The 144179-nt window shown below is 46.6% G+C and overlaps 1 protein-coding gene across 2 annotated transcripts; it reads left to right on the top strand.

Moving 5' to 3' along the window:
* The first annotated feature begins 37584 nt into the window (after window positions 1-37584).
* On the top strand, window positions 37585-113527 carry CLTB (clathrin light chain B). Of its 2 annotated transcripts, XM_063927907.1 has the most exons (6): window positions 37585-37962; window positions 77079-77128; window positions 83560-83677; window positions 84916-85027; window positions 107627-107680; window positions 112826-113527. In XM_063927907.1, the coding sequence occupies exons 1-6, from the start codon at window positions 37779-37781 to the stop codon at window positions 112995-112997; spliced, it is 690 nt and encodes a 229-aa protein (XP_063783977.1). In that variant the 5' UTR covers window positions 37585-37778; the 3' UTR covers window positions 112998-113527. The 2 variants fall into 2 exon arrangements, with proteins under 2 accessions (XP_063783977.1, XP_063783978.1); XM_063927908.1 differs by lacking the exon at window positions 107627-107680 and having other exon boundaries at window positions 37588-37962.
* The last annotated feature ends 30652 nt before the right edge of the window (window positions 113528-144179 follow it).

The raw sequence follows: 144179 nt of genomic DNA, 5'->3' as shown, positions 1-144179 counted from the left end.
ATGAAGAGGTTACAGTTTCTATTGTATTGTGTTTTGACTAACTGTATAAAAGCCAAGCTGCCTAGCCGGTCATTCATCTCTCTCTGAAGGTCATCTTGCCTGATTGCGCACCGGACCGTGTGGCGCTGGCGAAACCAAACGTATGTACCATTGATTGTAGCCTCTTTTCTGTTATTGTGATTGTATATCTGTTGTAACCCCCTTTCAGCAATTATATGTTGCTGGGTCGGATCACAACATCTTAAATACAATTGGTGTTGTGTCTCCTTCCTGCTAAGGTTTAAAGTGCATTTTAGCCACACGTGCAGCTGCATTATGCTCTCAGTGTGTCGGTGTGTGAGTGTATGCACTGCGTGTACTTTGTACGTCCATCGCGGCGTGTGTACGCAAAGTGCGTACACGGTACGGGCCTTTGTACGCTAACTGAGTAAAAGGTACGTAGGTTTAGGATTACATACAGCGGCCGCAGTGGCTTGAATTTAAGTGTGGTAAGGTATTGCTTTTAGTCCTGTAAGTAAATCAGCATTTACAGGAGAGCTAGTGATGTCAGTGTGCTCCGGCTGGGGTAGGGGGCCTGACAGAGTGGGGCATGGGGTAAAGTATCCCCTGCCCCCTGCCCCCTTAATCTGGCTATGCCTTCCAAACCATATGGCTCAAGAACTTTCATTGTGAAGAGCCAATCAATACATTCAAATGTTTTTTCAGAATCCAAATCCATAACCAAGTTGGGAGATGCCGAAGCACAGTGATTGATCACTCTCCTGATATTGACCAGAGCTTGACGGCCTGGCATAAAGTCAGCCGGATCAGTATAAATAAGCTTGGGCAACCTAAGATTTAATTTATTGGCCATTAGCTTGGAGCTTTAAGAAATTTGGTTGATTTAGGAGATAATTTAGGGGGATTACAAGTGGCCAAATATTGATCAGGTTTAGTCTGCAAATCTTAACATGGGACTGATGGTTTTGGTAAGTACAGTATAAAGTACAATGAGCTGAAATCAGTCATGATAGTTTGGGCCACAGGTATATTGACCATAAGCAATTTTAATAGATCCAATAGTATTACCAGCACATAGCAGTCAAAGCCTATTAGCAAGTACAGAGTCCACTTTATAACTTTTATCATAGTACTTCTGTTCAGCCACTTGTTAGCTAGCATTGCATTGCGTTTACCTCTCAATATATATATATATATATATATATATATATATAAAACTAATACCGTGCTGTATGTGTGTTAAGCAGCTCCGTATTAAATTAACAATTAATAAGATATGAAAGAAGGAGCACTTGAGTGTGTTAAAAGAACGCCCATACCTGTGAATAAAAGAGGTTAATAATGTAACAGCTCTTTTTTGAATATTTTTTTTCTAAAATTCTTTAAAAAGGAGATCGGGATTTAAAGGATTCCACAATTCCATTTTTTTGCCTGGGTTTGAGATAACTATCCCTGCTTTCCCTACCTGCGGTGGCCGCTGTAGCGGCTATAATGTTTAATCAGCCTGACTGGCTGCGTGGCGCGTGCCTGCTTCAGCGGCTCCCGTATCTCTTACAGCTTTGGCTCCGGCTTGGTTTCCTCAATGCGGTTCACAGCTATAACGGCCGCTGGCGTGGTTGTCACCTGTGCGCCTCTCTCCTCAATCTCTGTGGTCTCTCCAACGCATTTCGGGCTATATGCCCTTTAACTAGGATTCTGATTATAAGAACTCATCTATCTTATATACCTATAAAACTTTATTATTCCACAATTAAAACAGGAAATGTAAAAATGGATATTTTAAATAAACAGCGGCAACCATGTGCCTATTAAGGCATATATAGAGCACAACTAAAATGGTATTTATATTTTAAAATAATTATGTTATTTTTATTTTAAAACGGTTACAATATTTTTATTTTATCAGTAAGGCGTTCAATTATATTTATGTGTTAATATAATGATAAAGGTTTGATTAATTATGTATTTATGTAATAATAAAATGTAATGGTCTAATAAAAATGCATTTACATAAATTTCTACATTTAGTCCCTCCGGTTGTAGGGACTGCATATAGTATATCCATTTTGTTTCTTTTCTTCTAAGTTCTAGGCATATGTTGCCTCCTCTCCAATTATTTTTCACTTTTTGGATGCCTATAAATTTCAGGCTGGATGGATCTTTACTATGACAGTCTTTGTAATGCTTGGAGACACTGTACGTTTCCAATCCTCTTTGTATATTATATTGTCGAAGTAAATAATATTACATAGAGAGAACATCCAAACTCCACACATTATGCGTCGCTATGCTTGCGAATACGCACAGCGTGCACAGCAATATATGGTAACATATGCATTTACACAGACATATCACAAAGATATATTCAACACATATTTCATACAGCACATAAATTAAGCATGTCAAGCACCAGACATTATAAGGTTTTAAATTATACAATGGATAATAAAGTCATGTATGTGCATTGTTGGAGCGGAGCAAGATGGACATGTCGTGCTTGGTGTCAAAGTAATCAGATTAATGTGTGGATTCATTTGATGCCTGTGATTAGGTTGCAGCACATTGCAATGAGTAGTTATGATTAAATGTAGGAATATGAAGCCACAATTCAACTGTGAACAAAGGACATTCCATTTAAAGCATGTGGACAGGAAACCAGAGGCCAACCCTTTTGATGTCTTCAAGGCTTGCATATGAACTGACCAATGACTCATCATGAATGAGAAAGTTCCCTCCCCTAGACCAATAACAGAAGACCCAGTACCAGACCTGTACGCCCACAATATACACAGTGTATAGCTGATCCCACACACATGAGCTTCCTGTTTTTCCTGGGTGCTGATCGAGATGGTGTTTTGCCGATACTCTGCTGCTGTGAGGATGGAGAGATATGGAGCTATATGGAGAGTGGAGTGTGCATAGAGGGACAGGGAAATAGTGATGTATTGCTGGCTGTAATGGATTAGTTTGTAATAACTGCTTCCTGTGTAAATTGTAACTATGTAACTATAATATGTATACTGTACATGTGATATATTGTATATATATCCTTTTAATATCAAATATATATACATCAATGAGCTTTGGAACTCAGAAATGTGTGCGTGTACTTGTTTTCTCTTAAGGGATGTAGTGTTTGCAACGTACAGCGCACTTTTATCGTATATGGTAATAAGATGCCCCTGGCATCAACAACATATATTAGCGCTGTCATTTTAAATATTTATTAGAAATGAATTTGACTTTATCAGATGGGGGCTTGCAACCAGGATATCACGTTCTTAATGATGCACTGTACAAGCGCGGCTGTGGTCTACCAGCTAACGATGGATGCATCTTGATGCTGCCAAATCACTTGCTGTTTTGTTTTTTTGTGTTATCAGTAAGGCGCTGATATGAAATTCAAGGGACAATGTGTTTCTCACAATATTTAAAATGCTACAGCGTATTTTTATTGTTGCAAAACAAAGTTCAAATAAGTCATATTGTGTTTGATTCAGATTGGATTGTCTATCTGTTAAGTAAATGTAAAAATTTAAAAAGTTGGTGCACAGGTATAATATAGCTGTGTTAGCATGCTGAGGCCAATCCGCATACTTTTAAACCAGGCATGTCCAAACTGCGGCCCTCCAGCTGTTGAGAAACTACACATCCCAGAATGCCCTGACACAGCTTTAGCATTCTCTGACAGCAAAACTGTGTCAGGGCATGCTGGGATATGTAGTTTCACAACAGCTGGAGGGCCACAGTTTGGACATGTCTGTTTTAAACCCAGGTCTAAAGTAACTTCTGGTACTTGTATAGTTGGTGATTTCTTTGTGACAAAGGAGCTGGCCACATGGTGTCCTCCATTTTGAGCTAGCCACATGGTGTCCTCCATTTTGGGCTAGCCACATGGCCTGTCCACCATCTTGTTCAAGCACATGGATGGGAATAAGGGGGAGGAGCAGTGGCCATTTTAGGAAGGTCACTTTATCCAACTTAGCTAAATTGCTGACTTTCAGTCTGGTTAAAACAATCAGTTTCCTTTGTCACAAATAAACAACATATATGTACAAATCCAACACCATTTATAAGCTACCAATGAATTTATTTAACCCATGCCATAGTCAATTACAAATAGTTTCAATTGGGCCTGGTGAGAGTTAAAAAAAAATGTTGTTTTTTTGTTTTGTTTTTTCTCTTTCAAGGATTTGGTAACTCTCTGTTTGCTGGAGTAGGATAGCCATTGAAATGTTAATTAACTTGTTTAACCACTATTAGAGCAAGGCAAATATCTTTGATTTGCAAAATAGAGGCTCTGAGAGAAACTACAGTCATTCAGTGTGTTTACGAATACATATGAAGGGTGAAGGGTCTCATAGGAGTGCAGTAAATGGTGTGTGTGTATATATATATTATATTATTATAAATATGTGTATATTTATATCAGTGTATGTTCTGCAGGATAGCTATCCAATCTGAATCATAGCATTTAAATTATAGTCAATAGTCATTATAGATCTGCAAAGAATCGGATACGTTTATTTGCTATATATTTGAGTTAGTGTGTTAAGGGAGTAATTATAAAAACACGAAACGCAGTTCCGGCCTAAACGTTTAGGTATACACTCAAAAGAGGATTACTTTTGTGGGTGACTTCCGGCGAGTGTAAGGAACAATTGTGTGTTGTGCAAGTGAGCAGTAGTATTTTGTTGCTCATATTTATCGTGATATAGTGTGGTATATCTAAGTGCGAACGCACGGTGAACACGTGGCACGCTGTGTGCGGTTGGCGTATGGGAACGTGCACGTGGCTGCACGGTTGCGTGCATACGTAGAGTTACGTGAAGCAGCGAACGCGCCTTTTAACCACACGATAGTAGCTCAAGTTTAAGGCGGGGTAAAGGATTTGTAGTCATACAATAGCAAGTAACTGTCCGATTTTAAAAGCAGATTACTATCATATTTTGTTTAAACTGTACTTCCTCTGGGATAGGCTATCAATCAAAGGGAGCGATATTTTTCTGTACAGAAAAAAAACCCATTGTGTATTTGTGTGAGCTGAAAGTAGGAGTGGACGTATTGAACCCGGGGAAAAATTGGGATCCCGTGAGAGATGCTGAGTTAGCAGAGGCTCGCGGCGTAAAAGGTTTGCAACCTTACGTATTGACTGAAGTGGACTAGGTGGTCTAAGTGAACTAGGTAGTCTAAGTGAACTAGGGTGGTCTAAGTGGACTAAGTGGATTCGTGATAGTGATCGTAGGGCTTATAGATAACAAGTATCTATAGGCTGTGCGATTGGACCGCACGTCCGTGTGTTGTACGTGGCGCAACGTGATACAATTTGCGCAAAAAACGCAAATGGTGTTATCATATGCGCTTTGTAGAAGCATATGCAGACGTGATTGTGTAAACAAAGGGGTTTTTCGCTCTTCAGGAAATTTCCCTGGTGGACATCCACTGGAAAGGGTGATCTCATCCTACAAAAATTCCAGTGGAAAGATACCGAAAAGGATTTTTTTCACTGACTCTCTCAGGAAAAATATTCCAACAGAACCTCCACTGAAAGAAATTACGGTGCTGAAGGGTCTGATAGCAGTCCGAAGGTTGGGTACATTGTGATCCCACTATTTACAGTGGTTCGGAGTACAGGCCAGCAGGGACTGGAGTGAGTGAAAGCGCTCGGTAAGAACTTTCACCATTTCTCTTTGTGCATTTGGGGATTGTGTATAAAAGGCCCACAATGGGAGCCAAGTGCACAAGCGAGAGACGTTCAGCAGCCAGGGTTCAGGCTGTAGAAGAAGGGCCAAAAGGGTCCACAAGGTTAGTAATGTGTGGTAAGTATGGTCGCACGTAGAGGCTTTTTGTGATGAATGGAGATGTATGACTGCGGGGGATAAGGCATAATTTCCTAGGGTTGGTGAGTTTGATCCTGAGGTATTGCAGGTAGTATGCCTATGCAAAGTCATATAAGACAAGAACGGAAATATAAGAACTGTTTGAACTTGTAGCAACAATAAATAAGTTAAATAAAAGAGAAAGCAAGTACACCACCATATGTAGATGTGGAAGCAGTTACAGCCAGCATACAAACTATAGAAAATAATAAAAATAAAAATATGAAAAATATGAATGTAACCTATATATGTACTAATGAATGTCAAAGTTTTATTTAGGAGGAGAAGGCAACCTGACTGGTTTCAGCCATTTCTCATGCACTCAGAGGAGTATCCAACCGGTAAGAGAGGAGCAGTAGCCTGCAGGGGAAGTGGCTGAGACTAGTGGAACTGGTAAGTATGGAGTCATTCGAGAACATATATAGTAAAACCCAAAAATAAAATAAAAAAATAAAGAAAGTAACGTCAGAAATGGAGAATAACCTGTCCGCACATTAGTATTTGCCAGTAGGAAAGCAGACAGAGATAGGGTAACCCCCAAGTATTTCTTTTAGTTACCACATAAGAAGTATTCATTTCTAGTAATGCCCCTAGTCTAGATGAGCTCGGAAATGTTTGTTGGACCATGTACAGACCCTTAATACGGGATGAGAAAGATTGAATGAATACTTTGCATGACCTAGAAGCTTGTTGTTGGGTTTTTTTGCAGTACTAGAAAATTCTCCGTCCGGATAAGATCACTGGTAATCACTAATTCGGCAAATGGGAGGAACGAGAGAAGTGCAACATTACCCTTTGACAGAACCTGCTGAAGTTACGATTGGGCCTCTATGATGCTAAACCATTTCCTTTTTTTTTCCCTAGCAGCAGTGGCCCCTGACTAACTTAATCGACACAGATTTTGTTAAATGTGAAATACATATATTGTACTCCCGCTCAGGAAGTACAAGGTATGTTAGATACCTTCAAAGACTAATGTTGCATTCCACTGTTCTAGATTCATGTCCATCACAGGTAGAGGAAATTATCTCACAGATACCAGGTTCCCTTTGAACTTAGGATGGACAGGACACTGGATTGATGGCTGAGGTAGTCCCAGTAGTGACACAGCATGCACAAGCATTTAAGGGGGGGTAGACCAAGTAGTTAATCAATTCCCCGTAGTGCCCAATCCAGTTGTCATTTTAATAAAATCCCCTCCACCTCTACAAACTTATCTGTCGCCAACCTCTATTCTGTTTTTCTTCACAGTTTTCCTCTTCATCCTTTGCGTTCTCACAGGGTGGTACAATACATGGACCTGACTCTCCCAAGATTACGAGTGACAGCCTGAGTATCGTCTCCCAAGCCCTGCATTACTGTTTACAGTCCTTTCAGCCTGAGAGTGGGTCGGTGCTGATACAATATGTTGATGACTTTGAGTCGTCCCTGGCAGATACGAAGCAGTTTCTGTTTTGTCTGTTACTGCAGTGTGCCTTGTCATGCACAAAGGGTGGAGGATGAGAATACTGGTGAAGGGAAATTTTGTATAGACACTGATATGCATGATGGTATGGAATATCTGAACCAGACCTTTACTACGAGACCAGACATAAGTGACAGCCCATTGATGAACGCAGACCTGATATTTTCTTCTTCTTTTTCTCCTCTAGAGATGTTTTTTTTTTCTTTTTTTTTGAGAGATGCTCATGGTACTCTACATTGCAAACACACAACAGTTAAATTAAGATACAAATTTGTGTTCCCTACAGGAAAAGGAGGTCTGGAAGGCGAAGGGATATGGTCAGGAGTCCTCAGGACTCTGGACAGATGGACAAGTTAAGCCAGTGGCCCCCAGGACGTATCTCCCAGGCCTAGCTGAGGCGGCACATGGTCTGACTCACCTAGGGTAAGGAAGGTATGTTCAAATTGGTAAGAGCTTACTGGCATGTACCAGGGTTCACTTCTCAGGCAAGCAGGAAAGCAATGACCTGTCTTACTTGCATAAGGAAGAACATTTGGTAAGGTAGTACTAACAGCGCCATCCCATATCCCTCCTGCAGACGGACCTTTTCAGGTAATACAAATCGACTTCGTACAGTTAACACCCTTTAGGAATTATTGTTATGTATTGGTGTGCACCGATGTTTTCTCAAACTGGGTAGAGGCATTTCCTGCCTCCACAAGTAATGCTGTGTTTACCGCAAAGAAAATTGTGCAGAAATTTGTGTGTAGATATGGTACCCCTAGGAGTAGGAGCAAAGTGATAGCTTGAAACTGGATTATTGTTGTCATAGACACTGCCACTAGTGTTATGTAGCATCGGAACCACTCCCAGATCCTCACTTAACAAATCACCCTCTTCGAAATTTTTGTTTTGGTTTTGTTTTTTGGAAGACAACCTCATGTTATGATTGATCCGCACAATGATCAGAAATACACCAATGAGGTGACAGTATAGTACCTTATCGAGATGAGCCAGCCTTTGAGAACTTGACAAAAGAACTTGAAACTGTTGATTCCTGGTATGCCAAATACTAACTGTCTTGATTCTGAACCAAGAGACTGTGTGATTGTCCCTACGCTCAGGTTGCCTAATAGACAGGTGGGAAGGACCGTACCAAGTTTTGTTGGAGTTAAGAGATCTCAGTAGGAAGGAGTTGGGGAAGAGGGTCTTGCAAACTCACTTCCATGTCCCATTGGCCCTGAAGGATTGCCCAGAAACTGTATGTTCAGAAGGGATTTCTCTGATAAATTCTCAGAGGATCCCGTTGAAATTTAGGGACATCGCCTGGTTCTCATTCCAAGGGAAGCTCTATGTTAAGGGGAACCTGAAGTTTAGAAGATCCAATGATCGTGATTGTCCACGGGAGGAGTGTCAGGGTCAGGAGGAGAGTATGGACCATTTCTTGCTTCAGTGTCCTTTTAATATAAACATTTACAAAAGAGTGTCAAGAGCTCTAGGAATACCTTGTCTTTCTGGTTTGGATTACCAGGGATGGGCATATGGGGCATTCAAAGGGTATGAGGATTTTGATTTATGCACAATTTTTATGATAAGTCTAGCTGTCAGGTATCACTTATGGAATGCACGGTGTCAGGTTTCATTGAGAAATAAAATCCTTCCCTGCGAAATGGTGGAGGGCTTAATACTACATGAGGTGAAGCGGATGATGGAAATGGAGGAAGAGAGATTGGATGTCATCAGTTGGTCCCACTTGTGGCGCCAGCTGAAGCCCCCTTAGTGGGTGACGGAAAAATTCTAGCCTCCAGGTACTGGGAAAAACTTTTCTATAACTATCTCAATTTTAAGTTGAAATAGAATTTTGAGACTGGTTTTCTTTTATAAATGGTTGCATACACTGGAAGTGCTGCCCAGATTATTATTGATTTCTCGTTTAAATGTTGGTTTGTTTGGGATGAAAGTAGAGTAAATGGTATAAAAGGTGAGAGGATGGGTGGAATGAAAGTGGAGTGAATGGTGGTGGTGGAGAATGAAAGGAGGAGCGAGAGAGGAATGTATGGGCTCAAGAACAGGTGAAGGGGAAGCATGGAGGAAGAAGAGGAGGCAAATTGTGGTAAAAGAAAGTTTCTAAAGGAAATTGTTAGAGTTAAGGGAAAGTGTGTAGGGAATATGTAAAATGGGGGAAAATGTTAAAAATAAATGGAAATTTGCTGTTATTGTTCAATTTTTTTACTTTATTTATATGTTGTAAATTTGTATATATGTAAATAAGATGTATGAAGGTTGCAATATTCAAATAAAAACATTACCAAGTTTTGTTGACCGCACGATCCCAGTGAAAGTAGCCGAGAAAGAGACTTGGGTCCACGATTCCCATCGCAGGAAAGTCGGTAGTCCGGAAGGAACTCGTAAATGGAGTGAGATCGCAGAAGTATCACCAGAGAGTCTGTTCCGTGAAGACTGTGAGGCGGCACTGTTGAACACTACCTGAGCGTACTAAAAGATTACAGAAAGACCAGTCGTTGTAATTGATTTGCTATGGACAAGATTTGTTTTGTTCTATCTTTCTTTCTTTTTTTTCTCCCGCTGACAAACATGTTTTTCAGGACATTCTATTTTTGTGAGGTTTTTCATGAGGAGTCGAGTGTGCGACTGGAACTGGTTCTGGAGGAAGGAGTGATGTCTTTATAGGTTCCCAGGATCAGCCTATCACTTTGTTAAAGCCAGAGAAAATCAAAGGTCTAGTAGTTACGGAGTTCGGAGGGAACGTGATAGGCTATTGTCTGAGGAATACTGTATTTTGTAGTTATTGTGACCCTATAATTGAAGATGAGTGCATCCAGAGATGTCAGTCTAGCAATAAGGCAGCATTTGACAGACATCCCTTGAGTGATTACCACTCACTAGTGGGTAAGGTTTTAGACCAAACGGAATGTTGGATGTGCTCACAGGTACCTCTAAGACCAAAATGATGCAGGATTAGTGCCATATTCTTTAGAGTTAGCTGAGGTACTTGAATTACACAAAGGGGGAGGGGACCGGTGGGCAAAGAGTATAATATAACTAGACCCCCTAGTCTTAAGATCCACCAGTGCCATAGATAAATCCCTGGTATGTTTAAATCTCACCAATTTCAGGAAATCAGGAACTTTGGAGGTAATCAGGAACAATCAGACAATAGCTATTCACACATAGCATTTAAAGAGCTCATTAATATATGTAGACGAAAGGTTTATTTGTGGCTCTCCCCAAACTCCGAAGGTTTATGTTATCTAGGAAGGACACTACTAATAACCATTGATCAATGATGAAATAGACCTAGCATACATTCCAGAAATGGAAACAATGTTCAGAAAATGATAGTAATATATATACCACGAACATTTTATATGTCTCTTTCACGATTTGTTTGTGTTTTCTCCCTCTACCCAGCAGAACCTCTATCGAATCTGAACATCAGTGTACAAAGATGTAGGTACATGTATGTGTGAAACGTTCGTTCAAAACAGACATCATAGGCCATAGCACTGTCCCAGCATACTCTATAGGTTGAATGTCGTCCCACGCCCAACCAGTGGTCCCGTGACCGCCGAGTGCATATAGGAGGATGTCTCGTCCTCCTCCCTGTCTTCCCCAAATATAGCCAAATGTCTGATTTGTGAAATGAATACATACGTGTGTCTAGGTCACCGAATATTTTTCTTCTGTTAATAATTTATGGCAGTTATTGTTTACTGCCAAAGGGTGGACTGTCAAAGTCAAACATATTACATAGAGAGAACATCCAAACTCCACACATTGAGTCGCTATGCTTGCGAATACGCACAGCGTGCACAGCAATATATGGTAACACGCATTTACACAGACATACTACAAAGATATATTCAACACATATTTCATACAGCACATAAATTAAGCATGTTTAGCACCAGACATTATAAGGTTTTAAATTATATAATGCAGTATAACGTCATGTATGTGTATTGTTGGAGCGGAGCAAGATGGACATGTCGTGCTTGGTGTCAAAGTAATCAGATTAATGTGTGGATTCATTTGATGCCTGTGATTAGGTTGCAGCACATTGCAATGAGTAGTTATGATTAAATGTAGGAATATGATGCACAATTCAACTGAGAACAAAGGACATTACATTTAAAGCATGTGGACAGGAAACCAGAGGCCAACCCTTTTGATGTCTTCAAGGCTTGCATATGAACTGACCAATGACTCATCATGAATGAGAAAGTTCCCTCCCCTGGACCAATAACAGAAGACCCAGTCCCAGACCTGTATGCCCCCAATATACACAGTGTATAGCTGATCCCACACACAAGAGCTTCCTGTTTTTCCTGGGTGCTGATCGAGATGGTGTTTTGCAGATACTCTGCTGCTGTGAGGATGGAGAGATATGGAGAGCGGAGTGTGCATAGAGGGACAGGGAAATGGTGATGTATTGCTGGCTGTAATGGATTAGTTTGTAATAACTGCTTCCTGTGTAAATTGTAACTATGTAACTATATATATACTGTACATGTGATATATTGTATACATATCCTTTTAATATCAAATATATATACATCAATGAGCTTTGGAACTCAGAAATGTGTGCGTGTACTTGTTTTCTCTTAAGGGATGTAGTGTTTGCAACGTACAGCGCACTTTTATCGTATATAGTAATAAGATGTGCCTGGCGTCAACAACATATATTAGTGCTGGCATTTTAAATATTTATTAGAAATTAATTTGACTTTATCAGAATATATGTTCCGAAATCCTTATTTGCAGATTCCTTTTTGTCTGCCCAATGTATTGGTGTCCACACAGACATTGTAGAAGATAAATTACTCCCTGTCACACGCCAGAGGCGGCGTTCGCTGCGCTTACCCCTGCGTGTCTGCTGGTCTGTGTTGCGGCCTCTGCCTTCGGTGGGCCACGGGCTCCGGCGTCTGGCTGGCGCGGCTCCCGGCGGTTCTCCAGGGCATGGGCGCCGCCATGACACCCGGCATCACGTGGACGGGGGCAGGTGATGTCATCAGACTGCTCCGCCAATCCAGCGGTGGCGGGGGATTCAAAGTCAGACGCCGGACAGAGCCTCAGCGCCTGAGTATCGTCTTTCCCTGACGTGGATGCCAGCACTCTTGTTCCCGGCAAGGCAAGGATCTCTGAAGTTGTACTCCAGTGTCTCCGGCATTTCCAGGTGCCAGTTCGCTGCACCGGTTCCAGTGTATTCAGCGGCCGGTGTATCTCTCTGCGGTCCAGTCACCAGTGCTCCTAGAAATCAGCGTGGGCTGCGGGCCTAAATCACCATTCAAATCAACAGCGTCTTAAACCACTGCACTTCAGTTCTTCACATCATCAGCGTCTCAGTCACCATTCTCAAGTTCTACGAATCACCAGCGTCTTAAACCACTGCACAGTTCTTCACATCATCAGCGTCTCAGTCACCGTTCTCAAGTTCTACAAATCAACAGCGTCTTAAACCACTGCACTCAAGTTCTTCAAATCATCAGCGTCACAGTCACCGTTCTTACTTCTACAAATCATCAGCGTCCTAAACCTCTGCACTTAAGTTCTTCAATTTACCAGCGTCCTAATCTCCGCTCACAAGTTCTTTAATCATCTGTGTCTTTAACCACCATTTATAAGTTCTTCAAGTTATCAGTGACTTTTAACATCACCCACAGTTTCTTCAGTCACCATCATCTCTAATATTGCTCACAAAACCCTCAATGGGTCTGGACATTCCCCCATAAATCCCTTTTTGACATATGACTTTAAGTTGTTCTTTTCCTGCAATAAAGCTCTTCAATATTTCACCAAACTTCACTGTCAGAGTCCTGTATGAGGAAATCCTATATTAGGCCACCCCAGTTCCGGCTCAGTTGTGGTTCCTCTTCCCAACCATCGGAAGAATCCCCGAGTTCACAACACCCTCAGTCTAGGCCAGTGACAGTATACTCAGGCCACATGGACCCGGGGAATCGGAACCCAGAGGCAAGCACCATGCAGGACCTGGTTTCCCGAGTACAGAGTCAGGAAGCAGCACAGAATCAGGTGATGCATTATCTCCAGGAATTATCTGGCCGGCTGGATCAAATCCAGACTTCTCTGGCATCAGTGGTTCCAGCTCCAGTTCCAGTATCCACTCCAGTGGTTGTCTCTAGCAATGTTCCCTCCTTGTCTGGAACCAGGTCACGCCTTCAGCTTCCCACTCCTCCTCGTTATAACGGGAATCCAAAAAATTGCCGTGGATTCCTCAATCAGTGTGAGGTACATTTCGAACTCCTCTCACATAGCTTCCCTACTGATCGGTCTAAAGTGGCATACATTATCTCTTTGCTTGAGGGTTCAGTGTTGGAGTGGGTGTCACCGTTGTGGGAGCGATCAGATCCGTTAGTTTCTTGTTATACCAACTTCATCACGTCATTCCGATGGATCTTTGATGAGCCCGGCAGGACGACTGCTGCCTCTGCTGACTTGCTTCGAGTTCGACAAGGCTCTCGTACAGTGGGACAGTATGTGATTCACTTTCAAACTATAGCTTCTGAACTGAGCTGGAATAATGATACCCTTCGGGCTGCTTTTTGGAACGGGCTCTCGGATCGTTTAAAAGACGAATTGATTACTAGAGATCTGCCAGATTCCTTGGAACAGTTGATCTCACTCTGTGTAAAGGTGGATCTTCGCATGCAGGAACGAGGTGGTGAACGTAGTCGGTCAGACCGGTCGAGATTCCGATCTCTTCCTTCTAAGCAAACAGTTATTTCAAGTCCAGACGAACCCATGCAGATTAATCGGTCTTGGCTGTCTCCAGAGGAACGTCAGCGTCGTCGTGAGGGTAGTCTTTGCCTCTACTGTGGAGCGGCGGATCATTTTCTCCAGTTTTGCAAGTCTCGCCCGGGAAACGGGCAGTCCTAGCTTGTTCTGGAGAAGTCGAGCTAGGTGTTTTTTCTCAATCTTCTCCGGCAGTGGACTGTTTACTCTCTGTGTCTCTGTTTTCTGAGTCTGAAGTCAAAACCGTTAAGGCACTGTTGGACTCAGGGGCTGCGGGGAATTTTTTTTCTCTTTCCTGCGCCCAGAATCTGGGTTTGAAGTTACAGTCGGTCGAACGACCTATTACGATAACTGCTATTAATGGTACCCAAATTCCTAATGCTCTGATTTCAAGTCGTACTATGCCAATCAAGCTGCAAGTGGGAGCTTTGCATCAAGAACATCTGGAGTTCCTTGTGATTCAGGAGATGCCTCACGATCTTGTCCTTGGTCTTCCCTGGCTCAAGCTTCACAACCCTCACGTCGACTGGAGGTCAACACAGATAATTTCTTGGAGTCCATTCTGTCACTCGAATTGTCTCACTCCTGTCTACCCGCTTCGTGTATCTTCCAAGTCGGACGAAGAGCTTATTCCAGAGGCTTATCGGGAGTTTACAGATGTGTTCTTGGAACAGGCGGCCTCTAAGTTACCACCGCATAGACCCTGGGACTGTCCTATTGAGCTCGTTCCGGGGAAAATGCCACCTCGGGGTCGCACTTATCCTTTATCAGTACCCGAGACTCAAGCCATGTCAGAATATATCAAGTCTAATCTGCAGAAGGGATTCATCCGCCCCTGTACTTCCCCGGTGGGAGCAGGCTTCTTCTTTGTGAAGAAAAAGGACGGAGGCCTGAGGCCATGTATCGACTATCGTGGTCTAAATGAAGTCACCATTAAGAATAAGTATCCTTTGCCGCTCATCACGGAGCTTTTTGATAGAGTTCGCGGAGCTCAAGTCTTCACTAAGCTCGATTTAAGGGGAGCTTATAACTTGATACGTATCCGACAAGGTGACGAATGGAAGACGGCCTTCAATACTAGGGACGGGCATTATGAGTACTTGGTAATGCCGTTCGGCCTCAGCAACGCCCCCGCCGTCTTCCAGGGATTCATTAACGAATTCTTTCAGGACATGTTATACCTAAATGTAGTGGTATATTTGGATGACATCCTGATATTTTCGAAGAATCTCACTGAGCACAGAATACAAGTTAAGGAGGTACTTCTTCGGTTGCAAGAGAACCATCTTTACGGCAAGATTTCCAAGTGCACCTTTGAGGTCCCCTCTATTCCATTTCTGGGTTACATTATTTCAGGCACGGAGTTGCGTATGGATCCGGAGAAACTTTCTGCCATTCGGGACTGGACTCAGCCTCTTTCCTTGAAAGCAGTGCAACGATTTATAGGGTTCGCAAATTACTACCGGAAATTCATAAGGGGTTTCTCTACTATTGTGGCGCCTATTACTGCCCTAACCAAGAAGGGGGCTGACCCGAGCCATTGGTCCTCTGAAGCTGTAGCAGCGTTCACTCAGTTGAAGGTAGCCTTTATGACCACTCCAGTACTTCAGCAACCAGACTTTTTAAAACCATTCTTTCTGGAGTTGATGCTTCTACGGTAGGCATTGGTGCCGTACTTTCGCAGTACGCTCCAGATGGGAAGTTACATCCATGTGGTTTCCATTCTCGCAAGTTCTCCCCTGCTGAACTAAATTACACCATTGGAGACAAAGAGCTGTTGGCAATTAAATCTGCCTTGGAAGAATGGAGATATCTTTTGGAAGGTGCTAAACACCTAATTACGATTTTCACGGATCACAAGAATTTGCTGTATCTCAAGACGGCCCAGTGCTTGAATCCCCGTCAAGCAAGATGGGCTCTCTTCTTTGCCCGATTTTCGTTTGTCATTAAGTACCGGGCTGGAACTCTTAACACCAAGGCGGATGCCCTATCCCGTTCCTTAATGGTTTTGGATGAGGAGAATTCCATTGAAAAGGCGTTGATCATCAGTCTAGTTTCTATTTCTGCGGCTCCCATCGCGTTGGGTCCTCCTCCTGGAAGAATGTCTGTGCCAGCTAAATTTCGACCAAGATTGTTGCAGTGGGCTCACATTTCCAAGTTTTCCGGCCATCCTGGAGTTCAAAAGATGTGGGAATTTCTACGAAGATCTTACTGGTGGGACACTATGAAGAAGGACGTTCAAGAGTATGTCAACTCGTGTCCTCAATGTGCTCAGCACAAAATTCTTCGTCTGCCTCCTGCGGGGTTGTTGCACCCATTGTCCATTCCTAAGAGGCCTTGGACTCATATCTCTATGGACTTTGTTACTGAACTGCCTCTCTCTAAGGGTCATAACACCATCTGGGTGATTATCGACCGATTCTCTAAGATGGCACATTTTGTTCCGTTGACCGGGTTACCATCAGCTTCTAAGTTGGCTTTGTTATTTATTCGGGAACACTTCCGCCTGCACGGGTTACCTTTGGAAATAGTTTCTGATCGAGGGGTACAGTTTACGGCAAGATTCTGGAGAGCCCTCTGTGCGGCCCTACAAATAAAACACAAGTTTTCATCCGCTTACCATCCACAGACCAATGGGCAAACAACGCGTTAATCAAGATTTAGAGACTTTTCTCCGTGTTTACCTCTCCCCCTCACAAGATAATTGGGTGGAGTTGTTGCCTTGGGCCGAGTTCGCCCATAATCATCTATATCACTCCTCGACTGGTGAGTCTCCATTTTTCATTAATTATGGATTTCATCCCCAAGTTCCAGAATTACCCATTTGTCCTCCAGAAGAAGTTCCTGCTGCAGCCTCTACTCTCCGGCACTTCAGTCAAATCTGGAGTCGAGTTCATGCCAACCTCAAGAGAGTTTCTGGCCGCTATAAGTTCTTTGCGGATAGGAAGCGACGGGCAGCTCCTCAATACAAGGTTGGTGACAGGGTATGGCTTTCTACCCGCAATCTCCGTTTAAAGGTGCCCACTACGAAGTTCGCTCCAAGGTTCATTGGTCCTTATCCCGTGTTACAAGTCTTGAATCCGGTTGTCTGCAAATTGGGATTGCCTTCCCATCTCCGGATACCAAATTCCTTCCATGTCTCTCTTCTTCGCCCTCTTGTTTTGAACCGGTTTCATTCCAAGTCCCCAAGGCCAACCTCTGCAGAGGCTGAAGAGGGTATGGACTTTGAAATCAAAGCTATTTGGTGGAATGGAAAGGTTTTGGCCCCAAGGAAAGGAGCTGGGTCAAAGCTACTGAAGTTACGGCTCCCCGACTGGTGCGGATTTTCCATTCCAGACATCCAACAAAACCTGGAAAGTGTCCAGGGGCCACTCCTGTAGGAGGGGGTACTGTCACACGCCAGAGGCGGCGTTCGCCGCGCTTACCCGTGCGTGTCTGCTGGTCTGTGTTGCGGCCTCTGCCTTCGGTGGGCCACGGGCTCCGGCGTCTGGCTGGCGCGGCTCCCGGCGGTTCTCCAGGGCATGGGCGCCGCCATGACACCCGGCATCACGTGGACGGGGGGCAGGTGACGTCATCAGACTGCTCCGCCAATCCAGCGGTGGCGGGGGATTCAAAGTCAGACGCCGGACAGAGCCTCAGCGCCTGAGTATCGTCTTTCCCTGACGTGGATGCCAGCGTTCTTGTTCCCGGCAAGGATCTCTGAAGTTGTACTCCAGTGTCTCCGGCATTTCCAGGTGCCAGTTCGCTGCACCGGTTCCAGTGTATTCAGCGGCCGGTGTATCTCTCTGCGGTCCAGTCACCAGTGCTCCTAGAAATCAGCGTGGGCTGCGGGCCTAAATCACCATTCAAATCAACAGCGTCTTAAACCACTGCACTTCAGTTCTTCACATCATCAGCGTCTCAGTCACCGTTCTCAAGTTCTACGAATCACCAGCGTCTTAAACCACTGCACAGTTCTTCACATCATCAGCGTCTCAGTCACCGTTCTCAAGTTCTACAAATCAACAGCGTCTTAAACCACTGCACTTAAGTTCTTCAAATCATCAGCGTCACAGTCACCGTTCTTACTTCTACAAATCATCAGCGTCCTAAACCTCTGCACTTAAGTTCTTCAATTTACCAGCGTCCTAATCTCCGCTCACAAGTTCTTTAATCATCTGTGTCTTTAACCACCATTTATAAGTTCTTCAAGTTATCAGTGACTTTTAACATCACCCACAGTTTCTTCAGTCACCAGCATCTCTAATATTGCTCACAAAACCCTCAATGGGTCTGGACATTCCCCCATAAATCCCTTTTTGACATATGACTTTAAGTTGTTCTTTTCCTGCAATAAAGCTCTTCAATATTTCCCCAAACTTCACTGTCAGAGTCCTGTATGAGGAAATCCTATATTAGGCCACCCCAGTTCTGGCTCAGTTGTGGTTCCTCTTCCCAACCATCGGAAGAATCCCCGAGTTCACAACACCCTCAGTCTAGGCCAGTGACTCTCCCTTCGAATCACAATCTGTATGGACACCAATGCATTGGGCAGACAAAAAGGAAACTGCGAATAAGGATTTTCGGAACATATATATAATATACAAAGAGGATGGTGAGTTATGTGTGCGGGGCGGGCAGGGCGGGGTGAGGGGGGCAGCCATATATGGAAAAGCCAATCCTGGGATTGACCATTTTTCAATCCTGATACCCGGGATTGAAAAAATGGCCCGGGATTGACCTCCCTAGTGAGAATTACTGAGATATACTCTTCAAGCTGTGCTATTCCACAGAAAGGTCATTCTGCTCATTAAATGTACGTACACATGTAGCAGAACTTATAGTGTATAAACAGAGCTGGGAAAATGACCATTTTACAATGCCGTAAGGGGGAATTCATTTCTCAACGATATCCGCAGTGTGCCATTAGAACTGGTGGAAAGCTGGCATCGTGCGGACACCAACATCACTAATTTGCCTTTGTAAATTACAGAGGTGAGCAGGAAATTATTGAAGCTTGGTTAATGCAATTCTTTGAGATGTGCGCAACAGATTATCTTGACTGCACGCTGTTGTGGAATTATTTTTCACTAGGATTTCAGAACATAAAAAAAGGTAAGGGGAGTTACACTAAAAATAATTAAAGCCAAATTCTGCTCGGGTAATGAACAGAATTCTGCAACCAAATGGAAAGTGAGTCGAACATTCAAAGAAATAGGAACAGATGTACTGAGCCTAGTGGAGAGAGATAAACTACCAACAAATCACTTCCTACTATAACTGCCATTTTTTCCCCAAACACAGCCTGTAACATGCAGTTAGGAGCTGATTGTCTGGTTCTTTATCTCTCTCCACTTTATATCTCTCCAGATCTTAAGGGTCTATGTACTAGGCCTTGGAGGGGGATAAAGTGGACGAAGATAAAGTTCCAACCAACCAGCTCCTGTCATTTTTCAATCCCAGCCTGTAACATGGCAGTTAGGAGCTTATTGGCTGGTACTTTATCTCTGTCCAAAGCTAAGTACATAAACCTCTTAGTACAGTACATATCCTTCATTTTCTTTCAAATTCCATTTTATTATAATAATAATAATAATAATAATAATTATTATTATTATTATTATTATCCTTTATTGACACGGCACCACATGGGATCCGCAGCGCCCAGTTACAGAGTATATAAACAAACAAGCAAAACAAGAAAAGTGACTTACAATTAAAGACAAGATAGGACAAGTACAGGGTATATAAACATAGCTGCATCAGCAGACGGCACTGAAATAAGTATCAGGGTGGCAGAAAACCGAGGGATTTGGTGCAGTCGAAGGAAGTACTGAAAAGCACATGAGGGAAGAGGGCCCTGCTTGTGAGAGCTTACATTCTAAAGGAGAGAGACAGACAGGAGTGACACAGATGGGGTAGACAGTGAGCGTGGGACAGAGGGGTTAGGATGAGAGATGGCAGGGTTTGTTGAAGAAGTGGGTCTTGAGAGCCCATTTTTTAAGTTTTGTAGAGAGTGGAGAGTCTGAGGGGGAGAGGTAGAGAATTCGGGAGAGAGGGAGCAGCACATGCAAAATAGAGATAGGAGTAGGAGGAAGTAATCAATAGGCAGGAGAGGTGGTGTGCATTAGCAGAGCAACGAGGACAGGCAGGAGTGTTAAGGGAGAGCTTGAAATGGATTCTGAAGGGGGTGGGAAGCCAGTGAGGGGCATGTAGGAGAGGGGAGATGGATGTAGTACTTTTGGTGAGGAAAATGAGTCGGGCAGCAGCACTGAGGATAGATTGGGGACTTATCAGGGATGCCAGATAGGAGAAGATTACAGTAGTCCAGTTTGAAGTTGGCCAGTGAGTGGATAAGGGTCTTAGTGGCATCCAGGGTGAGAAAGGGTCTGATCTTAGAAATATGAGATGGAAACAGCAAGTTGAGGTATTGAATGTGTGATTTGAAGACATCGCACTTGGGGGCTAGAGGAGATAGTAGTGTCATTCAATAGATAATTAAATTGCGGGAGGTGAGGTTGTGCGAGAGACTGGAGAAGATGAACAGCTCAGTCTTAGACATATTAAGTTTACGAAAGAACTGGGACATCCGTGAAAAGAAAGCAGAGAGACAGTTGGATATATAAGTGAGGAGAGAGGGGGTGAGAGTGTTTGAGAACCAGCGTAGTTGGCTCCACCCACCACTGAAACTCCAGAGTCCCCAGCCCCTGCTGCTGGCCCGTGCATCGCCGGACGTGCCCACGTGTTGTGGCGCATCATCACCAGGCAACACAGCAAGCCAATGAAGACCTGCCGTGTCACCCATCCAGGGATTCCGCGCGGCTGGGTATTTAAACCACCATGTGCGGCCGGAAAGCTGCAGGACGGAAGGACCCCTGCATCAGTGAGGATCAGGAAAAAAGGAGGCCATGCTGCAGAAGCCCCAATGACCGAAGGAATGCAGAGGGGCATCGTTGGACAAGGTAAGGCCTCAGTGAGGCATTTTCCCAATGCCGCATCCTCCGTACGTCTTGCTTCACACCTCATTACCACCGTCGGCGCTAGACCGTGGCCCCTTTGTTCCACGCACATGTTAGGCAGACTATAGGCCTGTGCAAAATTAGGAGCTAGGTATTGCTGTGCATTGTCTTGTATTGTTTTGCATTGGTCTGCATTGGTTCACGCTGTTTAGCATTGTTCTGCATTTTCCTGCATTGTTCTGCATTGCTCTGCATTGTCTTGCGTGTTTCATATTGTTCTGCATGGTCGCGCATCATGCAGTGGCGTCCAGTTCCACCAGTCAGCGGACCTCCCACAGTCAGGTCCCCATTAAAGGTAGGCTGGGAGTGGGGCACCGTTTCGGGTTGTTGTTGGTGGTTTATTCCAGGTGCCAAAATCGGGACCCCAGGCTATCAAGGGGACAAGCATACATCTGGTGAGGACAATTCGCGTTGAGTCAGTTTTTCGTGTTGGATGGACCCATCCCCCACCCCACCCTTCCTCTCTTGGATGTTTCCGCCAGGGTTGCGTCCAACGTGCCCTACAGTCTGAGGCCACAAGCGCCAATGATGACCATCCGCTGATCCCTGCAGAAGTCCCCCAGATTGATTTTTTTCCCCGTTGACACCCCAGAGACTTAGTGCATGTGCCATTCTCCTTCAAGGGTCGCTTCCCCCTGGGTGACGCATAGCCGAAGTCCCAGGACCGCCGTCGGCTGTAAGGTGAGAGTGGTTCTGGGACCGAAGGTAACAGCTAGTGGAGGGTGTAGTGAGTACCAACCACATCTGCACGCAGGGGCAGATTGGGATCGAACACCAGCCCGGGAAATTTATGGAAGCAGCCCTAATGGGGGTGGAAATAAAAAATAGGCAAGTGCGCAACCAGCAGCAGCAGGTAAGAGGAAGGTCAATTCCTCAGAAAAAACTAAACAGTAAGAAAGAGTGTATACCAGCGCTGGCTGAACAAATTAAAAAGGATGGTTTGCTCTATGTAAGAAAAATAACAATTTATTAACACATCACATATAGACAAATTTAAAAGAAAGGAATTCCTGTTGCCACAAGGTGGCGATATGGATTAAGAATGTCTTATCTGGATAAGATTTCATAAATTTCACATAAATTTCACATTCTCCTGTATTGGCAATGAGCGTGAGCACGTGCTCCGTCAGGTGGTATAAACCAACCTATGGGACAGACGAATCTCCGAGGTCCCTCTAGGGGAAAGAGTTTACCTCGGACAAAGGGGATTTAAGAACGCGGTCATGTGACAAATATCACGTGACCACAGAGACGCTTTTTGACCAATGGGACTGCCATTTCTGTCGATCATGTGATGAGCCACATCACATGATCGGCACTATCTTATGTTTCCTGTCTTATAAATAAGGTAATAATACTCGTTTTTCAAATGAAGTATATTTTATGAATAGATATTATGACTGTGTTCTTGATTGTTAGATTTTTATATTGTTATTTGGGATGGTTTGCTTTTATGTATTTGAAATGGCCCAAACAGGTGGTGCTTATCAAACTATTAGGAAGGGTATAAATAGAGTACCCTATATTCATGGGATTTATGCTCCTGAGGAAGCTGGATTATACCAGTGAAACGCGTTGAGCTTACTCTACCTATCTGGACTTCACTCTCCAAACCGGCCTGCAAAGCATTTGTCATCCTTCGGCACAATTTGGACTTCTCTCCCATCACTGAACTCATTCATCAAACCGGTCTGATCCACCTGTCACAACTGAGGGCCTGAGCTGACGGGAGGCAGCCTCAGTTGTAGGGGCTGAGATGTAACGGAACCTGGGAGGTTGTATCAGACCCCTAGACATGTAAGTAACATGTAGAATAACTGCCCGAAGGCGTGACCACGACAACCAGGATAAAAGTCAATGATGTTTATTATGACAAACTCCGTAACACAGCAGCAGTAAAAGGAAACATAAAAGTCAACAGAGGATAAATACAATTCCTGGGTACTACAGGGTGGCAAGGGCCACAGGCACTGGTAGTGTGAGACAGTTCTTATAATCTTCTAGTTGGAAAGTCCTTACCAGGCCTGACTGTAGCAATGGAGAGAACCCAGGATCGTACCAGCTGATGTTCCAGGAAAGGCTGGGCTGCTGAAGGTAAAACGGCTGCTGTGGATACTGGCTGGAACCAGACTGTTGTTGGTACGGAGTGGATACTGGCTGGAACCAGTTAAATAATAAACGAACTTGAGAGCGATGAAATAATAATGAAGTTTGGAGTTTGAGAGCGGTGAAATAATAATACCGGTGGAGAGTGGTAAACTGCAGAAAAGGACACCGGCCCTTTAAGAGAAGCTGTACACTGCTGGAAGCTGGGCTGGAAGCAGGTGATTGTTTGAGAGCGGTGAAATAATAATACCGGTGGAGAGTGGTAAACTGCAGAAAGGACACCGGCCCTTTAAGAGAAGCTGTACACTGCTGGAAGCTGGGCTGGAAGCAGGTGATTGTTGTAGCTGGAAACAGGTGAGTCCAGAATGGATCGGAGAGTCAGGCTACACCGCAGATGGAATGCTGGTGCGGGTCTCTATAGCAGAAGTCTGGAGACAGGAGCTGGAACCTGGAAGACAACCACAGGAGAGAGACAAACTGGAACTAGGTTAGACAACCAAAGCACTGACGCCTTCCTTGCTCAGGCACAGCATACTTATACCTGCAGCAAGGAAGGGGTTGGCTAGGCAATTATGCAAATCAACAATACAGACAGCAGATTGGTGGAAATAATCAGATGACAAAATCCAAGATGGCTGCGCCCATGCAGACACTTGGAGGGAAGTTTGGTTTGTAATCCATGTGAGAATTGAAACAGTAATGGCGACGCCGGCCACAGGAGACAGGAGACGCCAGACTGACAAGCGCACATTTAACCACGCGGGCACAGCGGAGGCCGCGGCTGATGAAATCACCACTCTGACATTCTGCATGTGGAAACTCAGGAACAGCGGGATCCGGTCCTGGAACGCTGAGCCAGCCTTAGGAGGCATCTGAAGGGTAAGTAATGGCGTCCAGATACCCGGATCGTGACAGCACCCCCCCCTTTAGGAGTGGCCCCAGGACACTTCTTAGGCTTTAAAGGAAACTTTGCGTGGAAATTTCGGACCAAGGCAGGAGCATGGACGTCTGAGGCATTGGTCCAAGAGCGTTCTTCAGGACCATAGCCCTTCCAGTCAATGAGGTATTGTAACTGACCGTAACGGAAACGTGAGTCCAAAATCTTGGCCACCTCGTACTCGACTCCCCGTTGAGTCTGAACTTTGGGAGCTGGAGGAAGTGCGGAATGAAACCGATTCAGGATCAGCGGTTTCAACAAAGAAACATGAAATGTCCTGGGTATTTTCAAGAAGGATGGTAACTGTAACCTGTAGGCAACAGGATTGATGACTTGTTCAATCTTGAAGGGTCCGATGTAGCGAGGTGCAAATTTCATGCTGGGAACTCTCAACCTCAAATTCTTCGTGGACAGCCACACACGATCACCCACCTTGAGAGCAGGAACCGCTCTACGCTTCCTATCGGCAAACTCCTTATACCTGAATGAGGCTTTAAGCAGGGCTGCGCGGACGTTCCTCCAGTTATTTGAAAACTGACGCAAGGTGACATCCACTGCTGGAACAGAAGTTGCGGGAAGCGGTTGGAATTCTGGGACTTTAGGGTGGAATCCATAATTAATGAAGAATGGTGTAGAAGAAGATGAGGAATGGTATTGATTGTTGTGGCTAAACTCGGCCCAAGGAAGGAGTTGAACCCAGTCATCTTGAGAGGAAGACACATATATACGGAGGAAGGCCTCCAAGTCCTGATTCACCCTCTCGGTTTGACCATTGGTCTGAGGATGGTAAGCCGTGGAAAACTTTAACTTGACTTGGAGGGCTTGACACAAACTTCGCCAAAATTTGGCTACAAATTGTACTCCACGATCCGAGATGATCTCTTCAGGAAGACCGTGAAGTCGGAAGATCTCTTGTATAAACACTTGAGCCAACTTGGAAGCTGACGGAAGACCGGTGAGAGGGATGAAATGTGCCATCTTGGTGAACCGGTCAACTACCACCCAGATGGTATTAAACTTGTTGCAGATAGGTAGATCGGAAACAAAGTCCATCGACAAATGGGTCCAAGGTCGACGGGGAACAGATAATGGAACCAGTTGCCCCGCAGGCGACTGGCGGGAGACTTTGTGTTGGGCACACTTTGGGCAGGAGGCAATAAATTCCATAACGTCCTTCTTCAGAGTTGGCCACCAGTAGGACCTAGAAATAAATTCAAGGGTTTTCTGAATGCCTGTATGTCCAGCAAAACGGGAAGCATGGGCCCAATGCATGAGCTTCTTCCTTAGAACTGGCTTAACAAAACTTTTCCCTGGTGGAGGCGTAGAGTCCATCCCTACCGTGGAGAATGCCAACGGATTAATAATAGGATGCTTGTCTGCAGACTCGGACTCATTTTCTTGCTCCCATGAGCGGGAAAGGGCATCGGCCTTACGATTCTGAGAACCCGGACAGAACTGGAGTTTAAAGTCAAACCTAGAGAAGAAAAGTGCCCATCTGGCCTGACGAGGATTCAGACATTGTGCGCCTTTGAGATATAAAAGATTTTTGTGGTCGGTAAGTATGGTGATTGAGTGGGAAGCTCCCTCCAACAGGTATCTCCACTCCTCCAGAGCGAGCTTGATGGCTAGCAACTCCTGATCACCAATGGCATAGTTGCGCTCAGCTGGGGAGAACTTCCGGGAGAAGAAACTGCAAGGATGTAGATGTCCATCTTTGGCCCTCTGGGATAACACTGCTCCTACTCCAACGGAGGAGGCATCTACCTCTAAGATAAAAGGAGAGTCGGTGTCGGGCTGTTTCAGAACTGGTGCAGAGATGAACCGTTGCTTCAGAAGGTGAAAGGCCTGTGTAGCTTCCTCGGACCACTTGGACGGATTAGCACCTTTCTTGGTTAATGCAGTGATAGGCGCCACAATGGTGGAAAAGTCTCGTATAAATTTTCTATAATAATTGGCGAACCCTAAGAACCTCTGGACCCCTTTGAGGCTTAAGGGTATAGGCCAATTCTGGATTGCTTGGAGTTTCTCAGGATCCATCTCTAGTCCGGAACCGGACACAATGTAACCTAGAAACGGAATGGTTTTAACTTCAAACACACACTTCTCCAATTTACAATAGAGGTGATTGACACGGAGACGGGAAAGAACCTCTTTTACCCAGAAACAATGATCTTCGAGATTATTAGCAAAGATGAGGATGTCGTCTAGATAAACCACGACATGGCGGTACAAGATGTCCCTGAAAATCTCATTCACGAAGTGCTAGAAGACTGCTGGAGCGTTGCTCAATCCGAAGGGCATGACGAGGTACTCATAATGTCCGTCACGGGTGTTAAAGGCGGTCTTCCACTCGTCACCCTCACGGATTCGGATGAGATTGTAGGCACCCCTCAAGTCCAGCTTTGTGAAAATAGTTGCACCACTAACTCTATCAAAGAGCTCGGTAATCAGGGGTAAAGGGTATCGGTTCTTGACGGTAATGTCGTTCAGACCTCTGTAGTCGATGCACGGACGCAGACCACCGTCTTTCTTCTTAACGAAGAAGAAGCCTGCGCCGGCTGGAGAAGAAGATGGTCGGATGAAACCCTTCGCCAGGTTCTCTTTGATGTATTCTTCCATGGAGTGTGTCTCAGGCAGAGACAACGGATAAGTTCGGCCTCGCGGTGGAACCTTCCCTGGAATGAGGTCGATTGGGCAGTCCCATTCTCTATGAGGAGGAAGGATATCAGCAGAGGCTTTACTGAACACGTCCGTGAAGTCTTGATATGGAGGAGGCGGAACATCAGATGACCTGGGGAAGGAAGAACAAACAGGAAGAACTTTGGCTAAACAAGTCTCAGCACAGGAGGGACCCCATGCCAGTATTTGCGTAGTCGTCCAGTCAATTGATGGGTTGTGGAGACGGAGACATGGAAGGCCTAAAACCACTGGATGTGTGGCTCTTGGAATCACTAAAAAAGAAATATACTCAGAATGAAGAACTCCCACTCTCAGACGAACTGGAAGAGTCCTTAAGGAAATGACTGCGTCAAAAATCTTGCTGCCATCCACGGCAGTCAAAGAGATGGATGAGGACAGTCTCTCGGTGGGTAGGGACCACCGTTTAACATAAGCTTCGGTTATGAAATTCCCAGCTGCTCCGGAATCAAGGAGGGCAATGACGTTCCTGTAACGTTGAGCAATTTGGAGCGACACTGGGAGGTTACAGTCATGAGGAGATGGAGAGGAGATCATTACTCCTAGCCGACCCTCTCCTTGGCGAGCTAGGATCTGGAGTTTCCCGGACGCTTGGGACAGGCATTGATAGTGTGCGACGGAGCTGCACAGTAGAGACAGAGAGACTCAGAGAGACGTCTTCGGCGCTCAGCGGGAGATAGACGGGAACGACTAATTTGCATAGGCTCATCCTTGGATGGAGATGGTTGACGAGGAGGAGGAGCAGAAGATTTAGGAGTAGATGATCTTCCTCGCCCGGTTGCTCTCTCTCTGAAACGTAGATCAACCTTCGTGCAAAGAGAAATTAGCTCATCCAACTTAGAGGGCAAGTCTCTGGTAGCTAACTCATCCTTGATGCGTTCTGATAAGCCATGCCAGAATGCAGCATACAGGGCCTCGTCGTTCCATGCCAGTTCGGATGCCAGGATTTTAAACTGTATAAGATACTGTCCCACAGTACGTGTTCCCTGGCGTAAACGGAGAATCTCAGATGAAGCAGATGTTATCCGGCCTGGCTCGTCGAAGATGCGCCTGAATGTAGCTACAAAGTCAGTATAGGAGGACAGCAGGGGATCAGACTTCTCCCATAAAGGTGATGCCCAGTCAAGGGCTGAGCCACTGAGAAGGGAGATGATATAGGCAATTTTGGTACGGTCACTGAAGAAATTGCCAGGTAGAAGCTCAAAGTGGATTTCACATTGATTGAGAAATCCCCTGCAGAACCTTGGAGATCCATCAAATTTTGCTGGCGTTGGAAGATGAAGATGTGGACTGGAAATGGGTAAGGTGGGTGGGGTTACAGCTGGTGTCACTGTAGTGGACGCACCGGACGTGCCAGGTCCACGGAGGGTCGTTTGAATCCCATCCAGCCGTGTAGAGAGATCCTGGAGACAGCGGATGATGTGGCCCTGTGCAGCCTCCTGATGTTCAAGTCGGGCTGCCAGTTCTTGCATCGGCCTGGCCGCTTGATCCTGGTCTCCGGCTGGATTCATTAGGTCAGTGCTTACTGTCACAACTGAGGGCCTGAGCTGACGGGAGGCAGCCTCAGTTGTAGGGGCTGAGATGTAACGGAACCTGGGAGGTTGTATCAGACCCCTAGACATGTAAGTAACATGTAGAATAACTGCCCGAAGGCGTGACCACGACAACCAGGATAAAAGTCAATGATGTTTATTATGACAAACTCCGTAACACAGCAGCAGTAAAAGGAAACATAAAAGTCAACAGAGGATAAATACAATTCCTGGGTACTACAGGGTGGCAAGGGCCACAGGCACTGGTAGTGTGAGACAGTTCTTATAATCTTCTAGTTGGAAAGTCCTTACCAGGCCTGACTGTAGCAATGGAGAGAACCCAGGATCGTACCAGCTGATGTTCCAGGAAAGGCTGGGCTGCTGAAGGTAAAACGGCTGCTGTGGATACTGGCTGGAACCAGACTGTTGTTGGTACGGAGTGGATACTGGCTGGAACCAGTTAAATAATAAACGAACTTGAGAGCGATGAAATAATAATGAAGTTTGGAGTTTGAGAGCGGTGAAATAATAATACCGGTGGAGAGTGGTAAACTGCAGAAAAGGACACCGGCCCTTTAAGAGAAGCTGTACACTGCTGGAAGCTGGGCTGGAAGCAGGTGATTGTTTGAGAGCGGTGAAATAATAATACCGGTGGAGAGTGGTAAACTGCAGAAAGGACACCGGCCCTTTAAGAGAAGCTGTACACTGCTGGAAGCTGGGCTGGAAGCAGGTGATTGTTGTAGCTGGAAACAGGTGAGTCCAGAATGGATCGGAGAGTCAGGCTACACCGCAGATGGAATGCTGGTGCGGGTCTCTTGAGCAGAAGTCTGGAGACAGGAGCTGGAACCTGGAAGACAACCACAGGAGAGAGACAAACTGGAACTAGGTTAGACAACCAAAGCACTGACGCCTTCCTTGCTCAGGCACAGCATACTTATACCTGCAGCAAGGAAGGGGTTGGCTAGGCAATTATGCAAATCAACAATACAGACAGCAGATTGGTGGAAATAATCAGATGACAAAATCCAAGATGGCTGCGCCCATGCAGACACTTGGAGGGAAGTTTGGTTTGTAATCCATGTGAGAATTGAAACAGTAATGGCGACGCCGGCCACAGGAGACAGGAGACGCCAGACTGACAAGCGCACATTTAACCACGCGGGCACAGCGGAGGCCGCGGCTGATGAAATCACCACTCTGACATTCTGCATGTGGAAACTCAGGAACAGCGGGATCCGGTCCTGGAATGCTGAGCCAGCCTTAGGAGGCATCTGAAGGGTAAGTAATGGCGTCCAGATACCCGGATCGTGACACCACCCCTACAGCTATAAATGGACTTATCCTAATGCTGATGCTTACCATCGTGGGGATCTGGTAACTATTTACCTAACACAGTGAATGCACATGGGGAGGTTGCCCTAGCCTTTAGGAATGGACATTGCCAATACAGGAGAATGTGAAATTCATGAAATCTTATCCAGATAAGACATTCTTAATCCATATCGCCACCTTGTGGCAACAGGAATTCCTTTCTTTTAAATTTGTCTATATTTGATGTGTTAATAAATTGTTATTTTTCTTACATAGAGCAAACCATCCTTTTTAATTTGTTCAGCCAGCGCTGGTATACACTCTTTCTAATGGAGGTGGAGTCTGTTCAGGGGGATGGGCCTGTCAAGAGGGTGGGGTCAATCCTCAGAGTTCCTGATTCTGATATAGACACAGTTGGGGCCTCCTTTGCTTTACGTTATGCTAATGTTTACCTGCGACTTTATGCGTATGCTGCTACAATGCCCTTCCCTCATGTACAGTGCATTTGTACGTCTGAATATTCAAGGACTGATATGCCCACTTTCAGTGTCTACTGACACTGCAGTCATGCCTTTCATCTACTTCTGATTTTATTGATTTATCATTCTACAAACTCTTTTGTTGTAACCTTATATGTTTCAAAGTACAGGGAGGGGGAACACACTCTACATACAGCACAGTACAGGGAGGGAGCACACACTACATACAGCACAGTACAGGGAGGGGGAGCACACACTACATACAGCACAGTACAGGGAGGGAGCACACACTACATACAGCACAGGGAGGGAGCACACACTACATACAGGACAGCACAGGGAGGGTGCACACACTACATACAGCACAGTACAGGGAGGGAGCACACACTACATACAGGACAGCACAGGAAGGGAGCACACACTACATACAGCACAGGGAGGGAGCACACACTACATACAGGACAGCACAGGGAGGGAGCACACACTACATACAGCACAGTACAGGGAGGGAGCACACACTACATACAGCACAGTACAGGGAGGGAGCACACACTACATACAGCACAGTACAGGTAGGGAGCACACACTACATACAGCACAGTACAGGGAGGGAGCACACACTACATACAGGACAGCACAGGAAGGGAGCACACACTACATACTGCACAGGGAGGGAGCACACACTACATACAGGACAGCACAGGGAGGGAGCACACACTACATACAGCACAGTACAGGGAGGGAGCACACACTATACATATAGCACAGGGAGGGGGTGCACACACTACATACAGCACAATACAGGGAGGGAGCACACACTACATACAGCACAGTACAGGGAGGGGGAGCACACACTACATACAGCACAGTACAGGGAGGGAGCACACACTACATACAGCACAGTACAGGGAGGGAGCACACACTACATACAGCACTGTACAGGGAGGGAGCACACACTACATACAGCACAGGGAGGGAGCACACACTACATACAGGACAGCACAGGGAGGGAGCACACACTACATACAGCACAGTACAGGGAGGGAGCACACGCTACATACAGCACAGTACAGGGAGGGGGAGCACACACTACATACAGGACAGCACAGGAAGGGAGCACACACTACATACAGCACAGGGAGGGAGCACACACTACATACAGGACAGCACAGGGAGGGAGCACACACTACATACAGCACAGTACAGGGAGGAAGCACACACTACATACAGCACAGTACAGGGAGGGAGCACACACTATACATATAGCACAGCACAGGGAGGGGGTGCACACACTACATACAGCACAGTACAGGGAGGGAGCACACACTACATACAGCACAGTACAGGGAGGGAGCACACACTACATACAGCACAATACAGGGAGGGGCACACACTACATACAGCACCGCACAGGGAGGGAGCACACACTACATACAGCACAGTACAGGTAGGGAGCACACACTACTACATACAGCACAGTACAGGGAGGGAGCACACACTACATACAGCACAGTACAGGGAGGGAGCACACACTACATACAGCACAGTACAGGGAGGGATCACACACTACATACAGCACAGCACAGGGAGGGAGCACACACTACATACAGCACAGTACAGGGAGGGAGCACACACTACATACAGCACAGGGAGGGAGCACACACTACATACAGGACAGCACAGGGAGGGAGCACACACTACATACAGGCCCTCATTCCGAGTTGTTCGCTCGCAAGGCGAATGTAGCAGAGTTACACACGCTAAGCCGCCGCCTACTGGGAGTGAATCTTAGCTTCTTAAAATTGCGACCGACGTACGCGCAATATTGCGATTACAAACGAGTTAGCAGTTTCAGAGTAGCTCCAGACTTACTCTGCCTGTGCGATCATTTCAGTGCTTGTCGTTCCTGGTTGACGTCACAAACACACCCAGCGTTCGCCCAGGCACTCCCACCGTTTCCCCGGCCACTCCTGCGTTTTTTCCGGAAACGGTAGCGTTTTCAGCCACACGCCCCTGAAACGCCGTGTATCCGCCCAGTAACACCCATTTCCTGTCAATCACATTACGATCGCCGGAGCGAAGAAAAAGCCGTGAGTAAAAATACTTTCTTCATAGTAAAGTTACTTGGCGCAGTCGCAGTGCGAACATTGCGCATGCGTACTAAGCGGATTTTCACTGCGATGCGATGAAAAATACCGAGCGAACAACTCGGAATGAGGGCCACAGCACAGTACAGGGAGGGAGCACACACTACATACAGCACAGTACAGGGAGGGGGCACACACTACATACAGCACAGCACAGGGAGGGAGCACACACTACATACAGTACAGTACAGGGAGGGAGCACACACTACATACAGCATAGTACAGGGAGGGGGCACACACTACATACAGCACAGTACAGGGGGGAGCACACACTACATACAGCACAGTACAGGAGGGAGCACACACAAGTAGTGAAACACAGACACAGGGGACCAGCGCAGCGGAATCTGTCCCAGTGGCCAATCTGCCCCTGATTACATACATAGCCACCACATTATTACATGAATAGCACCACATTGCACGAATAGCACCACATTACACGTATGGCACCGCATTACGGGGGTGATTCCGAGTTGTTCGCTCGCTAGCTGCTTTTAGCAGCATTGCACACGCTAAGCCGCCGCCCTCTGGGAGTGTATCTTAGCTTAGCAGAATTGCGAACGAAAGATTCGCTAATTTTCTCGTAACGATTACCGCGCAGTTTCTGAGTAGCTCCAGACTTACTCAGCCATTGTGACCAGCTCAGTCTTTTTCGTTCCTAGTTTGACGTCACAAACACACCCAGCGTTCGCCTAGCCACTCCCCCGTTTCTCCAGCCACTCCCGCGTTTTTCCCTGAAACGCCTGCGTTTTTCCGCACACTCCCAGAAAACGGCCAGTTTCCGCCCAGAAACACCCACTTCCTGTCAATCACACTCCGATCAGCATGAAAAAACTTAGTTACGCCGTGAGTAAAATACCAAACTTTTGTGCTAATTTACTTGGCGCAGGCGCGCTGCGTACATTGCGCATGCGCAGTTTGCGACTAATCGCTCCGTAGCGAAAAAAATAACGAGCGAACAACTCGGAATGACCCCCTACATGTCTAGCATTACACTACACGTATAGCACTGTATTACACAAATAGCACCACATAACATGAATAGCACCACATTATAGGTATAGCACCGCACTACACGTATAGCACCGGATTATACGACTAGCACCACATTACACGAATAGCACCATATTACAGGTATAGCACCGCACTACACGTATAGCACCGCATTAGATGGCTAGCACCACATTACACGTATAGCACCTCATTACACAAATAGTACCACATTACATACGTGGCCACCGCATTACATACATAGCCACCGCATTACATAAATAAGCCCATCTTCATGGACAGACATTGGGCAGCTATATGACTGAAGGACTTTGCATTAGAGATTGTCCCAGGGCTGGCTGGCTGTGAGTGCAGCCTGATCAGCCGACATCCTGAAAACAAGGTAAATCCTGCTCCTGACCAGTCCCCAAACCATACACTGTGACCAGGGACGCCCTAAACCTTACACCATCATGATAATACAAATAATGTAATTAAAAATAACCTCTCTGCCGGGTCCCCTTCAGTGCTCAGTCGCCACTCTGGCCAATCCAGTGAGAGTGTGGGAGCTAGGGTGACGGTAGGTGTAGTGAACCCGGCCATCACTATGCTGCTGCTTCCGGGCCGGGCTCGTTAAAGAGACCTTTGGCCATGGCCAGAGAGAGGATGCTGCTGGGCTGGTTAAATTTCTCCAGGTACCCTGTTGGTAGAACAGCTTCACCACTTTTCACGACTAGCGGCACCTTGAAGTGCCCGCTAGCCTAACTTCCGGATTGCGTTCCAATGAACGGCAAGTACTGGAAGCAGTGTGAGCCAGCCCATCCTGAGTGTGAATCGGCCTGGCTGAGTGGGTTATTGGAATCTGTCATGGTGTCCTGGTGGGCCAATCCGCCTCTGTCTGCACCAGGGACGTGCAGTCAGGGGAGGCAGGGGAGGCAGTGCCTCCCCTGCCATCAATGATTAAAATAATACAAAGAAGATACTTATGACACATTCTGTGTCATATGTATCTTCTTCAGCCTTTATATTATTTAAATCATTATTATCCTTTTAAAAAAACACTTTTAAAAGGGTTTCGTAGGCACTGCTCTCGGTGCCTCCCGCTGTTTGTGTTAAAGGGCCGGAAGCGGGGGGGCGGGGCCGAGCATCGAGCACAGAAAACCCATTGAAAAAATCCCTGTAAGCGGCATATAGTACAAGTGCCGCGTTGACAGGGGCGTGCTTTCAGCCCATCAGGTTGCTGATTGGTCAGTGGTCGATTTGGGGAGGGGGGCACCAAGGAACATACCCCCTGTCATTTAGTGACTATGTGGCCGTCCCCGCCCGCCTGTCCCCAAGCCAGGGAAGTGTATGCAGGGACAGTTCCAGAGTAACTACCATAGGTGCAGGGGAAGCGGCTGCTACGGGGCCCAAGATGCCTGTGGGTCCCGCCGCTCCCCTGCACCCGTCACGCCGCTGCAACCGATTACTTTTTTTTAAATGATTTACTCGGCTCCCGCCCCATCCCACCACGTTCCCACTCCGTCACTGCAGCTCCGCCGCTCACCTCCAGCAGATCAGGCCGAAAGTCCCGGCGCACATAGGAGTGCAGTAGAAATAGCCCGGCCTCTCATGAAACATGTGCGGTCAGGTTGCGCAGTGCTCGGCAGTGAAACTCTCTTCCTCTCCTTCATACTCTCCACCAGCAGCTGCATGATTCTGAGTGCTGCCAGTGTTCCACGGTCGGGGAGTGCACCGTGATCATGCGGCCAGTTCCGAGTGGCGGTGAAGCTTTTGCTTATTACCTGCGGTGCCCCCCCAACTGCAAAGTACTGGAGAAGCCCTGGGAGCCATCATTGGAGTCCACGGGAGACTGTTGGATCACAGTCCGGTGGAGAACCTGGACGCAGGTACCCACAGGTGTCACAGGTGGGTGCAGTGCAGCTACAGGGGTAGAGGTAATGGGAGTCGCATTCCGTTGCTTAGATCGGAGGGGTGAGGGGGGGGGTGTGACGCCTAAGTCCCCAAGGCAGGTCCCCAAGGCGTCACTTCCTGTCACCCGCTGCTGTCACCCTTTCCCTGGCGTCACTCCCTGTCACCTGCTGCTGTCACCCTCTCCCAGGCGTCACTCCCTGTCACCCGCTGCTGTCACCCTCTCCCTGGCGTCACTCCCTCTCACCCGCTGCTGTCACCCTCTCCCTGGCGTCACTCCCTCTCACCCGCTGCTGTCAACATCTCCCTGGCGTCACTCCCTGTCACCCTCTCACTGGCGTCACTCCCTGTCACCCGCTGCTGTCACCCTCTCACTGGCGTCACTCCCTGTCGCCCTCTCCCTGGCGTCACTCCCTGTCACTCGCTGCTGTCACTCCCTCCCTGGCGTCACTCCCTGTCACCCTCTGCTGTCACCCTCTCCCTGGCGTCACTCCCTGTCACCCGCTGCTTTCACCCTCTCCCTGACGTCACTTCCTGTCACCCGCTGCTGTCACCCTCTCACTGGCGTCACTCCCTGTCACCCTCTGCTGTCACCCTCTCACTGGCGTAACTCCTTGTCACCCGCTGCTGTCACCCTCTCACTGGCATCACTCCCTATCACCCTCTCTCTGGCGTCACTCCCTGTCACTCGCTGCTGTCACTCCCTCCCTGGCGTCACTCCCTGTCACCCTCTCACTGGCGTCACTCCCTTTCACCTGCTGCTATCACCCTCTCACTGGCGTCACTCCCTGTCACCCGCTGCTGTCACCCTCTTACTGGCGTCACGCCCTGTCACTCGCTGCTGTCACTCCCTCCCTGTCACCCTCTCACTGGCGTCACTCCCTGTCACCCGCTGCTTTCACCCTCTCCCTGGCGTCACTCCCTGTCACCTGCTGCTGTTATCCTTTCCCTGGCGTCACTCCCTGTCACCGGCTTCTGTCACCCTCTCCCAGGCATTACTCCCTGTCACCCGCTGCTGTCACCCTCTCCCTGGCGTCACTCCCAGTCACCCGCAGCTGTCACCCTCTCCCTGGCGTCACTCCCTCTCACCCGCTGCTGTCACCATCTCCCTGGCGTCACACCCTGGCATCAATCCCTGTCACCCGCTGCTGCCACCCTCTCACTGGCGTCACTCCCTGTCACCCTCTCCCTGGCGTCACTCCCTGTCATCCGCTCCCTGGCGTCACTCCCTGTCACCCGCTGCTGTCACACTCTCCCTGGCGTCACTCCCTGTCACCCGCTGCTGTCACCCTCTCCCTGGCGTCACACTCTTCCTGTCACCTTCTCACTGGTGTCACCCTCTGCCTGTCACAGACTGCTGTCACCCTCTCCCTGTCGTCACCCTCTCCCAGTCACCTTCTCCCTGGCATCACCATCTCTCTATCACCCACTGCTGTCACCCTCTCACCTCTCGCCCACTGCTGTCATCTTCTACCTGGCGTCACCCTCTCCCTATTTTGTTGTCCAGGACTTCCATTAAATAATAGCGCCGCACCAACGGCGCTATTAAGTTATGGAAGCCCTGGACAACAAAATTGCATTCATGTCCTCCTCCCACTCCCAAACACTAATATTTATTTTATAAAAATGTACAAAATATTAGCCGCCTGCTCATCACAAGTTTTATGAGCAGGCTGGCTGCGGGCATTGGCAGTGACGGTATTGGACTGAGATGCAAATTAGTGGTGGGGGGCCTGGACAGTTGATGGTGGGCGATTTTGTAAGCCATTGGCGGGGGTGGTGGCCATTAGTGGTGGGGGTAGTGGGGTTTAGGGATGGCGGCAGTAGCGGGCATTGGCTCAGGGGCAGTAGCGGGCATTGGTTCCGCGGTGGTAGGTGTCGTTGGCAGGACTCGGCAGACATTATGGCTGCTGTGCCTCACCAGCCACTGACCTCACCGCACGCCACTGGTCTGCACGGCAGCCAGCGTACACCCCTCTACTCAGAAATATATTGCCAATAGCATTAAAACAATGAACAAATGTAAAACAAAACTGACATAAATAGACAATAGCAAACACACACTCAAATGAATTAGCAATTGCAAGCCGGACAATGGCTTGGTTATTTTGGCCAGGTATGCCCACAAGGCACAATGCCATGTGCTTTTGCAGCGCAGACAAATTGGACATAATCTGTCCTATTTTATACAGTATAGTTCTTGTCTAGTTTGGGGATTCCAGGGTCTGATAATCTCACAATCCCTTTGCCTAGAGACAAAGGACAATGTAGATCAGCAGGCAGCCAGACCAGCAGATTGGTGTTCTAGCAGCAGAGAGGACAGCACCACCTTGTGGCTGCATGTCGGCACTGCAGGCGGCCAGCTGTGATGTCATAGCCGTGGTCCTGCCTCCTGAGTGGAGCAGCGGTGGGAGCAGCAGGCAGGGCTGGGTTCTGCTATTTGTGCAGCAGCAGCATTAGCACTGGGAATGGCTTCTTACACCTCCTGCTAGGATCTGCCCTGATCTCCGAAATCACCGGTCAGGAGGTCACCACACATCGCTGCTGCGGAGGACCAGCTTCCAGGGGGAAAGATGTCGGATGATTTTGGTTTCTTCTCCTCTTCTGAGAGCGGGGCCGCGGTGGAGAATGAAGAAGACCCCGCTGCCGCTTTCCTGGCCCAGCAAGAGAGCGAAATAGCTGGGATAGAGAATGACGAAGGGTTCGGGGCAGTGCTGGTGGGCAGCCAAGCCTCCTCCATTGAGCAGTCAGATATGGGTAAGTCGGGGGTAGGTGCACACAGACCCTTGCCCGTAAAGCTTGCACTTTATCTGCTGAGAGGCTCCTTTCTCAAGGTCACGCGATGGATGAGGCAGCAGGTGCAGCTCTGTATGGAGGCTTAGCGTACATAGGGGGGGATGAGGGACGTGCCTGTGTACCCGGGCATCTCTCCTGCCCAGTGACTGGCATGGATGGTGTAATGCAGTGGGCATCACATGACCCGTGTAAAGGGAAATTAGGGGACCTTAAGTGAAATGCAGCCTATTGGTTTTAAAAACATAATGCTGAAAATGTATGCAGTGTATGACATGTATAATCCCATTGGAATGTTCCATAGATGTCAGTGAGTTTAGTGTGATGGCAAACAATTGGTGTGTGGTAGGCCCCATACCCACTGGCATTGTGCTTGCGTCTTAACAGCTCTCTGCAGGCTCCTCTGTGCAGATACAGAGAGTAAATGCAAAAAAATAAAAATGGAACACGCACCATCTGAAAAAAAATGCTGCATAATGCTAAATAAAAGCACCAGTGAGTATAGTATCGCTATCTTACGTTTACATGCATCAAAACCATCAGTAACTACGAAGCCTTGGAGAGAGCTAAAGTATGAACCTATCGGCTCCTAAATGACCTTTTTCAAAGACAACCTATAACAGAGCTGGCCAAACCAGTCCTCGAGATCTACCAACAGTTCACATTTTCCAGACCACCTAGCTGGTGCACAGGTGTAGTCATTTCTAATTAAGATGTGCTGCATTCATTCCTAACTGACAATTCTACAGATCTCCAGGAGGCCTGGAAAACATGAACTGTTGGTAGATCTCGAGGACCGGTTTGGCCAGCCCTGACCTATAACATGGAAGTTAGGAACTGATTGGCCAGTAGTACGCTTTGTCACTCTAAAAGTGCATACACACTTGCCGATAAAATGAACGACGTCGCTCATTTTCACCCTTCCTGAGCGACGTCATTTACTTTCTCAGCAAGTGTGTGTGACGGTGACCGATGTGCGGCACCACAGGTCGTTAACGACCCTCGCTGTTGGCCGTGCATGCTTAATTTGGACGTCATCCAAGAGCTGCCTGCATGGACCGGCCACGGCGGGACGTCACTGAGCGATATGGTCGTCATATCGCTCAGTGTGTATGCACTGCCGCCCGACCCGGGAGGGGGAAACACTAGGCGACGTTGCCTAGTGTGTATGCACTTTGAGGCTTAGTACATCTCCCGCATAGGGTCTCATTCAGTTAGGGCAATGCACGCTGAACATCTTACGATGTTTGGCTGCAAACATAAATTATTTGCCCATTACGATAGGCTCACATGCCGGTTTAACAGCACACCTTTATGGGGTGAGGAAAAATGTGCGATGCTGCTGGTCGCAGTGTGCCGTTCCGGAACAGTGCATCACTACTAAATACAATGCATTGTGAGAACTCGTGCAGTAAAAGAATGTCAATTATCAGTTTTGTGTACATTGTAGTATATCATCATCTTTATGTTCTAGCACTTGTTTTGCTTAGCAGTGGCTTTTACAAGCCGCTGTTTCTTGATGCGTTTTTCGTGGAAATTTTAAACGTCAATTATCCTACAAACAAAGCACTTCCTGTTTTGCAGCAGTTTGTCCCTGCATTTTATATACACACTAACAGGTCGATTCAATTGGTGTCTGTTCCTCTCTGACGGAGAGGATCAGACACTGCACTATTCAATTTGCGGGCGTGTTTGACAGGTTTAGCCCGTTTTCAACAATGCCAATCCGAGTTTTTTTAAAGTTGAATTGGCAGAATTGGAATTGTCAAAAACGGGCTAAAAACCTGTCGAAAATGCCCGCAAATTTGACAGAATACGTGGATCCACGGCTAATCCTCCGATCCAAGTCGGAAAAACGGCAATAGACTCTAGAGTAGGCCGAATCCAGATTCAACCTAAAAAAGTCGGAAAATGACATTTTTCCGACTTGTTGGATTAATTGAATAGACCCCTAAGAAGCTATGGCTTGTGAGAGGATGCCGCTTTAGGGATGCCCGTCTACAGGTTAACTTTTGATGGTTTTGAACAATCGGAAGGAAACTGTTCATGGTTCCGATCCCACATGTGCAGACAGCAGTCACATGCTCGCAGACCACAGTTGTAGTCTGATATCGGACTCCTGCTACCAATGCTCACCACTCGGCACTGGTGAGCATACATCATTGGGAAAACTAGTTACATAGATGTCAGACTATCAATTTGTTACTAACAGTAGATGATCAAGGACCACCTGTGCGCCACTTAGTGTTTTTACCGCCTTGATTTTATTTGTCCATTTTATAATATCCCCTTCCCCATAAGAGAAGAACATAAGCTTACATTACAGAACCTGATTTATTAGGGCTGCACGCAATGCCAATGGTCACATAGTTGACCAGCTTTCTTTTGCCATTTCGCATGCCCGAAAATCCCTAAACACTCCTACGGCCCATGTGTTGCATACAAAGGTGCTTTTACAACTGAGAGACACAGAATCAGAAATGTATTGGAAAAGTGCTGGACGTTCCTGGGCGGTGGCTAAATAGATGTCTTATGGACGAGTGATGGGAGTGCTGTGGGTGAGTTTGCGTACACAGACGCTCAGCCGTATGCTCTGGAGGCTGTATTCAGGCGAAGAATCTGCACCCACCATAGGGCTAGTGCGACTGATGGTAGTGCCTAAAGATGTGCCAGGTGGTATTAGAGTGTGCAGTGGGCGTCTCAGTCATTGCACATACACGTACAGTATGTACACAAGGGAGGGGCTTTGTACAGGTATTTGCATATAGTCACAGACTACTATTAGGCACAGCCGTATCTGCTTCCACCTCTGTATCAGCCCCATATTGAGGCGGTTCCAGTAACTATCACAACCACATGTATTTCTCTGACTTCATTAAGTAGCTTCCATTCTTAGAAAAAGCTACTCCATTTGCTCTATATACATTTATTAAGTTATTTACATAGCGCTTTACAGGGGGGAATTCAGTTGTTTTGGGCATCTTATTTTCCCATCTAAATGTGACTGTATTGAATTGTGTTTGGGTGCCCATGCATATTGCACATGTTGCACCCAAACACACAGGGCTTAGCCGTGTTAAACCGCTAAATCTGTCTAAAGTCCTGCTTTGGGCTTCCAAACTACTGTTTGGACCGTGAAAGTGCCAAGTTGCACACGTTTTTTTCTCGCTCCTCCATGAGGCTGTGAGAAAACACATGTCCTCTGTGGCTAATGGGCACCCAAGTGGCAGAAAAATGTAATTGCTGTCGTCGGGCGCCATAGAGAAAAACCCAATTGAATTCCCCCCATTTGAACACAAGACCTCAGTGCTGTGTGGCAGCGAAGTTAATTTACTGAACCCTTATCAAATGACTGGCAACACAACTTACAGCATCCCTCTCTATGCCTGCCCCATCACGCAGACCATTTATGGTATCTGGTACTCAGTCTTCCAGCCAGCAACTACCTAGTACATGACAACGTTTTCCTGTATTCTGTTGTCACTAAATAAGTTTTCAGGCCTGCTGAGTATACTCATGATATGTTTTCTTGCACTGAGATGTGAATTGTCAAAAACAGTGGAAGTTAATTCATGTTAACAGGCCTCCTATTATATATATTGATGTACTAGTGCCTCAGATCACCCACCTCCGATGTCTGGCAGTTCTGGCTTACACACCAGTCTTGTATGAGAATGCTGACTAAACAGTACCAGTAAATGAAGGAACTGTAGCTTTCAGAGATACAGTGGATTATTAGCGTAGCTTCATGCCTCCCAGTGTCATTAGTTCCCAGTGAATGATTTGCTGCATTCTCATGTTTATTGGTTGATCACAGAGAATGCCTGCTCATACTGTGTCAGGTATACGCACACTGCGGTACCCTGTTGTCATAGAAGTGATAAATAGCCAAACGGGTTACAAATCCCTCACTTGGCTGTCTATTATAATTAAGAGGCAATGAGCCATGCTATCCGTATTCATCTGTTTTCCCAGTCATGAGACCATGTATGACAGTGTAACATTGTTATCAACATTAAAGTAAAATTGTATGCAGGGAATGTAATGGAGTGCAAGAACAAGGAAGTGCGGGACTTCGTCCGAGTTCTCACGTATTTTTAAAGCGGCAATTTGTTACGGTTGTGTATGTTACCTTCGTGCTCAGGACCTGGAAGTGACAAAACGAGAGGGCAGGAGAGAACTTCCGCCCTTACAGCACCTAAATGTTTTCTTCATTTTCCGTTCGTTTGGGGTAATTTTTTTCTATGCAGCGTTGGACCCTCGTGGGCTCGCTTCGGGCTCGGGGTCTCGCTCCGCTTCGCTCGCCACACTTTACTATTCCAAATAGATTGTGACATGGACCCAGGGGGTTGTGGGAAAGGTCCTCTCCACGAAGGTAAACTAGACGCTACCAATCCGTTACATGGCAAACAAGGTTGTTTTGCTGTGAGAACTCTGACGAAGTCCCGCACTTCCTGGTTCTCGTAACTCCATTACATTCCCCGTTTTATATATGTTCATGGTTACTGGACATTGTAATAATACTTAAATAAGAGGGATACATGGATCCAAGATTTGATCAGGATCCTGTCAAATGTGTTTTATGAAATATATTGGTAATCCATTAGGTTGTGCAGAATATCATAGGATTGTGCATTCAGTCAACTCCTAAAATATAAATGTGCCATATTCCTATAAAGTACTCCCTAGTACAGTGATGGCTAACCTTGACACTCCAGCTGTTGTTGAACTACACATCCCAGCATGCCCTGCATCAGTTTTAGCATGGCCAAATAGCAAAACTGATGCAGGCATGCTGGGATGTGTAGTTCAACAACAGCTGGAGTGTCAAGGTTAGCCATCACTGCCCTAGTAAGCTGCGATTAGTTATATAGTACAATATACAAAATAAGACCAGACACTGAACATTGCCCCTAGTATACAGTAGAGAGACGGGAATTAATTTTTATTGAAACTCTGGACCCAGGACAAACCACTGTCCCTAGAAACCGACAATGGTTAACAGTTATAGTGTGGTAGGAGACAAAGGTCTGTAAATATTTAATTAAATGAATTGTACACCTTCCTCATATGTCACTTTGTTTGGGGCCACCCAGATACTACAGCTGTTACTAGATTCCAGCCTCACGTTCATTATAAAAACAACACACACAAAACATCTTATAAATGAAGGAAGTTTAGCTGCTTAACACTGCCAAACCCATTTTATTTACTTACTAACAGCACATTTTCCACATAGCCTCACAGTACTTTATTGTTGACAGGAAATTTGTGAAATGACATAAAGTTGCAGAGAGAGGATGTATCTTCTGCTGCCAAGATAACGTAACGTCAGTACCGTATGATCTATTTACACATTCGTGGAATTTTACAGTTTTATAGAGTTTACACTGCACACTCTATTGTGTTGTCTAAACTTGGCTCCTCTGTCAGTCTGTGTTTTGTTTTTAGTGCAGATTGGGTTTAATTATCAAAATAACAGTTTCTTTTATGGGCCCTACACATATAAAGATCCGCCGCCGAGCTGCCCGACGGCGGATACGGCCGACGGGCGACCCGGCGGCGGGGGGACAGTGATGGGGGGAGTGACACCCGGCTCCATTGAAGTGCAGGCAAATATGGACAAGATCGTCCATATTGGCCTGCATGCACAGCCGACGGGGAACCAGCGATGAACGAATGCGGGGCCGCGCACCGTCAATCGCTGGTGACTCCACACTGAAAGATATAAATGGTATCTCGTTTAATAATGAATGAGATCGTCCATATCTTTGAGGAATATCGGCCAGTGTGTATGGCCTATTACACTGTGAGCCTGATACAGATGTGGTTGGAGTGAGCATCGCTGTGCATACTTTGAAGCAGCAGCGATCCACAGATATGGTAATACAGCAGGAGGCATCTGGTTTAAGTAGACGCCTCCTGCATGCACGTGTGATCTAGTGCTGCCGTCCCCGCCCCTAAAACAGCTGCAGACTGTGGGAGGTATTCAATTAAGTGCCGGCACTAATTCAACACAGGGTATTCAATTGTTTTTGAACCCATTTTCGCCCATGCCGTTTCATTTTTTTATTTTTTTTTATTTTTTATCGAAACGGCATGGGACAAAAATTGCACCAAAAATTGAATTTGCCGAAACACGTGTATCAGTGGCGAATTTGTCAATACACGTGGTTTTCGCCAGTGCCGATTTTTTGACCAGCCGAAAAAGCGTCAAGGGCAATGCCGACCCTTGGAATCTCAGCTAACGGGCTATTCCTACTCTGTTGGTATCCACGACACCCATAGAGTGGGAAAAGAACCTGTGGCGAGCAACCGAGCCCACAAGGGGACTCTTTGCGCTCGTCCTGCTGCCGGCATACTGACGATCAGGATGCCGTTATCCGTATACTGACAGCTGGCATCCCGATCGTTGGTAAATCCTACTGATCCCATACGGAGCTGCTAATGTAAGCAAGTGAAGCTGCCGCCCAGGAATGAAGAGACATCCACTGGAGCCATCACAAACTCACATGTGCAGCCTATACGCAAATATGGGGAACATCGAGGTTAAGGGTAGGTCAATGGCTACGCAGACTGGACACAGCAGTAGAGATGCAGGCGCCATGTTTTAGCATGTACCAGCTTGCAGCTGATGACCGATACGCGCCCCTAAAACGGCCATGACATTCCTGCATTTTTCTATCCACTCTCTGTAAACACCGCCAATCGCTTCCTGTCCATCACTTTCGTATGGGAATTGCGGTGGCACCTTGGCGCATGAGCATTGTGACCGCAGCACTCGTGCAGTCTGCCGATAATCGCTCTGTTGCGTGTTGATCGGCCATTGTGTACATACATGATGGCCTCAGGCTTGGCATTAGGGAGCAGAACCTTTTGGTGGGGAAAGTGACACAGATGTGAAATGAATGGGAAGTTCAAAAAGGAGGAACTCTCTGCCAGAGAAGGTAGTAATGGCGGTGGACTTGGTCAGTATGTTTAAAAATGGATTAGATAAATTTCTAACTGAAAAAGATATCCAAGGATATAGCATTTAAAATGAATGTAATTTATTATGGTAGTATTAGAAGCATGCTTTCTAGTTGTCAACTAGACTAAAAAAAACACTGAGTAGTTGTGGAAGAACCAATGGATACAAACATTGGGGTTGATTCAAGTCACCGACAGTTGAATAGCGCCGGGAATTAGCTCCCGGCGCTATTCAATTCAGCTAAAGTTAAGTCGGCGAATACCCGTTCTCCCGGACTTAACAGATTGTTTTGTCGGGAGAACGGGCATTCTCTGACTTAACTCCCCGCCGCGATGCTGATTCCCAACAGAATCAGCCTCGCGCCGGCCGCGTGGCAGCACCTTTGTCGGATTTCTTCTCTCATCCCCCGGGGGTGAGAGAAGAATTCCCCACAATTGAGGGTCACTTGTCACTGTATTGAAGAGCGCCGGGAGCTAATTCAACTGTCGGTGAATTGAATCGACCCCATTATAGTGTAGGATTTTAATACAGGTTGAACCCGATGGGCAACTAGTCTTTTTTCAACCTCATTAACTGTTACTTGTTTTTTTTTGTTTTTTTTTAAATAACATTGTAACTATGAGGTACTATGAGGAGGAGCACAAGTCACAGTGTAGCCAGTGCAATCTTCCGGACTGCATCTAGCTCACTGACATTCGCTGAGGTGGCAGATTTATCCGAGGGTGGGGTTTGCAGTCCTGCAGCACATAGGTAAAATCTGCCACTGGTTATAACCATAGGGGAACCCCGAAGAATTTGGCAGTGGTAGATCCCAGAGAAGCACAATATGGTTATTTTATAATAATGAAGAGGAGGTGGGAATGGAGTGTACTTATAGTATACTATAATCCGATTCCTGTGGTTTTAAAAAGGTGCATACACACTGGACGTTTTTGGTCATCAGGTCGATATGTACTAGGTCGACAGGTCAAAAGGTTGACATGGGTTTTTGGACTTTTTTTGGTGTTGTTTTCTTTGTAAAGTGGCGGGGAACCCCAATTAGTGCGTGGGTTACCGTTCCCAATTGTAGTCCACGTGGATTGTCAACTATGAAAAAGTCCAAAAGATTAAAAAAGATGTGAAAAACTCATGTCAACCTTTTGACCTGTCGACCTAGTACATGTCGACATATTGACCATGTCAACCTAATGACTGTCGACCTAACGACCGTATCCCCCAGCGATGATGCGGGAGCACGCATCAGCGCTCATCGCCCGGCCATACACACTGGCTACTTTGAACTCAAAATCGCCTAGTGTGTATAGACCTTTAGATGTATTAATTTACTCACAAAGTATATGTTTTGTGGATCTTAATGGGAACATGTGACAATCGGTAGCCCAACCGCTTTGACATATTCACCTGTAATCCCGGGAGGACGGTCACAAAACCTGCCCTGTTAATGAATCCTGATGATTGGAAATGACTCCCGGTCATTAGTTTGTTGTTTGTAGCCACCAGGGTCACTAACAAAGGGCATCACACTTTGGACTAAGGGGGTAATTCAGAGTTGATCGCAGCTGCAAATTTGTTAGCAGTTGAGCAAAACCATGTGCACTGCAGGGGAGGCAGATACAACATGTGCAGAAAGAGTTAGATTTGGGTGGGTTATTTTGTTTCTGTGCAGGGTAAATACTGGCTGCTTTATTTTTACACTGCAATGTAGATTTCAGTTTGAACACACCCCACCCAAATCTAACTCTCTCTGCACATGTTACATCTGCCCCACCTGCACTGCACATGGTTATGCCCAACTGCTAACAAATTTTCTTCTGCGATCAACTCTGAATTAGGCCCTAAATACATTCGCTCATTTTCCTTTCCCAGCAAGCTGTGTGAGCATGGGAAATTGCCTGCTGCTATCCATGTACGTAGTGCAGAAATGACATCTTAGATTTGTACAGCGTTGTCCATTAATAGGAACAGGATATGGAAACATTACAGTGTTACATTGTGTATACACGGTGTGTGTGCACACTTACTGCAGAGGAGACCTTACAATTTATCACAAGTGATAATGTAGCATGCCATATATGTCAATACAATGAATGGCCCTTCTTAGTAACCTAAGTTCTGGAGACTTGCATTTAACTAGAGATAGTAAATAAATACATGTCATTTCTAAACTTTTACATGTATATATTTAGGAACCTTTCAAAATGGTTATATGCTGGCTATGGCGGTACTCTAATCCCAGCATCTGTTTACTCCCAGACAAGCAATTGTCTTTAAATGACATCTAAAATATGTCCATATTATGTCATAGTAGTGACTTGCAGGATTGTGACTAAATGCAGATTTCTTTATTACCTGCTGTTCCCATTATGGCCACTTAAAGTTGGTAAATGCTGATTGTGACAGACCTGGGCAGGGAGGGGTAGGGTGTAGTAGGAATGCTATAAAACATGTTTATTATCATAATGAAGGGAGGAGGCCACATGTGGGCTGATATGCACACCTTAGTTAACCTATTAGTAGCCAGTGCACCAGGTCGTCATTCATTCATTCATTCATTCATTCATTCATTCATTCATTCAGTTACTTTTTATGTTGTTCATTATATCTTTCCTCCCAATATGACCCTCTCCAGGAGGCACACAATGCTCTGCTCCTGGACTTCCCTCTTAATGTATGATTGCTGGCACCTGTTTTGAACAGGTTAATGGATAAGAAAGGCGTTTCACTACAGGTAATCATACAGTAAGAGGGAAGTCCAGGAGCAGAATATTCTGTCCCTCCTGGAGAGAGTCATGTTGGGAGGTCTAATTATATAGTATATGAACATTACCATTATGACTGCTGACATGAAAGTTATGCAGTAATTTTATGGTTGGAAAAATGATGGCTTAAGTTTTAGGATTGCTTATCACATAAGTCACTTGCTGTGAAATGCTTTCCTAACAGCAAGGTCCCATAGGTGTTTTGCAGGATTTTACATTACTAAACGATTGCCCACAGGTGGGAGTGAAAATAAGCATTTATTACAGTACTGTAGTACCCTGAAATGGGGTGTGGCACTCTATGGGTGTCATATATACCCCCGAGTGGGAAAAGTCCCTGTTGGTCGGCCTGTCGACTGTTGGGATTGTGAGGGGGCGGGATGTAGGGGGACGTTATGTGACCGTCTGTCTCCTGACCGCTGGTCACATGACTACATCCTTCTGAAATGTGCGCACCAGCAAATTGCACAGCTCTTATGGGACCTTGCGCTCTATTGAACCTCACCCTTAAATTGTTTAGCTGTGCCAATCTTGTCCCCTATCACCTTTTTAATGTACACTTTTACCAATAAGCTACACTTACCATTCCATCCCTTTTAAAGTGGGGCACTCATGAATTACACAGGTTCTGTGGCTGATTAAAACCAGGGGAAATGCAGGCTTGAAGTCAGCCAGCCAGCCACAGAACCTGTGTAATTCATGAGTGTCTCGGTTTAAAGGGATGGTATTGTAAGCCTACAATATGGCTGTGTTCAGAAGTAGTTTTCATCATTTTACTATAACAAAAAGAGTACCCCATTCAGCAGGAGGTTAATACTTCTGTTTATTGCAGAAGTTAAAGAGTGGGTGTGATATTTATCTGTTGGCGGTAGGTTAGCAGGCATGCTCTGCCTATCCCCAAAACAAAGCGCCTCCCTTTCAAATCTCAGTTGTGAATGCTGCAGTGTTCAGATGTTAATAATTGCTGATCAAAGTGTTCCTTTGAATTCAAATCCTAAAATGGGAAGGCAGAATTGGGGCCATGTATTCACCTGGCCATTAGCAAAGAGTTCCTATTACTTGCTGGTGATGTGTGTTTTTTTTTTTTTTCATTTCACATTACTGCAGCAGTTATACAAATCCCCAAGTATGAAAGATAAGGTTATTTGCATAGCTACACATTTCCCAAACAAGGTTAGTCTGAGATGGTTTGCAATATATCCTCAATTTAAATTGTCTCTTTCACTTTCCATTAAAGCATGGCCATTCAAACTATTAGCTCTACAAAAAAACCACTTTCAAATAGTATTGTAGCTTTTGTGGCTTGTGTCGAAAGTTAGAGTAATGAAAAGTAGTATTCTCCATGCATAGCAAGGTATTTTCACTGGTATATTATAATGGGGAATGGTGCTGTAAGGGTGTATGTGAAACCCCAGTAAACAATGGGGGTCATTCCGACCCGATCGCACGCTGGAGTTCGCAGCGATCGGGTCGGAACAGCGCATGCACTGGTGCCGCACTGCGCCGGCGCATGCCAGACGGCCGAAGGCGGTCGCTGGGCGGGAGGGGGCGGCACGACAGCGTTTGGCCCCCGTTTTCTTTGCGCAGTCCGGCCAACGCAGGCGTAGCCGGACCGTGCGGGGGGCCACGACCCGGGGCAGTGACGAGTAACTCCTGGCCAGCCGCGGGAGCTGCGCTGGCTGGGAGTTACTCTTCAAGTACAAAAGCATCGTCGCTGTGCGATGCGATGTGTGTGTGGGGGGGGGGTGCAGACTGACATGCAGGGCAGACTAGCCCTGTGCTGGGCGTTCCCCAGCATGTCTGGGAAGATGATCATAGCTGTGCTAAATTTAGCACAGCTACGATCAACGCGGAATAACCCCCAATGTGTATAGAGATGGGTATATTAGGGCTTACTGCAAATTGTGTTGTGGTGTTCTATTAGAAGTCTGACCATACAGATAAATAGGAGTTTTATCATACTCAGGAAGCCTAAGGGGGGCTTTTGTAGGTTTATTAGCCTACACATCACTGATGGTTACTGTGAGCAGGAAAAGCAATTACTTGGACAGGAGATGGGTAAACAAAAGCCCTTTAATCTGTGTCTGCATATAGATGATGTGGAGCTGGTTAGAGTTACATGAAAGCCAAAAGGTGTTAAGTTCAAGTTGGAACAAATACCAAAACCCATATGTTATCTGTCTTGACATTAAATTGATATTTGCACAATAGCTTGGAGCTAGAAAAATCATAAAAAAATGCTTAATGTTTGTGTGCTGGTAAGGTGTTATTTGGGGACACTTTTCAATAGTTTATAGATCAGCGCATTGAAGGTATCAATGGACCGTACAAATAGGCATTTTCTTTTAGTAGTTCTTCCCTATTACTATGTATAGCATTGTGGGATGCAGCTTTTTAGAAAATGTTCAAGATATCTCCAATTTGCCAAACACTGGAACAATCTGTCACCCTAAAGTACCAGAAAGTTAGTTACTATTTTGCCCTGCACAGTTGAAATATCCCAATGTCCAAATCAATATGGATTTTCTATACAAAGATCTATATTGTACCATATTCTCAATTAATGTTCAGAGGTGCATACACATGGTGCGATTCTGCCTATGGCCGATTTTAACTATGCTATTTCCCTTTAACTCCCCGGAGCCAAGAACCACCGATATTGACTGTAAACAGTACGATTTTGGCTATGGCCGATTTTGACTATACTAGAAATAACTCATTGTAGATTGTACTCTTTTTCTAGTCAAAATTAAGCTGCCTGCACAGTCAATTTTTCCCTGCGATACCAGCCCTCGCGAGAGTGCGTATTGCAAGCCGTTTATACAAGGTGTGATATGTATTATGTTTTCTAACTATATGAACTATATAGTTCATATCGCACCGTGTGTATGCCGCTTTAAATACAATCTTTAAAATTGTACTGTAATCTTCCCTACAGGCTAGAACTTCATCAGTGTATCTCGCTGAAAAGATGACTTAATGATCTAAACTGAATATTTGCTGATATTCTACCAGAACAGAAACTAGTTGGTATAGCAGGCATTCTCAACCGCGGTCCTCAAGGCACACCAACAGTGCAGGTTTTAGTGATATCCAGGCTTCAGCACAGATGGTTAAATCAAAAGAACTGAGGTACTAATTAAGTCACCTGTGTTCAAGCCTGGATATCACTAAAACCAGGACTGTTATAGGCCCTACACATTGGCCGATCCGCCGCCCGAGCAGCCCGACGGCGGATACGGGCGACCCGGCGGCGGGGGGGCAGTGACGGGGGGAGTGAAGTTTCATCACTCCCCCCGTCACGTGGCTCCATTGAAGTGCAGGCAAATATGGACGAGATCGTCCATATTGGCCTGCATGCCCAGCCGACGGGGGACCAGCGATGAACGAGCGCGGGGCCGCGCATCGTTCATCGCTGGAGCCTCTACACTGAAAGATATGAACGAGTTCTCGTTCATTTATGAACGAAATCGTTCATATCTTTAACACAAATCGGCATGTGTGTAGGGCCCTTTAGTGTGCCTTGAGCACCGAGGTTGGGAAACACTGTGGTGGACATAAACAATGTTGACACAATCAAAAGGTCGACACAGAAATAAGCGACACAAGTTTTTTGGGGTCTTAAATTGTTGTTTTCAGCACATGAAACCCCAATTAGTGTACTGTGTCCCCTCGCATGGCTCGCTTTGGCTGCCCCGTGGATGGTTAAGTATGAAAAAGTTTGAAAAAAGCAAAAAAAACTACTTGTGTCAACCAATTAAACATGTCGACCTTTTGACTGTCAACCCATCATCCAGATACAGAGAGGGACACTATACCCATAGCAGTGCCCCTGAACTGTTGGTGTAAGGTCTTGTGTAAGAAATATTTTCTTCCAAGATTAACCTTAGGAAAGAGTGGTCTTTTATTTATATCGCCTGTCTGACCTAGTTACATACATTTTATCAGTTCAAGTTGATTGAATGGAACCCTTAGTAAACACACGTTTATTCGCTAAACTGCAGAGTAAATTAGAATACACTTACATATTTACTCTATATTTACTAAGATCAACACATTTCAAATATTTACATGTATACATTTACTTTGATAGTTTATGACGTATTATTTTAATTTTATAGGTTGATTTATAGGTATACTACTTATGCATATGGAGTGAGAGGAGGAAACTGAAGCTAACGGCAGTGTTAAAGGTAATATACGCCTGTATAAACCATAGAGCCTAGCCTGCCTGAGTGTGTTCTGACGCGGACATGAGCTCTTCTAGAACTGTATGGGGTTGTTTTTCTTCAGTGTCAGGGAAACCAAGTCAGCATGAGGAATGCCAAGAATAATAGAGTACACATGCACGCAGACAACCTTAAATGATATTTGTGACAATTACATTGTTTGCTGCAGGCTTCTGGCTATGTCATTTCTGGATTTCTAACAATGGTAAGGCTAAATAATAGCATCCAAGAAAGTTATATATGCACACTCTAGAGCCAGTGACTGTATGTTACACCTGTGTTTAGCCGTTTGTATAAGTGATAAGGAAATGGCAGAATCTCTTCAGGGTGCCAACCTGAGTATCACATATATTTCATGGGGAAGTAGTTAATATCCTGGCGGTCGGGATCCCAGTGGTCAGAATACCGACACCGGAATCCCAACCGCCGAGAATGCCGACAGCTGCGCATATGGAGCGGTTGAGCGATAGAGCTTCACAGCCAGTAATTCTATTCATTTTGCTTTTACTCTGTTTTCCATAGAGTCCTACAGGAAAATTAGATGTGTTGGGTTACCGGTTTCTACAGTGATGTGTGGTAAGAGGCATATATGGGATCAGTAACTTGCAGGGAGTACCTGGTCCCTATAGTGCCATATTGGAGTAGTTTGGGGTACCAGATGGTATGTTAGCTCACACCTTAAACATGTTGCGGTTTGCTGAAGCTCACTAACCGGGTCCAGCGGCACTGGTCTCCTGAGGCTGCTGCAGGCGGGTGCCCACCGTGGTAGTATGCCTGCTGTTGGTGTTTTTATGTGCTGATCAGTTTTCAGATTTAAAGTGGAAATGCGTACTGAATGTGACGTCGTGTTTTGGTCAGATTTTAGTCTTTTCCGTATATAAGGAAGTCTCTAAACACTGCACAGTACCAGAGCATTAGGTCCCATATTCCTAGCTTCAGTGCTACTCCTATGCTTTTCTAGTGCAAGTTATCTGACCTGTTCCTGACTTCAGCTATTCCTTTGATCTGAATCCATTTAACCCCTGGCACTGCTACTTGTGATTCCTGGTTTGACCTCTGCTGTTCTGTGATCTGTTTTTGCTTGCTGCCTGGTATCACGTTTGCCCACCTGGTTCTGACACATTCTGATGCTCCTGCACACCTCACTGCAACTGGTCCTGTTTCCAGCTCTAGTGTCTCCCAACCCCGTTCTCAGGAATCCAGACAGAGGGCTGCGACCTCTGTGTGGGTTAGACTCTACGCCTCTGTTCTGGATATCAGCCAATCCTACAGTACGAGTCAGCATCCATGCTATTGATCTGGGAGTTGTGACCATACCCACGTGAATGCATGACCCAAAATAGGAGCTGGCATTGTTAAGAGTAAAGACCACTCTTTGCAGAAGTGCCATAGCAAGGGACTTATCATGTATTTGCAAAAGTTTGTAAACTGAGTCTTCTGCATGTTATGTACATTTACATTTGTGTGTGTTTTCATTGTATGTTAGATAAAACTGTGTCTTCCAAGTATCTGTATAAGCATAAAAATGTATTAAGCAACTTGCATTTTGTGTGTGTATGTGTGTATGTATGTATGTATATATATATATATATATATATATATATATATATATATAAAAAATTTAAAAAATAGAGATAAGGGCGCCTTCTAGTGTCTAGATAAATAAATATAGTGTATACCCAATGTGAAAGGAAAAGTGGACACTACTTATCTGGTGCATGTATTTCTCTTCGGTCACGAGACCAATAATGGTACATAAAAGAGATAAAGGAAATATAGCATAGCGCGTACCGTTTTTATACCATTAATCTGTTATATTTCCTTTATCTCTTTTATGTACCATTATTGGTCTCGTGACCGAAGAGAAATACATGCACCAGATAAGTAGTGTCCACTTTTCCTTTCACATTGGGTATACACTATATTTATTTATTTAGACACTAGAAGGCGCCCTTATCTCTATTTTTTAAATCTCACTATATATGTGTGTTCCAAGCACATGTTCTTCTGTTTAAGGTTGCTGCCACTCGTTTTTAAGAGGAGTGTCAATCCATTGAATTAATTTTATATTAATTATAAATTCTCTACCACGTGCCTTAGTAGTGCAATTCCGAGTGTCACCTGAGCGCCTCCGCATCTATTTTTGTTTTTTATATATATATATATATATATATATATATATATATATATATATTTATTTATTTCTCTAACGTCCTAGTGGATGCTGGGGACTCCGTAAGGACCATGGGGAATAGATGGGCTCCGCAGGAGACAGGGCACTTTAAGAAAGAATTTAAATACTGGTGTGCTCTGGCTCCTCCCTCTATGTCCCTCCTCCAGACCTCTGTTTGAATCTGTGCCCGGACGAGCTGGGTGCTACTTAGTGAGCTCTCCTGAGCTTGCTAAAAAGAAAGTATTTTGTTAGGTTTTTTTATTTTCAGAGAGATCTGCTGGCAACAGACTCTCTGCTACGTGGGACTGAGGGGAGAGAAGCAGCCCTACTCACTGAAGATAGGTCCTGCTTCTTAGGCTACTGGACACCATTAGCTCCAGAGGGATCGTACACAGGATCGCACCCTTTGTCGTCCGATCCCGGAGCCGCGCCGCCGTCCCCCTCGCAGAGCTGGAAGACAGAAGCCGGTAACAGAAGCAAGAAGGCTTCGAAATCGGCAGCAGAATTCAACAAGGAAGGGGTTACTATTCGACCATGTTTGTGGTACCGAAACCGGACGGTTCGGTCAGACCCATATTGAATTTAAAATCCCTGAACATATACCTGAAAAGGTTCAAGTTCAAGATGGAATCGCTCAGAGCGGTCATCGCAAGCCTAGAAGGGGGGGATTTTATGGTGTCTCTGGACATAAAGGATGCTTACCTTCATGTCCCCATTTATCCACCTCATCAGGAGTACCTCAGATTTGTGGTACAGGATTGTCATTACCAATTCCGGACGTTGCCGTTTGGTCTCTCCACGGCACCGAGGATATTTACCAAGGTAATGGCGGAAATGATGGTGCTCCTGCGACGGCAAGGAGTCACAATTATCCCATACTTGGACGATCTCCTCATAAAGGCGAGGTCCAGAGAGCAGTTGCTGATCAGCGTGGCACGCTCTCGGGAAGTGTTACAACAGCACGGCTGGATTCTAAATATTCCAAAGTCGCAGTTGATTCCTACGACTCGTCTGCCCTTCCTGGGCATGATTCTGGACACAGGCCAGAAGAGGGTTTATCTCCCGATGGAGAAGGCTCAGGAGCTCATGACACTGGTCAGAGACCTATTGAAACCAAAACAGGTGTCGGTGTATCACTGCACGCGAGTCCTGGGAAAGATGGCGGCATCATACGAGGCCATTCCCTTCGGCAGGTTCCATGCGAGGATCTTTCAATGGGATCTGTTGGACAAATGGTCCGGATCGCATCTTCATATGCATCGGCTGATCACCCTGTCAGGGCCAGGGTGTCTCTCCTGTGGTGGCTGCAGAGTGCTCACCTTCTCGAGGGCCGCAGATTCGGCATTCAGGACTGGGTCCTGGTGACCACAGACGCAAGCCTCCGAGGGTGGGGAGCAGTCACTCAGGGAAGAAATTTCCAAGGTCTGTGGTCAAGTCAGGAGACTTGCCTTCACATCAACATCCTGGAACTAAGGGCCATATACAACGCCCTACGTCAAGCGGAGACCCTGCTTCGCGACTGATCGGTGCTGATTCAGTCAGACAACATCACCGCAGTGGCTCATGTAAACCGCCAAGGCGGCACAAGGAGCAGGGTGGTGATGGCGGAAGCCACCAGAATTCTTCGCTGGGCGGAGAATCGCGTAAGAGCACTGTCAGCAGTGTTCATTCCGGGAGTGGACAACTGGGAAGCAGACTTCCTCAGCAGGCACGACCTCCACCCGGGAGAGTGGGGACTTCATCAAGAAGTCTTCACGCAGATTGCAAGTCGGTGGGAACTGCCACAAGTGTACATGATGGCATCCCGCCTCAACAAAAAGCTACAGAGGTATTGCACCAGGTCAAGAGACCCTCAGGCGATAGCTGTAGACGCACTAGTGACACCGTGGGTGTTCCAGTCGGTGTATGTATTTCCTCCTCTACCTCTCATACCCAAGGTGCTGAGAATCATAAGAAGAAGAGGAGTGAGAACAATACTCATTGTTCCGGATTGGCCAAGAAGGACTTGGTATCCAGAGCTGCAAGAAATGCTCACAGAGGACCCATGGCCTCTGCTTCTAAGACAGGACTTGTTGCAACAGGGGCCCTGTCTGTTCCAAGACTTACCGCGGCTGCGTTTGACGGCATGGCGGTTGAAAGCCGGATCCTAGCAGAAAAAAGCATTCCAGATGAGGTTATTCCTACGCTGATAAAGGCTAGGAAGGACGTGACGGCTAAACATTATCACCATATATGGCGAAAATATGTTGCTTGATGTGAGGCCAGGAATGCCCCTACGGAGGAATTCCAGCTGGGCCGTTTCCTTCACTTCCTACAGTCGGGAGTGACTTTGGGCCTGAAATTGGGTTCCATTAAGGTTCAGATTTCGGCCCTATCCATTATCTTTCAAAAAGAACTGGCTTCTCTACCTGAAGTTCAGACGTTTGTAAAGGGAGTGCTGCATATTCTGCCCCCTTTTGTGCCTCCAGTGGCACCTTGGGATCTTAACGTGGTGTTGAGTTTCCTGAAGTCACACTGGTTTGAGCCACTTAAAACCGTGGAGCAAAAATTTCTAACGTGGAAGGTGGTCATGCTATTAGCCTTGGCTTCAGCTAGGCGTGTGTCAGAATTAGCGGCTTTGTCACATAAAAGCCCCTATCTGGTTTTCCATATGGACAGGGCAGAATTGCGGACCCGTCCGCAATTTCTGCCAAAAGTGGTGTCATCTTTTCATATGAACCAACCTATTGTGGTGCCTGTGGCTACTCGTGACTTGGAGGATTCTGAGTTACTAGATGTGGTCAGGGCTTTGAAGGTTTATGTAGCCAGAACGGCTAGAGTCAGAGGAAAACTGAGTCGCTGTTTATCCTGTATGCACCCAACAAGCTGGGTGCTCCTGCTTCAAAGCAAACTATTGCTCGCTGGATCTGTAACACGATTCAGCAGGCTCATTCTGCGGCTGGATTGCCGCTGCCAAAATCAGTAAAAGCCCATTCCACAAGGAAGGTGGGCTCTTCTTGGGCGGCTGCACGAGGGGTCTCGGCATTACAGCTTTGCCGAGCAGCTACTTGGTCAGGTTCAAACACTTTTGCAAAGTTCTACAAGTTTGATACCCTGGCTGAGGAGGACCTTGTGTTTGCTCAATCGGTGCTGCAGAGTCATCCGCACTCTCCCGCCCGTTTGGGAGCTTTGGTATAATCCCCATGGTCCTTACGGAGTCCCCAGCATCCACTAGGACGTTAGAGAAAATAAGATTTTACTTACCGGTAAATCTATTTCTCGTAGTCCGTAGTGGATGCTGGGCGCCCGTCCCAAGTGCGGAATTCTTCTGCAATGCTTGTATATAGTTATTGCTTACATAAGGGTTATGTTATAGTTACACCAGGGTTGATCTGATGCTCTATTGTTGTTCATACTGTTAACTGGGTAAGTTTATCACAAGTTATACGGTGTGATTGGTGTGGCTGGTATGAGTCTTGCCCTGGATTCCAAAATCCTTTCCTTGTACTGTCAGCTCTTCCGGGCACAGTTTCTTTAACTGAGGTCTGGAGGAGGGACATAGAGGGAGGAGCCAGAGCACACCAGTATCCAAATTCTTTCTTAAAGTGCCCTGGCTCCTGCGGAGCCAGTCTATTCCCCATGGTCCTTACGGAGTCCCCAGCATCCACTACGGACTACGAGAAATAGATTTACCGGTAAGTCAAATCATATATATATATATATATATATATATATATATATCTATATCTACTAGTGTCTGTGCAAAGACTTGTGCATTCAAGTAAAATAAGTATAACAATAGGTGACAACTTGGCTTCGAATAATTTCAGGCTGATGACTCTTAGAAGCGGGACATGTGGAGAAAAAATAAAACCACATAGTGTGTACTGTTTTTTTAGAGAACCTAATAATTTTTTACAGCAGCTCAAGAGTTAGGAATTTTGCTCATTCCAATAATTATCAAGAGAGCAGGTTTAAAAACAAACACCAACAATTTTAATAGACAAAGTCCTGCCACAGACGCAGGTGACGCATACAAGAGTCTATATAAAACAATTCATAAATCCGTAAAGGCAGGTAGCGCACGTACAGGATTGAAAAATAAAAGCAGCTTATCTGTCCACATAAAGGGAATCCAGAGAGTAGGCAGCAGCTCTCTGTATTACAAATGCAGGTGGCGGACGTATAAGGATATATTAAAAAAGGCAGTTCATCTGTGAATAAATGCAGGTAGCAAACGTACAGGATTGAATAATAAAAACAGCTTATCTGTCCATATGTGAGGAGTCCAAGGGATAAGCAGCAGGTCCCTGTTCCAACGCGTTTCGTCCTATTGTGTGGACTTCATCAAGGGGATAGTGGTAATGGGGACAAACAGGATATTTATAGTGCTAGTGAGTGATCACATGTCAAACATGTGGATGTGACATCACTTCCTATCAGAAAGGTAAATAGTTATATTGAAAAGTATGCATAACTGTCAACAATGGCAGTATAATGTAATGAAAATAATAACAGGAGCAGGTAAGAGGTTATATAAATAACACGGAATAAGAATAAAACGAACAGATAATGTTAAAAACGGCGGTGGAACGCAAAACCGCGTCGCTTCCGGTGGTTGTGGAACGCATGATTACGTCAGTATTGCCGTGTATATAAACCGGACTTGGTGAATGGCTTGGGAATTTATCTATAATGACTATGTATCGACACTGTCAAAGGACGATACATAAGGGGAATAGAGCGGGCGGGTGGAGGACGGACGGCGGTGAGACGCAAACGTAATTTCCGCCTATAATGTTGAGACGCAGACGCGTCACTTCCTTCTAGGGAGAGGCAGCAACAAATATACATAAATATAAAAACAAATTAAAGACAAAACATTCAAGAGTCGCTAGTATACCGCTGAATCAAGCGTGGAGGCAATTAATGTTGAAATAATACCGTAAATTCTTAAATCTATATATGTAGCGGTGACATCACATCCGGTTGTCCATAATAACTGGTGGAACGCAAAATGCGGAAGCTCACATCCAGTTGTCCATAATATCTGGTGGACCGCAAAATGCGGAGGCTTAGTCACTTAGGCTTATTCTTGAAACAAGTCGGACATCATTCAATGTATCATTCCGGCAGTTGGCACGCAAAACACGTCTTTTTTTAGTCCAATTCTCCATATAGTGGACAAGAACCTGGAACATACAGCAATTTATAAAATATAAATGTATAAACAAATTAAATTGTAGTATGTAATAATTTTATTTAGTGAGATAAATATCAAGAGACATGACTACAGTATGCTGACTTGTGACCATTAAATAATGCATAGATGTGATGACCAAAATAGGTAGATGCAGCGAGGATAAGGTGAATAATATAAGAATAAAAATTGTGTATCAGTGTAATTATAAAGAGAAAGTGGCTTATAGGAAAGGTGCGATCTCAAATCCTTCATTAAATCCTAAGGGTGCCATCGTTTTTAATTCAAAAATCCAGAACATTTCTCTCCTTGAAAGTTTATTAAGGAGGTCTCCACCTCGTTCTCCGGGGTTTACAATCTCTATTCCTTTGAAAGTAAGGTCCTCCGGGTTGGATTTATGGATTTCTTGGAAGTGTCTATAAATTGCATGTGTCTGGATTTTATTTTTGATATTTCTTACATGCTCTTGAATACGTAATTTGAGGCATCTTTGTTTTCCCGATATATTTGAGACCACAAGTGCATTCTAGAAGGTATATAACCATATTGGAATTGCAATTGATAAAGTGTTTGATGGTGTATTCACGAGAATTGTCGTTATTGAAAAAAGTCTTCCGATTCCTGTGTACAAGTTTGCAAATGATGCAGCCTCCACATTTATAGCTTCCCTGACATTTCTTTGTTGAGGTAGGTGATTTGGATTTCAGTAGGCTGGGTGCTAAGATATCTTTAAGATTGCTGGTTTTTCTATAGACAATCTGCGGTCGAGGAGGTAGAATGTCTGTCTTTAAGGACTGGATCCATCATGAGGATGTTCCAGTGTTTGTTTAACGACTGTCTGATGCTGGCTTCATGACAACTGTATGTCGTGATAAAAGGTGTTGAGTACCGTGATTGAACCTGATTTATATTACCTTGATTTTCCTGTAACGGGTTCTCTTTAATTTTGGCAAGGGTGTTTGAAATGACATCTTTAGGGTAGTCCCTTTCCTTGAATCTTTCTGCATACATTTGAAGTTGCTGATCCTGGTCTTCTTTTAAGCTGCAGTTTCTTTGTACACGATGGAATTGTGAATAAGGGATATTTATCTTCCAGTTTTTCTGATGGCTGCTTTTGTAGTGCAGGTGTTTGAATCGACCTTTTTCACGAAATTACACGTAGTGATCCTAGATTCTTTAGAGCACAGGTTCTCAAACTCGGTCCTCAGGACCCCACACAGTGCATGTTTTGCAGGTCTCCTCACAGAATCACAAGTGAAATAATTAGCTCCACCTGTGGACCTTTTAAAATGTGTCGGTGAGTAATTAATACACCTGTGCACTTGCTGGGTTACCTGCAAAACATGCACTGTGTGGGGTCCTGAGGACCGAGTTTGAGAACCACTGTTTTAGATGAAAGTACAAGATCCAAGAATTCGATCTTAACTCTGTCATGCTTGTGAGAAAATTTCAAATTGAACTGATTGATAGAGATGTTCTAAAAGAAGTTAAGAAAGGATGATTCTGTCCCATCCCAGATGATCAGAATATCATCGATATACCTTTTTCTCTATCGTCCTAGTGGATGCTGGGGTTCCTGAAAGGACCATGGGGAATAGCGGCTCCGCAGGAGACAGGGCACAAAAAGTAAAGCTTTAGGATCAGGTGGTGTGCACTGGCTCCTCCATGACCCTCCTCCAAGCCAGTTAGATTTTTGTGCCCGGCCGAGAAGGGTGCAATCTAGGTGGCTCTCCTAAAGAGCTGCTTAGAAAAGTTTAGCTTAGGTTTTTTATTTTACAGTGAGTCCTGCTGGCAACAGGATCACTGCAACGAGGGACTTAGGGGAGAAGAAGTGAACTCACCTGCGTGCAGGATGGATTGGCTTCTTGGCTACTGGACATCAGCTCCAGAGGGACGATCACAGGTACAGCCTGGATGGTCACCGGAGCCTTGCCGCCGGCCCCCTTGCAGATGCTGAAGTAAGAAGAGGTCCAGAATCGGCGGCAGAAGACTCCTCAGTCTTCTAAAGGTAGCGCACAGCACTGCAGCTGTGCGCCATTTTCCTCTCAGCACACTTCACACGGCAGTCACTGAGGGTGCAGGGCGCTGGGAGGGGGGCGCCCTGGGAGGCAAATGAAAACCTATTTTGGCTAAAAATACCTCACATATAGCCTCCGGAGGCTATATGGAGATATTTAACCCCTGCCAGAATCCGTTAAAAGCGGGAGACGAGGCCGCCGAAAAAGGGGCGGGGCCTATCTCCTCAGCACACAGCGCCATTTTCCCTCACAGAAAGGCTGGAGGGAAGGCTCCCAGGCTCTCCCCTGCACTGCACTACAGAAACAGGGTTAAAACAGAGAGGGGGGGCACTAATTTGGCGTTAGAAATATATAAAACAGATGCTATAAGGGAAAACACTTATATAAGGTTGTCCCTATATAATTATAGCGTTTTTGGTGTGTGCTGGCAAACTCTCCCTCTGTCTCTCCAAAGGGCTAGTGGGTCCTGTCCTCTATCAGAGCATTCCCTGTGTGTGTGCTGTGTGTCGGTACGTGTGTGTCGACATGTATGAGGACGATGTTGGTGAGGAGGCGGAGCAATTGCCTGTAATGGTGATGTCACTCTCTAGGGAGTCGACACCGGAATGGATGGCTTCTTTAGGGAATTACGTGATAATGTCAACACGCTGCAAGGTCGGTTGACGACATGAGACGGCCGACAAACAATTAGTACCGGTCCAGACGTCTCAAAAACACCGTCAGGGGTTTTAAAACGCCCGTTTACTTTAGTCGGTCGACACAGACACAGACAGGGACACTGAATCCAGTGTCGACGGTGAATAAACAAACGTATTCCTTATTAGGGCCACACGTTAAAGGCAATGAAGGAGGTGTTACATATTTCTGATACTACAAGTACCACAAAAGAGGGTATTATGTGGGATGTGAAAAAACTACAGTAGTTTTTCCTGAATCAGATAAATTAAATAAAGTGTGTGATGATGCGTGGGTTCCCCCCGATAGAAAATTATGGGCGGTATACCCTTTCCCGCCAGAAGTTAGGGCGCGTTGGGAAACACCCCTTAGGGTGGATAAGGCGCTCACACGCTTATCAAAACAAGTGGCGGTACCGTCTATAGATAGGGCCGTCCTCAAGGACCAGCTGACAGGAGGCTGGAAAATATCATAAAAAGTATATACACACATACTGGTGTTATACTGCGACCAGCGATCGCCTCAGCCTGGATGTGCAGAGCTGGGGTGGCTTGGTCGGATTCCCTGACTAAAAATATTGATACCCTTGACAGGGACAGTATTTTATTGACTATAGAGCATTTAAAGGATGCATTTCTATATATGCGAGATGCACAGAGGGATATTTGCACTCTGGCATCAAGAGTACATGCGATGTCCATATCTGCCAGAAGATGTTATGGACACGACAGTGGTCAGGTGATGCAGATTCCAAACGGCAAAAAGGTGTATTGCCGTATAAAGGAAGAGGAGTTTTTTGGGGTCGGTCCATCGGACCTGGTGGCCACGGCAACTGCTGGAAAATCCACCGTTTTTACCCTAAGTCACATCTCTGCAGAAAAAGACACCGTCTTTTCAACCTCAGTCTTTTCGTCCCTATAAGATCATATCTGCCCAGGGATAGAGGAAAGGGAAGAAGACTGCAGCAGGCAGCCCATTCCCAGGAACAGAAGCGCTCCACCGCTTCTGACAAGTTCTCAGCATGGCGCTGAGACCGTACAGGACCCCTGGATCCTACAAGTAGTATCCCAGGGGTACAGATTGGAATGTAGAGACGTTTCCTCTTCGCAGGCTCCTGAAGTCTGCTTTACCAAGGTCTCCCTCCGACAAGGAGGCAGTATGGGAAAAAATTCACAAGCTGTTTTCCCAGCAGGTGATAATTAAATTACCCCTCCTACTACAAGGAAAAGGGGTATTATTCCACACTATATTGTGGTACTGAAGCCAGAAGGCTAGGTGAGACTTATTCTAAAAAAAAAAAAAAAAAAATTTTTTTGAACACTTACAAAGGTTCAAATCAAGATGGAGTCACTCAGAGCAGTGATAACGAACCAGGAAGAAGGGGACTATATAGTGTCCGGGGACATCAGGGATGCTTACCCCTATGTCCCAAATTTGCCCTTCTCACTAAGGGTACCTCAGGTTCGTGGTGCAGAACTGTCACTATCAGTTTTAGACGCTGCCGTTTGGATTGTCCACGGCACCCCGGGTCTTTACCAAGGTAATGGCCGAAATGATGATTCTTCTTCGAAGAAAAGGCGTCTTAATTATCCCTTACTTGGACGATCTCCTGATAAGGGCATAGTCCAGGGAACAGTTGGAGGTCGGAGTAGCACTATCTCGGATACTGCTACAACAGCACGGGTGGATTCTAAATATTCCAAAATCGCAGCTGATCCCGACGACACGTCTGCTGTGCCTAGGGATGATTCTGGACACAGTCCAGAAAAAGGTGTTTCTCCCGGAAGAGAAAGCCAGGGAGTTATCCGAGCTAGTCAGGAACCTCCTAAAAACAGTGCATCATTGCACAAGGGTCCTGGTAAAAATGGTGGCTTCCTACGAAGCAATTCCATTCGGCAGATTTCACGCAAGAACTTTTCAGTGGGATCTGCTGGACAAATGGTCCGGATCGCATCTTCAGATGCATCAGCGGATAACCCTATATCCAAGGACAAGGGTGTCTCTCCTGTGGTGGTTATAGAGTGCCCATCTTCTAGAGGGCCGCAGATTTGGCATTCAGGATTGGATGCTGGTGACCACGGAGCCCAGCCCGAGAGGCTGGGGAGCAGTCACACAAGGAAAAAAATTTCCAGGGAGTGTGATCAAGTCTGGAGACTTTTCTCCACATAAATATACTGGAGCTAAGGGTAAATTTATAATACTCTAAGCTTAGCAAGACCTCTGCTTCAAGGTCAGCCGGTATTGATCCAGTGGGAAAAACATCACGGCAGTCGCCCACGTAAACAGACAGGGCGACACAAGAAGCAGGAGGGCAATGGCAAAAACTGCAAGGACTTTTCGCTGGGCGGAAAATCATGTGATAGCACTGTCAGCAGTGTTTCATCCCGGGAATGGAAACTGGGAAGCAGACTTCCTCAGCAGGCACGACCTCCACCCGGGAGAGTGGAAACTTCATCGGGAAGTTTTTTCCACATGATTGTAAACCGTTGGGAAATACCAAAGGTGGACATGATGGCGTCCCGTCTGAACAAAAAACGGGACAGGTATTGCGCCAGGTCAAGAGACCCTCAGGCAATAGCTGTGGACGTTCTGGTAACACCGTGGGTGTACCAGTCGGTGTATGTGTTCCCTCCTCTGCTTCTCATACCTAAGGTGCTGAGAATTATAAGACGTAGAGGAGTAAGAACTATACTCATGGCTCCGGATTGGCCAAGAAGGACTTGGTACCCGGAACTTCAAGAGATGCTTACAGAGGTTTTATGGCCTCTGCCGCTAAGAAGGGACTTGCTTCAGCAAGTACCATGTCTGTTCCAAGACTTACCGCAGCTGCGTTTGTCGGCATGGCGGTGGAACGCCGGATCCTAAGGGAAAAAGGCATTCCGGAAGAGGTCATTCCTACCCTGGTCAAAGCCAGAAAGGAGGTGACCGCACAACATTATCACCACATGTGGCGAAAATATGTTGCGTGGTGTGAGGCCAGGAAGGCCCCACAAAGAAATTTCAACTCGGTCGTTTCCTGCATTTCCTGAAAACAGGAGTGTCTATGGGCCTCAAATTGGGGTCCATTAAGGTTCAAATTTCGGCCCTGTCGATTTTCTTCCAGAAAGAATTGGCTTCAGTTCCTGAAGTCCAGAATTTTGTCAAGGGAGTATTGCATATACAACCCCCTTTTGTGCCTCCAGTGGCACTGTGGGATCTCAATGTAGTTCTGGGATTCCTCAAATCACATTGGTTTAAAACCAGTCAAATCTGTGGATTTGAAGCATCTCACATGAAAAGTGACCATGATCTTGGCCCTGGCCTGGACCAGGCGAGTGTCAAATTGGTGGTTTTTTCTCAAAAAAGCCCATATCTGTTTGTCCATTCGGACAGGGCAGAGCTGCGGACTCGTCCCCAGTTCTCTCCCTAAGGTGGTGTCAGTGTTTCACCTGAACCAGCTTATTGTGGTGCCTTGCACCTACTAGGGACTTGGAGGACTCCAAGTTGCTAGATGTTGTCAGGGCCCTGAAAATATGTTCCAGGACGGCTGGAGTCAGGAAAACTGACTTGCTGTTATCCTGTATGCACCCAACAAACTGGGTGCTTTTGCTTCTAAGCAGACTATTGCTAGTTGGATGTGTAATACAATTCAGCTTGCACATTCTGTGGCAGGCCTGCCACAGCCAAAATATGTAAATGCCCATTCCACAAGGAAGGTGGGCTCATCTTGGGCGGCTGCCCGAGGGGTCTCGGCTTTTACAACTTTGCCGAGCGGTTATTTAGTCAGGGGCAAACACGTTTGTAAAATCCTACAAATTTGATACCCTGGCTAAGGAGGACCTGGAGTTCTCTCATTCGGTGCTGCAGAGTCATCCGCACTCTCCCGCCCGTTTGGGAGCTTTGGTATTATCCCCATGGTCCTTTCAGGAACCCCAGCATCCACTAGGACGATAGAGAAAATAAGAATTTACTTACCGATAATTCTATTTCTCGGAGTCCGTAGTGGATGCTGGGCGCCCATCCCAAGTGCGGATTATCTGCAATACTTGTACATAGTTACAAAAATCGGGTTATTATTGTTGTGAGCCATCTTTTCAGAGGCTCCGCTGTTATCATACTGTTAACTGGGTTCAGATCACAGGTTGTACAGTGTGATTGGTGTGGCTGGTATGAGTCTTACCCGGGATTCAAAATCCTTCCTTATTATGTACGCTCGTCCGGGCACAGTATCCAACTGGCTTGGAGGAGGGTCATAGGGGGAGGAGCCAGTGCACACCACCTGATCCTAAAGCTTTACTTTTTGTGCCCTGTCTCCTGCGGAGCCGCTATTCCCCATGGTCCTTTCAGGAACCCCAGCATCCACTACGGACTCCGAGAAATAGAATTATCGGTAAGTAAATTCTTATTTTTTTTATAAACAACCAATTGATTGGCAAAGGAGTTGTTCGAATAGATGTTCTCCTCTTCCCAGCTGCCTATTAGGAGATTGGCAAAGCTAGGGGCAAAAATAGTCCCCATAGCTGTTCCACATATTTGCAGGTAGAATGTTTCCTTAAATTTGAAGTAGTTGTGGCTGAGGATGAATCTGAGGAAATCACAAATTGCCTGTTTGTGTAAAGTAGTCAGACTTGTATCTCTGTCCAGGAATTTTTTACATGCAATGATTCCAGTTTCATGAATGATACACGTATACAGACTCTCGACATCGATTGTGACCCATAGATATGTCTCCTTCCAAGTTTCCTTTTTCAAAATATCTAGCACGCTGTTTGTGTCCTTTAGGTAAGATGGTAATTCCATAACGTATTTTCTCAGGAAAAGATCTATATACTCGGATAGGTGGGATGTAAGTGAGTCAATCCCCGCGATAATTGGTCTGCCGGGGGGGGGGGGGGGGGGGGTGTCACATTTTTATGTATCTTTGGTAAAAAATAAAATATTGGAATCACGGGAGAGGTGGTCATAAGAAATTGGTATTCATCCTTATCCAGAACATGTTGATGTAGATAGTGTACTAACATTTTTCTCAGGTCATCTGTGTATTATTGAGTGGGATCTTGTGTTAACTTTTTGTAGGAAATGTTGTCACTTAGGAGGCGCATTGCTTCTTTTTCGTATGCAGATCTATCCAGGATAACGACTTCTCCTTTGTCGGCTTGTTTGATTACAATGTCAGGATTGTTTTTCAGTTCTTTCAAGGCATGCTTTTCAGTGTTCTTCAGATTATTCTGTTTGATAGATGGCAAATCTTGTTCACATAGGTCTTTTTTGACTAATTCATGAAATACAGTGATGTAGTGTCCTTTTGGATTCTAAAGGATAATATTTTGATTTCCTTTTCAGGCCTGATTTGGATTCAGTATCTGGGTTGATGTTTAACTCCTTTCTAGCAAAGTGTCTTTTCAGTGTGTGTGTGTGTATGTATATATATATATATATATATATATATATATATATATATATATATATATATATATATATATATATATATATATATATATATATATATATATATATATTACACACACACACACACACGACACTTTGCTAGAAAGGAGTTAAACATCAACCCAGATACTGAATCCAAATCAGGCCTGAAAAGGAAATCAAAATATTATCCTTTAGAATCCAAAAGGACACTACATCACTGTATTTCATGAATTAGTCAAAAAAGACTTATGTGAACAAGATTTGCCATCTATCAAACAGAATAATTACATTGCACCTGAAGATGATCTGGACATAGTTGCTTTAATATGCAGTTTGGCTCTGCAAATGCCCAGTAATCAGTCACATGCATATCAACAGGGGTGGGAAGGGGTTAGGGTGGCCAATCCCAGGATTTGGGCCAAAAATCGTCCGGGATTGGAAGCTTCAATCCCGGGGATTGCGGGATCAGACGGCCCTTTAATATTGGGCAGCGTTGAGCGTCCTCAGGCCACCGAACGATGCCCGGCTCCCTCCTCCTGGCTCCCCCTGCGGAGAGTGACCTCTGACTCTGAGGTCACCCTGTGCAGTCACCAGCCCGTCACCCGCCACCTCCTCCTGACTCAACCTGCAGTCACCAGCCCGTTACCTGCCGCCGAGTATGAATTAAGTTTTTCAACGCCACTGCCCCTGCAGTTTGGTGAGTTATGTCTGCAGGGTGGAGAGAGGTGGGGCGGGGCATGGGGGACGGGCATACACACATTAAAAAAGCCAATCCCAGGATTGACCATTTTTCAGTCCCGATACCCAAGATTGAAAAAATGGCCTGGGATTGGCCTCCCTAGAAGAGGTGTTCTGACGTAGGCAGTACAGTATGTTACTGCCACAGAGACGGATACCAGCTGTTTCTGTTGTGGCTATCTGAGGGCAAATACTAATTTATAGTGATGATATCTAACCAGTTTGGCTGATGGCAAATTCACTTCTGAGGTTGATAGGTGTTAGTTGCATGTGCATATGTTTTATGTTTTTGTGAACATGTTTAAAATTGTTTTATTAAAACCTAAGAGCACGTGAATTCCTTAAGCAAACATAATGGTTAGAAACAGGGGTAGAAGTGACTGTTGCCTGATGCTTCCGCTACGATGTGTAATCCTCACTTGGGCATAAATATGCAATTTCTCAGTCCTTCCATTGGTAGACAATGGGAACACATTGGTTATAATGGATGGTACAATTTTATGCATGTGTGTCTTTTTGGAGTGTATAATCTGTCCAATATGCCTTCAGACTCCACTACAAGCCCATATATTATCACACAGGTGGGATTCAGGCTTCCTAAGTGCTTATGTCTAATTGTGTAATGTCATTATTGCAGCTGGAAAAGGGCAGTGCTTTTACATCTCACAGCTTATAACAAGTCTCCTCAAAATATACTGTATTACATTTGAAATAGTGTTTCTCTAACGTCCTAGTGGATGCTGGGGACTCCGTAAGGACCATGGGGAATAGACGGGCTCCGCAGGAGACATGGGCACTTTAAGAAAGAATTTAGATTCTTGTGTGCTCTGGCTCCTCCCTCTATGTCCCTCCTCCAGTTTGAATCTGTGCCCGGACGAGCTGGGTGCTGTTCAGTGAGCTCTCCTGAGCTTGCTGTAAGAAAGTATTTTGTTAGGTTTTTTATTTTCAGGGAGCTCTGCTGGCAACAGACTCCCTGCATCGTGGGACAGAGGGGAGAGAAGCAGCCCTACTCTCTGAAGATAGGTCCTGCTTCTTAGGCTACTGGACACCATTAGCTCCAGAGGGATCGTACACAGGATCTCACCCTCGTCGTCCGATCCCGGAGCCGCGCCGCCGTCCCCCTCGCAGAGCCGGAAGACAGAAGACGGGTGAGCATAAGAAGCAAGAAGACTTCGAAATCGGCGGCAGAAGACTCCAGTCTTCACTGAGGTAGCACACAGCACTGCAGCTGTGCGCCATTGCTCCCACACACGTCTCACATACTCCAGTCACTGTAGAGGGCGCGGGGGGGGGGGGCGCCCTGGGCAGCAATTGGGACCTCTTTGGCAAAAGTTTAGCATATATACAGTTGGGCACTGTATATATGTATGAGCCCCCGCCAATTTTTTTTTATTTTTAAGCGGGACAGAAGCCCGCCGTCGAGGGGGCGGGGCTTCTTCCTCAGCACTCACCAGCGCCATGTTTTTTCTCCACAGCACCGCTGAGAGGAAGCTCCCCAGTCTCTCCCCTGCAGTTACACGGTAGAAGAGGGTAAAAAGAGAGGGGGGGCACATAATTAGGCGCAAAAATCAATATAAACAGCAGCTACTGGGTTAACATTAAGTTACTGTTATTCCTGGGTTAATAGCGCTGGGGTGTGTGCTGGCATACTCTCTCTCTGTCTCTCCAAAGGGCCTTGTGGGGGAATTGTCTTCAGATGAGCATTCCCTGAGTGTGTGGTGTGTCGGTACGTGTGTATCGACATGTCTGAGGTAAAAGGCTACCCTAAGGAGGAGATGGAGCAAATATGTGTGTGTGAGGGGTGTCTCCGTCGACAACGCTGACACCTGTTTGGATATGTGTAATTAAGTGCTAAGGTGAGTTTATTGCACAAAAGATTAGAGAACAGACAGTGAATCTACACAGGTCTGTCCCTATGTCGCAGAGACCTTCAGAGTCTCACAATGCTCACTATCCAAAATAATAGACACTGATATCGACACGGAGTCTGACTCCAGTGTCGACTACGATAATGCAAAGTTACAGCCAAAATGGCAGGAAAGTATTCAATATATGATTATTGTAATAAAGGATGATTTGCATATCACTGATGACTCATCTGTCCCTGACACAAGGGTACACATGTTAAGGGGAAGTAAGCTTAGGTAAATTTCCCTCCTCTCATGAAGAAAAAGAGCGGGAATCTCCAGACATGAAGCTGCAGCTTCCCACAAAGAATTCTCAGCGAGTATCCTTCCCCTACTAGGGCCAGGATACGATGGGAATCTTCCCCTAGGGTGTCACGTTTGCCCAGAAGGTAGCCCTGACTTAACAGCTATCCTCAGGGATCCTGCAGATAGCGTGCACTTTCTGGTACACTACTCAGACCGGCGATTGTGTTGGCATGGGTTAATAGCGCTGTAGCAGCGTGGACAGGTACCTTATCAGCAGAGATTGAGACCCTAGTATGTATGTGTGTGTGTATATGTATATATATATATATATATATATATATATATATATATATATATATATATATATATATATATACATACATACATACATACATACATACATACATACACACACACACACACACACACACACACACACACACACACACACACACACACACACACACACACACACACACACACACACACACACACACACACACACCAGGCCCAAAAAGGCATTAGTCTGCTGGGTTCTAGAGTCCACGCTATGTCGATTTCTGCTTGACGTGTCCTGTAGATATGCAATGGACAGGTGATGCCGACTTAAGAGGCATATGGAAGGCTGAGGATTGTGTGGAGAAGGGATCTCGGACCTGATCTCCACAGCTATGGCTGGTAATTCTGATCTTTTGCCTTATATTCCTGCACAGCCTGGGAAAGCACAACATTATCAAATGCAGCCTTTCGATCACAAAGAAACAAGAAAGTCTGAGGTACGTCCTTTCTTGCCAGAGGCAGGGGCCGAGGAAAGAAGCTGCACAACACAGCTAGTTCCCAGGAACAGAAGTCCTCCCCGGCCTCTACAAAATCCACCGCATGTCGCTGGGGCTCCACAGGCGGAGCTAGGCCCGGTGGGGGCACGTCTTCGTAATTTCAGCCACAAGTGGGTTCACTCCCTGTTGGATCCCTGGGCAATATTGTGTCTCAGGGATACAAGCTGGACTTTGAGGAGATGCCCCCTCACCGACGGCCCTACCGGCTTCCCCCCACGAGAGGGAAATAGTGTTAACTGCAATTCACAAATTGTATCTTCAACAGGTGGTGGTCAAGGTTCCCCTCCATCAACAAGGAGGGGGTTATTATTCGACCATGTTGTAGTCCCGAAACCGGACGGTTCGGTCAGACCCATATTGAATTTAAAATCCCTGAACATATACCTGAAAGGGTTCAAGTTCAAAATGGAATCGCTAAGAGCGGTCATAGCAAGCCTGAAAGGGGGAGATTTTATGGTGTCTCTGGACATAAAGGATGCATACCTTCATGTCCCCGTTTATCCACCTCATCAGGCGTACCTCAGATTTGCGGTACAGGATTGTCATTACCAATTTCAGACGTTGCCGTTTGGTCTCTCCACGGCCCCGACACCAAGGTAATGGCGGAAATGATGGTGCTCCTGTGGAAGCAAGGTGTCACAATTATCCCGTACTGGGACGATCTCCTCATAAAAGCGAGATCAAGAGAGCAGTTGCTGAACAGCGTATCACTTTCTCTGGAAGTGTAACGACAACACGGCTGGATTCTAAATATTCCAAAGTCGCAGTTGGTTCCTATGGCTCATCTGCCTTTCCTAGGCATGATTCTGGACAAAAGGGTTTATCTCCCGATAGAGAGAGCTCAGGAGCTCATGACACTGGTCAGGAACCTATTAAAACCAAAACAGGTGTCCGTGCATCACTGCACTCGAGTCCTGGGAAGGATGGTGGCATCATACGAGGCCATTCCCTTCGGCAGGTTCCATGCAAGGACAATGGAATTTACTGGACAAGTGGTCCGGATCACATCTTCAGATGCATCGGTTAATCACCCTATCCCCCAGGGCCAGGGTGTCTCTCCTGTGGTGGCTGCGGAGTGCTCACCTTCTCGAGGGCCGCAGATTCGGCATTCAGGACTGGGTCCTGGTGACCACGGATGCAAGCCTCCGAGGGTGGGGGGCAGTTACACAGGGAAGAAAATTCCAAGGTTTGTGGTCAAGCCAACAGACTTGCCTTCACATCAATATCCGGGAACTAAGGGCCATATACAACGCCCTAAGTCAAGCGGAGTTCCTGCTTCGCGACCAACCGGTTCTGATCCAGTCAGACCGCAGGGGCTCATGTAAACCGCCAGGGCGGCACAAGGAGCAGGGTGGCGAGGGTAGAAGCCACCAGAATTCTTCGCTGGGCGGAGAATCAAGTAAGCGCACTGTCAGCAGTGTTCATTCCGGGAGTGGACACGACCTCCACCCGGGAAAGTGGTGACTTCATCAGGAAGTCTTCACGCAGTTTTGCAAATTGATGGAAACTGCCTCAGGTGGACTACATGGCGTCCCACCTCAATAAAAAGATAAAAAAGGTTTTACGCTGGGTCAAGGGACTCTCAGGCGATAGCTGTGGTCGCACTAGTAACACCGTGGGTGTTCCAGTCGGTCTATATGTTCCCTCCTCTTCCTCTCAGACCCAAGGGCTGAGAATTGTAATAAACGGAGGAGTGAGAACAATATTCTTTGCTCCGGATTGGCCAAGAAGGACTCGGTACCCGGAACTGAAAGAAATGCTCTCAGAGGACCCATGGCCTCTGCCTCTCAGTCAGGACATGTTGCAACAGGGACCCTGTCTGATCCAAGACTTACCGCGGCTGCGTTGGACGGCATGGCGGTTGAACGCCGGATCCTAGCGGAAAAGGGCATTCTGGATGCAGTTATTCCTACGCTGATAAAGGCTAGGAAAGACGTGACAACAAGACTTTTTCACTGTATATGGCGAAAATAGGTTGCTTGGTGTGTGGCCGGGAAGGCCCTACAGAGGAATTCCAGGGGGGTCGATTCCTGCAGTCAGGAGTGACTATGGGCCTAAAATTAGGATCCATAAAGGCCAAGATTTCGGCCCTATCCCTTTTTCTCTCAAAAAGAACTGGCTTCACTGCCTGAAGTTCGGACGTTGTTACAGGGGTGCTGCATATTCAGCCCCTTTTGTGCCTCCAGTGGCACCTTGGGATCTTAACGTGTGTTGGATTCCTAAAATCCCACTGGTTTGAGCCACTTAAGACCGTGGAGCTAAAATATCTCACGTGGAAAGTGGTCATGCTTTTGGCCTTAGCTTGGACTAGGCGTGTGTCAGAATTGGCGGCTGTGTCATGTAAAAGCCCATATCTGATTTTCCATATGGAAAGGGCAGAATGGAGGACTCGTCCCCAATTTCTCCCTAAGGTGGTATCATCGTTTTATTTGAACCAACCTATTGTGGTGCCTGTGGCTACTAGGGACTTGGAGGATTCCAAGTTGCTGGACGTAGTCCGGGCCCTGAAACTTTGTTTCCAGGACGGCTAGAGTCAGAAAAACTGACTCGCTATTTATCCTGCATGCACCCAACAAGCTGGGTGCTCCTGCTTCAAAGCAGACTATTGCTCGCTGGATCTGTAGCACCATTCAGCTTGCACATTCTGCGGCTGGACTGCCGCATCCTAAATCAGTAAAAGCCCATTCCACGAGGAAGGTGGGCTCTTCTTGGGCGGCTGCCCGAGGGGTCTCGGCTTTACAACTTTGCCGAGCTGCTACTTGGTCGGGTTCAAACACTTTTGCAAAATTCTACAAGTTTGATACCCTGGCTGAGGAGGACCTTGAGTTTGCTCATTCGGTGCTGCAGAGTCATCCGCACTCTCCCGCCCGTTTGGGAGCTTTGGTATAACCCCCATGGTCCTTACAGAGTACCCAGCATCCACTAGGACGTCAGAGAAAATAAGAACTTACTCACCGGTAATTCTATTTCTCGTAGTCCGTAGTGGATGCTGGGAGCCCGTCCCAAGTGCGGACTCTCTGCAATACATGTATATAGTTATTGCTTAACTAAAGGGTTATTGTATGAGCCATCTGTTGAGAGAGGCTCAGTTATTGTTCATACTGTTAACTGGGTATAGTTATCACGAGTTGTACAGTGTGATTGGTGTGGCTGGTATGAGTCTTACCCTGGATTCCAAATCCTTTCCTAGTAATGTCAGCTCTTTCGGGCACAGTTTCCCTAACTGAGGTCTGGAGGAGGGGCATAGAGTGCACACCAGATATAGTACCTAATCTTTCTTTTAAGAGTGCCCAGTCTCCTGCGGAGCCCGTCTATACCCCATGGTCCTTACGGAGTACCCAGCATCCACTACGGACTACGAGAAATAGAATTACCTGTGCGTAAATTCTTATTATTTTTTCATTTAGCACTTGAGAGACTTGACCAAAACACTGATGTCGTTTTAAAAATCACTCTGGCAGTCTCTTGGTTTAATGAAAAAAGAATTATTTAATTTTGAAACAATTGTGTAGTGCCCATTAAATGTACTGTGAACTCACGCGACAACACCCTTACTGTGTATATTTGTAGATCAAAACAAACAGGCAATAGCCATGTTGCCCATTAATAAACACTAGGCAATAGGGCTACCGCCACTTACTACAGCAATGGAACACCTCCCATTGTCTTCCTTTAGCAAGAAAATCTGGCCAGGCAGCTGAGTGGTGCTCTGCGCTTTCACTGATTCTGGCTGGCAGCAGTGAGGGTATACTTATACCCCTTTCACATCGCAACAATGACCCGGGTCACTGTGCGATGTGAAAGGGGCCATGGAGAATTCCCGGGTCGCCTGACCCGGTAATTAAATCCAAGTTTTAAGAAGGGTTATTCCTGGGTTGAGTACAGGTTTAGTGGCACCTGTTCACTACATAGGGAAAGGTGGCGCAAAAATGAGCTCATCTCCAAGCACCGCCTCAGCTCCTCCCTCGCCGCTGTGGCAACTGACCCGGCAAATTGCCGGGTCTGGAAGCTTGCATTTAGGGTCCAATGCCGGATCCCACCCGGGAAGGACACGTTTCCAATTTCCGGGTGGGATCCGGCATTGGAGATGTGAAAGGGGTATAAATGGAGAGACCATTGTGTGGCCTGGCTAGCTGGTTCATGTATGCAAGGTGTCACTGGAAGGCTGGATTTGGGCTTTCAGTTCCGATGCCTTAAAAAAAAAAATATATATATATTAGTATCCATTTGAAAAAAAAATACTTTATTTAAGTCATATACCTTGTTAGATAGGCTTCCATCACTGGAGAGACCCGTTGTGTCTCTGTTGCTGATGGGCGCTTCTGTGCCGGCCATTATTTTTTTATAAGCAGCAAGTCTTATTATATCCGGTGAAAACACCACTTTGCTTTACAAATAAAGCTTTGCTCAGTCTGATAATGCCTTATCAGGAAGTAGTTTACTATTGCTCTGACAATGGTTTCCTTAATGCTTCTGTGTAGGGCACAGGTTACAAAGGACATTTATATTATTCAGATAAGCATTGGCTGGGCTTGTAGCTTTCACATCAAATACCCTTAACCCCTTCTCTACTGATCCTGTTAAACTCTTTTTGGGCTGGACACGTTCCAACATCAGTATCGGTGATTATTCAGTACTCGCATAAACTGGACCCAGTATTTTCCTTATAATGGCATTAGTTTGGTTTTGCCATGTGAGGCGAAATAATCTACCTTTGATGGTATAAAAACAAATCTATGTATTATTCCTTCCAAAACGGCAAAAAGCTGGATTAAAAGATAAAAATAGACAGCCTAGCAGATGAAGGTTCTGATTCTGAGTTGGACTCCTGCAGCGGTGTCTTTATGCAGATGCCGCTACAAAGCCCTTCCCTGCTGTACAGCCGTGCGTCCGATGGCACAATGACTGCAATGTCCACTGTCAGCATCTGCAGATATGGAAACACCGCTTGGTGCTACTTTAGATGCACCATCCACACTTGCACCTAAAGCCTTCTATGTTGGCAGTCTTTCAGTGGGATACGGTCGTTAGGTCGATCCAACTTAGGTCGACCACTGAAGGTCAACATTGCCCTTAGGTCGACATGCATTGGGTCCACATGGCCGTTAGGTTGACGTGAGTTTAAAAAAAAATAAAAAAAATTATTTGGATTTTTTAATACTTAACGATCCACATGGACTACTATTGGAACGGTAATCTGTGCCGAGCGAAGCGCAATGGGACATGGTGTACTAATTTGGGTTCCCCGTCACTTTACAGAGAAAACTACAGCAAAAACAGTCAAAAACCTCACGTCGATCTTTTGACCTGTTGACCTAAGGGCAATGTTGACCTAAGTTGGGTCAACCCAACGACCCAGACCCCTTTCAGCGGCACTCCCATCAGATGCACCATCTTTGTGCATCATTTTTAGCCAACCCCCTGTTACCTCCAAGTCAGCGTTCAGGAACACCCCTCGCATTTGTGATACCATGCGTCCAGGTCTGTACTGCAACTCTGCATATACAAAATGGGAATACATGTGTGGTGCTACTTGGACCAGAAACAATTCCCCACTGTGTCAGACAGCTTCATTCCGTCCAACTGAGACTCAGACTCTAAGTGAGGGGACTCGTGTTAATTGATGACAAGATGAGGGTGATCTGAGCTTCAGACACAGAGGCTTTGAAAAACAGTGAAAAGTATATTTACCCCAAATCTCTGTGTAAAATGTGCGGAAAGTACATTGCATTGTAAACTTTGGACAAGTCAGGCCACACCCCGATCCTTTCAGCATAGTCCATGGAAGCCCCACATCTCTTCCTGATAGGTCACACTTTACCACAGGCAATTGGAGGTGTCCAACGAACATCAGGGCAGTTGATAAATAAGAACCTGTACCACAGTTTCATGGATTGCCCATATCGTACTGACCATAGATTTCTTTGCTTTATTTTTGTAGGGGGCTTTGATGATTTGGTGACCACTCCAGTGAATGGTGATATGTACCAGGTGAGTGTAACGAGCCTTCATCAGAGCAGGAGTTCTTTACCTAATAAGTCATGACCCAGAACATTAGTCACTATCCAAGTCTTTTTTCTCTATCGTCCTAGTGGATGCTGGGGTTCCTGAAAGGACCATGGGGAATAGCGGCTCCGCAGGAGACAGGGCACAAAAAGTAAAGCTTTAGGATCAGGTGGTGTGCACTGGCTCCTCCCCCTATGACCCTCCTCCAAGCCTCAGTTAGATTTTTGTGCCCGGCCGAGAAGGGTGCAATCTAGGTGGCTCTCCTAAAGAGCTGCTTAGAAAAGTTTAGCTTAGGTTTTTTATTTTACAGTGAGTCCTGCTGGCAACAGGATCACTGCAACGAGGGACTTAGGGGAGAAGAAGTGAACTCACCTGCGTGCAGGATGGATTGGCTTCTTTGGCTACTGGACATTAGCTCCAGAGGGACGATCACAGGTACAGCCTGGATGGTCACCGGAGCCTCGCCGCCGGCCCCCTTGCAGATGCTGAAAAGAGAAGAAGGTCCAGAATCGGCGGCAGAAGACTCCTCAGTCTTCTTAAGGTAGCGCACAGCACTGCAGCTGTGCGCCATTGCTCTCAGCACACTTCACACGGCAGTCACTGAGGGTGCAGGGCGCTGGGAGGGGGGCGCCCTGGGAGGCAATGTAAACCTATTTTTTGGCAAAAAATACCTCACATATAGCCTCCGGGGGCTATAAGGAGATATTTAACCCCTGCCAGAATCCGTTGAAGAGCGGGAGACGAGCCCGCCGAAAAAGGGGCGGGGCCTATCTCCTCAGCACACAGCGCCATTTTCCCTCACAGAAAGGCTGGAGGGAAGGCTCCCAGGCTCTCCCCTGCACTGCACTACAGAAACAGGGTTAAAACAGAGAGGGGGGGCACTAATTTGGCGTTAGAAATATATAAAAAGATGCTATAAGGGAAAACACTTATATAAGGTTGTCCCTATATAATTATAGCGTTTTTTGGTGTGTGCTGGCAAACTCTCCCTCTGTCTCTCCAAAGGGCTAGTGGGTCCTGTCCTCTATCAGAGCATTCCCTGTGTGTGTGCTGTGTGTCGGTACGTGTGTGTCGACATGTATGAGGACGATGTTGGTGAGGAGGCGGAGCAATTGCCTGTAATGGTGATGTCACTCTCTAGGGAGTCGACACCGGAATGGATGGCTTATTTAGGGAATTACGTGATAATGTCAACACGCTGCAAGGTCGGTTGACGACATGAGACGGCCGACAAACAATTAGTACCGGTCCAGACGTCTCAAAAACACCGTCAGGGGTTTTAAAACGCCCGTTTACCTTAGTCGGTCGACACAGACACTGAATCCAGTGTCGACGGTGAATAAACAAACGTATTCCTTATTAGGGCCACACGTTAAGGGCAATGAAGGAGGTGTTACATATTTCTGATACTACAAGTACCACAAAAGAGGGTATTATGTGGGATGTGAAAAAACTACCTGTAGTTTTTCCTGAATCAGATAAATTAAATGAAGTGTGTGATGATGCGTGGGTTCCCCCCGATAGAAAATTATTGGCGGTATACCCTTTCCCGCCAGAAGTTAGGGCGCGTTGGGAAACACCCCTTAGGGTGGATAAGGCGCTCACACGCTTATCAAAACAAGTGGCGGTACCGTCTATAGATAGGGCCGTCCTCAAGGAGCCAGCTGACAGGAGGCTGGAAAATATCATATAAAAGTATATACACACATACTGGTGTTATACTGCGACCAGCGATCGCCTCAGCCTGGATGTGCAGAGCTGGGGTGGCTTGGTCGGATTCCCTGACTAAAAATATTGATACCCTTGACAGGGACAGTATTTTATTGACTATAGAGCATTTAAAGGATGCATTTCTATATATGCGAGATGCACAGAGGGATATTTGCACTCTGGCATCAAGAGTAAGTGCGATGTCCATATCTGCCAGAAGATGTTTATGGACACGACAGTGGTCAGGTGATGCAGATTCCAAACGGCACATGGAAGTATTGCCGTATAAAGGGGAGGAGTTATTTGGGGTCGGTCCATCGGACCTGGTGGCCACGGCAACAGCTGGAAAATCCACCTTTTTTACCCCAAGTCACATCTCAGCAGAAAAAGACACCGTCTTTTCAGCCTCAGTCCTTTCGTCCCTATAAGAGTCATATTTGCCCAGGGATAGAGGAAAGGGAAGAAGACTGCAGCAGGCAGCCCATTCCCAGGAACAGAAGCCTTCCACCGCTTCTGCCAAGCTCTCAGCATGACGCTGGGACCGTACAGGACCCCTGGATCCTACAAGTAGTATCCCAGGGGTACAGATTGGAATGTCGAAACGTTTCCCCCTCGCAGGCTCCTGAAGTCTGCTTTACCAAGGTATCCCTCCGACAAGGAGGCAGTATGGGAAAAAATTCACAAGCTGTATTCCCAGCAGGTGATAATCAAATTACCCCTCCTACAACAAGGAAAGGGGTATTATTCCACACTATATTGTGGTACTGAAGCCAGAAGGCTAGGTGAGACCTATTCTAAATCTAAAAAAATTTGAACACTTACAAAGGTTCAAATCAAGATGGAGTCACTCAGAGCAGTGATAACGAACCAGGAAGAAGGGGACTATATAGTGTCCCGGGACATCAGGGATGCTTACCTCCATGTCCCAAATTTGCCCTTCTCACTAAGGGTACCTCAGGTTCGTGGTATAGAACTGTCACTGTCAGTTTCAGACGCTGCCGTTTGGATTGTCCACGGCACCCCGGGTCTTTACCAAGGTAATGGCCGAAATTATGATTATTCTTCGAAGAAAAGGCGTCTTAATTACCCCTTACTTGGACGATCTCCTGATAAGGGCAAAGTCCAGGGAACAGTTGGAGGTCGGAGTAGCACTATCTCGGATACTGCTACAACAGCACGGATGGATTCTAAATATTCCAAAATCGCAGCTGATCCTGACGACACGTCTGCTGTGCCTAGGGATGATTCTGGACACAGTCCAGAAAAAGGTGTTTCTCCCGGAAGAGAAAGCCAGGGAGTTATCCGAGCTAGTCAAGAACCTCCTAAAACCAGGAAAAGTGTCAGTGCATCATTGCACAAGGGTCCTGGTAAAAATGGTGGCTTCCTACGAAGCAATTCCATTCGGCAGATTTCACGCAAGAACTTTTCAGTGGGATCTGCTGGACAAATGGTCCGGATCGCATCTTCAGATGCATCAGCGGATAACCCTATATCCAAGGACAAGGGTGTCTCTCCTGTGGTGGTTACAGAGTGCTCATCTTCTAGAGGGCCGCAGATTCGGCATTCAGGATTGGATGCTGGTGACCACGGAGGCCAGCCCGAGAGGCTGGGGAGCAGTCACACAAGGAAAAAATTTCCAGGGAGTGTGATCAAGTCTGGAGACTTTTCTCCACATAAATATACTGGAGCTAAGGGTAAATTTATAATGCTCTAAGCTTAGCAAGACCTCTGCTTCAAGGTCAGCCGGTATTGATCCAGTGGGAAAAACATCACGGCAGTCGCCCACGTAAACAGACAGGGCGGCACAAGAAGCAGGAGGGCAATGGCAAAAACTGCAAGGACTTTTCGCGGGCGGAAAATCATGTGATAGCACTGTCAGCAGTGTTTCACTCCGGGAGTGGAAACTGGGAAGCAGACTTCCTCAGCAGGCACGACCTCCACCCGGGAGAGTGGAAACTTCATCGGGAAGTTTTTCCACATGATTGTGAACCGTTGGGAAATACCAAAGGTGGACATGATGGCGTCCCGTCTGAACAAAAAACGGGACAGGTATTGCGCCAGGTCAAGAGACCCTCAGGCAATATCTGTGGACGTTCTGGTAACACCGTGGGTGTACCAGTCGGTGTATGTGTTCCCTCCTCTGCTTCTCATACCTAAGGTACTGAGAATTATAAGACGTAGAGGAGTAAGAACTATACTCATGGCTCCGGATTGGCCAAGAAGGACTTGGTACCCGGAACTTCAAGAGATGCTCACAGAGGACTTATGGCCTCTGCCGCTAAGAAGGGACTTGCTTCAGCAAGTACCATGTCTGTTCCAAGACTTACCGCAGCTGCGTTTGACGGCATGGCGGTGGAACGCCGGATCCTAAGGGAAAAAGGCATTCCGGAAGAGGTCATTCCTACCCTGGTCAAAGCCAGGAAGGAGGTGACCGCACAACATTATCACCACATGTGGCGAAAATATGTTGCGTGGTGTGAGGCCAGGAAGGCCCCACGAAGAAATTTCAACTCGGTCGATTCCTGCATTTCCTGCAAACAGGAGTGTCTATGGGCCTCAAATTGGGGCCCATTAAGGTTCAAATTTCGGCCCTGTCGATTTTCTTCCAGAAAGAATTGGCTTCAGTTCCTGAAGTCCAGAAGTTTGTCAAGGGAGTATTGCATATACAACCCCCTTTTGTGCCTCCAGTGGCACTGTGGGATCTCAATGTAGTTCTGGGATTCCTCAAATCACATTGGTTTAAAACCAGTCAAATCTGTGGATTTGAAGCATCTCACATGAAAAGTGACCATGCTCTTGGCCCTGGCCTGGGCCAGGCGAGTGTCAAATTGGTGGGTTTTTTCTCAAAAAAGCCCATATCTGTTTGTCCATTCGGACAGGGCAGAGCTGCGGACTCGTCCCCAGTTCTCTCCCTAAGGTGGTGTCAGTGTTTCACCTGAACCAGCTTATTGTGGTGTCTTGCGCCTACTAGGGACTTGGAGGACTCCAAGTTGCTGGATGTTGTCAGGGCCCTGAAAGTATAGGTTCCAGGACGGCTGGAGTCAGGAAAACTGACTTGCTGTTATCCTGTATGCACCCAACAAACTGGGTGCTCTTGCTTTTAAGCAGACTATTGCTAGTTGGATGTGTAATACAATTCAGCTTGCACATTCTGTGGCAGGCCTGCCACAGCCAAAATATGTAAATGCCCATTCCACAAGGAAGGTGGGCTCATCTTGGGCGGCTGCCCGAGGGGTCTCGGCTTTACAACTTTGCCGAGCGGCTATTTAGTCAGGGGCAAACACGTTTGTAAAATCCTACAAATTTGATACCCTGGCTAAGGAGGACCTGGAGTTCTCTCATTCGGTGCTGCAGAGTCATCCGCACTCTCCCGCCCGTTTGGGAGCTTTGGTATAATCCCCATGGTCCTTTCAGGAACCCCAGCATCCACTAGGACGATAGAGAAAATAAGAATTTACTTACCGATAATTCTATTTCTCGGAGTCCGTAGTGGATGCTGGGCGCCCATCCCAAGTGCGGATTATCTGCATTACTTGTACATAGTTACAAAAATCGGGTTATTATTGTTGTGAGCCATCTTTTCAGAGGCTCCGCTGTTATCATACTGTTAACTGGGTTCAGATCACAGGTTGTACAGTGTGATTGGTGTGGCTGGTATGAGTCTTACCCGGGATTCAAAATCCTTCCTTATTGTGTACGCTCGTCCGGGCACAGTATCCTAACTGAGGCTTGGAGGAGGGTCATAGGGGGAGGAGCCAGTGCACACCACCTGATCCTAAAGCTTTACTTTTTGTGCCCTGTCTCCTGCGGAGCCGCTATTCCCCATGGTCCTTTCAGGAACCCCAGCATCCACTACGGACTCCGAGAAATAGAATTATCGGTAAGTAAATTCTTATTTTTATCCAAAGTCCTTTTCATTGAAATAATGACTGTGCAGAGTGATGTGCATCGTTATGTCTATCCGACTGCAATGAGAAATTATTCCCAATCCACCTTTCATGAAAAATGTATTTGCTTTGCAGATCCGTGTGCTAGAAATAGATTCTGGGTCTGCAAATAGGCTTTTGTGACATCATTTACTACACTTGTACTTTTACAGTGTGTACGAGCTAGCAAATTAGCAACTGAGTCATAAATGGCAATGATGAGTCACAGTCTTGATCATGGACAAAGAAGAAGGTTAAGAATCCCTTGTGTTAAGCATAGCATGCAGTTCTGCACACCCAGTCGGACTCTTCCACATAATACATATCTTTAAACACTCTGACAACTCATTTCTCTATTAGCGCTTACACAACTCCCTCCCTATTATTACACACTGATGCACCCGCACAGCTGTCCCAATATCCACTCTGAACCATGCACATTCCTTTCAGTCAGCTGCTGTGTGATATTTGGAGTGTGTGGCCTATTCTAAGAGGTGTGGTCACTCTTTAAAAAACTAAGAGAAACCATAGAAAATACTCTGTACACTATGAAGAGGAGCAATTTGTCCCAGTCAATAGCTAGTCCGTATCCCCTCCAGGTCCCTCGAACAAGCCCAGGTAACTAGTACCCCTTGCCCCCAACCCTTTTTTACACCCCTGATTTCAGTCGCAGGACACTGCAGCCCCTTAAAATCAGTGCTATCAATATTCAATACAAATGAGTTGTCACACAGAACATGTAGGTGTAGGAATTAATATTGTATGCTTTGTCTCGTCTAGGAATCTTCTGGAGTCAATGATGGATATGCAGCTATAGCACATGCTGACCGACTCACCCAAGAGCCAGAAAGTCTTCGCAAGTGGAGAGAGGAACAAAAGACTCGCCTGGAGGAATTGGGTAAGGTCAGAGGCGTAGCGTGGAGACATGACACCCGAAGCAAGGTCATGTCACGGCGCCTACATACATACATACATACATACATACATACATACATACATACATACATACATACATACATACATACATACTGTAAACAAAGATATATACACATACATGTATACACATTAGCACACAGACATTTACACACAAACACAGACGTATACATATAAACACAAAGTATACACAGACATAAACACATACACACATTAATTCTCACCAAGAGGGCAGCAGCAGAGCAGCTCCTCGTTCCAGCCTGGAGGGACGGAGCTTCTATGTGATTGACAGGCTGGACCTCGTGGGTAGAAGGAAAGGACTGAGGAAAGGGAAAGGGTGGCCACCACACTGCCTGCATGTTCCAGATCACTGAATGCAGATCCCCGACAGCCAGGAAAGTTCTGACAAGCCTCCAAACCTCCCCTCTTCCCTAACGCACTGCACTGGACTCTCTGTACTGTGCAATCAGTGATATGGAACATGCAGGCAGTGTTGTGGTCACCCCTTCCCTCTCTTCTAGTCATCTCATCCTAGCCCTGCCCGAGATCCCGGCTCTCAGCTGTGCAGTGAGCCGGTGCCTTCTGTCCCCAGCGGCACCTGGAGCTCAAGCTCTACTTGTTCCACCCTCCCTACGCCCCTGGGTAAGGTGTGAAGTGGTATTTTATAATCTGTTGAATACTGTAGAGTCAAGAAATGGATGATGGACCATGGAAAACATCAGTCATGTACGCCTCTCCAGTGTCCATTTAATATAGGAATTAGTGATGCCTACACTTAATTAAAGTTAGGATAGTGTGAACAAAAGAAACAAAAATATACAGAAGCAAAAGAAAGGGATGGTTTACCAAAACCCTTAGGCCAGTGGTTCAAAAACGTGGTTCTCAAGGCACCCAAACAGTCCAGGTTTTCGGTATATCCATGGCTCAGCACAGATGGCTAAATCAAACTGACTGAAGTGCTAATTAAGTCACCTGTGGCGAAGTATGGATATACCTAAAACCTGGACCGTTGTGGTGCCTTGAGGACCATGATTGAGAACATCTGCCTTAGGAACGAAGCGCTTGCTCAGGTTGCATTGTAATCCAGGAGTGCTTTTTCCTTTCACACAAGAGTCCGTTACACGTTTCCAGCCATCCCTTAAGCTTGTGGTGTAATCGCCCCCTATCACTTACTCTGATATATGTGTCCCCTGGGCTTCACAGATGCTGCTTCCAAGGTGACTGAGCAAGAATGGAGAGAGAAGGCCAAGAAAGACCTAGAGGAATGGTACCAGCGGCAGAGCGAACAGATAGAAAAGAATAAAGTTACAAACAGGTCAGTATCATTATTGCACTATAGTAAGTGCTTTATTACCATATTACATTATTTCCAATTAAATTGGTATTTTTTCCCCCCTTCTAAATCATAGATTTGATATGGTCCCATTAAGTATTGGGAAAAAAAACCCTGCTGTCATGTATATATCCATTTACCAAATGTTTTAAAAATGAAAGAAAAACTAATAAGGAATCCAGCCTAGAACTTCCTCACTGACTTGTTTCTGAGATGCTGAGAGGAGTAATACATTGCTGCACATTTACTACAAGTGTATATAGTGATGGATTTCTCATTAGGCACATGCCGAGGGGAGAATAAAAGACTTAGATATCTGCCAGAGCACAGTTACGATCTCATCTCCATAATACTGTACAAATGCGTATTTGTCTAGAACAGGCTGCCGTCCAATACTGCCCATCTAGTGAGGAGGACTTGTTAGGGAGGTCACCAAGAGGCCTGTGACAACTCTGGGAAGAGTTAGTCTTCTGTTGCAGAGATGGGTGGGACTGTTCATGTGCCAAATATAGCCTGAGCGCCATCAACTCAAGCAGGGGAAATGAGCGTCAGCTCTGTTCCTAGCATGAAGCATGCTGATGACAGCATAGGGGTATATGCAATTGCGGTCGAATTCCCGAAAATGTCGAAAAACGGGACATTTTCGCCCACAAAAAAAAAAATCGACCATGCAATTCAGTACTTTTCGTCAAAAAAAACGGGCATTCCAAATTCGACATTTGTCAAATTCGACATTTCTGCAATGGTACAAATGCGGCATTTCGACAAAAGTATATTCAATTGAAGATTGTAAATTCGACAACAGTGCTTTTAGACAGTAAATTTGTCATTTTCAATCCTCCACACTTTGCTGGCGGAAATCTAATAAAAAAATTTTAAAACATGTTTTTTTTGTGTTTTTTTTTATTGGTAATAGCATATCTATTTATATTAGAAGGGATTAGGTACTTGGTTTGTCTATTTAGGAGGCACAAGTAGTATTTATATATTTTGAAAAAAAAATATATATATATTTCTCTAACGTCCTAGTGGATGCTGGGACTCCGTCAGGACCATGGGGAACAGCGGGCTCCGCAGGAGACAGGGCACATCTAAATAAAGCTTTTAGGATCACATGGTGCGCACTGGCTCCTCCCCCTATGACCCTCCTCCAAGCCTCAGTTAGGTTTTTGTGCCCGTCCGAGAAGGGTGCAATCTAGGTGGCTCTCCTAAAGAGCTGCTTAGACAAAGTTTTTTTAGGTTTAAATCTCCGTGAATCCTGCTGGCAACAGGATCACTGCATCGAGGGACTTAGGGGAGAGATTTCCAACTCACCTGCGTGCAGGATGGATTGGAGTCTTAGGCTACTGGACACTTAGCTCCAGAGGGAGTCGGAACACAGGTCATCCTGGGGTTCGTCCCGGAGCCGCGCCGCCGACCCCCCTTACAGACGCTGAAGATCGGAGGTCCGGAAAGCAGGCGGCAGAAGACTCCTCAGTCTTCATGAAGGTAGCGCACAGCACTGCAGCTGTGCGCCATTGTTGCTACACGTCTCACTGATTCAGTCACGGAGGGTGCAGGGCGCTGCTGGGGGCGCCCTGGGCAGCAATATTAAATACCTTTAGTGGCGAAAAATACATCACATATAGCCATTAAGGCTATATGTATGTATTTAACCCAGGCCAGTTTTCTTAAAACCCGGGAGAAAAACCCGCCGAAAAAGGGGCGGAGCTTATTCTCCTCAGCACTCAGCGCCATTTTCCTGCTCAGCTCCGCTGGTGAGGAAGGCTCCCAGGATTCTCCCCTGCACTGCACTACAGAAACAGGGTAACAAAGAGAAGGGGGGCATAATTTGGCGATATTGATATATTAAAAGCGCCTATATCAAAAACAACACCTTCTAGGGTTGTTTATATACATTTATAGCGCTTTTGGTGTGTGCTGGCAAACTCTCCCTCTGTCTCCCCAAAGGGCTAAGAGGGTCCTGTCTTCGATTAGAGCATTCCCTGTGTGGCTGCTGTGTGTCGGTACGTGTGTGTCGACATGTATGAGGACGATGTTGGTGTGGAGGCAGAGCAATTGCCGGTAATGGTGATGTCACCCCCTAGGGAGTCGACACCGGAATGGATGGCTTTAGTTATGGAATTACGTGATAATGTTAGCACATTACAAAAGTCAGTTGACGAAATGAGACGGCCGGAAAACCAGTTAGTACCGGCTCAGGCGTCTCAGACACCGTCAGGGGCTGTAAAACGTCCCTTACCTCAGTCAGTCGACACGGGTACCGACACAGATGAATCTAGTGTCGACGGTGAAGAAACAAACGTATTTTCCAATAGGGCCACACGTTATATGATCACGGCAATGAAGGAGGCTTTGCAGATCTCTGATACTGCTGGTACCTCAAAAAGGGGTATTATGTGGGGGGTGAAAAAACTACTAGAGATGAGCGCCTGAAATTTTTCGGGTTTTGTGTTTTGGTTTTGGGTTCGGTTCCGCGGCCGTGTTTTGGGTTCGAACGCGTTTTGGCAAAACCTCACCGAATTATTTTTGTCGGATTCGGGTGTGTTTTGGATTCGGGTGTTTTTTTCCAAAAACACTAAAAAACAGCTTAAATCATAGAATTTGGGGGTCATTTTGATCCCAAAGTATTATTAACCTCAAAAACCATAATTTACACTCCTTTTCAGTCTATTCTGAATACCTCACACCTCACAATATTATTTTTAGTCCTAAAATTTGCACCGAGGTCGCTGTGTGAGTAAGATAAGCGACCCTAGTGGCCGACACAAACACCGGGCCCATCTAGGAGTGGCACTGCAGTGTCACGCAGGATGTCCCTTCCAAAAAACCCTCCCCAAACAGCACATGACGCAAAGAAAAAAAGAGGCGCAATGAGGTAGCTGTGTGAGTAAGATTAGCGACCCTAGTGGCCGACACAAACACCGGGCCCATCTAGGAGTGGCACTGCAGTGTCACGCAGGATGGCCCTTCCAAAAAACCCTCCCCAAACAGCACATGACGCAAAGAAAAAAAGAGGCGCAATGAGGTAGCTGTGTGAGTAAGATTAGCGACCCTAGTGGCCGACACAAACACCGGGCACATCTAGGAGTGGCACTGCAGTGTCACGCAGGATGTCCCTTCCAAAAAACCCTCCCCAAACAGCACATGACGCAAAGAAAAAAAGAGGCGCAATGAGGTAGCTGTGTGAGTAAGATTAGCGACCCTAGTGGCCGACACAAACACCGGGCCCATCTAGGAGTGGCACTGCAGTGTCACGCAGGATGTCCCTTCCAAAAAACCCTCCCCAATCAGCACATGATGCAAAGAAAAAGAAAAGAAAAAAGAGGTGCAAGATGGAATTGTCCTTGGGCCCTCCCACCCACCCTTATGTTGTATAAACAAAACAGGACATGCACACTTTAACCAACCCATCATTTCAGTGACAGGGTCTGCCACACGACTGTGACTGATATGACGGGTTGGTTTGGACCCCCCCCAAAAAAGAAGCAATTAATCTCTCCTTGCACAAACTGGCTCTACAGAGGCAAGATGTCCACCTCATCTTCACCCTCCGATATATCACCGTGTACATCCCCCTCCTCACAGATTATCAATTCGTCCCCACTGGAATCCACCATCTCAGCTCCCTGTGTACTTTGTGGAGGCAATTGCTGCTGGTCAATGTCTCCGCGGAGGAATTGATTATAATTCATTTTAATGAACATCATCTTCTCCACATTTTCTGGATGTAACCTCGTACGCCGATTGCTGACAAGGTGAGCGGCGGCACTAAACACTCTTTCGGAGTACACACTTGTGGGAGGGCAACTTAGGTAGAATAAAGCCAGTTTGTGCAAGGGCCTCCAAATTGCCTCTTTTTCCTGCCAGTATAAGTACGGACTGTGTGACGTGCCTACTTGGATGCGGTCACTCATATAATCCTCCACCATTCTATCAATGTTGAGAGAATCCTATGCAGTGACAGTAGACGACATGTCCGTAATCGTTGTCAGGTCCTTCAGTCCGGACCAGATGTCAGCATCAGCAGTCGCTCCAGACTGCCCTGCATCACCGCCAGCGGGTGGGCTCGGAATTCTGAGCCTTTTCCTCGCACCCCCAGTTGCGGGAGAATGTGAAGGAGGAGATGTTGACAGGTCGCGTTCCGCTTGACTTGACAATTTTGTCACCAGCAGGTCTTTCAACCCCAGCAGACCTGTGTCTGCCGGAAAGAGAGATCCAAGGTAGGCTTTAAATCTAGGATCGAGCACGGTGGCCAAAATGTAGTGCTCTGATTTCAACAGATTGACCACCCGTGAATCCTTGTTAAGCGAATTAAGGGCTGCATCCACAAGTCCCACATGCCTAGCGGAATCGCTCCCTTTTAGCTCCTTCTTCAATGCCTCCAGCTTCTTCTGCAAAAGCCTGATGAGGGGAATGACCTGACTCAGGCTGGCAGTGTCTGAACTGACTTCACGTGTGGCAAGTTCAAAGGGCATCAGAACCTTGCACAACGTTGAAATCATTCTCCACTGCACTTGAGACAGGTGCATTCCATCTCCTATATCGTGCTCAATTGTATAGGCTTGAATGGCCTTTTGCTGCTCCTCCAACCTCTGAAGCATATAGAGGGTTGAATTCCACCTCGTTACCACTTCTTGCTTCAGATGATGGCAGGGCAGGTTCAGTAGTTTTTGGTGGTGCTCCAGTCTTCTGTACGTGGTGCCTGTACGCCGAAAGTGTCCCGCAATTTTTCTGGCCACCGACAGCATCTCTTGCACGCCCCTGTCGTTTTTTAAAAAATTCTGCACCACCAAATTCAAGGTATGTGCAAAACATGGGACGTGCTGGAATTTGCCCATATTTAATGCACACACAATATTGCTGGCGTTGTCCGATGCCACAAATCCACAGGAGAGTCCAATTGGGGTAAGCCATTCCGCGATGATCTTCCTCAGTTGCCGTAAGAGGTTTTCAGCTGTGTGCGTATTCTGGAAAGCGGTGATACAAAGCGTAGCCTGCCTAGGAAAGAGTTGGCGTTTGCGAGATGCTGCTACTGGTGCCGCCGCTGCTGTTCTTGCGGCGGGAGTCCATACATCTACCCAGTGGGCTGTCAGTCATATAGTCCTGACCCTGCCCTGCTCCACTTGTCCACATGTCCGTGGTTAAGTGGACATTGGGTACAACTGCATTTTTTAGGAGACTGGTGAGTCTTTTTCTGACGTCCGTGTACATTCTCGGTATCGCCTGCCTAGAGAAGTGGAACCTAGATGGTATTTGGTAACGGGGGCACACTGCCTCAATAAATTGTCTAGTTCCCTGTGAACTAACGGCGGATACCGGACGCACGTCTAACACCAACATAGTTGTCAAGGACTCAGTTATCCGCTTTGCAGTAGGATGACTGCTGTGATATTTCATCTTCCTCGCAAAGGACTGTTGAACAGTCAATTGCTTACTGGAAGTAGTACAAGTGGGCTTACGACTTCCCCTCTGGGATGACCATCGACTCCCAGCGGCAACAACAGCAGCGCCAGCAGCAGTAGGCGTTACACGCAAGGATGCATCGGAGGAATCCCAGGCAGGAGAGGACTCGTCAGACTTGCCAGTGACATGGCCTGCTGGACTATTGGCATTCCTGGGGAAGGAGGAAATTGACACTGAGGGAGTTGGTGGGGTGGTTTGCGTGAGCTTGGTTACAAGAGGAAGGGATTTACTGGTCAGTGGACTGCTTCCGCTGTCACCCAAAGTTTTTGAACTTGTCACTGACTTATTATGAATGCGCTGCAGGTGACGTATAAGGGAGGATGTTCCGAGGTGGTTAACGTCCTTACCCCTACTTATTACAGCTTGACAAAGGGAACACACGGCTTGACACCTGTTGTCCGCATTTCTGGTGAAATACCTCCACACCGAAGAGCTGATTTTTTTGGTATTTTCACCTGGCATGTCAACGGCCATATTCCTCCCACGGACAACAGGTGTCTCCCCGGGTGCCTGACTTAAACAAACCACCTCACCATCAGAATCCTCCTGGTCAATTTCCTCCCCAGCGCCAGCAACACCCATATCCTCCTCATCCTGGTGTACTTCAACACTGACATCTTCAATCTGACTATCAGGAACTGGACTGCGGGTGCTCCTTCCAGCACTTGCAGGGGGCGTGCAAATGGTGGAAGGCGCATGCTCTTCACGTCCAGTGTTGGGAAGGTCAGGCATCGCAACCGACACAATTGGACTCTCCTTGTGGATTTGGGATTTCAAAGAACGCACAGTTCTTTGCGGTGCTTTTGCCAGCTTGAGTCTTTTCAGTTTTCTAGCGAGAGGCTGAGTGCTTCCATCCTCATGTGAAGCTGAACCACTAGCCATGAACATAGGCCAGGGCCTCAGCCGTTCCTTGCCACTCCGTGTGGTAAATGGCATATTGGCAAGTTTACGCTTCTCCTCCGACAATTTTATTTTAGGTTTTGGAGTCCTTTTTTTACTGATATTTGGTGTTTTGGTTTTGACATGCTCTGTACTATGCCATTGGGCATCGGCCTTGGCAGACGACGTTGCTGGCATTTCATCGTCTCGGCCATGACTAGTGGCAGCAGCTTCAGCACGAGGTGGAAGTGGATCTTGATCTTTCCCTAATTTTGGAACCTCAACATTTTTGTTCTCCATATTTTAATAGGCACAACTAAAAGGCACCTCAGGTAAACAATGGAGATGGATGGATTGGATACTAGTATACAATTATGGACGGGCTGCCGAGTGCCGACACAGAGGTAGCCACAGCCGTGAACTACCGCACTGTACTGTGTCTGCTGCTAATATATAGACTGGTTGATAAAGAGATAGTATACTCGTAACTAGTATGTATGTATAAAGAAAGAAAAAAAAACCACGGTTAGGTGGTATATACAATTATGGACGGGCTGCCGAGTGCCGACACAGAGGTAGCCACAGCCGTAAACTACCGCACTGTACTGTGTCTGCTGCTAATATATAGACTGGTTGATAAAGAGATAGTATACTCGTAACTAGTATGTATGTATAAAGAAAGAAAAAAAAACCACGGTTAGGTGGTATATACAATTATGGACGGGCTGCCGAGTGCCGACACAGAGGTAGCCACAGCCGTGAACTACCGCACTGTACTGTGTCTGCTGCTAATATATAGACTGGTTGATAAAGAGATAGTATACTCGTAACTAGTATGTATGTATAAAAGAAAAAAAAACCACGGTTAGGTCACTGGTATATACAATTATGGACGGGCTGCCGAGTGCCGACACAGAGGTAGCCACAGCCGTGAACTACCGCACTGTACTGTGTCTGCTGCTAATATATAGACTGGTTGATAAAGAGATAGTATACTCGTAACTAGTATGTATGTATAAAGAAAGGAAAAAAAAACCACGGTTAGGTCACTGGTATATACAATTATGGACGGGCTGCCGAGTGCCGACACAGAGGTAGCCACAGCCGTGAACTACCGCACTGTACTGTGTCTGCTGCTAATATAGACTGGTTGATAAAGAGATAGTATACTACTAATATTATATACTGGTGGTCAGGTCACTAGTCACACTGGCAGTGGCACTCCTGCAGCAAAAGTGTGCACTGTTTAATTTTAATATAATATTATGTACTCCTGGCTCCTGCTATAACCTATAACTGGCACTGCAGTAGTGCTCCCCAGTCTCCCCCACAATTATAAGCTGTGTGAGCTGAGCAGTCAGACAGATATATAATATATATAGATGATGCAGCACACTGGCCTGAGCAGTGCACACAGATATGGTATGTATGTGACTGAGTCACTGTGTGCTGTGTATCGCTTTTTTCAGGCAGAGAACGGATTATAAATAAAAGTGGTGGTCACTGGTCACTATCAGCAAAACTCTGCACTGTACACTACTGAGTACTCCTAATGCTCCCCAAAATTAGTAAATCAAGTGTCTAAACGGAGAGGACGCCAGCCACGTCCTCTCCCTATCAATCTCAATGCACGTGTGAAAATGGCGGCGACGCGCGGCTCCTTATATAGAATCCGAGTCTCGCGAGAATCCGACAGCGTCATGATGACGTTCGGGCGCGCTCGGGTTAACCGAGCAAGGCGGGAAGATCCGAGTCGCTCGGACCCGTGAAAAAAAACATGAAGTTCTGGCGGGTTCGGATTCAGAGAAACCGAACCCGCTCATCTCTAAAAACTACCTGTAGCTTTTCCAGAATCAGAGGAATTGAATGACGTGTGTGATGAAGCGTGGGTTAACCCAGATAGAAAACTGCTAATTTCCAAGAAGTTATTGGCATTATACCCTTTCCCACCAGAGGTTAGGGCGCGCTGGGAAACACCCCCTAGGGTGGATAAGGCGCTCACACGTTTATCAAAGCAAGTGGCGTTGCCGTCTCCTGATACGGCCGCCCTCAAGGATCCAGCAGATAGGAGGCTGGAAACTACACTGAAGAGTATATACACACATACTGGTGTTATACTGCGACCGGCAATAGCCTCAGCCTGGATGTGCAGTGCTGGGGTAGTGTGGTTGGATTCCCTGACTGAAAATATTGATACCCTGGATAGGGACAGTATTTTATTGACTCTAGAGCAATTAAAGGATGCGTTTCTTTATATGCGAGATGCTCAGAGGGATATTTGTACTCTAGCATCAAGGGTAAGCGCGATGTCCATATCTGCCAGAAGAAGTTTATGGACGCGACAGTGGTCAGGTGATGCGGATTCCAAAAGGCATATGGAAGTATTGCCATATAAAGGAGAGGAATTATTTGGGGTCGGTCTTTCGGACCTGGTGGCCACGGCAACTGCCGGCAAATCCACTTTTTTACCTCAGACCCCCTCCCAACAGAAAAAGACACCGTCTTTTCAGCCGCAGTCCTTTCGCTCCTATAAAAACAAGCGACCAAAAGGACAGTCTTATCTGCCGCGAAGCAGAGGAAAGGGTAAGAGAGGGCAGCAAGCAGCCCCTGCCCAGGACCAGAAGCCCGCCCCGGGTTCTACAAAGCCATCAGCATGACGCTGGGGCTTTACAAGCGGACTCAGGAGCGGTGGGGGGTCGACTCAAGATTTTCAGCAATCAGTGGGCTCGCTCACAAGTGGACCCGTGGATCCTGCAGATAATATCTCAGGGTTACATGTTGGAGTTCGAAAGGTCTCCCCCTCGCCGGTTCCTAAAGTCTGCTTTACCAACGTCTCCCTCAGAAAGGACGTCGGTATTGGAAGCCATTCACAAGCTGTATTCTCAGCAGGTGATAGTCAAGGTACCCCTCCTACAACAGGGAAAGGGGTATTATTCCACACTATTTGTGGTACCGAAGCCAGACGGTTCGGTAAGACCTATTCTAAACCTGAAATCCTTGAACCTGTACATACAAAAATTCAAGTTCAAGATGGAGTCACTCAGAGCAGTGATAGCGAATCTGGAGGAAGGGGACTTCATGGTGTCCCTGGACATAAAAGATGCTTATCTGCATGTCCCAATTTACCCCTCACACCAAGGGTATCTCAGGTTCGTGATACAAGACTGTCATTATCAGTTTCAAACGCTGCCGTTTGGTTTGTCCACGGCTCCTCGGGTCTTTACCAAGGTAATGACCGAAATGATGGTTCTTCTACGAAGAAAAGGCGTATTAATTATCCCTTACTTGGACGATCTCCTGATAAGGGCAAAGTCCAGAGAACAGCTGGAAGTCGGTGTAGCACTAACCCAGGTAGTGCTTCAGCAACAAGGGTGGATTCTGAATCTTCCAAAATCTCAATTGACCCCGACAACACGTCTGCTGTTCCTGGGAATGATTCTGGACACGGTTCAGAAAAAGGTGTTTCTCCCGGAGGAGAAAGCAAGGGAGTTATCCGAACTTGTCAGGAACCTCCTAAAACCAGGAACTGTGTCAGTACATCAATGCACAAGAGTCCTGGGAAAGATGGTGGCTTCTTACGAAGCAATTCCATTTGGCAGATTCCATGCACGAACATTTCAGTGGGATCTGCTGGACAAATGGTCCGGATCGCATCTGCACATGCATCAGCGGATAACACTGTCACCAAGAACAAGGTTGTCTCTCCTGTGGTGGTTGCAGAGTGCCCATCTGTTAGAGGGCCGCAGATTCGGCATACAGGACTGGGTCCTGGTGACTACGGATGCCAGCCTACGAGGCTGGGGAGCAGTCACACAGGGAAGGAACTTCCAGGGCGTGTGGTCAAACCTGGAGACGTCCCTTCACATAAATATACTGGAGCTAAGAGCGATCTACAATGCTCTAAGCCTGGCAAAACCGCTGCTTCAGGGTCAGCCGGTGTTGATCCAGTCGGACAACATCACGGCAGTCGCCCACGTAAACCGACAAGGCGGCACGAGAAGCAGAAGAGCAATGACAGAAGCGGCAAGGATTCTGCGCTGGGCGGAAAATCATGTCATAGCACTGTCAGCAGTGTTCATCCCGGGAGTGGACAACTGGGAAGCAGATTTCCTCAGCAGACACGACCTTCACCCGGGAGAGTGGGGACTCCATCCAGAAGTCTTCCACATGATTGTGAACCGTTGGGAAAAACCAAAGGTGGACATGATGGCGTCTCGCCTCAACAAAAAATTGGACAGATATTGCGCCAGGTCAAGAGACCCTCAGGCAATAGCTGTGGACGCTCTGGTAACACCGTGGGTGTACCAGTCAGTGTATGTGTTCCCTCCTCTGCCTCTCATACCAAAGGTACTGAGAATTATACGGAAAAGGGGAGTAAGAACAATACTAGTGGCTCCGGACTGGCCAAGAAGAACTTGGTATCCGGAACTTCAAGAGATGCTCACGGAGGATCCGTGGCCTCTACCTCTAAGAAGGGATCTGCTTCAGCAGGGACCTTGTATGTTCCAAGACTTACCGCGTCTGCGTTTGACGGCATGGCGGTTGAACGCCGGATTCTAAAAGAAAAGGGCATTCCAGAGGAAGTTATACCTACCTTGATGAAGGCTAGGAAGGAAGTGACTGTACAACATTATAACCGCATTTGGCGAAAATATGTTGCGTGGTGTGAGGCCAAAAAGGCCCCAACGGAAGAATTTCGAATTGGGTCGATTCTTACATTTCCTGCAAGCAGGATTGTCTATGGGCCTAAAATTAGGGTCCATTAAAGTTCAAATTTCGGCCTTATCAATCTTCTTCCAGAAGGAATTGGCGTCAGTTCCTGAAGTACAAACTTTTGTCAAAGGTGTACTACATATACAACCCCCAATGGTGCCTCCAGTGGCACCGTGGGATTTGAACGTAGTTTTGAATTTTCTCAAATCTCATTGGTTTGAGCCTCTAAAATCGGTAGATTTAAAATACCTTACATGGAAGGTAACCATGTTATTGGCCCTGGCTTCAGCCAGGAGAGTTTCAGAGTTGGCGGCTTTATCGTACAAAAGCCCATATCTGATTTTCCATTCGGACAGGGCAGAACTGCGGACACGTCCTCATTTTCTCCCTAAGGTGGTTTCGGCTTTTCACTTGAACCAGCCTATTGTGGTGCCTGCGGCTACTAGCGACTTGGAGGACTCCAAGTTACTGGACGTTGTCAGAGCATTAAAAATATATATTTCAAGGACAGCTGAAGTCAGAAAATCTGACTCGTTGTTTATATTGTATGCACCCAACAAGATGGGTGCTCCTGCGTCTAAACAGACGATTGCACGTTGGATCTGTAGCACAATCCAATTTGCACATTCTGTGGCAGGCCTGCCACAGCCTAAATCTGTAAAGTCCCACTCCACAAGGAAAGTGGGCTCATCTTGGGCGGCTGCCCGAGGGGTCTCGGCATTACAACTTTGCCGAGCAGCTACGTGGTCAGGGGAGAACACGTTTGTAAAATTTTACAAATTTGATACTCTGGCTAAGGAGGACCTGGAGTTCTCTCATTCGGTGCTGCAGAGTCATCCGCACTCTCCCGCCCGTTTGGGAGCTTTGGTATAATCCCCATGGTCCTGACGGAGTCCCAGCATCCACTAGGACGTTAGAGAAAATAAGAATTTACTTACCGATAATTCTATTTCTCATAGTCCGTAGTGGATGCTGGGCGCCCATCCCAAGTGCGGATTGTCTGCAATGTTTGTACATAGTTATTGTTACAAAAATCGGGTTATTACTATTGTTGTGAGCCATCTTTTCAGAGGCTACTTCATTTGTTGTTATCATACTGTTAACTGGGTTCAGATCACAAGTTGTACGGTGTGATTGGTGTGGCTGGTATGAGTCTTACCCGGGATTCAAGATCCTTCCTTATTGTGTACGCTCGTCCGGGCACAGTACCTAACTGAGGCTTGGAGGAGGGTCATAGGGGGAGGAGCCAGTGCGCACCATGTGATCCTAAAAGCTTTATTTAGATGTGCCCTGTCTCCTGCGGAGCCCGCTGTTCCCCATGGTCCTGACGGAGTCCCAGCATCCACTACGGACTATGAGAAATAGAATTATCGGTAAGTAAATTCTTATTTTTTTTTAATGGAATGGGGTAAAAATCAGAAAAAAAAATGCGTGGGGTCCCCCCTCCTAAGCATAACCAGCCTCGGGCTCTTTGAGCCGGTCCTGGTTGCCAAAATACGGGGGGGGAAATGACAGGGGATCCCCCGTATTGTAACAACCAGCACTGGGTTCTGCGCCTGGTCCTGGTGCAAAAAATACGGGGGACAAAAAGAGTAGGGGTCCCACGTATTTTTTGTACCAGCACCGGGCTCCACTAGCTGGACAGCTAATGCCACAGCCAGGGGTCACTTTTATACAGCGCCCTGCGGCCGTGGCATTAAATACCCAACTAGTCACCCCTGGCCGGGGTACCCTGGATGAGTGGGAACCCCTTCAATCAAGGGGTCCCCCACCCAAGGGCCAGGGGTGAAGCCCGAGCCTGTCTCTCCATCCCCCCCCCCCCCCCCCCCCCCCCCCAAGGGCTGCGGATGGGGGGCTGATAGCCTTGTTGAAAATGTAAGAATATTGTTTTTTGCAGAAGAACTACAAGTCCCAGCAAGCCTCCCCCGCAAGCTGTTACTTGGAGATCCGCAAGTACCAGCATGCGGGGGGTAAACTGGCCCGCTGGTACCTGTAGTTCTACTGCAAAAAAAATACCCAAATAAAAACAGGACACAGACACCGTGAAAGTATAACTTTATTACATACATGCCGACACACATACCTATGTTGACACGCCGACTCTGGCCACGTCTCCAATGTCTGCGTCCGGGGTACCTGAAAATAAAATTATACTCACCTGATCCAGTGTCCAGTTCTTTTATTGTAATCCACGTACTTGGCAAAACAAAAAAAAAGCATTTACCCGAACCAGACGGACTGAAAGGGGTCCCATGTTTACACATGGGACCCTTTTCCCCGAATGCAGAGACCCCCCGTGACTCCTGTCACAGAAGGTCCCTTCAGCCAATCAGGAAGCGCCACTTCGTGGCACTCTCCTGATTGGCTTTGCGTGTCTGAGCTGGCAGACAGCGCATCGCACAGCTCCCTCCATTAGTTTCAATGGTGGGAACTTTGCGGTCAGCGATGGAGTTACCCACGGTCAGCCGCTGACCGCGGGTGACCTCACCGCTGACCGCAAAGTTCCCACCATTGAAGATAATGGAGGGTTCTGTGCGATGTGCGTCTGACAGCTCCGACGCGCATACAGCCAATCAGGAGAGTGCCACGACGTGGCGCTTCCTGATTGGCTGAAGGGACCTTCTGTGACAGGAGTCACGGGGGGGGTCTCTGCATGCGGGGAAAGGGGTCCCATGTGTAAACATGGGACCCCTTTCAGTCCGTCTGGTTCGGGTAAATGCGTTTTCTCTAACGTCCTAAGTGGATGCTGGGGACTCCGTAAGGACCATGGGGAATAGCGGCTCCGCAGGAGACTGGGCACAAAAGTAAAGCTTTAGAACTACCTGGTGTGCACTGGCTCCTCCCCCTATGACCCTCCTCCAAGCCTCAGTTAAGATTTTGTGCCCGAACGAGAAGGGTGCACACTAGGTGGCTCTCCTGAGCTGCTTAGTGAAAAGTTTAGTTTTAGGTTTTTTATTTTCAGTGAGACCTGCTGGCAACAGGCTCACTGCATCGAGGGACTAAGGGGAGAAGAAGCGAACTCACCTGCGTGCAGAGTGGATTGGGCTTCTTAGGCTACTGGACATTAGCTCCAGAGGGACGATCACAGGCCCAGCCATGGATGGGTCCCAGAGCCGCGCCGCCGGCCCCCTTACAGAGCCAGAAGACAGAAGAGGTCCGGAAAATTGGCGGCAGAAGACGTCCTGTCTTCAACAAGGTAGCGCACAGCACTGCAGCTGTGCGCCATTGCTCTCAGCACACTTCACACTCCGGTCACTGAGGGTGCAGGGCGCTGGGGGGGGGGGGGGGGGGGCGCCCTGAGACGCAATAAAAACACCTTGGATGGCAAAAAATGCATCACATATAGCTCCTGGGCTATATGGATGCATATAACCCCTGCCAGAATACATAGAAAAACGGGAGATAAGGCCGCCGATAAGGGGGCGGAGCCTATCTCCTCAGCACACTGGCGCCATTTTCCCTCACAGCTCCGTTGGAGGGAAGCTCCCTGGCTCTCCCCTGCAGTCACTACACTACAGAAAGGGTTAAAAAAGAGAGGGGGGGCACTAATTACGCGCAGTATTAAAGATACAGCAGCTATAAGGGGAAAAACACTTATATAAGGTTATCCCTGTGTATGTATGTATGTATGTATGTATATATATATATATATATATATATATATATATATATATATATATATATATATATATATATATATATAGCGCTCTGGTGTGTGCTGGCAAACTCTCCCTCTGTCTCCCCAAAGGGCTAGTGGGGTCCTGTCCTCTATCAGAGCATTCCCTGTGTGTGTGCTGTATGTCGGTACGTTTGTGTCGACGTGTATGAGGAGAAAAATGATGTGGAGACGGAGCAGATTGCCTGTAATAGTGATGTCACCCCCTAGGGGGTCGACACCTGAGTGGATGAACTGTTGGAAGGAATTACGTGACCGTGTCAGCTCTGTATAAAAGACAGTGGTTGACATGAGACAGCCGGCTACTCAGCTTGTGCCTGTCCAGACGTCTCATAGGCCGTCAGGGGCTCTAAAGCGCCCGTTACCTCAGATGGCAGATATAGACGCCGACACGGATACTGACTCCAGTGTCGACGGTGAAGAGACAAATGTGACTTCCAGTAGGGCCACACGTTACATGATGGAGGCAATGAAAAATGTTTTACACATTTCTGATAATACGAGTACCACCAAAAAGGGGTATTATGTTCGGTGAGGAAAAACTACCTGTAGTTTTCCTGAATCTGAGAAATTAAATGAGGTGTGTGATGATGCGTGGGTTTCCCCCGATAACAACTGATAATTTCTAAAATGTTATTGGCATTATATCCTTTCCCGCCAGAGGTTAGGGTGCGTTGGGAAACGCCCCCTAGGGTGGATAAAGCGCTCACACGCTTGTAAGGGCTCTACCCTCTCCTGAGATGGCCGCCCTTAAGGATCCTGCTGATAGAAAGCAGGAGGGTATCCTAAAATGTATTTACACACATACTGGTGTTATACTGCGACCAGCAATCGCCTCAGCCTGGATGTGCAGTGCTGGGTTGGCGTGGTCGGATTCCCTGACTGAAAATATTGATACCCTAGATAGGGACAGTATATTTTTGCCTATAGAGCATTTAAAAGATGCATTTCTATATATGCGTGATGCACAGCGGAATATTTGCCGACTGGCATCAAGTCTAAGTGCGTTGTCCATTTCTACCAGTAGAGGGTTATGGACACGACAGTGGTCAGGTGATGCGGATTTCAAACGGCATTTGGAAGCAACATGAGAAGACGCCGTATTATCAGGCGCAGTCTTTTCGTGGACAAGCGGGCAAAAGGTTCCTCATTTCTGCCCCGTGACAGAGGGAGAGGAAAAAGGCTGCAGAAATCAGCCAGTTCCCAGGAACAGAAACCCTCTCCCGCCTCTGCCAAGCCCTCAGTATGACGCTGGGGCTTTACAAGCAGAATCAGGCACGGTGGGGGGCCCGTCTCAATGAATTTCAGCGCGCAGTGGGCTCACTCGCAAGTAGACCCCTGGATCCTTCAGGTGATATCTCAGGGGTACAAATTGGAATTCGAGACGTCTCCCCCTCGCCGTTTCCTAAAGTCGGCTTTACCGATGTCTCCTTCTGACAGGGAGACAGTTTTGGAAGCCATTCACAAGCTGTATTCCCAGCAGGTGATAATCAAGGTACCCCTCCTGCAACAGGGAACGGGGTATTATTCCACTGTTGTGGTACCGAAGCCGGACGGCTCGGTGAGACCGATTCTAAATCTAAAATCTTTGAACACTTACATACAGAGGTTTAAATTCAAGATTGAGTCACTCAGAGCAGTGATTGCGAACCTGGAAGAAGGGGACTACATGATGTCTCGGGACATCGAGGATGCTTACCTTCATGTCCAAATTTACCCTTCTCACCAAGGGTACCTCAGGTTTATGGTACAGAACTGTCACTATCAGTTCAGACGCTGCCGTATGGATGGTCCACGGCACCCCGGGTCTTTACCAAGGTAATGGCCGAAATGATGATATTCCTTCGAAGGAAGGGAATTTTAGTTATCCCTTACTTGGACGATTCCCTGATAAGGGTAAGATCCAGGGAACAGTTGGAGGTCGGTGTAGCACTATCTCAGGCAGTGTTGCGGCAGCACGATTGGATTCTCAATATTCCAAAATCGCAGCTGGTTCCGACGACTCGTCTTCTGTTCCTAGGGATGATCCTGGACACAGTCCAGAAAAAGGTGTTTCTCCCGGAGGAGAAAGCCAGGGAGTTATCCGAGCTAGTCAGGAACCTCCTAAAACCGAGCCAAGTCTCAGTGCATCAATTCACAAGGGTTCTGGGTAAAATGGTGGCTTCCTACGAAGCAATCCCATTCGGCAGATTCCACGCAAGAACCTTCCAGTGGGACCTGCTGGACAAATGGTCCGGGTCGCATCTTCAGATGCATCAGCGGATAACCCTGTCACCAAGAACAAGGGTGTCCCTCCTGTGTTGGTTGCAGAGTGCTCATCTTCTAGAGGGCCGCAGATTCGGCATTCAGGACTGGGTCCTGGTGACCACGGATGCCAGCCTGCGAGGCTGGGGAGCAGTCACACAGGGAAGGAATTTCCAGGGCTTATGGTCAAGCCTGGAGACATCACTTCACATAAATATCCTGAAGCTAAGGGCCATTTACAATGCTCTAAGCTTAGCAAGACCTCTGCTTCAAGGTCAGCCGGTGTTGATCCAGTCGGACAACATCACGGCAGTCACCCACGTAAACAGACAGGGTGGCACAAGAAGCAGGAGGGCAATGGCAGAAGCTGCAAGGATTCTTCGCTGGGCGGAAAATCATGTGATAGCACTGTCAGCAATTCCGGGAGTGGACAACTGGGAAGCAGACTTCCTCAGCAGACACGACCTCCACCCGGGAGAGTGGGGACTTCAACCAGAAGTCTTCCACATGATTATAAACCGTTGGGAAAAACTCGACAGGTATTGCGCCAAGTCAAGGGACCCTCAGGCAATAGCTGTAGACGCTCTGGTAACACCGTGGGTGTACAAGTCAGTGTATGTGTTTCCTCATCTGCCTCTCATACCCAAGGTACTGAGATTGATAAGATGGAGAGGAGTAAGCACTATATTCGTGGCTCCGGATTGGCCAAGAAGGACTTGGTAACCGGAACTTCAAGAGATGCTCACGGAGGATCCGTGGCCTCTACCTCTAAGAAGGGACCTGCTCCAGCAAGGACCCTGTCTGTTCCAAGACTTACCGCGGCTGCGTTTGACGGCATGGCGGTTGAACGCCGGATCCTGAAGGAAAAAAGGCATTCCGGATGAAGTCATCCCTATCCTGATCAAAGCCAGGAAGGATGTAACCGCAAAACATTATCACCGCAGTTGGCGAAAATATGTTGCGTGGTGCGAGGCCAGTGAGGCCCGACGGAGGAAATTCAACTGGGTCGATTCCTACATTTCCTGCAAACAGGAGTGTCTATGGGCCTGAAATTGGGGTCCATTAAGGTTCAAATTTCGGCCCTGTCAATTTTCTTCCAAAAAGAACTAGCTTCAGTCCCTGAAGTTCAGACGTTGTAAAAGGGGTACTGCATATACAGCCTCCTTTTGTGCCTCCAGTGGCACCTTGAGATCTCAATGTAGTTTTTGGGTTCCAAAAGTCACATTGGTTTGAACCACTTAAATCTGTGGAGTTAAAATATCTCACATGGAAAGTGGTCATGCTGTTGGCCCTGGCCTGGGCCAGGCGCGTGTCAGAATTGGCGGCTTTATCCTGTAAAAGCCCTTATCTGATTTTCCATTCGGACAGGGCGGAATTGAGGACTCGTCCTCGGTTTCTCCCTAAGGTGGTTTCAGCGTTTCACCTGAACCAACCTATTGTGGTGCCTGCGGCTACTAGGGACTTGGAGGACTCCAAGTTGCTAGACGTTATCAGGGCCCTGAAAATATATGTTTCCAGGACGGCTGGAGTCAGAAAATCTGACTCGCTGTTTATCCTGTATGCACCCAACAAGCTGGGTGCTCCTGCTTCTAAGCAGACTATTGCTCGTTGGATTTGTAGTACAATTCAGCTTGCACATTCTGTGGCAGGCCTGCCACAGCCAAAAATCTGTAAATGCCCACTCCACAAGGAAGATGGGCTCATCTTGGGCGGCTGCCCGAGGGGTCTCGGCTTTACAACTTTGCCGAGCAGCTACTTGGTCAGGAGCAAATACGTTTGTAAAATTCTACAAAATTGATACCCTGGCTGAGGAGGACCTGGAGTTCTCTCATTTGGTGCTGCAGAGTCATCCGCACTCTCCCGCCCGTTTGGGAGCTTTGGTATAATCCCCATGGTCCTTACGGAGTCCCCAGCATCCACTTAGGACGTTAGAGAAAATAAGAATTTACTTACCGATAATTCTATTTCTCGTAGTCCGTAGTGGATGCTGGGCGCCCATCCCAAGTGCGGATTGTCTGCAATACTGGTACATAGTTATTGTTACCAAAAAAAAAAAAAAATCGGGTTATTGCTGTAGTGAGCCATCTTTTCTAGAGGCTCCTCTGTTATCATGCTGTTAACTGGGTTTAGATCACGAGTTGTACGGTGTGATTGGTGTGGCTGGTATGAGTCTTACCCGGGATTCAAAATCCTTCCTTATTGTGTACGCTCGTCCGGGCACAGTATCCTAACTGAGGCTTGGAGGAGGGTCATAGGGGGAGGAGCCAGTGCACACCAGGTAGTTCTAAAGCTTTACTTTTGTGCCCAGTCTCCTGCGGAGCCGCTATTCCCCATGGTCCTTACGGAGTCCCCAGCATCCACTACGGACTACGAGAAATAGAATTATCGGTAAGTAAATTCTTATTTTTTTTGTTTTGCCAAGTACGTGGATTACAATAAAAGAACTGGACACTGGATCAGGTGAGTATAATTTTATTTTCAGGTACCCCGGATTCGTCGACATTGGAGACGTGGCCAGAGTCGGCGTGTCAACATAGGTAAGTATGTATGTGTCGGCATGTGTGAAATAAAGTTGTATTTTCACGGTGTGTGTGTCCTGTTTTTATTTGGGTATTTTTTTTGCAGAAGAACTACAGGTACCAGCGGGCCCGTTTCCCCCCCGCATGCTGGTACTTGTGGTTCTCCAAGTACCAGCTTGCGGTGGAGGCTTGCTGGAACTTGTAGTTCTTCTGCAAAAAAACTTCTTTCATTTTTACACATGGTATCAGCCCCCCATCCGCAGCCCTTGGATGGGGGGTACAGCCTCGGGCTTCACCCCTGGCCCTTGGGTGGCTGGGGGGGGACCCCTTGATTGAAGGGGTCCCCACTCCTGCAGGGTACTCCGGCCAGGGGTGACTAGTTGGGTATTTAATGCCACAGCCGCAGGGTGCTGTATAAAAGTGACCCCCGGCTGTGGCGTTATCTGTCCAGCTAGTGGAGCCCGGTGCTGGTACAAAAAATACGGGTGACCCCCTACTCTTTTTGTCCCCCCGTATTTTTTGGACCAGGCGCAGAGCCCGGTGCTTGTTGTTAAAATACGGGGGATCCCCTGTCATTTTTTCCCCCGTATTTTGGCAACCAGGACCGGCTCAAAGAGCCCGAGGCTGGTTATGCTTAGGAGGGGGGACCCCACGCAAAAAAAATTCGGGTTTTTTACAGTTTTTTTAAACATTTTTAAAAATCTAATAAAAATCCGTCAAATCGGCAGTTTTTCGACAGCAGGACTGTCGAATTCGTTTTTTATTGAATATGTCGAATTCCGGCACCCACCTGCCGGAATTCGACTGTCGAATTTAAAAACGGGCGAAAAAGTGCCGCAATTCGCCCGGAATTGCATATACCCCATAATGTTCTGAGGATGCTTGTTTGTTTCAGGGTGCGATAAATATATTATTATTCTATACACTTTCTGTATAATGTAGACATGATTTTCACACGTTTCCTTTATACACCATTCCTACTCCAGTCTTTCCGCCATATACATTAACACACAGCTCTGAAGGCCTGATTCGTTATGGATCGCTATTGAGGCTGAGATAGCAATGTTCACAAATCAATTCGCATGTGAAGAGCCGCCCAGAAAGGATAAGAGCCGCCCACTGATGCATTCGCAAATCTGCATAGGCATTAGCAGATGCGCAATTCATCCGCAAAAAAAGGGACACCATCGACATTTGCAGCTGACTTCCGCATACTGAAATCAATGAGAATGCAGTCACACCAGGCGCCATGTTTTTGAACATAGTGTTTGCAGATGACGTCAGATACATGCCCCCCGAAAAACGGCCATGACACTCTTGCGGTTTCCCCAACCATTCCCCACAAATGCCATGTTCCCACCCACAAACTGTGACTTCCTGTCAATCAAAATGCATTCCTTTACAATTAGGCTGCATACGCAAGGCGATCGCATTTTGGCCTTTCGCACAAGCGCAGTGCGTTCACAGCGAATGTGCAGTTTGCCGATAATTGCTCACTGCATGCAAGCTCACATTTGCAATTGGTAATGAATCAGGCCCAACGTCATAGTACACATTTAATATGTATTTGTTCCACACAGATGATACAATGTGTGGGTACAAATGTGTTCATAGAGCCGTCCATGCTGGTGCCATAGTATGTGTCTTCCAATAGTTATACATAGCTCCTAATATTACTCTACTGCAGTATAATCCACCAACTAATGCACATCCACATCACACTGTTTTCCTTCTTTTAACTTTGAATTACAGAGTATTTTGTGTTGATCAGTGATAGGAATTATACTTTTTGATTTCATGAAAATACTAAAAGGTGTGATGATTTTTTGATTCACTTTACCAAAATGAATTTGCTTTCTTAATGTTATATGTACCTGATGTTTTGTGATACAGTTTGCAGATCAGAGCATGTGTGTCTGTCTGCTCACAAAATGTACCATAGCTAAGGTGCTCATACACACTGCCATTCCAGTTGCCAGCTAGACCTTTTTAGGCCTAAGTGGCCTCAGATTTCTGCCTATAAGGATTCGGAGGGCAGCAGAACCTGATTGGGATCCGTCACATTGATCGGGACTGGCTGAACTGTTGTCATTTGATAACCACTGTACGTTTGATATATACTCATCAAGCTGCAGTAATGGTGCCCTATATCAGAGTTTCTCAAAGCCGATACCCAGGATTTGATAATAGTGCACTTTTCCTTGTGTCATAGCTGCAAATCATTCATGAGGAGACTTAGAAAACATGCACTATGGATTTTAGAAACACAGCCCTATAGGATTTGTAAATTAATGAAGGTTTTGTTTCTTTTTAAGTCTTCATAAATTTGTTAGCAAATATTAACATTTTGGGCCTAATTCAGACCTGATTGCAACAGCAAACTTTTTCTCCAATGGGCAAAACCATGTGCACTGCAGGGGGGGCAGATATAACGTGCAGAGAGAGTTAGATTTGGGCGGGGTGTGTTCAAACTGAAATCTAAATTGCAGTGTAAAAATAAAGCAGACAATATTTACCCTGCACAAAAACAATATAAACCCCCCCCCCATTTCCTTTTTTTTTTTTTTTGCGTTTTCTTGTCTCGTGCTTGGTGTTCTAATGCCGCAAATCAGAGACCACATATGTCTTATTCTATGAAACTGATTTATTCATGTATTGATAATGACACAAGCTGTTTTAAGTTGTACGCTGGTTTATGTTTTAGTAATGTTTGATTACTGTTTTATCTGTACAAAAAAGAAAACTCAATAAATTATTGGATTTAAAAAAATATAAAAACACCCAAATCTAACTCTGCACATCTTACATCTGCCCCACCTGCAGTGCACATGGTTTCGCCCACTAAAGAAAGATTTTGCTTTTGTGATCAGGCCTGAATTAGGCCCATAATGTGTTAATGCTAACATTGAATGTGATCTGCATATCGTGTAGTTAAAAGGGCAGCTTACAATATATTTAACAACAGAAAAACTACTTACCGTTTGCCACAACTGTTTTATTAACTTTCTTTTTTTTCACATCTTTTCCTCTCTCTTTTTCTCTTTGTTTCTCTCTCTCATTATCTTTTGCATGCTGCTAACCCAGGATTGCGGACAAAGCATTTTACCAGCAGCCTAATGCTGAGGTCATTGGTTACGTGTATGTTGGCTGTATCTTACTCTTTCTTCTGTTACTTTATTTTACTTTTAAATCTCCAAGTGCTCAGATGGCTGTAGTGTATTACCATATAGTGTATACTTGTATTGTACCATCACCATTAGTAATGGTTGCATATAGATATTTGCCTAAGAAGTTACAATGATGAGTACTGTGCAGTGTTGTAAAATGTATAGCATCATATCAAATACGTTAGTTTCAAGGGCGTAGCTACTATCTGTGCAGGGAGTGCAGCTGCTATGGGGCCCAGAGCTGAGAGGGGCCCACCTTCCCTGTCACAGTTACATGTGTTATATACATTTTTTGCCATTGGGCGGTACGCAGTGGTCCTTTCAGACTCTTTCCTTGGGGCCTGCAATATATCTAGGTATGCCCCTGGACCTGCTCATTGTAGTGTGGTATAAAATGAACTGGAGGGCATTATAATGTTTTATAATATAAACCGGGGCACTGTAATAAGGCACAATATGAATGGGGAGCACTATATATCATAATGTGAATTGGGGGTACTGTGCGGCATAATGTGCTCAGCTCTGAAATGCGACATAGGGTGAACTTAAGCATTACTACGATTCATAAAAGAAACTAGGGCACTACTATGGGGCATAACATTAAATAAGGCTCTGTGGTTCAGAAAATGAACTAGGGCACTATTACAGGGCATAAAATGGACAACTGCTGCAGAGAAGTGTCTCTCTAGAAGCATTGGGATGGGGGTCCCTTCAAAATGTTGCTATGGGGCTCACAAAGTTCTGGCTACTCCCCTGGTTAGCTTTATACGTTAAATAAGTGTTTCAGTAGATGGCACTAGCTAATGCCGATATTTCCACCATGTAAAATGCATTTCCCAATACTTAAATTAGGGAACTGCTGACGTCTCTGTTTGTAAGGTTAAACACTAATTTACATGATTTCTAGAAGTTCTATATAATGGAAGATGATATAGATACATCATTCACAGAATTACTATCGATCCATGACAGTATCTGAATACATTCATGCAGAAGTTACTTTAAAAGCTATAGGGGTCTATTAATGAAGCAGTGAAAAGTGTGGAGAAGTGAGCCAGTGGAGAAGTCGCCCATGGTAACCAATCGGCATTGAAGTAACATTTAGAATTTGCATACTATAAAATGATACAGAGCAGCTGATTGGTTGCCATGGGTAACTTCTCCACTCCTTTCACAGCTTCATGAATAGACCCCTTAGTGGCTTACAATCTTTTCACTTATCAGCATAATGACCTGCCAGTATGTGCGCTGTCCAGCGCAGCATCCGTGCCAGTTTGACTGCACGCGGTATAATATTTACAGGATCCCTAATTTAAGGTAAAAATGTCCAGCCTGGTTCAAAACCCTTGGGACATCTTCGCCCATTTTTTTTAGTAGCAAAAATGTTACTACAAAACTCTATTTCAAACCTTTTTATGCACCCTAAATGTATATACAGCATTACTTTGCTGAAAAGCACTTAGTTTTTTTATTTTTTAGAACATTAACAATAATAAAAAACAATTCAAAAATCATCCATTGCCCCCTTTTTAACAACCCCAAATACTTTGGGGGTTTTTTCCCGAAAATACTTCTGTACTGTTATCCTATACAAATGTCCACTTTTTTGGGGTATATCCGATTTCCCACCACACTTAACACTGCTAACGTCATAGAAAATGACCAGGTGACCGCTGGGATAATCCTTTTCCAATTCGATTGCATGTTAAACAAGAGCTGACATAGACGCATGATAAGGGCGTTAATTCAAGTTTACCACGGCTTACAATCTGCCCATTATATTGTTGATGTAAATAGAAAATTAGCAGTGGATCTTATATTGAACATATTACCACAGTTGTTACAATGATAAATGTTATCGGGAAAACAAATAATCAATTACTTGTTTGACACCTGTGAACTGCTTGTTTTATTTTTGATTCAGAAAATGAATTAGGAGACTTAGGGGTATATGCAATTGCGGTCGAATTCCCGAAAATGTCGAAAAACGGGACATTTTCGCCAAAAAAATAATAATTCGACAATGCAATTCAGTACTTTCCGTCAAAAAAACGGACTTTCCAAATTCGACTTTTTGAAATTCGACATTTGTCAAATTCGACATTTCTGCAATGGTACAAATGCGGCAATTCGCCAAAAGTATATTCAATTGAAGTTTGGAAATTCGACAACAGTGCTTTTAGACAGTAAATTCGTCATTTTCAATCCGCCACACTTTGGTGGCGGAATCTAATAAAAAATTTAAAAAACATATTTTTTTTTTGGTGTTTTTTTTATTGGTAATAGCATATCTATTTATATTAGAAGGGATTAGGTACTTGGTTTGTCTATTTTGGAGGCACAAGTATTATTTATATATTTTAATTTTATTTATTTTTAAATGGAATGTTAAGAATGCGTGGGGTCCTCCCTCCTAAGCATAACCAGCCTCGGGCTCTTCGAGCCGGTCCTGGTTCTAAAAATCCGGGGGAAAAACTGACAGGGGATCCCCCGTATTTTTAAAACCAGCACCGGGCTCTGCGCCTGGTGCTGGTGCCAAAAATACGGGGGACAAAAAGAGTAGGGGTCCCCCGTATTTTTTACACCAGCATCGGACTCCACTAGCTGGACAGATAATGCCACAGCCGGGGGTCACTTTTATACAGCGCCCTGCGGCCGTGGCATTAAATATCCAACTAGTCACCCCTGACCAGGGTACCCTGGGGGAGTGGGGACCCCTTCAATCAAGGGGTCCCCCCAGCCGCCCAAGGGCCAGGGGTGAAGCCCGAGGCTGTCTTCCCCCCCCCCCCCCCCCCCCATCCAAGGGCTGCGGATGGGGGGCTGATAGCCTTGAGAAAATTAAAAGAATATAGTTTTTTCCAGTAGTACTACAAGTCCCAGCAAGCCTCCCCAGCAAGTACCACAAGTACCAGCATGCGGGGGGGGGACAGGCACGCTGGTACCTGTAGTTCTACTAGGGAAAAAATACCCAAATAAAAACAGGACACGCACACCGTGAAAGTAAAACTTTATTTCACACATCGACACACACATACTTACCTATGTTCACACGCCGACCTCTGTCCACTTGTCCAAGTAGAATCCACGTGTACCTGTAAATAAAATTATACTCACCTGATCCAGTGTCCAGATTATAATCCACGTACTTGGCAAAAAAAAAAAACTAACACCCGGACCAAACGGACTGAAAGGGGTCCCATGTTTACACATGGGACCCCTTTCCCCGAATGCCGGGACCCCACGTGACTGCTGTCACAGAAAGGTCCCTTCAGCCAATCAGGAAGCGCTACTTCGTGGCACTCACCTGATTGGCTGTATGCGCGTCTGAGCTGTCAGACAGCGCATCGCAAAGCCTCTCCATTATATTCAATGGTGGGAACTTTGCGGTCAGCGGTGAGGTCACCCGCGGTCAGCGGCTGACCGCGGGTAACCCCACCGCTGACCGCAAAGTTCCCACCATTGAAACTAATGGAGGGAGCTGTGCGATGCGCTGTCTGCCAGCAGACGCGCATACAGCCAATCAGGTGAGTGCCACGAAGTAGCGCTTCCTGATTGGCTGAAGGGACCTTTCTGTGACAGCAGTCACGTGGGGTCCCGGCATTCGGGGAAAGGGGTCCCATGTGTAAACATGGGACCCCTTTCAGTCCGGGTGTTCGTTTTGTTGTTTTGCCAAGTACGAGGATTATTTAAAAAGATCCGGACACTGGATTGAGGTGAGTATAATTTTATTCACAGGTACACCGTGGATTCTACTTGAACAAGTGGACCGAACGTCGTGTCAACATAGGTAAGTATGTGTGTGTGTGTCGACATGTATGTAATAAAGTTGTACTTTCAAGGTGTGCGTGTCCTGTTTTTATTTGGGTATTTTTTTTCCAGTAGAACTACAGGTACCAGCGGGCCCGTTTTTTTCTCCTGCGTGCTGGTACTTGTGGTTCTCCAAGTACCAGCTTGCGGGGGAGGCTTGCTGGGACTTGTAGTACCACTGGAAAAAACAATATTCTTTCAATTTTCTCAAGGCTATCAGCCCCCCATTCGCAGCCCTTGGATGGGGGGGACAGCCTCGGGCTTCACCCCTGGCCCTTGGGTGGCTGCGGGGGGACCCCTTGATTGAAGGGGTCCCCACTCCCCCAGGGTACCCCGGCCAGTGGTGACTAGTTGGATATTTAATGCCACGGCCGCAGGGTGCTGTATAAAAGTGCCCCCCGGCTGTGGCATTATCTGTCCAGCTAGTGGAGCCTGATGCTGGTGTAAAAAATACGGGGGACCCCCTACTCTTTTTGTCCCCCGTATTTTTTGCACCAGCACCAGGCGCAGAGCCCGGTGATGGTTTTAAAAATACGGGGGATCCCCTGTCCGTTTTCCCCCCGGATTTTTAGAACCAGGACCGGCTCGAAGAGCCCGAGGCTGGTTATGCTTAGGAGGGGGGACCCCACGCAATTTTTTTTCGGGTTTTTTACCGGGTTTTCCCGTTTATTAAAAATCTGATCAAAATCCGTCAAATCGGCCGTTTTTCGACAGCGCCACTGTCGAATCCGTTTTTTATTGAATATGTTGAATTCCGGCACCCACTTGCCGGAATTCGACGGTCGAGTTGTGCCGAATTAAAAAACGGCCGAAAAATTGCCGCGATACGCTGGTAATTGCATATACCCTTTAAGCTGATATTCATACAAGTGAAAGAAACTTTACATTTAATGTTATCATTGTATAGATTACTGTAACAAAATAGAAATATGGCATATAACATGTTGTATTAAACACAGCCCTACTCTCACATCCCAGTAGTATTCGGATGATGTATATAATTGTAGAAGAATGTGCTTCAGTCGATTTATATATCGATACAAATGTTTGAGTTAAGTAATTTGGGTTACACCTCACTGGTTACATAAGACAATGTGACTGGCTCTTTTGGATTACAGAGCATGTTTTCTTTGTATGGGTCTGAGCTGATTCTCGGACGCCCTTGTATCAGTAGCGGCACACGTCCACCTCTGATCCGTGCAGCATCTACTCTAAAAAAAATAATAATACATTTTTATATGGTTTGGCCCTTATAATTTACCCAGAGACTAGTACAAAGCTAATCTTTCTTATTGTTCTTATGACACAGGGCATCTGATGAAGCACTAGTCCCAGAGCCTAAGGACGAGGAAACTGGGACAGAATGGGAGCGTGTTGCCCGACTCTGTGACTTCAACCCCAAGAGCAGCAAACAGTCAAAAGATGTGTCTCGTCTGAGATCTGTGCTTATTTCCTTGAAACAGACACCTCTGTCTCGCTAGTATTCCCATCCAACCTCACTTCACCTCCCTGTTTCACACCAAAGAATCCATTGTTGCAGGTCTGAGGCCCATTCATTGATGCAGTCAATATGAGAAAAGATCCAACCCTTACATACACTTCCAAGCAAAATACACCCTTCTAATGAACTGGAAATACAATCTAAAGTACCAACGCCTCTAATTTCATTGAATTGTCCTTTTAAATGTAATGGGTGTTAAATCAAGGCTGTCTTAATGGGAGCATGTGGTGGCTGTGGGCTTATGAGGGGGAGGATATACCGATGTGTTATTTTATTGTATATGTGTGCCTGGGTTTTAACTGCTTGTTTGTATATTTCTCATAACTGGTTCTGGAAAAGAAAAGCATGTGTGCAACAAGATCCATATTAAGCTCTTAACAGATGGGGTTCTAGAGTACTTTAGATGCCCATCTTATAGGGTATAAAAAATGAATAGAGTCTATGCACAGATGATGCACATTAAAAAAAACAAGACACAACCTATCAATAAAATAAACATTTTGACATTTATTTTGAGTGTTTTGTAGCACACAGATATGGGGGGGAGGGGCGGGAAGGTATCCAGTTACCCGCGATAGTGTTGTTGTTTTTTTAATCACCCCTATACAATTAGGTTGTACGAAAATACATGGGTCCCGCAGAAGCCGCAGACCTATGTATTTTCGCAGCATAATCTGTGATAAGTGCTGGCATCGGAGATAGTCACTGACTTATTGGGGCTAATTGGATAGCCCCTGGTTATACTGTGGGTAATTGTAAATGACCGCGGGTAATTGGTTACCGCCCATGTAATGTACAAATACAGCTGTACAGATCGGAAAGCATCACCTTTTGTGTCCTCCAGGTAATGCTCATCAATTAGTTCATGTGAATGTCAACAATACAGGGTCTCAGACACAGGTTAGAGTCTCAACAGTATCCTGCTGGAAGATAGACCGACACCAGATGGTCGACAGTCAATATGTTGGCTTGACACATGGCTTTTCATGATGTGGGAGGTTTAGGTTGCGAAAAGTTAGGCACTAGGGGGAGGGTTAAAATAAAGTGTTGACCTTTTCTGTGTCAACCATTCGACTGTTGTCCTTTTGACCCTGTTGACATATTCAATGTTGACCATTTGGTGTCGACCTATTGACTATATATTGTCAATCTTTTAATCCACTTCTGTCTCAACATAATAATTTACAGCAAGAAGGGCTTCTGAGAAAAGCTTCATGAGTTTGAACTTGTTTACCAGGGAACTGTATCCCAAAGGCATTTTATAGATAGAAAGCTAGTTTCTCTCACTCTTTCCGCCTTACTACTGCATTTGCAAATTGCAGTCAGAGCAATGGGCTTTGTTTTCTATATACACAATGGAGTATAATGGAGTTCTGAGGTAAATGTAATAGCCTGAGAGATGTCAGCAATTTTTTTAGAAGGTAGAACCAACCTGGTCTTGCAGTTGACCGTTATTAATGTGTGTTTCTCTTTTATTTCAGTCATTTGTGACTTTATTGTGCTGCATAAATATCTGCTAATTGTATTATCACTAATGATAATGTCTATAACCTTGATGGTCTGTGCCAGGAGTGAGTAAATTAAAACAGGATATGAAACAGTCTAACCTAATTGTCTTTTATGAGACATTGTGGGCCTGAAAACATCAATTCTAAAATAGTGAGGAAATAAACATTAACTTGTCATTTTTTTTTAAATACTTTTTTTAATTGAAATTAGCTGTCATAAAGCTAATGGGGAAAATGAGCTTGCAGTACATCAGTGTATAAAACACAGTAAAATTGGGCAGAAGACAAAAGAATGAAACAAGACTGAAGCAGGGTACACATTACATGACATATCAGACGATCTATCGTTCTGACGCACATCTGAATGATCTATTGTCCACATTGCATAGTGTGTACACGCGATTGTGTGCTCCTGGCCATCAGTGGGTTCATCCCATCTGATGTACTGCATGCCAGATGGGCCGTCCCCCACAGCATGCATGTGAAGCGCGGTGTACCGATATTGTGCCAACGTATGATATACCGTGTAGTATGTATGGCCAGTGCAATATATAGGTACATCTATCATGCAGTTGCTGGATACAATCATCAGTGTGTACCCAGCTTAAAGCTGGGTACACACTTGTACAAGTCTCATCCAGTCCAACCTCAGGCCAAACATTGGTGAAGCGTGTACACTCTCACAACCTCTGGTTTCACCCAATCCTGGTAAAGTAAAAAGATGTGTACGCTCCTGCAACTGGTTTGTCCTATGTTGCAGCTGGTCTACCAAAGAGTACCCTCTGCCCATAGACACAGCCTCAGAGTGGTTCCACACACACACATCCTGACCTCTGCTTCCATATCTGGATCACAGGCAAGAAAACAGGAACCAAAGGAGAACCCAGTCGCACTATGTGCCTGCACCGTGAGAGGAGCTGAGGACAGCCCGGGGATGGAAAGATCCACAGGGCTCAGTCTTAGGTCCTCTGCTTTTCTCAATCTATACCTCATCTCTTGGGAAACTAATAAGCTCTTTTGGATTTCAGTATCATCTGTACGCAGATGATCCTCAAATCTACCTATCCTCCCCTGATTTGTGTCCATCTGTATTGGGCCGGGTCATTGAATGTCTCTCTGCCATTTCATCTTGGATGTCATCTCGCCACCTCAAACTTAATATTTCCAAAACAGAGTTAATTATATTTCTCCTACACTACTCCATGGCAGCCCTTACTCATGGGATTGTATCCTATTCCTAAACTTAGACAGGGAATTTTTTTAAAGCACTTTAGGACCACCCACCTTGGGTATATAGCCCTGCTCCTCCCCTTCCTCCATTAGTCTTTTTCCTGTCTCCTAGCTTGACAGGGGATGATGCTGTTTTACTACTAAGATTACCTCTATTCCCAGTGATACACCTGTGTGTGGCTGTACTGGAAGAGGGTGGCTCCCTGGAGAAGGCAAAGTGTGCTTGGGGCGATTCTGTAAGTCCCCGCTTTCAGCTTTAAGGTGTCCGCCCGCTATGTATCTGCTGCTGGTCCCTCTCCCTCCCACCGCTGTCTGGAGCCATCTCCCCGGGTGCAGTCTGGTCCGCTCGCCGCAGCGCCTGTATCTCCGGCGGGACCGGAAGTGCAGGTGGCCGGAAGGGCAGCGGGACGAAGGGGAAGTGCGGCTGGCGGGCGGAAGCGCTATGAGAGACAGCGGTTGGCGGGCGGAAGTGCTGGAGCGGCCGTCCTGTAAGCTGGGACGGTCTGCTCAGCGCCGCTCTCTATGGTGTTTTAGTTTAGTTTAAATAATGGAACTGCACACTAGGAGTGAGAAACTCCTATAAGCTGGGCAGGATCTATGCTTACCAGCAGGATGGATAAAGAGCCTTCTCCCCATAAGCCGACGAGTGCCCGAAAGAGGTATGTCCTCATAGAGGACATGTTCTTTTCTCAGGTCTAATTTTCCTAGGTAGTTAGGATTTTAATATGGTGCTACTGCTGTTCATTTTTGTAGTGGGTCTCCACCTAAAAAGAGACTATGTAAGAAGAGGCAAATGGATATACAATGTGCAGCATGTGATAAGATTTTTTTCTTCTACTGAGAATGTGAAGTTCTGTGAGGACTGTATACAGAGTGACATTCAGCAGGCCAGTCAGTCCAGTCAGATTCAGGAATTGAAGGACTGGATGAAGAGGTCCTTTGTTACTAAAGAACAGCTGGCTGATTTGCAGGGAAATAAAAGATCTAGATCCCTGGCTAGTATTGACTCTCAGGACGAGTTAGCCTCTATTTGCAGTTTTGCTGATTATCAGGCTTCCTCTAGTTCGGGGTCAGAAGAGAAGGAGGAGGATAGAGAGTTTAATTTGGATCTTGTTGACAGTCTCTTAAAGAATATATTTAAGACCATGAACTGTAAGCAGAAGGATAAAGGAGATGAAGATAAGGATATTTTGTTTTGGGATAAATCCAAAAAGAGCAGATGTTTTCCGGTTCACAAAGCATTGAAGGATGTAATGTCTAAGGAGTGGCAAAACATTGATAAGAGACTTGGCAGTGTTAAGCGAGTAGATCGGATGTTCCCGGTGGAGGATGAACAATTTGTGGGCTGGTGTACAGTGCCTAGGATTGATGCGGCAGTGGCAGAAATGGTGTCTAAAACTACGATTCTGTTAGAGGACGGAGCTGTCCGGAAAGATGGCGTGGATAAGCGTATGGAGAGTGCGCTGAAGAAATTACATATGTCCTCGGCAGTATCTTTGAAGTCTGGTGTGGCTGTTGCGTCTGTTTCCAGAGCGTTGAGAGTTTGGGGAGCAGTTTTGTCCACAGATATTGAGGAAAAAATATCGAGGCAATATTTGCAGAGAAGTCTAGGTATCGTGCTCAAAGGCATAGAGTATCTGTGCGAAGCTTCTTTGGATGTGTTAGATTTTGCAGCAAAATCCATGGCGGCAGGTGTAATGGCTAGAAGAGCTTTATGGCTTAGATCATGGTCCGCAGATATGCATTCCAAGAACCAGTTGGTGTCCTTACCGTATGAGGGTTCCCTATTATTTGGAAATAAGCTAGAGGCCATTATACAAAAGATGTCAGGGGATAAGTCAGCGAAGTTACCTCAGGACAAGAGAAATTTCCGTTTCCTTCCCCTAAACAATTTAAGGAAGTTTGCCAGTCACTGGCAGTATTCAATTCAAGATGCTTGGGTACTGGATGTGATATCTCAGGGATACCGGATAGAATTCTCAGAAGTTCCAAAAAGGGACAAATTTGTAAGTTCGAGAAGCCCAGCTGTAGGTTTGGAATTAAAGGCCCTGGAGGACAGTTTGGGAAAATTGATCAGGGCGAATGCAGTAGAGTCTGTCCCGCCTTCAGAAAGAAAGAGCGGATTCTATTCCAGAATATTTCTGGTAAGAAAGGCGTCGGGTGATTTCAGGACGATACTAGATCTCAGACAGCTCAACGAATACATAAAGACGATAACATTTCGTATGGAGACGATGAAATCCATTCTGTCGGGGGCGTGGCCTAACGTCTGCACAGCAAGGACGTGTTCCTGAAGAGCTCCGGGGCCCAGCGGTATAAAACCCCTGCAAAGTGCCTCCTGCTGCTGGCACCGGGCTTCCCCTGTCTGCCTGAGACCCCCTGGAGCCGGCCGCCGACGGTCACGGAGCCGGGGGACAGCCTGCTCTGTCCCTGCGGGTTGTGGCCTAGGCGAGCCGGAAAGCCGGGGACTGGAGTTTGGGGCCGACCCGCAAGTTGAGCTCCACGGCGCGGGTGCCCCGCGACCGGGCCGGAAACCAACAAGGGACCCCTCCTGACGTCCCCACATCTCCTACCTGCACTCCCTAGGGCCTGCTGTTCCCTGCAGCAGTAGGGGGGACCCCCACACAGCCCCACAGAAGATAAAAGAAGGGAGAGAAGCAGCTCTGTGTGTGCTGCGGCGGCCATCTTGGATTCCGGGGACACAGTCTGGAGTAAGCTGTGCACTCCTGTGTGCAGCCCTGGATGTCAATATAACACTCAGGTAGGCTGCATTCCCTTCAGTGCACAGCCCATCCGGAATACAGTGAGTAATTACTGCTGCCACAGAAGCCATTTCTTATTTGCCCCCCTGCTCCATAGAAGCCTGTGACAGGAGTCCAGGGCCGCCATCTTGCTTCCTGGCAACCTGCCAGAGTTAAGATAAGCTGCACTATATCACACTCTCCTCACTCCTGCAGGACTATAGATTCGGACCTCACCTCCGCCCGTAGTGGAGACGACCAGAAAATGCTTTAACACCCACCATGCGTGCCCGGGCCACTATGTGAAAGGTCGGGCTGCGATCCACCCCAGATGCAGGGATAGCACCTGAAAGGGTTACGGCTCCAATACTGTGACGATCGGATCCATACATCCCCGAAACACTCTCAAGATGATATAACGCAACACAATAAACTACTACGCGTGCCATAATTAAGTAGCTGGACTTTATATATAATACTCCCTGGCACTTTACTCCCAACTCCGTTGCTGGAGTACCTAAAGCTGGCAAATCCATCCCCCTCTGGCGGCCGTTACTGTTAGCTACTTGTTCTACACTAACTGAAACCCGGAATACGTCGCAGTTTGGACCCCCGATTACTCTCTACGTACTTGCTGCGGCTTCCCCCTCCGTCCTTCGGGCTCCCTGGAGCCTGCAATACTTGTTTTCCATCCTCATAGGAACCCGGCACGGAGTAGTGGACCAACAGCCTGACCTGCCTGGATTACTCGCTCACTGTACAATCTACGGACTGTGTCCATCATCCAATAATTTTCTGATCCCTTTTCCTTTTTCTCTCCCACTCCCACCCCCCTTTTCATACATGCCATTATGTCCAAGAACAAAAAAGTAACGCAAGCCCCGACTAACTTCTTCGGCTCAAAATCTAAGGGCCCGCAGAACGCCAACATGACCTCGAGCTCCCCTCCCTCTCCGTGCTCTTCGGAAGTGGGTATCGATCCCCAGATACAGGCGGTAATGTCGAGCCTACTGGAGGGAGTGCAGTCTGCATTCAAACAGGAACTCTCGAACGCCATTGCAGAATTTAAGTCGGATCTCACAGCCCTTGGCAACCGAACAGACGCCTTGGAAACAAAGACCGACGATCTCTGCCGCTCCCAACATCGCCTTGACAGAGAGCTCACTAGGCTACACGAGGAAATGGAGACCCTTAAAGAGCGACAAGAGGACCAGGAAAATCGCTCGCGTAGAAATAATTTACGCATACGCAGTGTTCCAGAATCGGTCCCCGGCCCTTCGCTGCCGTCATTTCTGAGAGAATTCTTCATACACCTCGTACCAGACCTCACGGACGAAGAGTGTCTCTGTGACAGGGCACATAGAGCACTTCGTGCTAAACCGTCTCCTGCTCAACCGCCCAGGGATGTTATTGTCCGTTTCCATTATTTCCGCTCAAAAGAGAAAATCCTATCCTCCGTCCGAGACTCCCCAGAGATCCTGTTTAAAGGCATGCAGCTACAGATCTTTCAGGACCTGGCTCCCTCCACTATCCAAAAACGACGGGACCTCCAACCGGTCACCCGGGTCCTGCGACAGCACCAGATCAGATACAGATGGGGATTCCCCTTTCAACTCCACGTCTCGGCCAACAACGCTGTTCACTCTGTCAAGACTTTAACTCAAGGCCAGGAACTGCTTGCAAAGCTGGATCTCCTCCCTGCATCATCTGTAGCCGACATGGCGGCCTCATCATCTAAACCGCCACACTCTCAGTCCCCCCTGCCTGAATGGACAAGGGTGACACGACAACGCACTGTGGACAGCGACCCTCCCTGACCTGGTGTGACCCCCGCTACGGTTTGTCCACGAAAAATTGGTGCAGCCCTGAAACGAGCAACGGCTGCGGAAGATTTGACCTCCGTCCAAAATCTAATGTCGTAACTATTCTTTGTTATTGCTGTTATAGTTAAGTTTAATTAATTTGTACTCCTATGGTATCTCCCCCCCCCCCCCCCCCTTTTTTTTTCTTTTTTTTTTTTTCTTCTTTTCTCTCTCCCCCCCCCCCCCCTCCCCCCCTCCCCTTTATTTTTTTTTTTTTTTTTTTTCCCCCTTAACTTTTTGTTTGTAATTTTACTGCTTGGACACAGTTCTCTGGGTTCTATATTATACTCTGTTCTTTAAAAATTAAAAATGGCCACGACCATTCTCAACCCTTGTGGCCCGGGTGACATACACCCTCTCACATGGTATCTCAGTTACCCCCCCACAATCCCTTATTGTTGCTTACATTGTTACTTATACAATTTTTTTTCCCTGCGGCCCCCGAATGGGACCCACAATTTCAGGGATGTTTCCCCGTTTGGGATTTTTCTTCTCTATGTTCTTCCCCCTCTCCCTTTTCTTGTGGCCTCTGCTTGACCTTCCCGCTCCTTTTCATGCTCTACCCAGAGGGGTGGCCTCCTCCAGGCTCAAACTGTAAGTTATTGGATCATGTTTGGCAATTTGTCATATTCCCTCACGTGAATAGCCATGTCCCTTAAAATATTTTCGGTCAATGTAAATGGCCTGAACTCCCCTAGGAAGCGTACTGTGTTTCTGAGTGCTTGCAGACGTGAGAAAGTCGACATAGCATTCCTTCAGGAAACACATCTCACCGGTTCCCACACTCAGCTTAAGGGCAAATGGTTCTCCCAGTCCTACTTTGCCTCGGCAGACTGTAAAAAACGTGGTGTGGCCATTTTAATTCGCCGCAACATCCCGTTTATCCACTCTAGGACAGTGACAGACCCAGACGGACGGTTCCTTATGGTAATGGGTACCCTCCGCTCTATGGCTCTCACCTTGGTCTCCACCTACGCCCCCAACCAAGACCAATCTCTATTTTTTGACTCTCTCTCTAAACGCCTGTCACGAGAAGCACAGGGAAGCATTATCATGGGTGGCGATTTTAATACCATAATCGACCCGTCGTTAGATAGATCCGGCCCTCCACCTCACGCTTCCATGACGACCCTACCTCGGGCCTCCCGTACACTCACCGCCACCATGAAACACCACGGCCTTTGTGACACTTGGCGTGCCCAACACCCCCACACCAAAGATTTTACCCATTTCTCAGCTCCGCACCAACACTATTCCAGGATCGATATGATTCACATCTCCTCGGCCCTCGTACCTCTGATTACTGATGCGGGCATCACGCCACTGACATGGACAGACCATGCTGGGGTCTACCTCCTCATAGATATATACCGCACGCCCCGCCGGAAATATAAATGGCGTCTTGACGACTCGCTCTTGCAACACCCCTCTGCACTAGAGGAAATTAGACTGGCAATCACACACTATTTCACCGAAAATATGTCTCCTGACATCTCACTTAATGTCCTTTGGGAAGCTCACAAAGCCACGATTCGCGGCGCTTTGCTGGCGAAATCGTCGGCGATTAGGAAAAAAAACGCGCAGGAGATCGCCTCCCTCGAATCAGAAATAGCCACCTTACTATCCAAACATAAGGCATCCCCCGACGCTTCCCTGCTCCCTCAGATCGATTCCCTCCGGGGACAACTTAACACCCTCCTTTCTAACCGCGCAGCACTAATTCTTCGGAAACTGCAGCAACGTTTTTATGATAAAATGGACAAAATAGACTCCCTACTGGCCAACAAACTACGTCGCAAGCAGGCGTTGGGCGCAATAGATAAGTTATACTCGCCACAGAGGGGAACCTATACATATGACCCTGAAGTGATGACCGAAGATTTCCGCCTGTTTTATAGCTCCCTTTATAACCTGTCTGACCTGCCCCCTCTGTCGTCTGACGAGACTGGGGGAGCACGCGCATACTTGTCTGATACCCCCCTCCCAGCCTTATCTGACACCCAGTTAGAAACCCTTAATAGTCGGATCTCGGTGGAGGAGACAATAGCCGCCATACGTTCCATGCGCTCATCAGCCGCACCAGGCCCGGATGGCTTCACAGCCCAATATTATAAACTGTTCGCGAAAGAGCTTGCCCCACACCTATCCTCCCTATTTAACGATATTCTTGAGGGAGCCTCCTTCCTGCCGGAGACGACCCGGGCCGACATAGTGGTAATCCCAAAGCCTGACAAAGACCCGACCAGTTGCTTAAATTATAGGCCAATCTCCTTATTGAATGTCGACCTGAAAATATATGCGAAAATATTAGCTAACCGTCTGGCTCCCCTGATGCCCGGTCTGGTCCACCCGGATCAGGTCGGCTTCATCCCTGGACGCCAGGCGTCTGATAATACTAGAAGGGCTATAGATCTAATTTACTCAATTCAAAAACGGAAATCTCCCTCTCTCATTCTGGCTCTTGACGCAGAGAAGGCCTTCGACCGCATCTCATGGTCCTTTGCCTTTGCGGTCCTAGACAAAATGGGATTCTCTGGAAAATTCCTAGAGGGGATTAAAGCACTCTACCGCTCCCCATCGGCCCAGGTTTTGGTTAACGGTGTCTCATCCACCAGCTTTGGGATTACCAATGGTACCAGGCAGGGATGCCCCCTCTCCCCTTTAATCTTCGCACTAATCATGGAACCCCTAGCAGCAAAGATCCGTGATAACACCACTATCCGCGGAATATCCACAGGCCTATCCGAACACAAGATAGCGTTATATGCTGATGATGTCCTGATCTCCCTCACAGACCCAGCCCAGTCCCTCCCTGCTCTCTTATCTGAGATCAGCTCGTATTCACAGTTATCTGGTTATAAAATAAATATTAATAAAACAGAGGTCCTCAACTTTCATATCCCAGCAGCTCTCAAACAAGACCTTCAAACTATCCTTCCCTGTAACTGGTACGCAAAGAAAATCAAATACCTCGGTGTGTACCTGACCCATCATCACCATCAGCTTTTCCAAGCAAACTATCCCCGCTTATTGCAGACAATCCAGGAAGATTTGCTGGAATGGTCCAGCTACTTCATCTCATGGATAGGCAGAATAAATTCCGTCAAGATGAGCGTGCTCCCTCGACTTTTGTATTTATTTCAGACTCTCCCGATTTATGTTCCTACCTACGTCTTTAAGACATTACAACGCCAATCCTCCCTTTTTATCTGGAATCATAAACGTCCCCGCGTTAGACTCAAATTGCTTCAGCGCCCCACCAGAAATGGGGGCCTGGGTATTCCGGACTTTCAGAAATATTTTTATGCTGCGCAACTCTCTCAATGTGCACAATGGTGCAACGAGGGCGGGACGCGGAAGATTTGGGTGGGGATCGAGGCAGAGGAGACAGGTCTAGCTACACTATCTTCCCTATTATGGCTCCACCGGAACCAACGCCCCCGGACAGCCCTCTCACACCCTGTAGTAAGTCGCTCGCTAGCAACATGGGACCTGACAAACAGACGGTTCAGTTTGGCCCCATACCCGTCCCCGTTAATCCCGCTCTTTCATAATCCAGCCTTCCCCCCAGGTATGTGTAGAACCTCGCATACTTCCTGGCGCTCGAGTGGTTTGCTATATGTTAACGACATCACCTCAAATGCTACCTTCCCACAATTTGCAGATGTCCGAGAAGGAACGGTAATCCCTACCTCAGACTTCTTTCGTTATCTGCAAATTCGACATTTCCACTCCACCACTACCAATACCCTTCTCCACAGACAATTATCCCCCTTCGAATACATTAGCTGGAAACGCACCAGCACCAAGGGCCTCATCTCAGATATTTATGCTCTACTTAGCGATGACCCCACTTCACCCCGGACCCCCCATGAGTTAGCATGGGAAAAGGAGCTGGGATTTACTATAGATAATGAAGATTGGGTAGACATCTGGGATAATGCAGCCTCCAGCTCCATATGTGTGAGAATCAAAGAAAATATCTACAAATTACTATACCGCTGGTATTATGTTCCTTCCCGTCTACATACTATGTTTCCTGACACTCCAGATAGCTGCTGGAGGGGATGTACGGATGTTGGCTCATTCTTACACATATGGTGGACCTGCCCAAAAATCTTTAAAATTTGGGGTGAACTTATCACCTTGCTCTCGCGCTTATTTGACACCTCCATCCCCCCTGACCCCCAATACTTTTTGCTCCCCATGACCCTCCCTACTCTTAACAGACACCAAAACAAGCTATTTCGACATGTAGTATCGGCAATGACATGCCAAATAGCCACGGACTGGAAGAGCCCGACTCCCTCCCCAATGCCGGTGATAATCTCCCGAATTTGGTATGTCCACAAAATGGAATATATGACCGCTGTCATACGCAACACATCAAAGCAATTTGATAAAGTATGGTCCCCGTGGCTAGGCCTACAACAGGCTCCCTCCCCATTTGCAACATGACATGGCACACCGCTGATCTGCCCACCTCTTGTCTCTGAAGGCCACCCCTCCACCCCCTTCTACCCCCCTTCCTTCTTTTCTGAATTGATATGCTCTGTCCCCTCCACCTTTCTGACCCCCTCTATCCTCTCTCTGTGTATTCTTTTCTTCTTATTTCCTCCGCTAACTCTCTTTGACGGATGGCCACTCCGTTGCCGAGAGTTACCCACTTCAAATGCCTTAACTTTAATCTTTTACAAAAGAAAAAAAAAAAAAAAAGGATCCACTCAGTTGATGTAACAATTTATTGTAGCTACATTTGTTCTTTAAATGCCCATTTTGTCTGGGTGTTCTGTTATTATTGTAACCAATTTGTGATCCATCCAATAAAATGTGTTTAAAAAAAAAAGAAATCCATTCTGTCGGGGGTAAGGAAAGAGGATTTCTTAGCGTCCATAGACCTAAAGGATGCTTACTTTCACGTGCCTGTACACAAGCGGCACAGAAAGTGCCTGAGGTTTTGCGTCATGGACAAGCATTTTCAGTTTACATGCCTTCCTTTCGGTCTAAAGTCATCTCCAAGGATATTTACCAAGGTGCTGTCGGCACTGCTGACCGTAATAAGAGGACAAAGAATAGCAATTTGGGCATATCTAGACGACCTACTGGTGTGCGGAGAGTCGAGTCCAGAAGTAAAAATGGCGTTAGATGTGACACTGCAGATCCTACAGGAGCATGGCTGGTTAATAAATTAGGAGAAAAGCCGGTTAGAACCAAGGCAAGAGATTCAGTTTCTCGGTGTACAGGTGGATACTGCCAATTACACAATAGGTCTTTCAGAAGAAAGATGCTCAAAGATTCGGAATCTGGCTTCTTTGCTAAGGGAATGCAACAGTGTGACTCTGCGTCAGGGGATGAGTCTTTTAGGAATGATGGCCTCCTCCATAGATGTGGTCCCTTGGGCGAGATGGCGGATGAGTGATCTTCAGCTAGAGGTCCTAAGTTATTGTCGAAGACGTTATTCCCTGAATTATCGCATAAGGTTAGGTCAAAGGGCAAGACGTTCCCTAGACTGGTGGATGGAGACGGAACTGGTCGACAGGAAAACGTCTTTGTCGGATCGTCACTTCCTCATTTTAACGACAGATGCAAGTGCAGTTGGTTGGGGGGCGCACCTGTTGCAACAGAACTGCCAAGGAAGGTGGAGCCAGCAAGAGAAAAGATTGTCTTCAAACCACAGGGAAATGAGAGCTGTGTGGAAGGTGATGAAATATTTCCAGAAACAGTTACAGGGGAAACATCTCAGGGTGTTTTCAGACAACGTAGCAGTGGTAGCCTATCTCAATCGGCAAGGAGGCACCAGAAGTCATGTGTTAATGGAAGAGGTATCAAACATACTGCGTTGGGCGGAAGGTCATCTCGAATCCCTATCAGCGCTACATGTTCCTGGAGTAGACAATTCTGTGGCAGATTTCCTCAGCAGACAAGAGGTGCTACCAGGAGAGTGGGAATTGAACGACACAGTGTTCAAACAGATTGTACAGAAGTTCGGCCAGTCACAGGTGGACCTGATGGCCACGCACATCAATGCGAAGGTTCCTCTGTTCTTCTCCCGATATCATCTTCCAGGATCAGGCGGGGTGGATGTCTTTTCTCTCCCATGGGGGTTCAGACTAGCATATGTTTTTCCTCCGTTTCCAATGATTACGCGTATCCTAAGGAAGATCAGGGAGGAGAGGGCGCAGGTCATAATAGTTCTCCCATATTGGCCGAAGAGAGTGTGGTTTCCTTCAGTACTAAGGATGGCAGCAGGGGAACCTTGGACGTTGCCGCTAATAATGGATCTGTTACATCAGGGTCCATTGCTGTACCCGAATTTGCAACAACTTCATTTGACGGCATGGAAATTGAACGGCAATTATTGAAAGACAAAGGTCTATCTGAGCAAGTCAATAGTTTGCTGGTTCAGTCGAGGAAAAAGGTATCCTCTGAGGTCTACTATAGAGTATGGGAAACTTTCATTTCCTGGTCTGGCTCAAGATTTAACCCGCAGAAAGCAGAGGCGTCACAGGTCTACAATTCTTGTTTGATGGTTTTGAGAAAGGGCTGGTGGTATCAACTATCAAGGTCCAAATAGCAGCACTGAGTGTCCTGTTGGAGCGGAGATTGTCTGACGAGAGCCTAGTGAAGAAGTTCTGTCAAGCAATTAAAAGGATAAGACCTTGCTTTAGGTCGGTTGTCGCTCCAGATGGAATTAAGTCCAAAGGGAATATTTAATTTATCTTCCAAATCCCTTTCCTCTGAAGAAATCTCACTACTAAACAAAGGACTAAGCTTTGCGCCAGTCATGAAACCAAACATGTTTGACTTGTTTGTAGATCTAAACAAATTTGTGAGATCACTAAGTAGAAAGAGATTTTTTGCTATAAAAGATCTTCAGAGAAAAGGAATAGAAGGTACCCCCATTATTCTAGACAAAAATGATTTGGTCCCATTAGAAATCCTAGAGTCTTTGTTGCTAGAAAGTGGAGGAAATGAGATTGAGAAGATATATGATATCAATGATATCACTATGGTGGAGAAGAAAATCTTCAAAAATCCATCTAATTTCTACCCCTTACAATATCAAGGACCTTTTGTTGAAAGTTTCTATTCATCAACATTAGAAGATTTCAGAAATGTGTGTCAAAATCCGGGTTCAATTAAAAGTAAAGATAATTTATCAAAGAAAGAAAGACAGGCATTAAAGAGACTAATGGGAGATAGAGAGTTAATCATCAAGCAGGCAGATAAAGGGGGAGGGCTTGTTATTCAAAACCTAGAAGACTATCTAGAAGAAGCCTTGAGACAATTGAATAATGAGAGGTATTATAGGAAACTGGTTTCCAATCCGACTCTGCAATTCCAAAAGGAGATAAAGGATCTGCTGGATGGGGCATTAATAAAGGATGTCATATCTAAACAAGAATGGCAATTTCTTTTTAATCAATATCCAGTTACACCGATATATTACCATTTGCCAAAAATTCATAAATGCTTAGAACATCCACCAGGACGCCCGATAATCTCAGGTATAAACTCAATGACATCCAATTTGTCAGCTTATATAGATACCCAAATACAGAGGCATGTGATATCCTTGAAATCATACATCAAGGATACTACACATTTTCTGAAAAAATTGGAAAGTGTTGAATGGAAGAGTACATACAAACTCCTCACATGTGATGTTGAGGCATTATATACGAACATCCCGCACTCCACTGGACTGTCTGCAGTTGATTATTATTTGAAGCAAGATATAGCACGGTCTGATTTATCACGGGAGTTCATTTTAAAATCAATCAAATTTATATTAACTCACAATTATTTTCTGTTTGACACTCAATATTATTTACAGACACATGGGACCGCCATGGGGACCAGGTTCGCGCCGAGCTTCGCCAACCTCTATATGGGACTCTTTGAGGAGCGTCTCATTTGGGGTGGAGGGTTCGGTGCGAGCTTGGTCCTCTATGGGAGGTTCATAGATGATTTATTTTTCATTTGGGATGGGGATTTTGAGTCCATCACATGTTTTGTAGAACACTTGAACACTAACGATTTTGGTTTGAAATTCACGAGCACATATAGTGACACGGTGATTAATTTTTTGGATATAACTGTCAGTATAGTGGATGGCGGGATATGTACCTCAACTTACACCAAAAGTGTGGACTGCAAGAAATATCTTAATTATCGGAGCAGCCATCACAAAAAATGGAAAGAAAATATACCGAAAGGACAGTTTCTCCGTTTAAAGAGAAACTGTTCTCAAAAGGAGATGTTTGAAGAACAAGCAGTTCAGATGTACAAATCCTTTGTAGAACAAGGGTATCCAGATGACCTGATATTTAGAGCACTTGATGATGTAAGAAAAATTGAACGATCAACATTGCTTAATGGTAATGGTAATGTGTCAAAGAGATCCGCAGAAAGTTTGGAAACCAGTCCTCTGCTCTTCATAACTCAATATAATTCAGCTGCACAGCAGATTAAATCAATTGTTGAAAGAAACATGCAGCTGTTAAAACATGATAAATTTTTAGCTCCTGCTTTAAAAGACAAAAGGAAGGTAGTCTTTAGGAAGTCTAGAAATCTGAAACAAAAGTTGGCACCCAGTATGTTGCGAAGAAATAAAATAGTTAACCCAACAAACTCCAACACATCTTTAGATTGGTTACCACCAAAACCCAAAGGTTTCTTTAGATGTGGACGAAATGGATGCATGACCTGCCCACATGCAGAACATAGGAGTAATGAAGTTACTTCCAATACAGATGGAAATTCTTATCCATTGGATAACTTTATGAATTGTCATTCTACATATGTAATCTATGTCCTGACATGTGGATGCGGAATTCAATATGTGGGTCGCACCATTCGTAGTCTAAATGTTAGGTTTTTGGAACATAGAAGGGGGATAATCAATGGATCCAAAAATCATAGTTTACCGAGACATCTTAATAATTGTGAGAAAGGGAAACTAAAAGAACTACAAGTGAAAGCTATTGAACAGATTAAAGTGACTGCCAGGGGGGGAGATAGGTATCGTGATTTATGTAAAAAAGAGGCCTTTTGGATATTTAGGTTAGGGACACTAGTACCCAATGGTCTCAATGACACCATTGAGCTCAATACTATATAAATAATAAATAAAAAAGAGGGGGGTTTCAGAATAGTTTTAGAATAGTTTCATAGTCCTTTATTGTCCATATTCGTCCATTATTTGCTATATCAGTAGATAATAGTTAATTCTAATGTTATCAAATATTGATTATGGTTATTTTATTAGTAGATGGATATGAAATAATTATAATAATCTTCTACTTGAATTTGTAATGAGCAAAAATGAAAATAATAAGAGAAAACATTTATGGGATGATATAGATTGTATACAAACAGACATTCTGCTTATTGCATGAGAATAAATCATAAGAATAAATCTCAAGATAAAATATAAAATAAAGAATAAAAATAAAAATAAAAATATATGCATTATATATACATTTCCATTTATATATATATTCTTCCAGTGTTCTATTCAACAATATGTATTAGCTAGTGATTATGGATCAGTAGCTATTGATTAAGGAGTATTAATTGATGATAAGAAATGATAAATATTAAGATAAATGAAATTGTGATGTTTTATATGTATCGGTTGTCATGTAAATGGTATAAATAGATAAAGTTTTTCTAGTGGAATTTTATAATTGAATGATGTTATTATAATATAATCCTTGATAATTTAGATAATTAGTAGAGAATGAAAGAGTTAAAGCACCAGATGGAAAGCTGATTGTGGCTTTCTGGGAGGATATAAAAAAGCAATAGGTTGGAAGGGGAGCTATACTTCTGAGGAAACAGCCACCGACACAGGGCTGAGAAACGCGTTAAGTGTCACCCTTATACCTGTGGACACAACCATCTGAACTAAAGATCAATTTCCATATCGGTGAGATCCAAATTTGCTGCACCCACGGAAGACGGGAGACGGGAGACGCCTCTGGCTAAACCATCACAGCCGCTCCTGCATTAAGCCGCAAATTCATCTTGGACTCCAGCTGCCCTCAACAGATTCGATCAGAGGCAGACGGCCACACTGTGAGTCCTCCGGCGCAGCGGCAATACCGTTGGGGTGAGCGTGGAGACGGACACCGGAAAAGAGACGCAGTTCTCGGCGGCCAGTCATAACGAGATACGGGTGAGCATTAAAAAACAGGGGTTTTTACTGACTATGAAATACGGGGACGCCCGTTAATTACCTGTGTATGCTACACCCGCAAAAACTGACCAGCTTCTTTTTAAAAAGATCCGTTATTCAGGAACAATATTGTGAATATCTATACCAGCGGGAGGATATGAGCATTTAAATACCACTGCATGTGGAATTTTATTCCTCTGGATAAGTCTGGACATTTATTCCTTAAGAGGCAGGATCTAAAAAAAGATATCTCACTGTGATATAATTGTTTCAGATGGTGTGATTAGTTTATGTATCCTTAAGCAGGAATACTAATTATGACTGTGCTAGCAGTCAATTTTTAAAGTAATACAAACTACTGTTTAATTGATGCATTTAAAGTAAGAGTAATTGAATGGTGCAATATTGTTTTATGTACAATTGAAAGATATATATATATATATATATATATATATATATAATTTTAATAAATTATTTTTAATAAATTATTTCTATCTTTAGACAGCGCCCTCAATTTGTGTTTTTTTGTCTGACGAGAGCCTAGTGAAGAAGTTCTGTCAAGCAATTAAAAGGATAAGACCTTGCTTTAGGTCGGTTGTCGCTCCGTGGGATCTGAATTTAGTTTTAAATTCATTAATGTTGTCTCCGTTTGAACCATTACAGGACGTCTCAATGAAATTTCTAACTTGGAAAGTAGTATTTCTGGTGGCCATTTCATCGGCCAGAAGAGTTGGAGAGCTACAGGCTCTGTGGTCCGAGGAACCCTATCTTAACTTCCTCCCGGGTAGGCTTGTTCTAAGAACTAATCCAGATTTTCTGCCTAAGGTGGTGTCAGATTTCCATTGAATCAGGATATTGTGTTACCATCATTCTACCCGCATCCGCAGAATGAGAAGGAGGAGAGAATGCATAGTTTGGATTTAGTCAGAGCAATCTCAGTATATCTGGACAGAGTAAAAGAGTTCCGTAAGACAAAACACCTCTTTGTGTTATATTCAGGTGCAAGGAAGGGTGAAACACCAACGAAGCAGACCATCTCCAGATGGATTACAGAACTCCTAGCGTTTATTTACAAACAGAATGGTCAGGAGGTTCCGGAACAGCTAAAGGCACACTCTACCAGGGCCGTGGCAGCTTCATGGGCTAAGAAGGCAGGACTCTCGGCGAAGGCTATATGTGCAGCAGCCACATGGTCCTCCATTCATACATTCTCTAGTCATTATGCGGTAGATGTTATTGATGCGCACTTTGGAAAACGTATGTTTGATGCAGCATTGAATTAAACAAATTATAAATTTCAGCATTGACAAATTCTCTTGTGTTTTCATTGCCCTCCCTATATTGAGTGTTGGTATATCCCAAGAGTAAGGGCTGCCATGAAGTAGTGTAGGAGAAAAATGCAAATTATACTTATCGATAATTTCGACTTTAAAAGGGGTGTGAACTGGCTCCTCCCTCTATGCCCCTGCTCCAGTCTCCAGTTAGATTCTGTACCCAGTGAGACTGGATGAACACTGAGGAGCTCTCCAGAGTTTCTCAGAAAAAAGACTGTTAGGTTTATTATTTTCAGGGAGACCTGCTGGCAACAGGCTCCCTGCATCGTGGGGCTGAGGGGAGAGAAGCAGACCTACTTCTGTGAGTTCAAAGGCTCTGCTTCTTAGGCTACTGGACACCATTAGCTCCAGAGGGTCCGATCACTTGGTACGCCTAGCTGCTCGTTCCCGGAGCCGCGCCGTCATCCCCCTTGCAGAGCCAGAAGACAGAAGCGGGGTGAGTAAAAGAAGATCAGAAGACTTCAGTGATGGCAGAAGGCGGCTTTTGAGGCACCGCGCAGGGGCTGCACAGCGCGCCATGCTCCCACATACAGAACAGCACTGCAGGGCGCAGGGGGGGCCGCCCTGGGCAGCATAAATCCTCAAATAGCGACTGGCAGAAGTATAAAAAGTGCCTGAGCACTAATTACAGACCCCCGCCAGTATAAAAATTTAAAAATAAGCGGGACTGAAGCGCTCCATTAAGGGGGCGTGGCTTAGCCCTCACAGCTCTAACCAGCGCCATTTTCTCCTCACAGAGACGCTGGTCCTTTCAAAACATTACTGTATAGATCAGAGTGAAAAACAGGGGGCACAGTTTGGTGCAATATTAGTTATAAATAAAAGCACTTTCTCTTACGTCCTAGAGCAGGGGTGGCCAACCAGTCAGTGACAGAGCCAAAAAACCTTGTTAGGTACGTCAAAGAGCCAGCATCGAGCCGATGGCGCGCATGCAAAAATGGAATGTGGCCTTGTGCCTGCTAGACCACACCCCTGGTATAAAATACATTGAAAAAGCAAGAACAACATAAAATAAATTTTTAAAAGCCAGATCCATTGAAAGAGCCACTTTCGCAAAAAATAATTGAAAAAGCCAGATCCACATAATAAACTTCAGCTCCCCCATGTGTCACTTCAGCCAACCCCCTATCACTCCAGCCAGCTCCCCATGTGTCACTCCTGCTAGCACCCTCCTATGTCACTCCAGCCAGCTCTCCCATGTGTCACTACTGCCAAGACCCTGCTGTGTCACTCCAGCCAGGTCTCCCATGTGTCACTCCAGCCAACACCCTCCTGTCACTCCAGCCAGCTCTTCCATGTGTCACTCCTGCTAGCACCCTCCTATGTCACTCCAGCCAGCTCCCCCCTGTCACTCCAGCCATCTCTCCCATGTGTCACTACTGCCAAGACCATGCTGTGTCACTCCAGCCAGGTCTCCCATGTGTCACTCCAGCCAACACCCTCCTGTCACTCCAGCCAGCTCTTCCATGTGTCACTCCTGCTAGCACCCTCCTATGTCACTCCAGCCAGCTCCCCCCTGTCACTCCAGCCATCTCTCCCATGTGTCACTACTGCCAAGACCATGCTGTGTCACTCCAGCCAGGTTTCCCATGTGTCACTACTGCCAAGACCCTACTGTGTCACTCCAGCCAGCTCCCCCATGTGTCACTCCAGCCAGCTCCCCCATGTGTCACTCCTGCTAGCACCCTCCTATGTCACTCCAGCCAGCTCCCCCATGTCACTCCTGCTAACTCTCCCATGTGTCACTACTGCCAAGACCCTGCTGTGTCACTCCAGCCAGGTCTCCCATGTGTCACTCCAGCCAACACCCTCCTGTCACTCCAGCCAGCTCTTCCATGTGTCACTCCTGCTAGCACCCTCCTATGTCACTCCAGCCTGCTCCCCCCTGTCACTCCAGCCATCTCTCCCATGTGTCACTACTGCCAAGACCATGCTGTGTCACTCCAGCCAGGTTTCCCATGTGTCACTACTGCCAAGACCCTACTGTGTCACTCCAGCCAGCTCCCCCATGTGTCACTCCAGCCAACACTCTCCTGTCACTCCAGCCAGCTCCCCCATGTGTCACTCCTGCTAGCACCCTCCTATGTCACTCCAGCCAGCTCCCCCATGTCACTCCTGCTAACTCTCCCATGTGTCACTACTGCCAAGACCCTGCTGTGTCACTCCAGCCAGGTCTCCCATGTGTCACTCCAGCCAACACCCTCCTGTCACTCCAGCCAGCTCTTCCATGTGTCACTCCTGCTAGCACCCTCCTATGTCACTCCAGCCAGCTCCCCCCTGTCACTCCAGCCATCTCTCCCATGTGTCACTACTGCCAAGACCATGCTGTGTCACTCCAGCCAGGTTTCCCATGTGTCACTACTGCCAAGACCCTGCTGTGTCACTCCAGCCAGGTCTCCCATGTGTCACTCCAGCCAACACCCTCCTGTCACTCCAGCCAGCTCTTCCATGTGTCACTCCTGCTAGCACCCTCCTATGTCACTCCAGCCAGCTCTCCCATGTCACTCCTGCTAACTCTCCCATGTGTCACTACTGCCAAGACCCTGCTGTGTGACTCCAGCCAGGTCTCCCATGTGTCACTCCAGCCAACACCCTCCTGTCACTCCAGCCAGCTCTTCCATGTGTCACTCCTGCTAGCACCCTCCTATGTCACTCCAGCCAGCTCCCCCCTGTCACTCCAGCCATCTCTCCCATGTGTCACTACTGCCAAGACCATGCTGTGTCACTCCAGCCAGGTTTCCCATGTGTCACTACTGCCAAGACCCTACTGTGTCACTCCAGCCAGCTCCCCCATGTGTCACTCCTGCTAGCACCCTCCTATGTCACTCCAGCCAACACTCTCCTGTCACTCCAGCCAGCTCCCCCATGTGTCACTCCTGCTAGCACCCTCCTATGTCACTCCAGCCAGCTCCCCCATGTCACTCCTGCTAACTCTCCCATGTGTCACTCCAGCCAACACCCTCCTGTCACTCCAACCAGCTCTTCCATGTGTCACTCCTGCTAGCACCCTCCTATGTCACTCCAGCCAGCTCCCCCATGTGTCACTCCTGCTACCACCCTCCTATGTCACTCCAGTCAGCTCTCCCATGTGTCAGTACTTCCAGCACCCTCCCGCGTCACTCCTGACAGGACCCTCTCCTGTGTCACTCCAGCCAGGCCTCCCATGTGTCACTACTGCCAAGACCCTGCTGTGTCACTCCAGATAGCTACCCCATGTGTCACTGCTGCTACCACCCTCCTATGTCACTCCAGCCAGCTCTCCCATGTGTCACTACTTCCAGTACCCTCCTGTCATTCCAGCCAGCTCCCCCATGTCTCACTCCTGCTACCACCCTCCTGTCACACCAGCCAGCTCTCCCATGTGTCACTACTGCTACCACCCTCCTATGTCTCTCCAGCCATATCTCCCATGTGTCACTACTTCCAGCACCCTCCCACGTCACTCCTGCCAGGACCCTCCTGTGTCTCTCCAGCCAGCTCTGCCATGTGTCACTTTAGCCCACCCCCATGTATCACTACAGCTCCCCCATCAACTCGTGCCATTGCAGCAGTCCCTAATGTGTCCTCTGTTTGATTGTGGGTGTCTCACCTCTAGTATCTGACTCCCTCAGTTTTCAATCCCTGTAGTGCTGCTGCGTGTCTGGCTGGAGTGCAGCGGTTTCTGTATCTGTTGTGGTCACATGATTTAGAGTGTTGGGAGCCACATTTAAATAAAGAAAGAGCCACATGCGGCTCAAGAGCCACAGGTTGGCCACTGCTGTCCTAGAGGATGCTGGGGACTCCAAAAGGACCATGGGGTATAGACGGGATCCGCAGGAGACATGGGCACACTATAAGACTTTGAATGGGTGTGCACTGGCTCCTCCCTCTATGCCCCTCCTCCAGACCTCAGTTAGATTCTGTGCCCAGAGAGACTGGACACACACTAGAGGAGCTCTACTGAGTTTCTCCGAAAAGACTTTGTTAGGTTTTTTATTTTCAGGAAGACCTGCTGGCTACAGGCTCCCTGCTTCGTGGGAGTGAGCGGAGAGAAGCAGACCTACTTCTTCTGAGTTCAAAGGCTCTGCTTCTTAGGCTACTGGACACCATTAGCTCCTGAGGGTTCGATCACTTGGTTCGCCTAGCTGCTTGTTCCCGGAGCCGCGCTGTCAACACCTTCACAGAAGCCAGACGAAAGAAGCCGGGTGAGTATAAAGAAGCAAGAAGACTTCAGTGATGGCAGAAGACTTCAGTAACGGAGGTACAGCGCAGTGGTCGCGCTGTGCGCCATGCTCCCATACACCAACGGCACTCGCATGGTGCAGGACATGGGGGGGGGGGGCGCCCTGGGCAGCAAGTTACTGGAGATTACAACACTGGCAAAAAAACATATATGTAAGTGCCTAGGCACTAAATATAAGACCCCCGCCAGTCTAAATATTCAAATTTGAGCGGGACTACAGCGCGCCGGGAGGGGGCGTGGCTTAGCCCTCACAGCTTACCAGCGCCATTTTTCTCTTCACAGACATGCAGAGACGCTGGCCCGAGACCTCCACTCTCCTTGACAAGTAAAGGGAGCAAAACGAGGGGGGGGGGGGGGGCACAGTTATTTGGTGCTATCAAAGCAGCGCAGTGATCATATATTATTATTTTTTGTAGTATATGGGCGCTGGGGTGTGAGCTGGTATACTCCCTCTGTGTTCTCTCTAACAGGCTTCTCTGTGGGTCTGTCCCCTTTTGCCAGTGTGAGTGTGTGTATGTCAGTATGGTGTGTCGACATGTCTGAGGCTGAGTCCTCCTCCCCGGAGGAGGTTACTGGGGGCGCAGAGTTGGGAGTGTCTGTCGGCACCGCCGACTGCTGATTGGGTGGCCATGTTGAGTACGTTGAATGCAAATGTGGCATTATTGTCTAAGAGGCTGGATAAATCTGATTCCCAGACTCAAACGTGGAGAAAATCCATGGAGGAAGCCTTGTCCCAGGTACAGGCACCCTCGGGGTCACAAAAGCGTTAATTTACCCAGATGGCGGATTCTGATACCGACACGGACTCTGATTCCAGTGAGGCCAGTTTACATCCAACAGTGGTGAAGAGTATTCAGTACATGATTGTGGCAATTAAAGATGTTTTACATATTTCTGAGGTGCCTGCTGTTCCAGACACAAGGGTTTGTTTATATAAAGGGAAAAAGCCTGAGGTGACGTTTCCCCCCTCTCATGAACTACATGCTCTTTGTGAAAAGGCTTGGGAATCGCCTGACAAAAGGTGGCAGGTTCCCAAGAGAATTTTTATGGCATATCCTTTCCCCTCTGTCGACAGGGAAAAGTGGGAGTCCTCTCCCAATGTGGACAAGGCCCTCTCCCGGCTGTCCAAGACGGTGGCACTTCCGTCTCCCGACACTGCTGCCCTCAAGGATCCTGCGGATCGTAAGCAGGTAACGACATTAAAAGCTATTTATGTCACTACGGGTGCACTCCTCAGACCTGCCGTGGCGTCGGCTTGGGTGAGTAGTGCTATTGCTAAGTGGGCTGATAATTTGGCATTGATATGGATACCCTGGATAGGGATAACATTCTTTTGACTCTCCGTTATATCAGGGACGCTGCAGCTTACCTAAAGGATGCAGCGAGGGTTATTGGCCTCTTGGGATCAAGGGCCAATGCCATGGCTGTCTCGGCCAGGAGAGCGCTGTGGATTCATCAATGGAATGTTGATGCCGACTCCAAGAAAGCTATGGAAGCTCTCTCTTATAAAGGTAGTGTCTTGTTTGGTGACGGCCTCGCTGACCTGGTGTCTACCGCTACAGCGGGTAAGTCATCTTTTCTTCCTTATGTTCCAGCACAACAGAAAAAAGCACCCCATTATTAGATGCAGTCTTTTCGGCCTAATAGATACAAAAAAGGAAGAGGCTCGTCCTTCCTTGCTTCAAAAGGTAGAGGAAGGGGAAAAAGGGCGCCTGCTGCGTCAGGCTCCCAGGACCAAAAGTCCTCCCCGGCCTCTGCCAAGTCCGCCGCATGACGCTGGGGCTCCCTTACGGAAGTCCGTGCCGGTGGGGGCGCGTCTCAGACTCTTCAGTCAGGTCTGGTTTCACTCGGGCCTAGATCCTTGGGTGTTAGACATAGTGTCCCAAGGATACAAACCGAAGTTTCAGGAGCTGCCCCCACCGATTTTTCAAATCAGCCTTGCCAGTTTCTATCCCAGAAAGGGAAGTAGTGAGTGCGGCAATACAAAAGCTGTGTCAACAGTGTGTCATTGTCCCGGTACCCCCGTCCCAACGGGGAGAAGGGTTTTATTCGGGCCTCTTTGTCGTACCAAAGCCAGATGGCTCGGTCAGGCCGATCCTGAACCTAAAATCCCTCAATCTGTATTTGAAAACTTTCAAGTTCAAAATGGAATCTCTTCGGGCAGTGATCTCCAGTCTGGAAGGGGGGGATTTTATGGCGTCAGTCGACATAAAAGATGCCTACTTACACGTCCCGATATATCTTCCACATCAGGCTTTCCTGAGATTTGCGGTGCAGGATTCTCATTACCAATTTCAGACGTTGCCGTTTGGGCTTTCCACGGCCCCAAGGATCTTCACCAAAGTGTCGGCGGAAATGATGGTGCTCCTACGCAAGCAAGGCGTCACAATTATCCCGTACTTGGACAATCTCCTGATAAAGGCGAGATCGAAAGAGCAGTTGCTGAGAAATGTGGAACTCTCCCTGACTGTTCTGCAACATCATGGTTGGATTATAAACTTGCCAAAATCTCAGTTGATTCCGACAGCTCGGCTGCATTTCTTGGGCATGATCCTGGACACGGAATGGCAAAGAGTGTTTCTTCCAGCGGAAAAAGCTCTGGAAATCCAATGCATGGTCAAGGAGATTCTGAAACCGGCAAGAGTGTCAATTAATCAATGCACTCGAGTGCTAGGGAAGATGGTTGCGGCTTACGAAGCCATTCCGTTTGGCAGGTTTCATGTAAGGGTGTTTCAGTGGGACCTGCTGGACAAATGGTCCGGGTCTCACCTGCACATGCACCGGAAAATAAGTCTATCTTCCAGGACCAGAATTTCTCTCCTGTGGTGGCTGCAAAGTTCTCACCTTCTGGAGCTACGCAGGTTCGGAATCCAGGATTGGGTCCTGCTGACCACAGATGCAAGTCTCCGAGGCTGGGGAGCAGTCACGCTAGGAAGAAGTTTCCAGGGAAAATGGTCAAGCCAGGAAACTTGTCTCCACATAAACGTTCTGGAGTTAAGAGCCATTTACAACGGCCTTCTGCAAGCGGAACACCTACTTCGAGGTCTACCTGTCCTGATTCAGTCAGACAACGTAACAGCAGTAGCGTACATAAACCGTCAGGGCGGAACAAGGAGCAGAGCGGCAATGGCGGAGGCCACAAGAGTTCTCCGCTGGGCGGAAAAGCACGTGAGCACTCTGTCAGCAGTTTTCCTTACGGGCGTGGACAACTGGGAAGCAGACTTCCTCAGCAGATATGATCTCCATCCAGGAGAGTGGTCTCTTCATCAAGAGGTATTTGCAGAAGTGACAAGGCGTTGGGGAATTCCTCACATAGACATGATGGCGTCTCGCCTCAACAAGAAGCTTCCGAGGAACTGTTCCAGGTCAAGGGACCCCCAAGCCAGTGCAGTGGACGCCCTGGTAACTCCGTGGGTGTTTCAGTCAGTATATGTGTTCCCTCCACTTCCTCTCATTCCGAAAGTGTTAAGGATCTTAAGACGAACAAGAGTTCCAGCAGTACTCGTCGTTCCAGATTGGCCACGGAGGGCCTGGTATCCGGATCTTCAGGAATTGCTCATAGAAGATCCTTGCCCGCTTCCTCTCAGAGAGGACCTGTTACTGCAGGGGCCATGCATTTTTCAGGACTTACCGCGGCTCCGTTTGACGACGTGGAGGTTGAACGCCAAATCCTAGCTCGAAAGGGTATTCCTGGGGAAGTCATCCCCACTCTCCTGAAGTCTAGAAAGGAGGTCACGGCGAAGCATTATCACCGTATTTGGAGAAAATATGTGTTGTGTTGTGAAGCCAGGAAAGCTCCTGCGGAGGAGTTTCAGCTGGGTCGTTTCCTCCATTTTTTACATGCAGGTGTGGATGCAGGCCTAAAATTAGGTTCCATCAAAGTACAGATTTCGGCTTTATCTATTTTCTTTCAAAAAGAATTGGCCGCCCTTCCTGAAGTTCATACTTTCGTGAAGGGAGTGCTGCATATCCATCCTCCGTTTGTGCCACCCGTGGCACCGTGGGATCTTGACGTGGTGTTACAATTTCTTATGTCTCACTGGTTTGAACCTTTGCGAAAAGGTGGAGTTGAAATTTCTCACTTGGAAAGTGGTCATGCTTTTGGCCTTGGCGCCCGCCAGATGGGTGTCGGAATTGGCGGCTTTGTCTCACAAGAGCCCATATTTGATTTTCCATGTGGATAGAGCGGAATTGAGGACTCATCAACAAATTTCTGCCAAAGGTGGTTTCTTCGTTTCACATAAATCAACCTATTGTGGTGCCGGTGGCTACGGATGCCGTGGTGGTGCCAAAATCTCTCGATGTCGTAAGAGCTTTGAAAATTTATGTCGCCAGAACGGTTTGTGTTAGGAAAACAGAGGCTCTGTTTGTCCTGTATGCTTCCAACAAAATTGGAAATCCTGCTTCCAAGCAGACTATTGCACGCTGGATTTGTAACACAATTCAACATGCTCATTCTACGGCTGGGTTGCCGAAGTCGGTGAGGGCCCATTCTACCAGGAAGGTGGGCTCATCTTGGGCGGCTGCCCGAGGGGTCTCGGCACTTCAACTTTGCCGAGCGGCTACGTGGTCGGGTTCAAACACTTTTGCTAAGTTCTACAAGTTTGATACCCTGGCTGAGGAGGGCCTCATGTTTGCTCAACCGGTGCTGCAGAGTCGTCCGCACTCTCCCGCCCGGTCTGGAGCTTTGGTATAAACCCCATGGTCCTTTTGGAGTCCCCAGCATCCTCTAGGACGTAAGAGAAAATAGGATTTTAATACCTACCGGTAAATCCTTTTTCTCCTAGTCCGTAGAGGATGCTGGGCGCCCATCCCAGTGCGTACTGTTACTTGCAGTTGTATTGTTAGTTGTTGGTTTCGGTTACACGAAGGTTGTGTATCGGTTATGTTCAGCTTGTTGCTGTTTTTTCGTTCATACTGTTATCTGGTTTTCTTGGTAATCCAGTTGTACGGTGTGTCGTGGTGTGAGCTGGTATGTGTCTCACCCTTGGTTTAACAAAAATCCTTTTCCTCGAAATGTCCTTCTCCCTGGGCACAGTTCCTATAACTGAGGTCTGGAGGAGGGGCATAGAGGGAGGAGCCAGTTCACACCCAGTCAAAGTCTTTTAGTGTGCCCATGTCTACTGCGGATCCCGTCTATACCCCATGGTCCTTTTGGAGTCCCCAGCACAGTGGCGTAACTTGAAATTTTTCTCCCCCAAGCCAAAAAATCCTTTGGCGCCCCCCCCCATACCCCCCATAATTGGCACTAGTAAAGGGACAAATATGCGCGCGCCGCCAAAAAGGGGGTGTGGCTTTGTTGAAATTGGCGTGGCTTCACGTAAAGGGGCGTGGTATTGCAGGAAAAGACTACCTTATACCCCAGTTTTGCAACCTGCACGCCCAGACATTGGCCACCACAGGAAAGAAAAATAATCCTGATTCATGCCCCTTACATTATTTCGAATTTTTCCTCCTTATAGTAATGCCCAGTATACATTATGCCACATACTGCAATGGCCTTAGCCATTATGCCGCACACAATAATGCACATGACACAATATGCACACACTGTAATGCCCCCGACACATTATGCCACACACCGTAATGGCTGTGACACATTATGCCACACACCATAATGCCTGTGACACATTATGACAGGAATCGCAATGACCGTTATACATTATGCTACACACTGCAATGCCCCTGATACATTATAGCACATACAATGTCTGTGACACAGTATGACACACACCACAATGATCCTGAGACATTATACCACATACCACAATGCCCGTGATATAGTATACAACACACCGTAATGCCTGACACATTATGACACACACCGCAATGTCCGTGATACATTATGCCAAACACTGCAGTGACCCTGAGACATTATACCACATACCACACAATGCCCGTGATATAGTATACCACACACCGTAATGCCCATTACACATTAAGTTCTACAGTAAGGCTTCCAATTACTTTTAAATTACCTGCTCGTTGCCAGGGGTTTCATGCTCTTGGTTCCATGCATGGTGCCAGGGGTTTTCATGCTCAGGGTGTCATGCTCGTTGCCAGGGGTTTCATGCACTGGGTGTCATGCTCGTTGCTAGGGGGTAGTGCTTGTTGCTAGGGCCGTGCCCCCAGTGCCACATATGCCCCCAGTGCCAGATATTCCCCCACAGTGCCAGGTATATGCACCCAGTGCCAGATATTCCCCCACAGTGCCAGATATTCCCCCACAGTGCCACATATGCCCCCTCAGTGCCTGCTCCCCCCAGTGCCAAATATTCCCCCACAGTGCCAGGTATATGCCCCCAGTGCCAGATATTCCCCCACAGTACCAGGTATATGCCCCCAGTGCCAGATCTTCCCCCACAGTGCCAGGTATATGCCCCCAGTGCCAGGTATATGCCCCCAGTGCCAGATATTCCCCCCCAGTGCCAGGTATATGCCTCCAGTGCCAGATCTTCCCCCACAGTGCCAGGTATATGCCCCCAGTGCCAGGTATATCCCCCCCCCCCCCCAGTGCCAGATATTCCCCCATAGTGCCTGCTTCCCCCCCCCAGTGCCAGGTATATGCCCCCAGTGCCAGGTATATGCCCCCCAGTGCAAGGTATATGCCCCCCCCAGTGCAAGGTATATGCCCCCTCAGTGCCAGGTATATATCCCCCCAGTGCCTGCTTTCCCCCCTCCCTTGTGTTGGAGGGACACGGAGCGCACATCATGCGCCCCCCTGTGTCCGTCCTGGCTCTCCCCCGGCCGGTCTAATAAAGGAAGTGCCGGTTCGTGAGCCAATCAGAGCTCACGAACGGCACTTCCTTTATTAGACCGGCCGGGGGAGAGCCAGGACGGACACAGGGGGGCGCGTGATGTGCGCTCCGTGTCCCTCCTTACAGGGCAGCTCAGCGGCGGAGGGAAGAGACCACAGATTGACATGCGGACGCTCGTCCGCATGTTAATCTGTGCAAAGTCAGTGGCGCCCCCGCAACCCCTCGCCCCCAAGCCACCGCGAGGACTGCGGGGGCAGTAGTTACGCCACTGCCCCAGCATCCTCTACGGACTAGGAGAAAAGGATTTACCGGTAGGTATTAAAATCCTATTATATCATGAGCGCGGTGTAAATGAGCTGGTAAACTCCTAATGTGTTTCCATGACAGAATGTACTGGGGTCTATCCCTTATAGCCAGTGTAATGTCGGTGGGTGTTTGGTACACGTGTCGGCATATCTGAGGCAGAGTGCTCTGCCACAAAGGGAATGACTGTCGGCGCTGTCGACTCCTAATAGTACTTGGTACATGTAAATCAATGTTAACATGTCCCGAGAGAAAACTATATAGGAGACACAGACGTGGGGGGTGACCCTGTTGGCACCAACAATATCTGACTGGATGGATGTTGACATATCAGAAAGTGCTATACCTATATGTATATGTATGTATAGTAAGGTTACATTGGTCTGTGGCACGATCACAGACGCGATAATATTTATGGAGGGAGTCATATTCATAAATTGATTTCTCTCAGACCCCTTGGGATCGCAAAATTTTTATTTTGCCCAGTTACTACTCGCCGAGATCGACTCGAATAATGTTTTTTATGTCGACCATAATGTTTCCTGATCAGATCCACAAACTCTGCATTCAGTACCTGTTCACATGACAAAAGGATATATGTATACGTATTAGATTTTATATATATATATATATATATATATATATAGAGAGAGAGAGAGATAAGTGTGTATAGGTGCATTTGAAGGTATATTTATGTGTGTATATATATATATATATTTATAATGAGTGCTGAGGTAAAGTTATTCCTTCTCATGGATAGAAGAAAGTGAGAGTCACCCCCTGTTCTGCACGGGGCTCTGTCACAAAGGATCGTATGCAGGAAGATATGTGATACTCTAATTATGTGTTCGCATGTACGTTGATTATACTAGCATTACATGCACATGGGGGAGTAGTTGAATGCAGGGTACTCCCGAAGCTGAGTCATGTCTATATCATTGCAGCATACTGCCGTGCGACTACAAGGGGTGTAGGACTCTTGGGTTCGCGGGCCACTTCCATGGCGGTCTCGACTAGGAAG

The sequence above is a fragment of the Pseudophryne corroboree genome, chromosome 6 (assembly GCF_028390025.1).
Source record: "Pseudophryne corroboree isolate aPseCor3 chromosome 6, aPseCor3.hap2, whole genome shotgun sequence".
Lineage (NCBI taxonomy): Eukaryota > Metazoa > Chordata > Amphibia > Anura > Myobatrachidae > Pseudophryne > Pseudophryne corroboree.
Note: the sequence above shows the minus strand (reverse complement) of the source record. Positions and strands in the feature narration are given on the sequence as shown.

What these genes read in the sequence shown, in the direction of transcription:
- CLTB (XM_063927907.1), top strand. Translation starts at nt 37,779, where the DNA reads ATGTCGGATGATTTTGGTTTCTTCTCCTCTTCTGAGAGCGGGGCCGCG. An exon ending in AAGAATAAAGTTACAAACAG is followed by an intron (nt 85,028 to 107,626) that starts GTCAGTATCATT and finishes CTGCTAACCCAG; the next exon opens with GATTGCGGACAAAGCATTTT. An exon ending in GCTGAGGTCATTGGTTACGT is followed by an intron (nt 107,681 to 112,825) that starts GTATGTTGGCTG and finishes CTTATGACACAG; the next exon opens with GGCATCTGATGAAGCACTAG.